This window comes from Hemicordylus capensis, chromosome 3 (genome assembly GCF_027244095.1).
Source record: "Hemicordylus capensis ecotype Gifberg chromosome 3, rHemCap1.1.pri, whole genome shotgun sequence".
Lineage (NCBI taxonomy): Eukaryota > Metazoa > Chordata > Lepidosauria > Squamata > Cordylidae > Hemicordylus > Hemicordylus capensis.
Genome location: NC_069659.1, coordinates 30211216 through 30355394, shown reverse-complemented (window position 1 = coordinate 30355394; position 144179 = coordinate 30211216). Strand labels below are relative to the sequence as shown.

General features: G+C 46.5%; 2 protein-coding genes across 2 annotated transcripts; both read left to right on the top strand.

Annotated features, from left to right (window-relative positions):
- The first annotated feature begins 26640 nt into the window (after positions 1-26640).
- On the top strand, positions 26641-43054 carry LOC128348783 (vitelline membrane outer layer protein 1-like). The gene is made up of 4 exons (XM_053304429.1): positions 26641-26967; positions 27508-27686; positions 41566-41669; positions 42676-43054. The coding sequence occupies exons 2-4, from the start codon at positions 27528-27530 to the stop codon at positions 42968-42970; spliced, it is 558 nt and encodes a 185-aa protein (XP_053160404.1). The 5' UTR covers positions 26641-26967; positions 27508-27527; the 3' UTR covers positions 42971-43054.
- A 41187-nt stretch (positions 43055-84241) lies between these two features.
- LOC128349672 (vitelline membrane outer layer protein 1-like) lies at positions 84242-143876 on the top strand. Its single transcript, XM_053306346.1, has 3 exons — positions 84242-84268; positions 142387-142490; positions 143498-143876. Exons 1-3 carry the CDS (start codon positions 84242-84244, stop codon positions 143790-143792), a joined length of 426 nt encoding a protein of 141 aa, XP_053162321.1. The 3' UTR covers positions 143793-143876.
- The last annotated feature ends 303 nt before the right edge of the window (positions 143877-144179 follow it).

The following is a 144179-nucleotide window of genomic DNA, read 5'->3' as shown; positions in this document are numbered from 1 at the left end:
ATCAAAACTGATCCCACCACCATCATCATTTTCTTGCCTTCTCCCATTCCTTTAGATGATTCCTTTATATACTACTGTTTCTTCATCTTTGCCTTTTGGGGTTCTAAAGCAGTTGTCTGAGGAACATTCAAAAGAAAGGATGGAAGCAGTGACATAACCTCCATTGGACAATGGGGCAGGAGGACAAATGTCCCTGGGCTGCTGGGGTGGGATGGGGGTTGCCATGGTGCCCCCTGCACTGGGGCACCACCTTGCTAATTGCTAAACAAAACACTCACCGGCTGGGAGCAAGAGGAACAGTCCTTTCCCCACTCCTTTCCAGCTGGCAAGTGAAGGGCCATTCAGCCCCTCTCCCAGGTGCTGGCCACTCCCCATGCATCAGCATCCCATGCATCAACTCATTTTTTCCTTCCTTTCTCTTCCTCACTCAGAGGAAAGGAGAGGAAGAAAGGCGGCACTCAGCTGTCATTGACACACCAGCTGGGACGGAGTGGAGAGGAGCTGAAGGATCACTTCTGGATGCTGGCCACGCCCCCTGGGTCTTATGACAGATGCAAGGGATGTGGCCAGTGTGCACGCACAGTGGTGGTGGAGGGGAGAGCTGTAGTCTGTCCCCCGACTGCCATTGGGCTCCCTCCATCCCTGGATGGGGGAAATTGTTGATTGAGGCAGCTCCCCGGCATCAAGATATCTCAGTGGAGGGAGGTCCTAAATTAGGGAAACTCTTACCTTGAGTGCAAATCCACGAGGATAACCTTTAGGGCACAATTCAATTGCACCCCAGACTCCGTATGGTCCTCCATTTTTCACATTTATCATGGTCTTATAATTTTGGGCTGCTGTAGTGCACAGGCAGCAGGAGAGCATCAAGGAGAAGAAAATGCTGACAGCGAGAGCCATGGAAGATGTTCTGCTTTGGGTCTACCTGCAAAAAACCTAGAAGAAGAATAACAGGCCTGAGAAGGGACAGTTTGGTGGGTGTCCTCCAGACACACTTCCATCAGTTCTGCATTTTAGAAACGTGCTTACATTGGGTTAATGCTATCTATTGTCTATCTGGCTTTTTGGACCATAGTTTGAGTCCTACAAGCAGCTAAAAGTTGCTGGCAGTCTGGGTTGGATCCATTTCGGTGTCTACAGCAAAGCACAGTGGGGTGGGTGGTAGGCACCTAGGGGTTCCTACCACCAACCAAACCCCAAGACAATCGGACATTCCTCTGATTATTGGTGAATATTTAGGGGGGGAGGGTTGGTCTAGAGGGAGTGTTGTGGGTGGTAGTGCCCAAGGGGGGCAAGGAAGCTGCCAGAATTATTTCAAAGGAATTGGGCAAAGGGCCAGCCCAGCGGCCCACCACATGCAGTTATGGGGCTGCTGAAACCTCCATTCTTCCCAATGGGAACAAAAACTTAAAGATGCGTAACATTCAAAAACCACTTTAAAATCAGCCCTTTGTGCCCGTAGGTGCTGCACAAAAGGGGAAAATGTGCTGGTTTTAGTCCTGTTATACCCTATGAGAAAAATAAATAAAATAATTTTAAAATTTATTTAAAATTTTTTAGGAGTGTCTAATTACTTCAGGGTTTGGGTGGTAGTTGGCACCCATGGGTGCTCCACAATAGGGAATAATGGGCTGGTTCGAGTGCCATTATACCCTATGAGAAAATAATATAAAATTTCAAAAATTCATTCAAATATCGTACAAGTGTCTGATCGTGTTGGGGGTTGGGTAGTAAGTATCCATGGGTGCCAACTACCACCCCACCCACTTTGGGAGTTTGAAACTGGTCCAAAATAGTTCAGAATGGTTTAAAACTGTTCAAATTTGAACCAAACCAGGGGGTGCGAGGAAAAACAAAACAGAATCTCCCCCTCTCGTTTGAAACCCGGTTCGAATTCGAACCAAACCAAGCAAACCAGTTTTGTGCACATCCCTAACCATGAGCCCCACAGCCTTTAAGATCATCTGGAGAGATTCATCTGTGGTTGCCGCCAACTCGTTAGGCAGCTACTCAAGAATGGGCCTTCTCCATTGTTGCCCCTAGGCTTTGGAATGCGCTCCCTGTTTAAATAAGAGCCTCCCCATCTCTGGCAACTTTTAAAAAGGCACTGAAGACACATCTATTCACCCAGGCTTTTATTTAGATTCATGGTTTTAAATGTGTAATGTTGGTTAAAAATGGTTTTAATGTTAATTATTTTAATGTTTAGATGATTTTAATTGTTTGATTCATTTAGTTTTGATTTTCATTGATAATTGATTTTAATTGTGTTTGTTTTGATGCAGAACACCCTGAGCCATTTTTGGAAGGGCAGTATATACATTAAATAAATAAATCAAATAAATAAGCAGGGCACCACATCAAAGCACTGGGAGGAGAACATTTGGCCCGGGGGGGTGTCTAGTGTTGGGTATAAAAAGCTGCCACAAGCAGGGATTCTTGAGCAGCCAAGTTCTATTCCCACCCCAGCACAGAAATGTTGGGAAAGGGGGCCCCAGCCCTTTCCCCTTTGGGAGTTTCTAGTCCCTAGGCTGGTCACCAGGGTCAGCAGTACTCCAATCAAAGGAGCTTTTCTCAGTCTGTGTGATAGCAATGGATGCTGACCCAGAGCTGACCATGCTCGCTCAAGAGAGTGCCAGGCCATGGGGACCCCTCCTCACAACTCATGAGAAGAACCATCAGAGCAGAGGAGAGAGAACTGATGAGAAACATCTCTAATAATTTGAGGAAATGAAACATCCCCTTTCCTTACGGACAGCTCCCTCATGTGAGTGACAAGCCATTGGGGCTCTATATCAAGCCAGGTTGCTCTGTGGAGGAAAGCCACAGGTACGGGTATCCTGGCAACTTTTCTCCCTGTCTTTCCCACTGTCACCAATCAGCTGCCAGAGGGTGACTCCTGCCAGTAAGCCCGCCCATGTGGACATGTGCATCCTTGCTTGTGCCCTGAAACAACGAACCCGCTCTCCTGGAGTCACTGGCAATCAGAGATCCCCTCTCCACCAATCCCCCGCAGTGGCAAATCTGCATAGGGCGCAACAGAACCCGGGAATTTTAAATGGGGTTAAAGATCCATTCACGTGCCCGGTGTTCTCCCAACATGGAGTGTCAAAATCTCCTTTGGGTGTCGGCAAGGCTTCACAGGGAAGGGTGGGGTTGCAGCAATTCTGTGCTATCTTTTACCATAGATGGGGGACACAAAGGTGGGGGGCCCCCCTGATGGGTTATTTTAACTGAGGAGCCTGCAGTCCGAAGGGAGACCAAGGGCTCACACCCCATTGTCCTCCTGAGTAGACTGGCATTCTCATGAGAAGGTGAGCCCACTGGCAGCAATCTGCCAGTGGAGCAGGAGTTTGGTTTGATCTGCATAGACTCCTTTGCTAGTGTGATCCCTTGCAACAGCATCCTAGGTCACAGTGGGACAGATGCCCCAGCATCCGTTGCCCTCCATCATAAACATATCCCCTCATAGGAAGTTCTCATGCTCCATTCCCTTTCCTAAGTAACAGGGAAATATGATCTCCCTCAATCCAGACCACTCCCCTGCCAAAATCATGCTTTTGCAAGACTGTTTGGGTGCAGGGTACGAGGGATGTGCAAATAGGTTCGCTGTCATACGTGTTCCCCCCGCCACCTCAAACAATTGCCCCAAAGTGGGTAAGTAGTTAAAAAAAATGTTCACGAACCCCCACCGGACTGGACTGGATGGGTTTGAGGGGATGTGGGACCGAAGTGGCCCTGTTCAGTTGAGGTCTGGTCTGTACTCAAACCAAACTGATCCAGCAAGTTCCATGCACACTCCTACTGGGCACATGGTGGGAGGAGCAGTACCATCACTGTCAAAATAAGCACTGGCATGGCATGGCATGGCATTTAAAGGGATTTAAAGGGCCTTTCCATGACAAGGGTGGGCAGAGTGCTCCGAAAATGCATGATCGTGCTCAGCATGCCCCCTTTGAAAACATGACCAATCATGGACACTCTGCTGACAAGCTGATGCTTTGCCCACAGTCGGGCCATGGAGCTTGCTTGGATAGGCCTGGGGGAATGAGAAGAAGGGAGGGGCTCCCTTCTCCTGAATCTGGAGCTTGGCAGGTCACCATTTGATCAATATTTGCGGCACAATTCACAGTATACAATCAAAACCGCGGGTTCACGGGTACATGTTACATCTGAATCTGGCCTATATCTCTATGAGGTACCTGAACTGAAGGTCTGTGACAGAAGGGGTACACTGGTTTAAAAAGGCACTGTACCCCCATTCTAGAGGGGTCTGTAGGATCAATCCCTATTTGGGGAGGAAAAGAGAAGCTGAGTCTTTGCCAGGCATGGTTTCTCCCAGCAAGTGAGTCTGGCTGGAACATCTCACCACCACATTTCAAAAGAAAATTTGAGGCTGGATAGGCAATCTGAGGCCAATTTAACAAAGTCAGGGGAAACTTCCAGGAAGTGTGGCCCTTCCTACACTTGGGCCTCTCCCCTAACACTTTTAGGAAGAACAGTTTGGCTGGACTTTTTTGTTTTCTTTGCCTCATTTTTGTTTGGCAAGAACTGGTCAGCCCTGTTGGGGCTCAGTAAGGACAAAGGCTGTAGCTCAGTGGTAGAGCATCTGCTTTGTATGGAGACAAACCCCAGTTCAGTCAAGGGAATCTCCATTGCGAGCTGGGTAATATGTAGCCCTGGAGAACTGCTGCCCATCAATGTAGACAATACTGAGCTGCATGGACCGATGATCTGACTCAGTATATAAAGCAGTTTCCCATTTCCCTAAAGACCTGACTGGGACGGAGACTCCTCCACCCTTCCCCCCTTGCTAAACTCCTAGGAACAGAGCAGTGCAATTCTACTTACAGTCTCAGCACTGCCAGCTCTCCTACAGGAAGAATGAGAGAGACCCTGGGCAGAGCACGGAAATATGAATGTGGGCAGGGCAGGGAGCAGAGGGCAGGGCAGTGAAAGGCAGGGAAGGGCAGGGCTTGGCTATCCTGAGCAGCACCTGCCATGCCCTGCTGCTCCATCATTCAGTAAGCAAACAAAATGCTATGGAGTCACCTTACCTCGCCTCTTCACAGGTGTGTCCAAAGCAGGAAGCCCATAAGCCTGTGCATGTGAAAAGGGGGTCCATAAGAAAGGCTGGGGCATCATTTCAGGTTTTGCATGAGGAACATAGCAAGCTGCCATATACCAAGCCAAATCATTGGTCCACCTAGTTTAGTATTTTCTACACTTCTGATCTTCACTGTTGTTCAAACTGGGGTCATTTTGGCAATCAACTTCCAATGAGAGAGCGGTTTCCCATGGTGGTTGCCTACACACAATACTGCTTTTTTCAATGCTAGGAGGGGCCCTTTTTTCAGTGCTTGGGCAATCTATTGGGCCTCCTGTAGTGGTGGGGAGCAGCAGAAAAGAGCCAGCAGCAACCACGCTCAGCGTAGCCGCTCCCGACAATGATTGGCCCAGATGATAACCTGCCAAAGTTAAAAGTCAGGTTACATAAGAACAGCCTGGCTGGATCAGGCCCAAGGCCCATCTAGTCCAGCATCCTGTTTCATACAGTGGCCCTCCAGATGGCACTGGGAACCTACAGGCAGGAGTTGAGGGCATGCCCTCTCTCCTGCTGTTACTCCCCTGCAACTGGTATTCAGAGGCATCCTGCCTCGGAGGCTGGAGGTGACCTATAGCCCTCTGACTAGTAGCTGTTGATAGACATTTCCTCCATGAAGTTATCCAAACCCCTCTTAAAGCCATCCAAGTTGTTGGCTGTCACCACATCTTGTGGCAGAGAATTCCACAAGTGGATTATGTGTTGTGTGAAAAAGTACTTCCTTTTGTCAGTCCTAAATTTCTAGGCAATCAATTTCATGGGATGACCCCTGGCTCTAATGTTATGAAAGAGGGAGGAAAATTTCTCTCTGTCCATTTCCTCCACACCATGCCTGATTTTATAGACCTCTATCATGTCTCCCCACAATCATCTTTTTTTCTAAACTAAAAAGCCCCAGGTGTTGTAGTCTTGCCTCATAAGAAAAGTGCTCTAGGCCCCTGAACATTTTGGTTGCCCTCTCTGCACCTTTTCCAGTTCTACAATGTCCTTCTTTAGATGTGGTGACCAGAATTGTACGCAGCACTCCAAGTGTGGCCGCACCATCATTTTGTATAAGGTCATTATAATATTTGCAGTTTCATGTTCGATCCCCTTCCTAATGATCCCTAGAATGGAATTGGCCTTTTTCACAGCTGCCGCACATTGAGTTGACATTTTCAATGAGCTGTCCACCATGACCCCAAGATCCCTCTCCTGGTCAGTCACTGACAACTCAGATCCCATCAACGTATACTTGAAATTGGGGTTTTTCATCCCAACGTGCATCATTTTACACTTGCCAGCATTGAAACGCATTTGCCATTTTGTTGTCCACTCACACAATTTGGAGAGATCCTTTTGAAGCTCCTCACAATCTATTTTGGATTTCACTACCCAAAAGAGTTTGGTGTCATCTGCAAATCTGGCCACCTCACTGCTTACCCAACCTTAAGGGTTAGGGTGGTTGAGCAGTGCCTGGGCTAAGCTGCTCATGAGGGCAGCCTCAAAATCTTGCTAAACCCTCAGTTAAGAACATGATCTATTATACCCCATTTAAGAAGTTTAAAAATAATAAAACTTTCTGTTCAGTGTTCTGCAACTCTGTCTTCCAGGTCAGGATCAGCCACAATGAGTCTAAGTGCCCTGTGGCATTTCATCCACCATCCCCATGTAATATTGCCTAATGTACTATTATATTTGACAATATTGTTATTATATAATAATTCTATAATAATAGTGGCTGTTGATACCTGTAGCATCCATGTCCACCACAGAGGTAGCTTTATATCAAAAGTGCTTGGGATCAACAGACTTGCAATGAGATGGTAACAGATGCTTCCAATAACTTTTAATGGCATGTCACCAACAGGCTATAGTAGACACCGTCCTTGGGCACCAGCCCCCTGAGCCTACTTGGGTTTATGACCATCCCAGTGGTTATACGTCACCCTCAATCCCTTAAGCTCATCATTCTACATAATTCTTGTTACCTCACAGGGATCTATAGCCCTATTCTCCCTTCGCAGCTCTCCAGGATGCTCAACAGCTTTGCCCCATCTGCCTTTGGAGGGCAAAGAGTCTCTCCTCCTCGTGGATCTGGGCAGGGCTGTGAGCAGGAGGAGCGGGGCGGTGAAATGTGATTTCCCATCCCAATAGCCTGCTACAGATTTCAGAACATGTGTTCAAAGATTGAAGATAAGTGGATCTGAGAAGAACAAATCAGATGTTAAGGTTTACTTATTTTTATTGAGAACAAAACCAGGAAAACATATCAAGTGTCCTCAAATGTGCCTGTTCTAACTATTCAAGTAAATGCTTATCTTTTATCTTATAACATCACGTCAAACCCTACTAAACCTAAAGATCTAATCTGTCCTCCAACCTCGCCAAAACTGAATCACACAATAACTGCCCCCCAACCCCAACAGTCATTTTCTCAAACAGTCCACCCTCCAAGCTTCTCTCTCACTTCAACCTTCCATGCTCCAAAGGATCCCCCCACCTTCCATCCAGATAAGCTGCAGACCACTACAGTGGGACTAGGCTGTCCTGGACAACACCTGTCATGCTCCACTCCTTCATAACTGAACACAGCAGCAGGTGGAAGGCAATGGAATCTCCCTTCTTCTGCGCCTGCCACATTCTCATCCCTAGTTGCTTTTAACTGCTGCCTCCCAAACCAGGAAGCTGGTTAACTTCCTGGGAAGGACGAGTGCATGAGAAAGGCAAGGGGGGTCATTTCATTATTTTGTATCACAGTGGAGGAGGAGTGCTGATCTTGAGGTAGCAAGCATGAATTGTCCTCTTTGCTAAGCAAGGTCCACCCTGGTTTGAATTTGAATGGGAGACAATATGTGTGAGTACTGCAAGATAGTTCCCTTAGGGTATGGGACCACTCCCAGCAGAGCAGCTACATTTATTGATTGATTTGTTTGTTTATTTGTTTATTACTTACTTAATTACATACATACATACATACATACATATGTATTTAATTACTTACATACTTCCTTACTTACTCTGAGCAGAGCATCTATATTTATATTTATTACTTACTTTCTTATGTACTTACTTACATACTTATTTACTTACATTTCTATACCTCCCCTTTCAAAAAGACACTCACAATCTAAAAACCATTACAACATTGAGACATTGACATTGCATGCAGAAGGTTCCAAGTTCCCTCCCTGGCATCTCCTTGATAGAGCTGAGGGAGACTCCTGCCTGCAACCTTGGAAAAGCTGCTTCCAGTCTGTGTAGACAATACTGAGCTAAATGGACCAATGTTTTGACTCAGTAAAAGGCAGCTTCCTATGTTCCTTTGATCTGTGCTGTGAAAGATCTCTACACCATAGCCTAAATAGTCCTTCTCTCTTCTCACTGAATCCAGCCCCAGTTCTACATCTGTGGGAGGAGAAGGAACTAGGGATCTATTAGAATTTTCACCAAACTAACTGCTTTGAATCCCCACAGGTATGTTTCCCAGACTATGGGAAAAACCTATATCAGGCAGCAGCGATATAAGAAGATGCTGAAAGGAATCACCTTATACTGCATGGGAGATGGAAATTGTAAACCCTTCCTGTAAAGAAAAACACATGGCTCTGTAGTCTCCAGGAGTCAACACCAACTCAATGGCACCACAACAACAGGAAGTTCCCAGAATCCTTTGTGGGGAAACAGGGAGAGTTAAACTGATACCAAACTGATATTAATCTGTGGTGCAGAGTTGCCCTCAGAGCAGCAGAATTGCTTAACGAAATCCCCAGGGACATTCAGATTTCTGTGGTGTCAGAATGAAGTGTTTGAACACTTTGTTTGAACACTCCAAATCTGAAGTGTTTCAGAAAGGGATTTCTCTTAGAAATCTCTCTCTATGCTCCTGATAGAGAGATCAATACAATACATAGTATGCAAATCGTAATTCTTTATGAATTTGTCTCAGTCTTCCAGCTAAGAAAGCTGAGTGCATAGTTTGAAAATGAAGTTCAGTGAATGCAATTCTTCATGGCGCAAAAGAGAGAACTTGTAAAGAATGAGCACATTCATGATTAACCTTTAATAAGAAATACAATTTCTTATACACTGTACAAGTATATTTTGTCTTTGTGGTACTTATGAAGTTGCGGACATAGAGCACTATGTGTTGTATTGATTTCTCTATCAGGACCATAGAGAGAGATTTCTAAGACAAATCCTATATTTAATTTTGGGGAAAGGTGCTAAGGAGAAAATCTGTTGTTTCCTGGCTGATGTTCTTCCAGACATTACATACCAAACTGCTTTGTTTGCAAAAGTGGCTAAGTCTATCCATAATGTGTCTGAAGTATGATAGTTTGAGCCTGGTCATTTGTGTCTCGAGTGAAAATTCTGGATTGAGAAGGCCAGGGCAGTTTACACAGAGAAATAACAAATAAATAAGATGGACCCCTGTCTCCAAAGGGCTCACAATCTAAAAGAAACATAAGACAGACACCAGCAACAGTCACTGGAGGTACTGTGCTGGGGGTGGATAGAGCCAATAAATATATTGACTTACTGACACCTGTCATTCTGGGTTCATAGTTAACTCTTTAAGTTAGCAACTAAGTTTTCAGAACCACTAGGACAAGAGAGTGGTCGGCAGAGGGTCAAAGTCCCATTATCCACTGCATAATCCCGAAATGCCCTGCTTTCAGCTCCTATTGCCACCATTCCCATCTTTTGCATATGGGGCTGGCACCTGGTGGATCTGAAGGGAGGCCATGCTTGGTAACTCCAAGGCTACCAGTCGCTGACCACAAGATTACTCCATATGATTCTGATGCCTCATTCTTTCAGGAACCGAGAAGCAGGAACTTGCTTACCCATTGGGTTGGAAACAGCTTGTTTGTTCCACAAGGAGAGTTTTGTGTACAAATCATTCATTACCTGAAGATCTTAATAGAGATCATGCCTTAATTTCCAAACAGGCAAATACACATTGTGCTTCCTGGAAGCAATTCCAAGTTGCTTTTCCAGTGGAGAAAAGAAAAGAAAAAAGAAAGTTGCCTCCTTGGCTCAAGTGCCCCCACTGCTTGACTCTGGTACCCAGGAAATGCACACATCCTTCCTTTGCTGCACATGCACTTTCTTAATCAGGATGTTTGCCAGTATCTTATATACATTTTAAAAAGAGTTGGAAATGTTATGAATAGTGAACCAGAGAACTTGTAGGCAAGTGGGAGGTATCAGTATACTTGGTGACCTGCAGATACTTCAGTTTCATGAAAACCTGAAGGAAAGACCCAAGGGGGCCATATCCCCCCCCACAAGATATCCCATGTTAGTCAATGGGATAGAATGTTTGTGAGCTCAGACAGTTAACATGTGGACACAGCAAACAGAATTGGTGGGAGGAGGGGGAAGAAGGCTTCAGCAAAAAAAGGGCAGGAAATTTTTCAGCTTGAAGGATACTCCTTCAAGGATAAGACAATCACCCATTCTGCTTCTGAGGGGGAAAGCTGTCTAATAGTCTCCACAGAAGATAAAGCTGAAACTCTGTGGCTCCCCACCAGTCTGCTGACTCTGCTTTGTTTCTGAAGAGGAAGAGGTTTGACACATACTGCCCTCCCAGATCCCTTCATTGTAAGCAGGGGCGTATCTAGGGTGGGGCAGGCAGGGCACATGTCCCGGGTGCCACTTGAAGGGGGGTGCCATTTTCCAAAATTAATTTTTTTTTAATGGCCACCAAAAACAAAATGGCCACTGCACATGCTCAAATGGCCTCTGTAAGTCCCTAGGGCAGGGCAGGCCTCACAGAGGGCATTTGAGCATGTGCGGCAGCCATTTTGTTTTTAGCGGCGATTTTCAAAAAATTAATTATTTTTTAAAATGCCGAGGACGCATGCTGAAATGGCTCCTTTGAGGCCCTAGAGGCCAGCGCAGAGAGGCGGGACCTTTGCAGACCCCCCACAGACTTTAGGAAGACCCCTGAAGGGGTTACAAGTAGAAATAAATAAAACAAATTAATATAATATAAATCACTGTACACTTATTTAGTTTGGAACTATGTACAGAGAATCAGGGCTTGTGAATACTGAGTTGAAGCTTATGAGCTAGGATTGTATTCATTTGCTTCTTGTGATAAGTGAGTTAAATGTGATGCCTTAATAATATGGCCATTTAATGCAGAGTTTGTCTTTGTATCTGTGTAAAATCCTTAGTATTAAGGCCATTGGGAGTTTCTTGCTCCCTTTCTCTCATTTTAACTGTCTTTCTGAAATACTAGAATATATTCCAAGCAGTGACACAGTTCACTCTACATATCCTTTAATTATTTTCAGAGTATCTGGGAAAAGCCAAATTCTCCTTTTATTTTTAAAACTTACATAATAGTGATACTACAATGCATAGTAGAGAATTAGACAGGCACTTCTGTTTAGTTTTCCAAGAACATCTCCACATAGTATTTAGGTATTTCATGACCCTCAGCATACTGAAATTGGTAGTTTTCCAGCATTTTTTGGTCTGGCTACATCCACCGCTAAATAGTTTTTGAAATATTAAAACATTAACGAGCTTGACTTGTATTTTTCAGCTGATATTATGGTAACGTTATCTGAAAGATGGGTGTCAGATGTTTGGACAGGGGGCGCAATTTCAGTGCTTTTCCTAGGCGCTATTTTTCCTAGATATGCCTCTGATTGTAAGGATATTTTGAGGGAATTTCCTCAGAGCTCTTCAGCTTTGTGGGAACACTCCGGAGGCTCAGATAACCACAATGAGACTTAACAGAAGAAACGTGCATTAGCCCCCTCTGTAGCAGATCTACAAAATTGAAGAGCCCTGTTTCTTAACATTAACTCTTGGAATTTTAGAACTGGATGAAAAGGAGATTGGATTGAGCACCAGTGCCACCCCTTTCCTCCGCAAATCCAAAAAACATTAAAAAATAAAATAAAATTTGCACATGAAGCAAGTAGGGGTGTGCACGGAACCTACTGGTCCGGTTTTGTTCGAGTCTGGTCCGGACTCGAACTGGACTGGGCCAGTTCGGTCCGGCACCTCCTCCTCCCCCCCGGTTCGGTTGGGTGTGTGTGTTCACAAACAGTAAAAAAAAATTGTGTGTGTTACTTACCCCCTTTGGGGGAGTTGTTGGAAGCGGCCCAGGCCTCACAGAGGCCAATTGCGCAGGTGCGGCAGGTGGGTTCGGACCAAACAGGGGATAGTTTGGTTTGACAGCAAACTGTCGAACTGAACAGGTTCGACATCGAAACTATTTGCACATCCCTAGAAGCAAGATCCAAGTTAGAGAAGGGGCTCCTGTCGCTGTTGTTAACTTTTGTTTTGTCACCATGGTCAGCCATAGGCTCAGACTACACATGCACACCAGGGATAATGTTCAACATTTTGTTGTGGGTCCATATTGTTTTATTTCATTTTCTTTTCAGAACACACACACAGAGCTATATCCATCTTCATCTTCATAGCATTGTCATCACCACACAATGTACCGTTCGGTGAATAAAGGGATAGGAGATCTATCTATGACTAGTGGGCACTGGAGCCAAAAGTACACTCTGTATTTGCATGCTCTGGACTCTCAGAAGCTGTGACTGGAGACAACAATGGGATATTTCTTCGTCAGTCATGCTCTGCTTGTGAACCTCCCTGAGGCTGACCAGTGCCAGCTCAGCTCCATTGCTATTTATGCAGCATGACATTATGTGTCTACTTAGTTGCCATCCATTAATTCCTTCTGAAGTGAAATGGTCTATGACTGCTATTTGTATCTGCACAGTATGTGTGTCTTTCATAGGCCATTAGTATCATTACTTTCTTTGGCAGCTGAGGAACTTGGTTGGAGAGTTTGGCTGCCTTCAGACGTAATGTGGAACCAAGGGCCCAATGGACCCGTGGTTCTGTGCCTCTCCTCCCATGCTCTCCCGTCCATATTTGGATGCTCAGGAGAGCTGTCTCTCTGCAGTCAGTGAGACTGCAGAGAGGCAGGGTTGCTGGGTTGGCTCTGTTGGCTTCCTTCTTGACAGAAGGACAATCCGCACAGCCAATTGGGCCGGAGTCAGGGAGGAACCTCCTCCCTCAACTCTGGTTCTGTGGGACCAAAACGGCAGTGCCAGCCTTCGGATGTAATGCTGGCACCACAGAAATGGAGTTTGTGGTGCCCAGACTCCACTCTGAACCAAAGGTTCAGGCTGGAGTTCAGGGAGGGAAACCTTGGCTCCCTTTCTGCCTCTCAAACTCCATCTACCTGAATTCAGATGTCCTGGTGAGGAAACTGGAGGTGAAGAGACATCCGGTTTTCTGTTATATCTGAATTTGGCCTTAGAGTTGCCCCAATGGCAACTGCATTGCAGAAGAGGACTGTTCACATGACTGTTAATGGGGTAGGGACAGCATCCTACCCAGTTTGGGGAGCTGTGTGTGCTCCTGACTTCTGTTGATGTGCTAGCGAAGACTTAGGTAGGAGGAGGGGTGTGTGATTGTCTGTGAGATGGGAGCTGGGTAGGGCAGCTTTTTCTGCTACCTTGTCAAAGTGCGGGGTACAAATGCTGGATGGGGCAGTGTTGTCCTACTCAGCTCCCACCTCACAGATGATTTAATTATATATTTATTTAAAATATTTATACCCTGTCCCTCCAGTACATTACTGCTTGGGGTGGCTCACAATGTTTATTGTGATCACATCCCACTCCTTCTACCTAAGTTTTAGCTAGCACATGATCAAAAATCAGGAATTTGCACAGTTCCCAAAGCTAGATAGGATGTTTGGCCTACCTCTTTAATGGTTGTGTGAACAGCCCTACTTCCTGAGAAGGGAACCCCACTCCCTGAGGGTGCTGGTGCTGCAGCAGCCAACAACATCTAGTTCAGCTGTCAAGATGGGTCTGCACTCAAACAGCTCACATACTTGGGGTTGATTGTGGCCATGGAGCCTCTGCCACTGCTTCTATGGCTACATAGGTGGGATTTCACAAAGGCATGGGAGATGGTATAGCATTTAATGGGATGGGATTCTTCTACTGTAACTGAAGCATAAGTCTTTCCCTCTTCTGTAACATAGCTACCTGCTAGTATTCTCATGGCATTGCTAGACGTGAATATACTGGCTAACATATTGTGCCACACTGCATGCATGTTGCAATATTCATGCAGTTCTGTAAGTGTGCCCTTGCGCTAGCACAAATATTTTGCAAATGCAGCTGTGTGAACATGTAGCCATTATTTCCAATGGCTGTACTGATTCACACATTTTTTGTTGCATAACTGTGCAAACGTTATGTTGCGATGCACATGTAACATTTCACAGCAAGCTAGCCACTTTTTTTCCTTATATACAGCCACTGTGGGAAGTGGATCTAATCTAGATTGGGTCTGTGTCACAGAGGAGAAGACTTTAACCTTTTGCCCCAGCACAATTCTAATCTGGACCACCTATTCTTTGCAAAGGCTATTAGGGGTGTGCACAAAACCAGTTTGCCTGGTTGGTTTGAGTGTGAACCAGACTCGAACCCAACAGGGCATGTTCGGTTTCTTCAGCCTGAACGAGGAGCCTGGCTCAGCTTGAATTCAAGCCCGTTCAGGTTCTATAGTTTTTTAAAAAATTGTTTACCTTATAGCTGGGTTTTGCTGCTTCGGCGGGGGTGGGGGTGGGTGGGTGTGCTGCCACAGCCACGGGGAGGTCTTCAGCAGTTCCTCCTCCCCCTGCTGGCCTCTCCTTGGCCTTCTAAGGGTTATTTTGGCCTGTTTTCAGGCTCTTTCAGCCCTTTCAGAGATGGCAGTGGCCATTTTGCAGGCTGTCACACATGCATGGCGGCGCATGCTTGGCAGCCTCCAAAATGGCTGCTGCCACCTCAGAAAGGGCCGAAACAGCCTGAAAACTTCCAGGCTGCCGAACCTGACAATAAGGTTTATTTTTTTTTAAACCAAAAACCTGTAGAACCCCCAAATCATCCCCAGGATGGCCCAGGGCGGGGTTGGCTCAACCTTGAGACCAGCTCAGGGGTGGGCCCTCAAGCAGAACTTGTTTTGATGTTGAACCAACTCGAGGTAAAGCTGGTTTGCAAATCCTTAAATTCTATTTGGACCAGGAAGGAAGTTGTCGTGAGTAGTAGCGAGAGCTTATCTAGGACTAGGACTAGGACTGGTGACACAAGAGTTCAAATCCCCATTCAGCCATTATACTTGCTGGGTGGGTGACTCTGGGCCAGTCACTTCTCTCTCAGCCTAACCTACTTCACAGGGGTTGTTGTGAGGAGAAACTTAAGCATGTAGTACACCGCTCTGGGCTCCCTGGAGAGAGAGCGGGATATAAAATGTAAAAATAAAATAAAATAAATAAAAATATCTCCCAAGACAAATAGCGGCAACCAAAGGTGCAATCCAGACTGAGACAACGCTGAGGGCAGAGAGCTCTCCCCTCACTGAAGTCCTTGTCTGGATCCCCCATAGCTGCAATTTAGAAAACAAAAGTTAAGCACCTCAGTTCAATGATGCATTTGATGCCATGTTGTTTGGCTCTTAATGACATGGCCATTTATGCTTTTGGTTTTCCTAAAAAAAGAAGATAAAGAAGAAAAGCCTCTTTTTTTAACATGCTGTGGCCAAGTGGGTTTAATATAATAGTTAAGGCGCGGAGAGCCATCTTTGTGTGACTGATCTTACCTAAAGGGTAGAGCTGCTCTCTGTTGAATAACACCTCAAGAGAGCAGATGCCACCACAGTTGAGCGAATGTAACATGCACCTGAGGGTTACATTCTGTAATGCTGTTATTCTGAGGGCATCTCTGCACCAATCAGTTATGTCATTGTTGTATCATGGGGGCTGACTTTCTACAGAGCAAAGATAGGGAGACTTCCATCCTTGCTGCTGTGTGGCTTTAAAGCACCACCATCCCGCCACCCCATGCTGCTTGCATAGGCAGGTTGTTCTGCAAATCACCCCTGCTTTGTTTTGTATCCAAATCTACCCCCTTGAATTCAGCCCCGATTCAATTTGTATTTGTGGAGCACTCTAGCTTTTGCACCTGTAACCGTGAGTTGCACCATGATTGAGTAACGTCTGAATGAAGCTCCTGAATTGGGAGTAATGGAAGAAATGTCACAGCAGACAATCCCACAGCACTCCACAGGATTAGAACACCTATCTATGCAACAGTGCACAGGGTGTGTGTGTTTTAAAGCCACGCAGCAGTAAGAACATAAGAACAACTCTGCTGGATCACGCCCAAGGCTGATTATACAGTGGCCCATCAGATGACTCTGGGAAGCCCAAAGGCAAGAGGTATGTGCATGCCTGATTTCCTGCTGTTGCTCCCCTGCAACTGGTATTTAGATGCATCCTGCATCGGGACAGGCGCCTTCCCTGTCAGCATTCTGCTGTGAGAAATGTCAGTCCTTAAATCTAAGGCTTTCCCCACAAAGGGTTCTGGGAACACTAATTTGGTAAGAGTACTTAAAAATTCTCTTTTCAAGATCCCTGATTCCTCTCCTCCTCCTTCTCCTCCTCCTCCCCCTCCTCCCCACCCACACACACACAATCAAGATTTAGTGGGGAGAGGGAAAGACTTTTTTTGATGATGACTACTGAACCCATTTAAATTTGTGGTGTAGATATGTGTGGTGCTGGTCAAATACCTTTTGACACCTACGACAAAAAGCTGAAATAATGGTTGCTGTGCCTTTAAAGCAACCATTAGGGATGTGCATAACTTGATTTTTTTGATTTGATTTGTGCCCCAAACAAATCACCCCTGATTTGTTTTGTATCCAAATCTACCCCCTTGAAATCAGCCCAGATTCAATTTGTTTTTGCTTTGATTCAATTCAGATTTGGACTGATAGAGACCACTTAACAAGGTCTTAGGGGAACCAAATTTGGGTGGTGGGTAGGGTCCCATGAGTGCCACCTACCACCCAAATGTCTAGGCAGTGGGACACTTGCTTGATATTTAATATTTCTTTTTAATTTTTACTGATTTTGAACATTTCTGCCATAGGAAACAATGGGGATTCAAAGTTGCCATATCCTAATCCTAACCCTAACACAGATCCCCAAATTTCATTTAAAAAAAACACCCAAAACCCCGATTTTTGGCCTACCATTATACACCAAAGAATCCAAACACTTGAAAAATAGTGACCACACATTTTGCTCCATAACTCCACTTCTACAAGGGCTAGAGCTTAGCTTTTTTTTTTTTTTTTTTTTTTTTTAATGAAAGCTGGGAATATGGAGGAATTAATAGGAGGGATCTGAATCTTGCATTGATTCAAATCAAATCAGGCATGATTCTATTTGTACCCAAATCTAGCCAATGGACCACAGCGGTGATTTGTTTTGTCGACAAATCACCCGAAGCTAATGTGCTTCTGGGTTTGGAGGCAAGGATGAAAGGCAGTTAGTGATGGGGATGCAACAGGCACAGAGGAACGGCTCCATGGCTTTCTATCTGCCCTGCTCAGTCATAGAGCAGCAGAGTGTGACGGAGCTCCTCACAAGAGCTCGGTTTCCCACCTTTTGCTGTCCTGCCCCTGCTCACTGACCTGCCCACATTCATATTTCACTGCCTTGCTCAATGTCTCTCATATTCTTCCTTGGAGGCGCTTGACTTCGGTGAAACTGTAAGTAGATTTTCCTTGCTTGGTCTCAGGAGTTTGGTAGGGGAAGAAGGGAGGGCAAATGTTTATTTGTAAATGTATTATATTTCTACACTGCTGCAAACTTAGGTCTCAAGGCAGTTTAAAATATTTTATTTATTTATTTAATTTATTGACTGCCTGACTTCCTTAGACTCAAGGCTGTTTACGTAAATTAAAACAATGAAGACAAGAGAAGTAGTTTGTGTGTGTGGGGGGGGGGAAGTGGGGAGAAAGAAAAGATAAGAAACCCCCCCCCCCACACACACATTAAAAACTAAAAGCCTGGCAAAATAGATAGGACTCAAGAGCTTCTTAAAGGACATAAGAGAGGGAACATTACAAATCTTGGGAGGCAGAGTGTCAATGGGAATTAGGGGGTTCTTCTTGACTCAAGACTAGGTTAGTCTTGAGTCAATGGGAATTAGGGGGTTTGGTTCCTTGAGGTTAAAAAGGGGCTAAAAAGGCAGGGAGGAGGCAGAAATAAGGGGGGGGGAGTAGTGTACCACACTCTCCAATTCTCCAGCTGTCCAGCAATGCCCCCACCCCATATTTGTCTGATTTTATGTGAAAAATAGCAGGAATTTTTCCCCTAAAGAGCCACAAAAAGGCTCAGTCCTGAAAAATGGTCACCAGAACAAAATAACATAAGAAAAGTCTTAATGTATCAGGACCAAGGCCTATCTAGTCCAGCATTATGCTTCACACAGTGACCCACCAGATACCTCCGGGAAGCCCACATACAAGAGGTGAGGGCATGCCCCCTCTCTAGGGGTGTGCACAGAACCGGGTGGCCCAGTTCGGTTCGAGTCCGAAGTAGACTCGAACCAGAACAGCCAAGTTCAGTCTGCCCCCCATCGATCTCCCCAATGGTCTGGTCCAGTGTGGGGGGGGGGCGGGGGTTCGCAAATTTGTTTTTAACTTTTTTAAAATAATACAATAAAAATACATGTGGTCCCTTCAGGAGGCTTCCTGTAGGCTGCGGTGTGCATGTGTGTGTGTGTTCCCGCGAAGGTTCCATCTCCCCACACTGGCCTCCGAAATCGCTGCCATGGCCAGGTAAAGCAACTCTTTTCAGCCCGTTTGGGCCTCCGTAACTGAGCGCCGTGGCCATTTTGGCCAGCGCCGCGCATACATAAATGGTCTCTGTGAGGCCTGGCATGGCCCATGGCCTCGCAGAGGTCATTTGCATATGTGCAGTGGCCATATTGGAAAAAACACAAAATGATGCTGTGCGTGCACAAATGACCTCTGTGAGGCCATAGGCCATGCCAGGCCTTGCAGAGGCCATTTACACATGCACAGCTGAAGCCAAAATGGCCACCTTGCGCAGTTATTGAGGCCTGAATGGGCTGAAAAGAGTTGCTTTACTCAGCTGTGGTGGTGATTTCAGAGGCCAGTGGGGGGAGGAGGAACTTTCATGGATCCCGTTGTGGCCTACAGTAAGCCCCCTGAACGGCTTTTATTTTATTTTAATTTTTTTTAAAAATTGATCATTCCACGGACTTTTCTGGAGGTTCAGTTCCAGTCCTTAAGGAACCGGGGTGGGGGTGGGTTCGATCCCGGATCCCCTAACCTCCAGACCGAATCCCCAAACCCCTGAACCTCTGGACTCGTCCACACATCCTTACTAGGGGTGTACATGGAACCGTCTGGCCCGGTTCAGTTCAGTCAGCCACCCCCCATCGAACCCCCACCCCGGTCCAGTCTGGTCCCAAATTATTTGTTTTGTTTTATTTAAAGATTAAATTAGATGCTAAGTACATTTAGCCCCTTTGGGGATTTGCTCAGGCCGCTACTCTGTTTGTGTGTGTGTGCCCATATGGGTTCGCTCTCCCCCCGCCAGCCTTCCTCATCACCGCCGAGGGTGCAACCTTTTCGGCCCTTTCGGACCTCCGTACCAGTGCACGGCTGCCATTTTGGCGGCTGCTGCACATGAGCCAATGTCCTCTGTGAGGCCATGGCGGGCTGCGGCAGTGACGAGGAAGGCTGGCGGGGGCAGAGGGAAACAGCATGCACACACACACCCTCCGGTGGCTTAAGCAAGCCCCCCGAAAGGGCTAAAGGTACTTAGCATCTAATTTAATTTTTTAAAAAATATACGCGGACCAGCTGGACCCAAACCTCCGGACCGGACTGCTGGACCACCGGACCGCTGGACTGGTCCGCACATCCCTAATCCCTACCTCTCTCCTGTTCTCCTGCAATTGGTATTGGTATCTCTCCTGTTCCCTCTGAGGCTGGAGGAGGTCTAAAGCCCTCAGACTAGTAGCCATTGATAGACCTATTCATGAATTTATCTAACCCCTTCTTAAAGCCATCCAGGCTGTTGGCTGTCACCATATCTCATGGCAGAGAATTCCATAGGTTGATCATGCATTGTTTGAAAAAGTACTTCCTTTTGCCAGTCCTAAATTTCTTGGCAATCAGTTTCATGGGATGATCCCTGGTTCTCGTTTCATGAGAGAGGGAGGAAAAATTCTCTCTATCAATTTTCTCCATGCCATGCATCATTTTATAGACCTCTATCATCTCAGTCTTCTTTTTTCTAAACTGAATAGCCCCAGGCCTTGCTTCATAAGGAAGGTTCTCTAGGCCCTGATCATCTTGTTTGCCCTCTTCTGCACCTTTTCTAGTTCTACAATGTCCTTCTTAAGATACAGAGACTAGAACTACACTACAGAGACCAGAACTGCACACAGCACTCCAAATGTGGTTGCACCATAGTTTTGTATAAGGGCATTATAATATTAGCAGTTTTATTTTCAGTCCCCTTCCTAATGATTCCTAGCATGTAATTGGCCTTTTTCACAGCTATTACACATTGAGTCGACACTCAATGAGCTTTCCACCAAGACTTGAAGATCTCTCTCCTGGTCACTCACCGACAGCTCAGATCCCTTCAGCATATACTTGAAGTTGGGGTTTATCGTCCCAATATGCATCCCTCCCTTCCTTCCTTCCTTTATTTTATTTTATTTATTTGATGTTTATAGCACCCTTCCAAAATGGCTTAGGGCGGTTTACAATTTAAACAAACCATTAAAACAGTAAAGTGCAAAAACAAAAATGAAATACAATATAACAAGAATTAACAATTTAAAAACATTTTAAAACTACAATTAAACAATCGCAATAATTAAAAACCCTGAAACTGGGTTAAAATATTAAAACCGATTTTAAAATCTTGGAAAGCCAGGCCAAACAAATACGTTTTAAGGGCTCTCCTGAAGGCTAATAGAGAATTCAAATTATGCCTTTCTACAGGGAGCGCATTCCACAGTCCTGGAGCAGCCATAGAGAAGGCCTGTCTCTGAGTCGCCACCAGACGAGCTGGTGGTAACCGGAGACAAACCTCCTCAGATGACCTTAATGTGCAGTGCGGATCATGCAGAAGAATGCGCTCTCTGAGGGAACTCAGGCCTAAGACATAACCAGGAAATTGTATTTTGCCCAGAAACATATCGGCAGCCCGTGCAATTGTTTCAAAATTGGCTTAATATGGTCTCTCCGGGTTACCCAAGAGACCAATCTGGCTGCCACATTCTGAACTAATTGAAGATTCCCAACTACGTACAAAGGCAGCCCCACGTAGAGCACATTGCAATAGTCAAGCCGGGAGGTTACCAGCTGATGCACCACTGTTTTGAGGTCATCCTCTTCAAGGAATGGGCGCAGCTGTCAAATCAGCTGAAGCTGATAGAAAGCACTTCTGGCCATGGCCTCCACCTGAGATACTTTATACTTGTTAACTTTGAACTGCACTTGTCATCTGGTTGCCCACTCACCCAGTTTGGAGAGATCCTTTTGGTTCCTTGCAATCTCTTTTGGATTTCACTACCTTAAATCATTTTGTGTCATCTGCAAATCTAGCCACCTCATTGCTTACCCCAACTTTTAGATCATTTATGAAAAAGTTAAAGAGCACCAGTCCCAGTACTGATCCCCGGGGGACCCCACTTTTTACTTCCCTCCACTTAGAGAACTGTCCATTTATTGTGACCCTCTGTTTCCTGTCCTTCAAACAGTTACCAATCCACACATGAACCTGTCCCCTTATCCCAGGACTGCGAAGTTTTCTCAAGAGTCTTCAATGAGGAACTTTGTTGAAAGTTTTTTGAAAGTCCAGGTGGTTTCAATTGACATCAGAAGTCATTTCTGGCTACCCAGCAACCATGGATAGATGAATCTTGCCTCCTGTTTAAACTACAGATAACAAGGTTGGGTCTACATTGCCTGACCATGAATGTTCAAAACTGTGGGTGACAGGATTGTGGATAACGAGGGCCATCTCTAGTGCTATCCACATGTTAAGTTCAACACTCATACAATCTGTGGTCCAGTGTACACAGGTACAGATCTGTGTGGGTTAGTGTTATGTTGAACACAGATGCAGCTGTACACTTCCTGTCTGAGGGACCTGTACCTACCTTCTACTTTTTAAACAAATGTTTAAATGAATGCCATCCTCAATGCAGGTACAACATAATATGACTGTTTTCATGATCCTTTTCAGGTGATCAAATCCACGCTATCCAGGTGAATTGCCCAGCCAGGGAAAGAGAGCAGTGTACCCTCACAGTGGTTAGTTGTGTGTTTGTAAAGATCTAAGTAGGAGAATGGGAGACTGATGAGGTGTGAGCTGGGTAGGACAGGCACTGCCAACCAGTGTTCTCTCTAACAGGGATTCCTAGATGTTGTTGACTACAACTCTCATAATCCCCAAGCAAAGGCTATTATAGCTGGGAATGCTAGGAATTGTAGTCAACAACATCTGGGAGTCCCTGTTAGAGGGAACACTGCTGCCAACCCACATTCTGCCTGTTCCCAGCATTTTTATTATAGGTGAGTGAAATACATGACTGCCAGTCAGGAGCACATGGTTCGCCTTTCCTGGCCAGACATTCCTCCAGTCCTGATTTTGGTTGTGAGAAAAGCCCTACGGTATGAATAGGGCTCCTGTCTTGCCCTTAGTCAACCACTTCAGTCGGACTCCCTTCTGGGAAAGGCCAAGCCTAAGATCCAAGTGGTTTTTCTGTTCCCCTAGAACAGGCCTGCTCAACCTAGGCTCCCTCAGCTGTTTTTGAACGACAACTCCCATAATCCCCAGCCACAGTGGCCAATAGCCAGGAATTATGGGAGTTATAGGCCAACATCTGGAGGAGGGCCGAAGTTGAGCAGCCCTTCCCTAGAGGGCCTGAACTTATAGGGGGAAAGGGCCTCCTCTAGACCATGACACCCCATCCTCCAAAATGGGGTTGCTTCTAACACTATTCCAATTTATTTATTTTTTTAAAAAAATACAAACAACCTTAGTGTTATCATCTGTTTCACACATCTTATTTGCAATATGTAATGATCATTTCTCCCCCCTCTTCCTATACCTGAAATTATTATTAAGGCAATTGGGTCACTAGAAATGTAGAGGGTGTTCATCTAATGACCAAATTAGCTAGAGCCAGATCACTAAGACATACGGAACAGAACAGGGATTCCCAACCTGTAGTGCTCCAGATGTTGATGAATGACAACTCCCATCATCCTCACTACAATACTGTGGCTGGGGATGATGGAATTTGTAATTCAGCAACATCTGGAGAACCATAAGGTTGGGAACCACTGGAATAGAAGACCATTTGGGGAGGGGTTCTAGATCCTGAAAGAGAGCCAGCCAAATTCCCAGTCATTCTGAATTAATAACAATTTATTATGTTATCCAGAAATTCATACAACACAACGGGCTAGTTTTCATAATTGCAGCATTGTTTGTAGGATAGAAATCAGAGATTCTGGTGGGAAGCAGAGGCACTCTTATACCTGGATTTTACGGCCAAATCCAGGGCCTCCACACCCCCGGGGCCCCCCCAATCCTCTTTAGTCTGTCCTGGGTGGTGTGGTCTGTGCCGTCAAGAACCTATGGGTTAAAAAATGATGCTTAGCTTGCATTGGCATGCGGCGGGGGTGGGGTGGGGGGTTGCTCCAAAGGCCTTTAGTTCCAGGTTCCAAAATTACCTGGGCGCACCTCTGGTGGCAAGCATGCTCCCATGGAGTGTGATGTGTGAACCTAGGATTTTCTTTGCTGATCTCTGTTTGGCAGCACAAAAATCTGACATGAGTCCCGCATGGTCAAGCTGACTTCAGATCTAGATTACGCATCTCAGCTCTATGTCAGCTCCATGTCAGGTTAGTGCATTTCCAAACAGAGATTGGCAAAAAATCCTGGGTTTACATGACATGCTCTGTGGGAAATTGCGTGTTAGTTGGATGGGAATAGCCAATTCTCATCCAACTAACATTGCTGCCATTGTGAGAACCAACCTGATGTTTATTTATGGTAAGAGAGAATCTGTCCACTACTTTTGCCCTACCTTTCACTTTGAATTGTAAGGTATTTTCTAGTAGCCAAGTGTGCTTTTCTGAGGACCTTGGAATCGGACAAGCCCACATTTCCCAGCACTTCTGAGATGTTTGTAGGAAGCAAATAGTAGTAGGAACAACCAGTCAGTCCGTTTCTCATATTAACTCAAAGGAATTGCACCTTGAGCCGGTCATCTGGTAGTAAGGAAGAACCAACTGTCCCCTTTGGTTTGGATTTAGATGGATGACTGTGAAGCTATTCACACAACCATGAGAAATTGGGCTAAGGGAGCCTAGCCTGATTTCTCCTGGTCAACTGCTGTGACAGGAACTGCTTGGCTCTCGGCAGCAGACCACCTAAAGCACCCCTATCCTTAAACGAGGTTCGCTGAGCTAGCGCTCCACTAACCCTGTTTGGTTGTTCTTGTGCTGCTGCAGCCCAGCTCCACACCACACCAACACACAAGGAGACCCCCACCAGGAGGCTGCAAGCAGCCTCCTGGGCTCGGGGGCCTCTCCAGGATGCCCCGTGTGCTCACTCAGAACATTCTGGGACTCCTGAGGGCCATGTGGCCCAGATCCCTGAAGCCCCCACGAGCTCGGTGATGGAGCTGGCAGCCATGTATGGGTGGCTGATTCGGCCATCCAGCTACGAGAGGCTGCTCGTCTGCGTGGAGAGCGGGCTAAGCCTGACAGAAGCTCTTCTCACGGATCATGAGAAGAGCTTCTATATGTGAGCACTGACTGCTGTAGGATCTTCTCCTTAGTGGATTATGCTGTAGCTTAATGGTAGAGCATCAGCTTGTATGCATAAGGCCCAGCTTCACTCCCTGGCATCCCCAGGTAGGGTTAGGAAAGGCTCCTGCCTGAAATGTTGTGAGATGCCCTGAGCAGTAGTGTACTGGAGGGGCAATAAATAAACCTTGGAGAGCCGCTGACAGTCAGTAGAGAGAGTTCTTTTGGACATTTAATTTTTATTGATTTTTAACACTAATAACAACCATAACAAACACAACAACAAGAATGGACTTCCCGCTCATCTCCTTCGTGAAATAACAAATCTAAAGTTTATCTTAAAACTTTAAAAGCAAACCATGAACCTGCCTCCCCTGCTCTTCCAACTCCAAAATCATCTGTAAGATCTATATTAGAGGAACAATTCTTTAAATACAATGAATAAAGTTTCCAATCTTCTCTGAAATGTTCCAAACTTTGAACTGTTATCAGTATAGTGATATCTCTAAATAATAACAACTCACTATAATTTACCTTATCCTAATTAATTAAAAAAAAGGGAAAAAAACAAAAAAAACAAAGAAGAATAACAACATACCTCTGGAAACCTTAGGGAGAAAAGAAATTAAACATTAAGATAAAGAAGAGAATGACAAAAAGAAGAAAGAAAGAAAGAAAAAAGGAATAATAATTAAAAAAAAGACAAACCATTAATCTACTCTCAAATTAAAACTTTATAGACCCTGATCTTCTATCCATATTGTAAATTCTGCTGTCACCACTCAACCCAAAATCTCTATCAAGCCTTCTCCCCCAATTCAGTTGGTCTTTCACTTTAATACATATGTCACTCTAGCCACCATCAACACCTACTAATAAACACCACCCCATTATTTGCTTTAATTCATTGTATACCATGTCTCAATAGGCCCCAACCCTCCCACATATCTACCCAATGTCAAGACAAAAACACAAAAAAGGAGGGAAAAAATAAATAAATAATAGATAAAAAATAAAAATAAAATAAAGATACCCTCAACATCCCCTCATATCTCCAAAATCCAGCCTAGACATTTTTATACATCAGTACCAACTTTTTAAATATCAAGATCCATCTATAAATCATTTTATAATAATTTTCACTTCAAATATATCATGCTGCAAATTTTGACTCATTAGACCATAGCTTTTCCCAGTCCGTCACCTCTATATCATGCCCAACATATTAAACCCATTTTAAAATATCTACCCTAACCAACTCCTCTCTTATCTCGTCCAAAAACAACAATAAAAATTCGGTCAGCTATTGGTTTGATTAAAAGCTGTACTGGAAAGACTTTCATTCGTTCATTTCTTTTAACCACATCCAAGATCAAACAAGAATCTGTCTTAATTTGAGTCTCCTTCTTGTCCACTGTAAATCCCACAGATGCTGTAGAATTTTCTCCAATTATTTCCCCAACCTTCTGATTAAATAGTTCTAGGGTATCTTGTCTAATTTCCAACAAAGCCATTTGATCTGGAATTCTTTCTCTATTGTCCTTTGATGCCTCCAGATCCTTCTCCCCCGTTTCAATTGTTGGTTTGAATTCTCTCATCTGCGTGGTCTCTGTATCGGCTTGTTGAAAAATAATACGAATTGACCGAAGGACAGCTGCATTTGCCAGCATGATCTTTTTTAGTTCCAGCACCTTTTCCATAGCTAGAACTTAGTGGCATGCAGGGGTTAAAGAAGAAAGTTACTTGCACGGCCGATTTTGACCTTGATCTCAAAATAGAAAGCACAGGCCTGTGCTTATCTTGAAAGTAAACAGTCTGCAACGTCTGTGGCTAGTGTTATGGAGCTTCTGTTGTTTCCATTATTCCGATTGGTTAGACGCAGTGATAGACAGAATAAGTAACAAATAAGCGTCTCTCTTTTTCTTTTAACTTTAAAACCTCATAAATCTCTTCTTGAACTCTTCTTTAAAATTTGAAAGTAACTGTCCCCATTAGTCAACTTCTCTCCCTGTATTAAATTCAATAGTTGAGAACCCTTCTGTATTTAGCAAACCAAGAAAATAATATCCATTTCTTTAGTTATAATCCATAGAAGAACTTACGAGCTAGTCTGTGTCATCCCGGGTGCAGGAGGAGTTTAAATCTTCTGTAAAGCTTCTTCACTGAAAGAGGTGAGCTTCTTAACCTTGAATCATTAATTATATCCCAGTCTTAGAAATTGTCTGCTACGTAGCCTTGAATCGTAAAGATTTTCTGAGGAGGAGGTTAGCAAAGATGGAGCCCCTTCTCTGCCGATCCGCTTCCACTAAACAACTGAGCTCTGGCTCAGTCCCCGTAGTAGCGATTGGCATATGAGAAGACGTGGGTTATCTTGAGCCTAAAAATCCTTTAATCCAGGATGGCATGAAAGTTTTGAAGCCTCAAAACCTTCTTATTTCCCCCCAACTCAGTCTCCCCTCAGCAGGGGAGCAGTTGCTACGCTGGCAGTCCAACCGGAAGTCCAGTAGAGAGAGTTCTGAGCTAGGTGGACCAATGATCTAACTTGATATAAGGTCGCTTCCCATATTCCTATCTTTCCTCTACGGGCAGTGTCTGAAAAGCTCTGTGAAAAAGGATCCAGAGAGATATTGGCTGGAGAAGAATGGACTTGTTATCTTTACAGTGGTAAAAATTCTCAAGATTGTTCTTTCAACTATATTTCTACACTGCAGTTTAGAAAAGACTGTCTTCCATGGACTTCTCCATCGGCATCATGTTCTTCCTGACCTTTGGCTGCATCTCTTCCCGAAAATTTAAATCCAGCATCTCAGTGAAGAATGGATCTCCTTGGGGGAATTGGGATAAACCACACTACTGTCCTAAAGGTTATGCTCACGCGTTCCAATTGAAGGTAAAAATCTCCTTCGCTCCTTTTAGGAACCCCAGTGCTGAGCAGAAGTCACAGCTCACTCTCTCTGAACTGGCTTCCTTCTTTTCTTTCTGTACACTCCTCAGAAAATAGTTCTTGAACCCTGAAAGGAAAGCTGGGGAAACAGTAGAGCTTAGTAGGGATGTGCAAAGCGATTTGGGTGCAAAATGATTTGTACCTGAATCTGGCTGATTCAGGCAATTCGTAGACAAAACAAATCACCCCGTCTGCAATTGCCCTGATTTGGGTACAAAACAAATCACCCCAGATTCAGACCCCCCAAATTCAGAGATTTGGACCTCCATTTTGTGGCCTAAGTGGGTTGGGTGGTAGTGCCCAATGGGCTGAAGCTACAGTACCACCCAAATTTCAAAGAAATTGGGCAAAGGGGTGATTTTTGTAATTTAATAATACTATTATTACATTAAGATATATGCATAGATAGTTAACATACATATATATACATAATAAACACACACATGCTCGCTCCCCAAAAAGAGAGAAAGAAATTTAGCTCGCTTTCGACAAGCAAACACCACCATGTTTCTTTATTTTAATTTTATTTATTTTTACATTTCTATACTGCCTTTCATTAAAAGAAAACCCTAAGGCGGTTTACAAAAATTAAAACATACAATAAAAAGCAACAAAAACATCAAGCAATAAAAACATCAAGCTAAAAACATATAAAACAAGCATAAAAGCAAGACAACAGATAAAAACACACAGAAGCAGCACTAAAAACGATTATGTAAAAGCCTGGGTAAAAAGCCAATTCTTTAAAAGCTTTCTAAAAGCCGTGATGGAGTCCGAGGAACGAATGGTCACTGGGAGAGCATTCCAGAGTCTAGGAGCAGCAACAGAGAAGGCCCTGTCCCGAGTGCACGACAGCCGGGCCTCCCTCATTGTCGGCACCCGGAGCAGAGCCCACTCAGATGTCCTTGCCAAGCGGGCAGCAACCCTTGGGAGCAGGCGGTCCCTCAGATACCCTGGGCCCAAACCATTTAGGGCTTTAAAGGTCAAAACCAGCACCTTGAATTGGACCCGGAAACAAACCGGCAGCCAGTGGAGCTCTTTCAACATGGGGGTGATATGTTCCAAACGGGCAGCTCCGGATAAAACCCTCGCTGCCGCGTTTTGCACTATCTGCAGTTTCCGGATATTCTTCAAGGGCAGCCCCATGTAGAGCGCGTTACAGTAATCCAGTCGCGATGTGACTAAGGCATGGGTAACCGTGGCCAGATCTGCCTTCTTGAGAAAGGGACGCAGCTGGCGCACCAGCTGAAACCATGCAAAGGCACCCCTGGCCACCCCCTCTACCTGAGCCTCCAAAAGCAGAGCCGGGTCCAGTAGTAACCCCAAGCTGCGTACAAGGGGAGTGCAACACCATCCAGAACCGGTAAAATCTCCACATCCCAATTGGCTCTCCTACTGACCAACACTACCTCCGTCTTATCCGGATTCAATTTCAGTTTGTTAGCCCACATCCAACCCATCACGACCTCCAGCCCCCGATTCAGGACATCCACCACTTCCCTAGGGTCAGATGACAAGGAGAGATAGAGCTGAGTGTCATCCGCATATTGCTGACAACTCAGTCCAAATCCCCGGATGACCTCTCCCAGCGGCTTCATGCAGATGTTAAGCAGCATGGGGGACAAGACCGATCCCTGCGGGACCCCACAGGCCAACGGCCACAGGGCCCAGCAGTAGTCCCCCAGCACAATGAAAATGTTCATTTTCAAAACTTCTCTTTGGTTTTTTTTTTAGCTTACTGACACACAGACACAGACACACACAGAGTGATTAAGCAGGTAATTAAGTAATGAGTGAATAATTAAGTAATTACTCATCTTAAGGAAGGAGGAAATTTGAAGATATTACTACCGACTGCCATTTCCTATTATAAAGGTAAAATGTGCTGTCAAGTCAATTTTGACTCCTGGTGCCCATAGAGCCCTGTGGTTTTCTTTGGTAGCATACAAGCAGGGTTTACCATTGCCTTCTCCCGCGCAGTATGAGATGATGCCTTACAGCATCTTCCTATAGCACTGCTACCCGATATAGTATCAGTAGGGATTCCAACCAGCAACCTTCTGCTTGTTAGTCAAGCATTTCTCAACTGTGCCACTTAAGGTGGCATTTCCTATGATAATTGCTCAATAAATTCTAATTCATGCCAGTTATATTATCCTTTCCTCTTGATCTGTCCAACACTAAATGTCATGACAAAGATGTCATGGGTTAATACTGATCAATATAAAGCATAATTTGATCTGTGGGAAGCTCTGAAAACTTTATACCCTTCTCATTACAAGGAATTTCACAAATAAAAATAACTGCAGATACACTGTATGCAGACTTTTAAAAATCTCTCTCTCTCTCTCTCTCTCTCTCTCTCTCTCTCTCTCTCTCTCTCTCTCTCTCACACACACACACACACACACACACACACACACACACACACCCATTTATGTTAAGCAATTAATGCGTAGCATCTAGAATATCAGTATATCAAAAGGACCTCTTAAAGGCTTCCATGTTTAAAATAATTACTAATTTCTTTTCTTTTACAATATGGCAGTGACTAACGCAATTATTTAAATTACTTTTCTTTAAGATGTTAATTTTTCACCTTAACGTTGGTCAAAATGTTATTATATCTACCTTTGGAACATTAGCTCTGTTGCATTTCTGCAAACCACATGCTCCTCCCCTGATTTGAAAACGGATGGCTAATGTGAATGAAGGAAACTTTTGTACCTTCATTTGACGTGGAAGCATTTTTTCAGTCTCTGCTCTCAGTCAGTTACCTCACCTGTTGGCCCTCCTGGACTGGTCTGGTTCTGTTTTTTTTGTTTTGCAATGGCAAGAGAATCTCCTCTCTCCCCAACAACAAGGATACTGAGAGAAAGTCTGTCACACCACCATGTCCGTGTGGCTCCATGTTGACATGGAGAAAAAGATTTGGGTGTCATCAGCATACTGATAACACTCTGCACCGAATCTTCTGATGAAACAGCAGCAGAAACAGGAAGGGGATACTTACCAAACAGTCTGCAGAATAATAAAAACAACAAGACTGGATAGCACTCATGTTGTTTTTTAAATAGTCCCTAAACTAGCTGAAGTAATAAAGAAGACAGTGATTGTAAGCGTGTGCAGAGGATTGTGAAGCTTTGCAGCATGGAGTTGGGGGGCAACTTTGAGGAATAGACTGACTAAACTAGGGGAAGCCACAGGGCATTTTTACTGAGTGGTGTATGTGTGTGTACTCAAAAGAGCACTTTTATGTCATGCAGAGAGACATCTAGACCCATTTCAGACTGGCTTTTGGGCGGGCTATGGGGTGGAGACTGCCTTGTCGGCCTGATGGATGATCTCCAATTGGGAATTGGGAGAGGAAGTATGACTCTGTTTGTCCTTTTGGACCTCTTGGTGGCTTTCGATACTGTCGACCATAGTATCCTTCTGGAGCGTCTTAGAGGCACTGCTTTGCAGTGGTTCTGCTCCTACCTCTCAGGCAGGTTCTAGAGGGTGTCCCTTGGAGACTGCTGTTCTTCACAATCTGAACTTTTGTATGGTGTGCCTCAGGGCTCCGTATTGTCTCCGATGTTGTTTAACATCTACATGAAGCCGCTGGGAGAGATCATCAGGAGATTTGGCGCAGGGTGTTATCAGTATGCTGATGACACCCAAAACTCTTTTACCCTGTCAACATCATCAGGAGAAGGCACAACCTCCCTAAATGCCTGCCTGGAGGTGCTGATAGGCTGGATGAGACTGAATCCAGATAAAATGGAGGTACTTATTTGTGGGGTCAGGACACGAGAGATTCTATCTATCTATCTATCTATCTATCTATCTATCTATCTATCTATCTATCTATTTAAAATATTTCTATACCATCCAAAACCTGTGTCTCTGGGTGGTTTACAATTAATATCATTTAAAACATTGAATCAATTAAAAATTAATATCATTTTAAACATTGACATTTTGATCTGACTGTTCTGGATGGGGTCTGTCTGTTCTGGTTGGGGCCACACTTCCCCAGAAGGAACAGGTATGCAATTTGGAGGTGCTTCTGGACACAAACCTTTCCCTGGTATCCCAGGTGGCCAGAAATACCTTCTATCAGCTTTGGTTGATACGCCAGCTGTGTCCGTTTCTTGAGAGAATTGACTTCAGAAGAGTAGTACATCTGCTGGTCACCTCCAGACTTGACTACTGCAATGTGTTCTATGTGGGACTGCCTTTGTACCTAGTCTGGAAACTGAAGTTGGTCCAGAATGTGGTAGCCAGGTTGGTCTCTGGGTCATCTCAAAGAGATCACATGTATCTTAAAAGTTCCACACTGGTTGCCAATACGTTTCCAGGCAAAATACAAGGTCTTGTTTATAGCCTAAAAAGCCCTAAACAGCTTGGGCCCTGGGTATTTAAGAGAACGTCTTCTTCGCTATGAAACACATCGCCCATTGAGATCATCAGGAGAGGTTCGTCTGCAATTGCCACCGGCTCGCCTGGTGCCTACTCAGCGACGGGCATTCTCTGTTGCTGCCCTGAGATTTTGGAATGCATTCCTTGCTGAAATAAGAGCCTCAGCATCTCTTACAACTTTAAAAAAGGCAGTCAAGACACATTTGTTCACCAAGGCTTAATTAGATACAGTTTGAATAGTTTTATGGTTTTTAATAGTTTTAGCAGTGTTTTAAATCTTAAATTATTGTTATGTTTTAACCATTTTATTTGTTGTATTGTTTTGTTGTAAACTACCCAGAGACTTGCATTTTGGGCAGTATACAAATATGTTAAATAAATAAATAAATAAATAAATAAATAAATAAATAAATAAATAAATAAAATAATATTTTAAATATACATTTTAAAACAAACATTTATTTCAGTGAATTTAAGGACACTTAACACATAACTTTTGAGACATCATGTTGCATAGGAATGGACACTGATCTCCATCTCTCAAACAGCAAGCCCTAGAGTTACTTTATTTTCTTTTTTCTTTTAAAATGTGATTCATGTAGAGTTCTATGTTGGGCATAATCAGAATGAGTTTCTGCAGTGACAGGAAGGAGCTCCAACAGTCAGAACGCAGACAAAATTCTCTCCTCTCACTGTAGAACTCTGTAGAGTTCTACAGTTGGAGCTCCAACATGCCTAATAGACCTCCTCCCCTTCATTGCTGGGATTTTGCCATGAACATTGTCTCAGTTCTTCGTGTGGGGCATGCTTGTCTGTGTTTGAATATGTCTATGCACTGGCCTGGGGGTGAAGTTAGAGTTTTGTTTTTTGTTTTTTCCAATTCAATTTTTATTGATTTTAACAATAATAATATTCATTCATAACAAACAAAATAAACATAAATGAACTTCTCGCGCACCTCTCTTCGTGAAACATCAGTTATAAAGTTTACCTTTGCTATAATAATAATTCAAAACATAAATTGAAACCCTTATAAACACAGTTAATCAATCCAAGCTGCATTTTTAAAAAAATTTCAAATCCAGCTGTAAGATCCATAGTAGGAAAATAGTTTTTTAAATACAACAAAAATGGTTTCCAATCTTCTTTGAAAGATTCTAAGTTTCGGTCTCTTATCAGTGTTGTCAGTTTTGCCATCTCTGCATATTCAAAAATTTTTATCAGCCAATCTTCTTTTGAAGGCAGTTCATTACTCTTCCATTTCTGTGCGCGCCGTATATTATTCAGGCTGCCGTAGAAGCATACATGAAGAATGTTAAGTTATTTGTAGAAATTACTCCTTGCGTTATTCCCAGCAGGAAAGATTCTGGCTTCTTAGGAAATGTCATTTTAAATATTTTCTTTAACTCATTATAGATCATATCCCAATAGGCCTTAGCCTTCCCACAGGTCCACCACATATGAAATAAAGTACCTTCAGAATGCCCACACTTCCAACATTTGTTTGAAACATTTTTATACATTAATGCCAATTTTTTTGGTGTCAAGTACCATCTATACATCATTTTATAATAGTTTTCTTTTAAACCATAACATGCAGTGAATTTTAAATCATTTTTCCATAACTTTTCCCAGGCTGCCATTTCTATATTACGCCCCACATCTTGAGCCCACTTTATCATGGTTTTTTTAACCACTTCCTCTCTTATCTCCTCCAGAAGCAACAGTTTATACATTTTAGAAACTAATTTTTCATCATTTTGACATAATTCCTTCTCAAAATTTGACATCTGATCCTCAAATCCAACATTAGTGTCTTTTTTATATATCTCATTTAACTGATGATACTGAAACCAATCTCTAACCAAATTTTGTATTTCAGTTAAACTTTTTAACTTACAATCCTTTTCCTGGAAATGTAACAAGTCCCTATATGTACCCCAACACATTTGCATATTTACTTCTTTACGTGATAAAGCTTCAATTGGAGATATCCATAACGGAGTTTTAGGTTCCAAACAATTTTTATATTTTAACCACACCCTCATTAAACTCCTTCTCACATAGTGGTTCAAAAAGTCTTTATGTATTTTAGTTTTTTCGTACCACAGATACGCATGCCTTCCAAACCTTCTGTCAAATCCTTCCAAATCAAGAATTCTAGGGTTTCTTAATGTTATCCATTTTTTTAGCCATGTCGAACAAACAGCATCAAAGTATAACCTTAAGTCTGGCAAGGTAAGACCACCTCTTTCCTTTGCATCTGTTAAATTCTTAAAATTAATTCTTGGTCTTTTCCCCTGTCAAACAAACTTAGTTATGTCCTTCTGCCATTGCGTAAAACAAGTTACAGTGTTGATTATGGGAATAGTCTGAAAGAGAAATAACATTTTAGGTAAGACATTCATTTTCACCACTGAAATTCTTCCCATGAAAGACAAATTCATTTTAGACCATCTTTGTAGATCAATTTTCACTGAATTCCATATTTTAACATAGTTGTTTGTGAATAGCAAGGAATTGTTATTTGATAACCAGACCCCCAGATATTTAACTTTCTTCTCCACTTTCAACTCACTTATTTCAGAGAATCTATCCTTAGTTTTCTGATCCATATTTTTAGTCAAGACCTTGGTTTTGGTCTTATTTATATAAAATCCAGCCAGCTGGCCAAATTGTTGTATTTTATCCAAGAGTCTTTCAATCTTGTCCATTGGATTCTCTAAAAAACAGCACAACATCATCTGCAAAGACTCTCAACTTGTAATCTTGTTTCCCAATTTTGGGACCATGTAATTTATCATCTTCTCTGATAGTTCTACAGAGCACTTCTAGAACCAGTATGAAAAGCAATGGGGAGAGTGGACATCCTTGTCTAGTTCCTTTTTGTATTACACAGTTGTCTGATAATTCCCCATTTACAATAATCTTAGCATATTGCTCTGAATAAATTGTCTTATTTGCCCTAATAAAATTGTTGCCAGCAGTCATTACCTCAAGTAATCTCCACATAAATTGCCACGAAATATTGTCAAAAGCTTTCTCTGCATCCACAAAAATCATCACCATCTGTTTATCATTATGTTTCTCACAGTACTCCAATACATTCAAGACTGTTCTGACATTATCTCTCAGTTGTCTCTTTGGCAAAAATCCAGCTTGATCTTCATGAATAAAATCCCTTAATATAACCTTCATTCTTCTTGCCAAAATGGCAGCAAAGAGTTTGTAATCATTATTTAAAAGTGAAATTGGTCTATAGTTTTTAACTAACATTGGGTCTTGATCTGGTTTTGGGATTACTGCAACATTTGCATACTTCCACGAATCTGGCATAATGCCTTTTTGTAAAATTTCATTCATAGTCCATTGAAGAGGCTGTAAGATTTGATCTTTAAATGACTTATAATACAAAGCTGACAGTCCATCAGGCCCTGGGGCCTTGTTGGGCTTAGCTTGATTTATTGCTTCTGTTACTTCCATGATTGTTATCAGAGCATTCATAATTTCTATTTGTTCCTTAGAAAGTTTTGGAATATTATTGGTCCTAAGAAACTGCTCAATTTTTTTTTCCTTCAACTATTTTGCCTTTATATAATTCTGAATAATATTTTAAAAATTCCGCTCTAATTTCCTTTCCATCATAAGAGAGCCCATTTTTGGTAAGTATTTTGGATATATAATTTTTCTTCTTCTCAAATCTAATTTTCCAAGCTAACAACTTGCCTGGTTTATTTGCGAACTCGAATGTCCTTTGTCTAACATATTTCAAATTCTGTTCAAGTTCATTTGCTATTAACATAGAAAGTTGTTGTTGTAGCATTTTAATAGCTTGAGTGACCATCTTCTGATTTTTAGCCCATAATAAAAGTTACAGTTTTGTTTGTCTGCTTCTTACTATTTTCTGTCTTGAATTCAAACTGAGAGATTCTCCCTCTCTCTGCATAAGAGACTGTTAGTCTGTTTATTGTTCTCTATCTATCTATCTATCTATCTATCTATCTATCTATCTATCTATCATATTTGTATACTACCCACAACTGAAGTCTCTAGGCAGCTTTCTTAACCTGTGCTTTTAGTTAGTAGTAAATATCAAACTCTTGTTTCTCAGTTAAAGTTGCTTCCTGTATTATTTATTAATTATCGAGATTAAGTAATTTCTCTGCAGCATTGGGTTATGAGCCCAGTTGTGAAGCAGTAGGTTGTGGGATAACAAAAGAGTTTGTAGGCAAAGAAGCTGGACAAGATGATTACTTTTGCATCTATGGAGAGGCTTCCCACTGTTGAACTGCTCAATGAAATAAACTAGAGAAAATGGTCCTTCAGAGTAAAGATGTTGCTGAATACTTTTGGATTATTTTATATTCTGGAGGAACAAAGACCAACAGAGAATGAAGAGAAATGGTAATGGGATTCTGCATATGGGACACAGATCTCTGGCTGTAAGCAATCTGACAAGATTTAAGACCTCTTATAATGTGTAGGTAAAAACAAATTAAACACAAAGATCTTACAACCTCAGGCAAGGTACTAAGAGCACTTGGAAGCCATGCACCATAATAAAAACCAATTGAAACCCTGGGCAAAACATATGTAAGAAAAAACATGAAGGGAGAGTTATCCAAACAAAGATGTTTGTTTTGACTGTTGAAGAAAATACAGTAAAGTGCAAGATAAAAGAGAGCGTGTATATTGAACAGCTGCAACCACCTATTAATGTTAGGGGGAAATGAAAGAGACAATGAGGTGGTTCCCACGATTGGTGGGAGCTGCCTGGGGAGGGTTTGCGGGAAAAGCGGGCTGAGCCCACTCTTCCCGCAGATGAGCAGACAGTATACTCTGGGCGACCGCAGCGGCCACCCACACGACTGCTGGCTCCGTCATGGAGCCGGCTGGGGCTGGGGAGTTTGGGGGCCGTGCGGCCCCCGAAAGCTCCAGCATGCCCTGCGTGAGCGTGCAGGGCATGCTGGAGAGACCCCCAAGCCAGGAGGCAACTTTTCATCCTCCTGGTCAGAGGTCTCCTCATGAGTAGCCACGACATGGAGCCGCGCCACAACAACTCACGAGCAGAAAAATGGGGTTTGCGGAGCACTTGCAGAGAATCAGAGCTCTGCAGTACAGAGAATCAGAGTTCTGTAAAAGGTGAATCTACAAAAGATGGCAAGTCCAGGCAACACTGATAGTGTGGAAGCAATTCAGGTCTGGTGTTGTGCTGCATACGTGACCTGAGAAAAACCTTGCAGAACACAGAGGGACGGGGACAGGTGGGCAGATGCAGGAGTGTCTAGGCCAGGCAACAGCAATGTTGCATTTCTCTTATTAAGTTTGCTTCTCTGCATGGCAAAAGTAGATGCAAACATTCATGCTAGGGATGTGCAAGTCAGCTTGATTCAAATCATGGGTCAAATCGAACTGGCCTGGTTTGGGCACTCTGAGTTTAAACCAGACCGGCTCCAATTCTAAGAACCAGTTCGTGGGCTGGTTCAAGGATATATTTGTAAAAATGAATCCGGCGAGGATTCTCCTTTCCAAGTAAAGGATTCCGTAACATAAGGGGGCGGGGGAGAGAGAAAGCATTCTTAATACCTTTTATCTTCAGCTGGCGGTGGCAGAGAGTCTCCAGAGGCATCAGGGGGAGGCAGCGGGGACTCCTCCAAGCCCTCCCGCCAGCTCCTGAATGACAGCCCGGTCTGGTCCCACCCCTTCATTTGGGAGGCTGGGGGTGGGGGTGGGGGCTTGGAGGAGCCCCCGTCACCACCCCTGACAATCTACGGAGACATTTTGCCACTGTGGCTACTGCCGTGGCCTGAAAATAAAAGGTATTAAGGACCCTTTCACTTGGTCTCCCCACCTCAAATTAAGGAATCCTCCTTTACTTGTAAAGGGAAATCCTCCCTGGATTCCCCTTTACAAGTATACCCCTGAACAAACCAGTTTGGCCTGGTTCATTGGCCAAACCGGAACAGACCTAGTTTGTCCAGACCAGAATTGGACTGAACCAGACAAACAGGTTCCATGCATATCCCTAATGCATGCAAATGTGTTTTGATACAGATGTGAATACACATCCGCATCTATGGCCAACTGTTGCTGTGTGTAAGCAGTTGCACATGACTAGAGCTAAGATTGCTTTATTGTTTAATTAGCCCATGGAATATCCAATCCATTTTGACTTGTAAGCCAGAGTGCAGTGCTAATCACATTAAAAATGCAAGGGCTGTTCTCATGACCACGATCCTTCCTTCCTTCCTTCCTTCCTTCCTTCACACATTTCTATACTGCCCCACATGCAAATCCCTGGGCGGTTACAATCTAAAACACAAAGCACAATTAAAACAGTTTAAAATACAGATATAAACATTAAAAAACTATAAACTAAAAGCCTAACTAAACAGATAAGTTTTCAGGCCCTTCTTAAAAACCTCCAGAGAAGGAGGGGCTCTAATTTTGTTAGGAAGTGCACTCCAAAGACCCGGGGCAATCCTGGAAAAGGTCCAATTTCAAGTGTCCACCAACTGAACCAGTGGCAACTGCAACCAGAGCTCCCCAGATAATCTTAATAGGTGGTGGGGTTGATGAAGAAGAAGGTCTTCTCTTAAATACCTTTGAACCAAGCCATTCAGGTATTTATAGGTAATAACATAAGAACATAAGAACATAAGAACAGCCCTGCTGAATCAGGCCCAAGGCCCATCTAGTCCAGCATCCTGTTTCATACAGTGGCCCACCAGATGCTGCTCCACAGGCAGGAGTTAAGGGCATACCCTCCCTCCTGCTGTTGCTCCCCTGCAACTGGTACTCAGGCATCCAGCCTCTGTGGCTGGAGGTGGCCCACAGCCCTCCGACTATTAGCCGTTGATGTACCTCTCCTCCATGAAGTTATCCAAACGCTTCTTAAAGCCATGCAGGTTGTTGGCTGTCACCACATCTTGTGACAGAGAATTCGACAAGTTGATTATGCATTGTGTGAAAAAGTACTTCTGTTTGTTGGTCCTAGAGTTCCCAGTACTCAATTTCATGGGATTACCCCTGGTTCTAGTGTTATGGGAGAGGGAGAAGGATTTCTCTCTATCCACTTTCTCCACACCATGCACGATTTTATAGACCTCTATCATGTCTCCCCACAGTCGTCTTTTTTTCTAAACTAAAAAGCCACAGGTGGTGTAGTCTTGCCTCGTAAGAAAGGTCTCTGATCATCTTGGTTGCCCTCTTCTCCACCTTTTCCAGTTCAACATGTCCTTTTTGAGATGTGGTGACCAGAATTGGACGCAGTACTCCAAATGTGGTTGCACCATAGTTTTTTATAAGGGCATTATAATATGAGCTGTTTTATTTTCAATCCCCTTCCTAATGATCCCTAGCATGGAAATGTCATTTTTCATAGCTGCTGCACATTGAGTCGACCCTTTCAACGAGCTGTCAACCACAAACCCAAGATCACTCTCCTGGTCAGTCACTGACAACTCAGATCTCATCAGCGTATACTTGAAGCTGGGGTTTTTCGTCCCAATGTGCATCACTTTACACTTGCCAACATTGAACCGCATTTGCCACTTTGTTGCCCACTCTCCCAGCTTGGAGAGATCCTTTTGGAGTTCCTCACAATGCGTTTTGGATTTCACTACCTGAAAGAGTTTGGTATCATCTGCAAATTTGGCCACCTCTCTGCTTACCCCTGCTTCTAGATCATTTATGAATAAATTAAAAAGCACCGGTCCCAGTACAGATCCCTGGGTGACCCCACTTCTTACATCCCTACATTTTGAAAATAACCAGCACTTTGTATCTTGCCTGGAAACTTATTGGCAGCCAATGTCGTTCTTTTAAAATGGGTGTAATATGATTTCTTCGGGTAACCCCAGAGACCAACCTGGTTGTTGCATTCTGTACCAGCTGCAATGTTTGGACGATGTACAAAAGGCAGCCCAACCTAGAGTGCATTGCTGTAGTCACGTCTGGAGGATACCAGCATATGCACCACTGTTTTAAGGTTTTTATCTCCAGAAATGGAGGTAACTGGCATCTCAACCAAAACTGATAGAAAGCCCCACTAGCCACTGCCTCAGCCTGAGAAACCAGGGAGAGGTTTGGGTCCAGAAGTACTCCCAGACTACGCATAGGGCAAGAGAAGCCTCCCATTCTAGCTCAGGAGCGATTCCCATTTTTGGCTCATGTTTGAGTTAAAATCAAGGTTGGAGCTGCTGGCAGTGATCACGGGCTAAGCAGCAGCTGGGCCAGAGGGCCTTCCCTCCTATTCCATTAAAGACTTAGGATCATAGGAAGCTGCCTTATTCAGAGTCAGACCATTGGTCTATCTAGTTCAGTGTTCTCTACACAGACTGGCGAAAAAGGGGGAGGGGGAGGGGGAGGAAATCCGACCGTGACAATGAAAAACAAATATACAAATAATATAAAGCAGCCAAACACTGAAAATGTATATTAGCAAACAATGAACCTATAATTAAATATTCAAGAACACTAAAGAGCAAAAATCATTCCAAATAACAAAAAAGGTGCATCAAACGTGGTCTCAACGAGGTGTGGACGCCATCAGTCAGCAAATTAACCCCCTTATGCCCTTTAGGAGAATGCAAAGCATGTGACTGAACAAGGCAAAAGAAAGGGGGGTGCTGGCTTATATGAGAGACGCTCAATACCATCCAGACAGGAGTGAAGGTTTCAAATAACAAAAATGCAGATTGCAGAGAACCCGTTGAGCATGGCTTCCATAAAATAGATGTCATGAATCAAAGATAAAGCCCACTGCATGCCCTAATGGAGAAAAACAAACTTCATGGAGCAAAGTCGAACGGCTCTTCCGGATGTTCACCGTTTCGCCCACAAAGCTTCATCAGCCTCCTTAACATCATTAATACCGGTACCCCATTCCTCAAGCTTAACACAATCTTGCAGTATTATTCGGCAAGACTGGCAGCAGCTTCTTCAAGGTTGCAGGCAGGAGACTCTCTCAGCCCTGTCTTGGAGAAGCCAGGGAGGGAACTTGAAACCTTCTGCACTTCCCAGAGCGGCTCCAATCCATCCCCTAAGGGGAATATCTTACAGTGCTCACATGTGTTCACCCATTCAAATGAAAACCAGGGTGGACCCTGCTTTGCAAAGGGGTCAATTCATGCTTGCTCTCATCAGATCAGCTCTCCTCCCCTGGTAGTGGGTCCTGTTGCTGGATAGGAGGGAACACTCCGACCCTGCCTCCGCATAGCACACAATCACTGCTGGCGCTTCTGACCTTGTTTTTAATGGACAGGAAATCAAATATTGGGAGCTCACACAGCTCCCAAACTTAGGTAGGATATTCATAATCATGAGAACTAGCCTACAGAGGCATGCATAAATGTAGAAAATATTGTCACCTTGTATTGTCCACAGCTTTATCACCTTCTCTTCCTTCCTTCTCCACTAGGTACAAGATTACCAAGGTGCACTTTCGTGGGAGGATGATACAGGCCTGAATGGCATCCGTCTGCACTGTACTGATGGCACAACCATTGAATCTACAGTTGGAAAGTGAGTTACTTTTTTGCTTGCTTTTCCTCTTTGACTTTGTTGCATGGAATGTGGCAGTGGGAGGGGTGAGGCTGAATTCTTTACTGTTATTCCTCCTCTGACGTGCAAGGAATGACTGGAATAGATACACTTGCTTTTGATTTATTTACAAAATAACATAAGAGCCTTGCTGGATCAGGCCCAAGCCTATCTAGCCCCACATCTTGTTACTCACAGAGGCGGGTCTCACGATCAGTGAGACCCGCTTTGCAAGGGTTTGCGGGAGAGCAGGCTAAGCTCGCTCTCCCCACAGACAATCAGGAAGCCCTGCCTGGGTGGCCAGATCGGCCGCCCACACGACTGCCGGCTCCGTTATGGAGCCGGCAGGGGCTTGGGAGTTCAGGGGCCACACAGCCCCTGGGAGTTCCAGCATGCTCTGTGCAAGCACACAGAGCATGCTGGAGAGACCCCCGAGCAGGGAGGCTGCTGCTTTTTAGCCTCCCGGTCGGGAGTCTCCTCATGAGTTGCTGTAGCATGGAGCCGCGCCGCAGCAGCACACAATCCGTTAACCCCATTTAGTGGAGCACTCCCTCTGCTAACCTGGGCTAAGGGGAGGGCTTCTCAAGGGGTTTACACGAGCAGCTAAAATTGGGCTAGGCTCTCCTGGCCTGATTTTTGCTGGTCGTGAGAATAGCCTCACAATGGCCCATCAGGTTCCTCTGGAAAGTCCACATGCAGGAGCTAAAGGCATACCCCCACTCCTGCTGTTGCTCCCCTGCAATGGGTATCCAGAGGCATCCCACTTCTGAATCTGAAGGTAGCCTATAGTCATCAAGATTAGTAGCCATTGGTGGACCTGTCCTCCAAGAATTTGTCTAAGCGCCTTTTAAAGCCACCCAAACTGGTGGCCATCACAACATCCTGTGGCAGAAAATTCCACAGATTAATTATGTGCTGCGTGAAGAAGTACTTCCTTTTGTTGGTCCTAAATTTCTCAGGACATCTTCATCATTGTCTTTTTTGGCAGGTGGGGAACTTGGCAAGAGATTGAGAGTTGCCCCAAAGGCAACCTGCAGCAATTCTCTCTGCAGGTGGAAGAACACCAAGGGATCCGTGACGATACAGCAGCCAACAATATCCGCTTCAGATGTGAATTTGGAGTTGTTCTGGAAGGTCTTGGACACAATTGGGGGAAGTTTGGGGACTGGAGTGAGAGCTGTGCCCCTGGCTTCATATGTGGGATAATAACTAAGATGGATATTGACCAAGGTATTGGTGACGACACAGCTCTTAATGATGTGAAGTTCTACTGCTGTTACTGAACCACAAGAGACTCAGTCTCTTACAACACAGCTGCCTGTGTTCTAAAATATGAATCTCAATGACAATTAAATCTTGAACTAAGAGTTGTCTTTGTCTTTTAAAAATCTCAGTTGCTTATGGGGCTATTTTTATAACCAGGTGGGTGGCCAACTCGTCTTCTCCCAGATGACCAAGTGAATGTTGCTGCACTGCGCCAAGCAGTGTGGATCTCCAGAGGCCAGGACATGTCATCTCGGCCTCCGGGAATCCGGCCTCTGAAAACCATTGCGCTGAACGCGGTTCATTGGGGGATTCCCCCACCAGACAGTCACTCTAGGCACCTGTCTCTGTGTCTCCTTGGGCTGTGTGCAGCACTAGGAGACACACACGATCCCAGCAGCTGAGTTCTTACATCCTTAACCTTGGTCAAGAGCCAGACTCTGAAGTGGGGTTAGGCTGAGTGGGAGCACTGGGATCTACATGGATATAGATCTACATGCATTCCATATTGAGCAACCTAACCCAGGCTATGAGCTCGTGAAAAGTAAACAGCCTCCATGTATCACTTCTGGATGGGTAGTCAACAAAAGGTTAAAGAGTTAACAATGGGAAAAACTATGCAGGGCTTGGTGAATGGACATGGAGATATACTGGTGAGTCATGCTTGTTAAAATCCTTATGCTGCCTCTAACATCTGGCCAGGTACTGTTCCATCACTGGTATCTATTTAGAGTTGACATACAATTTTGAAATGTGTTGTATTCTATCCAGTATCTTCTAAGCTTTTTTGTTTAGAAGTTTGTTCCAGTGGGGATCTTGCGGAGAGTATAGGGGGTGGAGTCAGAAAGGGAAAGGGAGGTAAAGGAGAAGAAGATGGAGTTGTTTGAGCCTGCAAAGCGTGTGAGCCTGCAAAGCTTGTGAATGTTCCTGCAACTTCATTTCATTGCATTACTGGGCCTACATTTACATTCTTGAACTGCTGCATTCTACGATTGCTGCTGCTGATTGTTTCTCCATCTTCCTGACCTGCACAACCCCTGAATGTCATTTTCCCTTCTTAATCCTGTAATCTGTTGTTCACTGGATGCCCACTGCAGCATGGCTCAGTAGGGATGTGCGAACCAGTTTGAATTGGAACCGGTTCGAAATTGAACCAGGGTGGTTTGAAGGTTCAAATTCAAACTGAACCAGCCATCAGGTTCAAGCTTCAGGTTCGAATTTGAACCTAACAAGGGGGTGGTTCAAATCGAACTGGTTCAAACTGGTTTGGACACCCAAAAATTGGTCGGATGGTAGCTGACACCCACGGGCACCTGTCACCCAAACCCCAAAGCAATCGGACACTTGTACGATTTTTAATGAGATTTTCAATGAGACACCATGAATCCACTCAAATTTGCTATCATAGAATCCAAACTCAGAATTCTTCAGAAACAACAGAACCCTGTACCCCATTGGTTAGAAACCCATGGGGTGGTTGGCACCCTATGTGCACTACACCACCACTCACTCTGGGCCACCCCAGCACCCCCCAAGTGCACTTATGGGGCTGCTGAAAGCTCCATTATAACTTATTATGAGGAAAAACCTTAAATTTTAAAGCGATGAGCCCCTGGTGGCGCAGTGGTAAAACTGCCGCCCTGTAACCAGAAGGTTGCAAGTTCGATCCTGACCAGGGGCTCAAGGTTGACTCAGCCTTCTATCCTTCTGAGGTCGGTAAAATGAGTACTCAGAATGTTGGGGGGCAATATGCTAAATCATTTTAAACCGCTTAGAGAGCTTCCAGCTATAGAGCGGTATATAAATGTAAGTGCTATTGCTATTGCTAAAGTCACGTAAAGTTCAACAATTCACCAAAAATCAGCCCTCTCTCCAAATCCTTTGAAATAATTCAGGTAGCTTCCTTGCTCCTACCTGGCACTACCACCAACTCTACACTGCTCTAGGCCACCCCTTTGCCCCCGACGTGAAGCTATACATTTGCTGACACCTCCATGCTTCCTTATGGAGAAAAACCTTAAAGACGCGTAAACTTCAAAAATCACTTTAAAATCATCCCTTTGCCCAATTCCTTTCAAATAATTCTGATAGCTTCCTTGCCCACCCTAGGAACTACCACCCACCACACTCCACTCTACGACACCCCTTCCCCTTCCCCCCCGCCAACGTGAAACTATACATTTGCTGCAATCCTAATTATTCTCTAGGAGGAATTCAAAAATAATTTAACAATACACCAATAATCAGAGGAGTGTCCAATTGCCTTGGGGTTTTGTGGGTGGTAGGCACCGCTGTCTGTATACCACCCACCCCGCTTTTGTGCCCCTAGGTGCTCTAAAATAGAGTATATGGACTGGTTCGTGTCCCATTATACTCTATGAGAAAAATAATTAAAAATATTTCAAATATTCATAAAAAAATCATAGGGGCGTCTGATTGCTTCGGGGTTTGCATGGTTGTTGGCACACATGGGTTCTCCACAATAAGTTATAATGGCCTGGTTCGAGTCTCATTATAACCTATGAGAAAATAATAATAATTTTCAAAAATTCATAAAAAATCGTACGAGTGTCCGATTGCTTTGGGGTTTGGGTGGCAGGTAACCCTGGGTGCCAGCTACCATTCTACCAATTTTTGGGTGTCTGAACTGGTTTAATCTGGTTCAAATTGGTTCAAACCGGTTTGAATGAGAACTAAACCAGGGGGTGGTTCGAACAAAACCAAAATCGAACCACCACCCCCTCCTGGTTCGAAAACGGTTTGAATACGAAACGAACCAGGTGAAACGGTTTTGTGCACATCCCTATGGCTCAGATCCCACCACCACATTTTTTTGTCTTGTCCACCCCAGGAGAACCTACCCTTTTCTGGAAACAATGGAGGTCCTATTTCTGCAATTACCTTGTCACCATACAGTAACAGGACACTGATTTTACTCAAGTAAAATAAAAGGCTGCATTGCTTCACTACCTGGACCCTGAAGGCCAAAGAATGTATAATAATTTGCATTACTGTATAATAAATTGCATTACTGGGCCTACATTTACATTCCTGAACTGCTGCATTCTAAGATTGATGCTGCTGATTGTTTCTCCAGCTACCTGACCTGCACAACCCCTGACTGTCATTTTTCCTTCTTAATCCTGGACTCTGTTAATCACTGGATGCCCACTGCAGCATGGCTCAGATCCCACCACCGCATTTTTTTCCTTGTCCACCCCAGGAGAACCTACTCTTTTCTGGAAATAATGGAGGTCCTATTTCTGCAATTACCTTGTCACCATACAGGCCCCTGATTTTTCTCTAGTAAAATAGAAAGCTACATTGCTTCACTACCTGGACCCTGAAGGCCAAAGAATATATAATAATTTGCCTAATCCCCCAACTTGGAAGGGGATGCCGATTCTTATGAAGCTCCTCTTCAAGCCTTAGATGATCATTTCAACCCTACTTTGAATGTGATTGCTGAACGTTCTATTCTAGATTCCAACTGCCTGGTGGAACTATTGATCAGGATGTCACAGCACTGTGTGCCTTAAGTGTAACCTGTGAATTTGCCAGTTTTACTGATGATATGAACAATGATCATATTGTTCTGAAAACAAACTGCTCCAAACTGCATGAAAAACTGTTATTGGAATGGAAACCTACCTTGGATAAAGTTATAGAGATGGCTAGGAGGGTGGAAAATGCTCTTCTCTGTGACTAATCCTATTGGATGATGGAAAGAAATTGAACAGTTCAAGACTTTCCAGCATACATGCTATGGCCACATTCGCATGTAACAAGAAACCGGAGGTTGCTGAACCTATGGTTAATTTTTCAATCTGTGAATTGCATCACAGACATTCATCTAACTGCAGCCTGGCAACCTCCATTTTCAGGGCAATTGCACCACCACCCTTGTAAGAGCCCCACAAGAAAATTATCTCACACTAGCTCTATTTCTTGTTCGGGGGTGGATGGGGGGGCACTATTTTTCTGTTATTCAGGAAAGGGAAGAGAACAACATGATGACTTCCTAGAAGGGGATATGTATATGAAGGAGGACAAAGGATCCTGGGGTCTGGCCTGCTGTGACCAAGAATTCTCTTGTGATGGCTCACTCTGGGAAAGCAATCCATGGGGACCAAACCATGCTGCTGCCCCCATTGCAGCTTGCTGCCAGGGGACTAGCACTCTCATGAGAAGGCCAGTCTACTGGGGAGGACCTTAGGTTTGCAAAAACCTTCGGTCTTCCATTGGACTGAATGCTCATGGGTTAACAAAGGGGGGGGGCTAGTGTGGGGCCACGATTCTCTCTGGTTAATGATAGAACTTTTGCACACTGACCCCCCTCCTCTTCATTTCATGCACCCAAAGGAGATTTTGATGCATCGTAGCCAGATGGGCAAACAGGGGAAACATTGGTGCCTGGGACGGATCCTTACTCTCATGTAAATTTCCTGGTTTGGACCAGAATGGCACCATATGCAGATCTGTCACCATGGGTCGATGTGGGAGAGGGGAGCCTCAATTTCCAGTGACCCCAGAAGAGTGGAGTTGCCGTTCCAGGCAAAAAGAAAGATGGACATATTCAAATGCAATGGGCTGGCAGAGGATATGTTTTAATGGCTTCTTCATGGCAGTCACCAAGACAGGGAGAGCTGTTGTAGGGGTACCCATCCCTGTGACTTGCTGATATACAGCAACCTGGCTAGGTGACATCAGCTGTCCAGCCCTCATTTATGCCTCCATGGCCTGACACTCTCTTGAGAGACCTGTCTGTGGGAAAAGGTATTAGGAATGTGCACAAAACCAGTTCGGAGGCCCTTTATGAGCCATCTGCCGGTCTGAAGGTGGGAGATGATGTTAAGAGTGGGCAAGTCTGCATTTACCCCTCCCCTTGCTTTCCCTCCACCAATGCTCCATTTGCAAATGGTCCCTCAGGGAAACAGTGTACTTCCCTTCCACCCTGTTGCCTCATCAGACCCAACGCCAGAGGAAGTACCTGATGCGTCTTCATGGATTGGGCACGTGCATGTGCACGTTGTGCTTGTGAGTGCACACCTCGGGCACGCAAACATAACATGAGTGATGTGTACGTGCACACACCCAATATTCGCAGACGCATTGGGTACTTCTGCTGGCATTGGGACCAATGAGGCAACGGGGCAGCAGGGAGGTATGCTGCCATCCCGAGGGACCCTTTGCAAATGGAGTGCCGGCAGGGGGAAAGCAGCAGGAGGGGTAAGTGCACCCACCCCACCCTTAAAGTCATCTCCCCACACCGGTTCCGTGTACATCCTTCGAAGGGATGTCATTGCACATTATTAGCGATTCAGCTCAACACCCACCCCCGTCCCCACAGACAGTTCTTTACATGAGTTGTGAAGGGTAATCCTCATGCCCTTACACTCTCTTGAGTGAGTAGTAGGGATGTGCCAAAAATTTCGGGCAGAGATAGATCTGTGCCCGAAATGAGCAATTTCGGGTGATTCGGGGCTGAACCGAATCACCTCTGATATCCCCCAATATTTTTCGGGGCTGAGCACAATCACCCAAATTTCGGGGCCGAAAAATTCGGGTGATTCGGCTCATGGCCGATTTTGGGGTTTTTTTGAACTTTTCGTGACTTTGGGGCAGTTTGGGGGTATAGAATGGGATCTGGGCAAAAAGAGTGGGGTGGGGTGGTAGTGCCTAATGGGTGCAGGCTACCACCCTAATTTCAGGGGGATTGGGCAAAGGGGTGATTTTTGGGGAATTTCTGAATTTTTCGTGTCTTTGGGGCAGTTTGGGGCAGAAACTGGGGCCTGGGGCAGAAGAGTGGGGTGGGGTGGTAGTGCCTAATGTGTGGAGGCTTCCACCCCAGTTTAAGGAGGATTGGACAAAGGGGTGATATTTTTGGAATTTTTGAAGTTTTTGTGTCTTTGGGGCAGTTTGGGGGCAGAAAGTGGATCTGCCCCAAAAGAGTGGGGTGGGCTGGTAGATAGTGCCTAATGGGTGGAGGCTACCACCCATCCCGAATTTCAGAGTGATTGGCCAGAGGGCTGGATTTTGTTGATTTTCTGAGGTTTTTCTTCATAAAGTGCTTTGTGGTAGATTGATTCATTCATCATATTCATAGTAAATGCGAGTGTGAGAAAGTGAAAGTGGGGTCATGAGAGTTCTTTAATTGAAAAAAATCTCATTTGCTATCACTGAATGAGAATTCACACCTCAGAAAATAAGGGAATAACATCCCTTCAGAATAACTTCTGAGGTGTGAATTCTCATTCAATGATAGCAAATTAGGCACTACCACTCCACCCCACCCTTTTGGGACAGATACACTTTCTGCCCCCAAACTGCCCCAAAGACACAAAAACTTCAAAAATTCCCAAAAAACCACCCCTTTGTCCAATCCACCTTAAATTGGGGTGGTAGCCTCCACCCATTAGGCACTACCACCCTACCCCACTCTTCTGCACCAGGCCCCACTTTCTGCCCCAATCTGCCCCAAATTGCCCCAAAGACATGAAAATTCAGAAATTTCCCAAAAATCACCCCATTGCCCAATCCCCCTGAAATTGGGGTGGTTGTCTGCACCTATTAGGCACTACCACCCCACCCCACTCTTTTTGCCCACATCCCATGCTATGCCCCCGAACTGCCCCAAAGTCACTAAAACTTCAAATATTTCCCCATAATAAGCCCTTTATCCAATCCCCCTGAAATTGGGGTGTTAGCTTCCACCCTTTGGGAACTACCAATCCACCCCAAAATTTTGCCCCTGGGCCCTTCCCCCCCGAAACAATTCGGATTCGGGTTAAATCCGAATCCGAACCGAATCAAGGGTGATTCGGGTGGCCAATATTCGGGCACAAAACAGAACAGGGGTGATTCGGTTTGGGTCTCGAACCGAATCACCGAAAATCTGAATTGCACACCCCTAGTGAGTAGTCGAATCAGGAACAGCATCCATCATTATCATAGATGAGGAATCACTCCTTTCACTGGGGCAATGCTGATCCCACTGCCCAGCCATTCTCATGTGTAAACCTAGGGACTGCACACTTTTCTCCAAGTGGAAGGGGCTGGAGCCCTTTCCTCAGCATCATTGTGCAAAAAATAGAGCAGTGCCATTCAAGAATTCCTTTTTGCAGCTGACCTTTAAACCCTACCCGGTGTATTACTGCCCTGTGTTAATAGAACTGCTCCTGGGGAATTGGCAAATGCCCCCGGCAATGTTTTGTGCTAGTGTGGGGATCTAACAAGCTTGAATGAAGCAGTTCACCTCAGAATAAATCTGCTCAAAGCTTTGATCTTGGAAAGAACTGAACAGAGAGGTTGAAGTACAAAAATAGAATCATGTTTATTTTAGGATTTAGGGGTACATGAAAAGAAATAATGATTAATGAGCAACACAATATTAACTGACAAACTAACAAGACAAACAAGTTAAAAGGACTAGGTTAAAGCTCACAAAGATGAGGCAATTTGGCTTGAGTTTTGAATTAGTCCACTCAATGCTGACCCGAGAAATAGTCTTTAGAGAGAAGAGCTTTGGATTTTAGAAGGAGCAAGAAAGGAGGGGAGTGAGAGGTTTAAGAGCAGAGGTTAGATACGACCTAAGTGTGTCCGTTGGGGTGTTTGGACCCTTGAAGCTCGGCCAGTGCCAGGGTTGCTTTCTCCTCCATGACAGGCAGAAACGGAAAGCCAGGGAACAGACAGGGGTTCAGGAACCAGGCAAAACCCAAAGGGGATCTGATTTTGGGAGACCAGGATTTCACAGCCAAGAGTGCTGTGTAGACCAGGCTCGGAAAAAGAGATGGTCTGGAGGTGACAAGCAGGACAGTAGCAAAAGTCCATTTTAACAAGCGAGCCTCCCAGAGGCGTAACTAGGGAAAATGGCGCCCGGGGCAAGCACTGAAATTGCGCCCCCTCCACCGCCCCCCCCAACATACATCTGACTGACACACATGTTTCAGAACATAAGAACAGCCCTGCTGCAACTGGGATTTAGGGGCATCTGGCCTCTGAAGCTGGAGGTGGCCCACAGCCACCAGACTAGTAGCCATTGATAGACCTGCTCTCCATGAATTTGCCAGTTTAAGAGGCTCTCGAGTTGCAATACTGGGAAAGATCCTTTAGCAGGTAGCAGCACTGGGAAAGCAGCTGCCAGTCAGAGCAGATAATAGTGGGTTTGACAGAGCAATGGCTTGACTCAGGAGAAGGCAGCAGCTTCCATCTTTACAGCCATAGGAATCTGTTCCAACAAAGATGGTTCTCCTAGATTTCAGCAGCATCACAGTAGATAAAGTTTAATGTTGTGTATAGCTTTCATTTAGCGAGAGTAATCGTCTTTGGACAATAGTCCAGAGACTATAAGCTGTGTCAAGCTTAAAGGCTCCATAGCAATGAGACTATGCAATTCTTGCTAAATGAAAGCTATGCACAACATTAAATCACAGCTACTAGGCTGGGCAAATCACCTAGCACTAGTGTTTTATTTATTTGCATGTTGTGAACAAGGATAAATCTATTTGAAGCTCTTAAAACCAGTAAAGAGCCATCATTCCAAGGCAAATTTAAAATATTTAAGATCTTTTTTACTGAACCCTTGGAGGGCACAAATTATGATCAAATACAGCTCTCCTTAAAGATGTTTTAAAAAACTTATCTCCTTTCTTCCAGAGAAAGGGCAGGGAGGGGAGACTGTCCCAATGAGTAGATGTTTATAGCGGGAGGGGAAAGCCAGCATGGTGTGGGTTGGTGCTTCCACTGTAAAACCAACAACCTTTCACTCCAAAAAAAGCAGCAGAAAATCGCCTCTTGGCTGCTTGAGAGCCAGCACCATTTCCACCAACCCGCAAAGATTAGAAGGGTGAGGGGGGTGGGTTTAAAGAACAGAAAGAGTCTAAGAGTAGAAATACAAATCACACAGAAAGAAGACTTTTCCAGTTCAAGGATTGCTGCTGGGTGTGCACTGAAAGGACACTGGAGAGAAGCTCTCCGGAAAGCCTCACCATCTCTTTCTCTCCCCACCACCCCTCTCCTTAGTGTACATACAACCTCCTCCTCTTCCACCCACCCTTCCTCTGCCCCAGCCACTGCCTCTGCTCACTGCTCCTCTCCCTGCCAAGGCTGCAAACACTCTCTCTTGCGCACACACAGGCTTCGCACGAGAGAGAATGGAGACGGGGGAAAGAGGGAAAGGATGGGGCAGGAGGCTTGGGGAGAGAGAGAAGGCTGCAGGCTTTTTGAGAGGAGCCACCCCATCCTGCCAAACCTTCGTGTGTCTACTTTGAATTTCTGCCAGTGCGTGGCTGAGGGATGGCTGGCAGGGGCGGGGGGCGGGTGACACAGGAGTAGTCCTTCTCCCCCTCCCAGTCTGCTTCAAGTGAATTTCTTCTGAGGACTTACTCTGCTTTAGAGCCGGGAAACGCTTTTCCTGCCAGGGTTTTTTCCAGTAGCGGAAGACTTCTCCTCTCCCAGGTCTATCCTGGTGGAGACTGGAGCGGAGGCTAGTTTAGTCCACCTCCTCCCTGAATTGCTGGAAAGGAACAGGCTACAATACTGGGTACAAATAGGGAAAAGCAGGCAGCGGAGTGGCTGCTTTTTCGCCAGGAATAGGTGGTAGGAAGCTGATCCTGAGCTTCCTGTGCTGCTGCTGGGGGTGGGGCTGTGTGTAGGGACAGAGCCGTGCCGGGAGGCGCAGCCCTGCAAGAGAGAGAAATGGAGCATTTGTAGGAACATGAGGATTGAGCAAGAAATGCGGGGCCAAACGGCAAGGAGTGAGATCGCGGGGAGGCTGGCAGGGGAGAAGGACTACTCCTGGTTCACACATTCATTGGATCCATTCAAGAGATTTTGGGATTGGAAGGAAATAGTTCACACGCAGTGTGCCTGCGACGGCGAAGAGGCTGCTGCTTCCCCCGTCACCTGACCTGAGCGACATCCTTCCTTCCCACCAGCCAGCCGGTCAGGAGCTAGACACAGCTAGCCCAAGTTAACACAGTTAATTACAAAAATAAATTTTAAGAGAGATCACACACACACCTTGTCCTTGTCCACTACGCTGGCTTTATTATTGCTTTCATTGTGATGATGAGGCAGGCAGGCAGCCGAATCCGTCCTCCACTCCTTTCTCTGCGCACACACAGACACAGCCCCAGGCAGCAGCAACACAAAGGCTCGCTCTGGTCCGACTCCCCCTGCCTCGCTGCGCCGAAGCACACGCAAGAGACGAAGTCCACGTGCAGGTGGCGAGAGCTCTCCTCCCAGTCCAGACACGCATGCGCGTGTCCTCCCTCCTCCCGACACGCATGTGCGACTGATGGCGGGGGGGCGGGATGGGGAGTGAGCACAGCGGAGTGATGTCACATCGATGACGAAGACTAGAGACTTTAGGCGCTCGCGCCATGGCGGCGCCCAGCGCCGGAGGCAGCTGAGCTGAGCTGAGCTGAGCAATGTGGGGGGGGGGGGTGCCAGGACCGGGGGAGGGGTAGGGGGAATACTGCACACACACACAAAAATTTTTCACACACACATAAAATTTTTTTCACACACACAAAAAAATTTCCGGAAAAGGCAGGGGATGGGTGGGGGCACTTTTTGGCGCCCCCTACCAAGTGGCGCCGGGGGCACGTGCCCCCCCTGCCCCCCTATCATTACGCCCCTGGAGCCTCCAGTCATTAACATCCTGTACCTGATGTGTCTTCATGCATTGGGCACATGAATGTGCACATTGTGCTTGTGAGTGCACACCTCGGGCACGCAAACGTGACATGAGTGATGTGTACGTGCACACACCCAATATGCGCAGACGCATTGGGTACTTCTGCTGGCATAACATCCTTGTTAGGAGAACAATCAAAGGGGTGGGCGCAGGGATAGTCACCCTTAGTCTCGGGTTAAACTTGACCCGAGATCCATCGTTTAACAGTCTACATGCCAAGTAACATGCCCTATGAGCCAGCTCATTATTTATTTTATTTATTTATTTGTTCAGTTTTTATACTGCCCTTCCGAGCTGGCTCAGGGTGATTTACAATTTAAAAACAGAAATCATAAAAACAATTAAAACAGAAATACAAATATAAACACCAATTTAAAAACATCTTAAAAAACAATTAAACTATCAAAACAATTAAAACCCTGAAAGCCAGGTTAACATTAAAACAATTAAAACTAATTAAAAACCCTGAAAGGCCAGGCCCAACAGATGAGTTTTAAGAGCTCTCTTGAAAGACAGTAAAGAATTAAGATTACAAATTTTTGATGGGAGTGCATTCCACAGCCCAAGAGCAGCTACAGAGAAGGCCCGCCTCTGAGTCGCCACCAAATGAACCGGTGGTAACTGGAGATGCACCTCCCCAGATGACCTTAACGTGCAGTGGGGGTCATGTAAAAGAAGGCACTCTCTAAGATATCTTAGACCCAAGCCATTCAGGGCTTTAAAGGTAATAACTAGCACTTTGTATTTTGCCCGGAAACATCAAGGCAGCCAGTGCAACTGTTTCAAAACAGACATCATATGGTCTCTCCGGGTTGCCCCAGAGACCAATCTGACCGCCACATTCTGAACTAACTGAAGTTTCCGGACTACGTACAAAGGCAGCCCCACGTAGAGTGCATTGCAAAAGTCAAGCCGGGAGGTTACCAGCTGATGCACCACTGTTTTGAGGTCATCCTCTTCGAGGAATGGGTGCAGCTGTTGAATCAGCCGAAGTGGATAGAAAGCAATCCTGGCCATGGCCTCCACCTGAGATACCAGGGTGAGGCCTGGGTCCAGGAGTACTCCCAAGCTGCGCACCTGCTCCTTCTGGGGAAGTGTAACCCCATCCAGCACAGGAAGATCTAACTCTCCCCTCAGATTCTGAGCCCCCACAATGAGAACCTCTGTCTTGCTTAGATTCAGCTTCAATTTGTTATCCCTCCTCCAGCCCAAGAGAAAGGAACGGACCCACTGCAAAGCAGTGCCCCATATCCCCAACTCCCCCAGGCGTTCCAGAAGGATACCAGGGTCGATGGTATCGAACTCTGCCAAGAGATCCAGAAGAACCAGCAGAGTGACACTCCCTCTGTCGATTTCCCGGTAAAAGTCATCCATCAGGCCGACCAAGGCTGTCTCAACCCCATAGCCAGCTCTAAAGCCAGTTTGAAATGGGTCTAGATAATCAGTTTCCTCCAAGACGGCCTGGAGCTGGTCTGCCAGCACCCTCTCAATCACCTTGCACAGCCAAGGGAGATTGGAGATTGACCTGTAGCTGTCCATAGCTAAGCGGTCCAGGGAAGGCTTCTTTAAGAGTGGTCTAACTATTGCCTCCTTCAGGCAGGGGGGCACTCTACCCTCCCTCAGCGATGCATTTACAATATTAAGTAGGCCACCTCCAACTATCTCCCTGCTAGGTAGAAGCAGCCAAGTCGGGCAAGGATCCAGAGAACAGGTGGTAGGCCGCACCGCCCCAAGCAGCTTGTCCACATCCTCAGGACTCACAGATTGAAACTGATCCAATCTAATACTGCAAGAGGGATTGCTGGACACCTCCTCCATAGATCTTGCAGAAATAGTGGAGTCCAAGTCAGCCCGAATACAGGAGATCTTATTCGCAAAGAACCTATTAAAGGCATCACAGCAGAGCAACTCTGGGGACTGATTGCAAGTAGAAGGAGCAGAAACCAAACTCCTCACAACCCGGGATAGCTCCGCCGAGCATGAACCTGCAGCCGCAATGCGCGCAGACCAGAATCTCTTTTTTGCTGCATCCACTGCCAACGCATAAGCCTTCAAATGGGTCACATGCTGAATCCTGTCGATTCAGCCGATTCGAACCGAATTCGGATTCGAACCGAATTGTCCTCCACTTGCACTCTAGTCGCCTACCCAACCGCTTCAGCCCCCGCAGCCCCTCAGTATACCAAGGGGCCATTTTTGCAGCAGGTCGGAAGGGACGCTTGGGAGCAATCTTGTCTACTGTCCTGTTGAGTTCCCTGTTCCAGTTTCCCACCAGGGTATCGACAGAATCACCGGCCGCATCAACGTCAAAATCCTCCAAGGCCTTTTGAAATCCCACTGGGTCCAGCAGCCTTTTTGGATGGACCATCCTAATAGGTCCACCACCCCTGCAGGGGTGGATTGAGGCTGTGAGACCAACCTTAACCAGGTAGTGGTCCATCTACATGGTAGCTCATGCAAACCAAATGGAGATATCACAGTCCCCTTGCGATTTGAGCAGCAAAATTGGAGACTACAAGTCCACAGCTCCAAAGCAGGAATAGGGGTGCTCCTGGGAGCCCCCAAACAGGCTCTCTTAGTATTGCCTGCCATGTGTTGCCATGCCAGCACTCTAATGTGGTTGCCCTGCTTCTGTTTCCACCTCGAGTGCATGTGCCTGTAAATATACATCTTGATTGCTTCACTTTCACAAAACAAAGCACATAGTGCCCATCTTGCCATCCCATCCCCTTTCTCTCCTTTTTGCCAGGAAGGGGAGTGGGGACAACGGTCAGACCGCTAATATGACTGGTGTATACCCTTTGTGACTTTGCCATTTGACAGGCTGAGAAGGGACAAGACATCTTAGCACAACTGTTGCTGAGCAACTACTTTGCTGGATTAGACACAGGAGGGTGGGGTATTTGGAAGGCTGGCCATTGAGAAGCACCACAGGCATGGAGCGGGCCAACTCCTGAGTGGGTCTGCCCCATCCTTTCTATGATTACAGTTCCAGAATCCCCCTCCCCTTTGCCCCGTGCGGAGGGGAGGGAGTTTGTCCCAGCCCAGCTCTGCACGAGGCCCACGAAGCGGCCTGATTGGCTCTTTCGAATTTGGCGGCATGGTTTCGGCCGCAATCGGCTGATCCACGCCCTAGTCATTCAGTTTGGCTTCGGCAATCAGCTGGGAAGGAGCTCACTGTTCGAACTACTTCCTACTCACGGTGGGGGGACGCCTGAGAGCGGGCGAGGAGTGCAGTCGACGGGGGCCTTCGGGACCGTCGAGGTGGGGCCATAGCGATCGGCGGGGCCTGCCGGACTGTCTTGGGATCCATAGAGGAGGTTTCCCTGGAGACGGAGACGGCCGCAGCAGCGCTCGTCCAGGAGCGGCCTGTGGATTCTCCCGCGTGGCATGGGTTCTGCAAATTAGGGCTTTAGCCCTCTGGTTTGTTGACGGTCCTCCCCTCTCAGTGGCTATAAGGGGCGGCTGGGTTTTGGCCTGTTATGGCTTTTGTTCCTTGGGTCGGTGTCCGACTCTGTCATATCCACCCCCCCGTTCCTTTCCCTGGCCTGTGGTTGTCTCCCTAACGGTTAGGTCTGCACGTGGTGGCCTTAGCTGGGCTGGCTTGGGGGCCGGCTTCGGGGGGCTGGCTTCGGGGGGCTTTAGCCCTTGGGTCTGTTGAGGGAGACTAGTGCCTTGTCCCTCAGCTGTTGGATTGGATGGGTCAGAGCAACTTATTATTTATTTAGGTATTTAAAACATTTCTATCCCACCATTCCAGCGCATTATTGCTCGCCTTAGGTGGCGCAGCGGGAAATGCTTGACTAACAAGCAGAAGGTTGCGGGTTTGAATCCCTGCTGGTACTATATGATGATATGCTAAAAGGCATCATCTCAGACTGCACGGGAGGAGGCAATGGTAAACCCCTCCTGTATTTGGCCAAAGAAAACAACAGGTCTCTGTGGGCACCAGGAGTCAAACAAAAGAAACCCAGCAACACAAAATTAAAGGCAATAGAAACCACTTAAAAGCAACGACACAGAGCCAAAAATTGCTTCAACTGGGAAACCAATTAAAGTCATATTTAAATTAAAACACCTCTTGGCAGAGTAGGGTTTTCAAGCTCTTTTGAAATGCAGGAGGAAGGGAGATTGGCTAAGCTCCTCTTGGAGGACATTCCAAAGATGAAATACTGAAACCCCCCTAAACTGGGTAGGCCTGGAATTGATAGGGTTTGGAAACCGGGTGGCATCTTCTTGGAGTTTTATTGTTTAGGCTCTGATGGAGGCTTTACCACCTCCCTCCCCTTGGTACGAGGCCATTGGGGAGGGGATTATTGAAAATTGCTTGGGTTAACCCTGTATCAGTTCAGAATGTGGTTTTATGTTGAGGATAGCAGATGCTCTCTGATGCTTTTTCCTTTTTCTGCTCTGGTTGCTTTCTAGATTTCCTGAGGTTCTCCTAAAAGTACCTTTAGACTTAGGCTATATCATTTTAATATTTCAGTTCCTTTTAATCTGTATGGAAGACATTTTAACACAATCATATCAGGATTCCTTTTGGAATGGGAATAAAATCCAAATCCAAATCAGTAATAATACAGATCAAAATCAATAACAATGATACAGAATTAAGCTGTATGTGTATGATAATGTCCTTTTACTCACGTGTGTCAATAAACACTGAGGCAACTGCTCAGATAGACGGAAGTGCTATTATGAAGATGTTTACTACTCTGATGCTATCCCTTTGAAAGGTAGCCTGCTACTCTTAGGGATTCAACTTCCGTTCCTCTCTCTCTTCTCTTCCCGCCTTCTACCTTGCAACATGGCAAGTCATTCCCTGCACCATGTGTGCAGAGAAGATGTAGAATCCATCTGCATCCAACTAGATAGGTAGATTAGAGATCCTGAGCCACCTAATGGCTCAGTGGTGAAGCAACATGTCTAGAGAAGAGGAGGCTGTGTGTTCGTGTCCCCGCTGGTGTGTTCTGCAGGTTGTGGGGAACTCCTGTGTTGGGCAGCAGCGGTGTAGGAGGGGCTGAGAGGCGTCATCCCGTGTGGCATGGGAGAGGGCGGTGGCGAAACCCTCCTGTATCTACCGGGAGAGCCGGATGGCTCTGCGGTCGCTAGAAGTTGACACTGACTCGATGGCATAACCTTTCCTTTCTTAACTCCTCACTTGCCTATCTAGAATGGGGTTCCGTAATAAATGCCTTCTATTGATCTGAAACTATGACTTGGCTCCAAGTTGCTTTACACTCAGCATAGACGCATGTCTAACTAAACTACCGCTGTGTGGTGCCTCTGTGCACTCTGCTATAATGAGAAAGGGATTCTCTCAAGAGCCATCTTAAGTGGCACAGTGTGGAAATGCTTGACTAACAAGCAGAAGGTTGCTGGTTCGAATCCCCATTGGACTATATTGGGCAGTAGCGATATAGGAAGATTCGGAGGGGTGTCATCTTGTGCTGTGCGGGGGGAGGCTGTATTGTACCAGGAAAAACCACAGGGTTCTGTGGACTCAAGGAGTCCAAATCGACTCCACGACACACTTTACTTTAGACACAGAGAATTTCCAACAGTTTTTGCAGCAGTTTAGAAGTGTTTGGCTTCACTGGGTTACTTGGCCCAGGTGTTTCTCTGCTCACCCAAGGGGGGCTTGGACAGTTATATTTACCCTTCGGTGACCATTCTACGTTTACTTTTGCCAGGTTCAAGGATATCTCTATGCCTAGGAAGGCTAAAGAAAAGAAAGGGGGGGCGGCCCAGCCGGCAGCTCAAGCGGCCTGCCCCTCCGCCGTCCTCTGCAGATGGGGAGGAAGAGGAAGTAGTGCTCATCAGGGGTTTTTATTAGTCTGATGGAAGCACTGGAAAAGGCCAAAGCTGTCCCTTCTGTTAAGGGTGCTAGCCCATCTGGTGGGGGTGTGTGCCTCCCACATTCCTCGTCAGACGTGGGGTACTGCCAGGACCCAGTAACTAACATCTCTATCTCATAGGTGGAAGTGCCGGAGAAAGGTGAGGGGCCCGTTGGCCAATTGTCTCCCTCAGAGCCGGGGATCCAGGAGCGCCTCCTCCCAGTGGGTGATCCAGGAGCGCCTCCTCCCAGTGGTCCGGTTTCAGCTCATCCTTTGCCTTCAGTTCCACCGCCTGCTGCGCCGGCAGATCATGTTCCAATGCTTCCTTCACCGGTGGTGCCTCAGCCTGCTTTGCCTGTGGATCAGTTTCTGGTGGATCCAGCCACTCCGTGTGCCGGGTGAGCCTGCAGCAACTACACTTCCCGGCGGCACCGGCCAGTGGCCTCAGGCGCCCTGGCCGATGCCTGCCATGGGGGGCTGGGACCAGCCCCATGCTGGTCCCCTTACTCCGGGGGGGACTGAGTCTCCCCTCGACTTTTCCAGGGGTCACTGCAGGCCTTCAGGGCATGGCAGAACAAGTATGGATGGGCTCTAGGCCCGCTTCCAGTCAGCTAACTGCATCTGCAGGGGGTGTACCCCAGGCTGGCACTGGCAATGGGGGACAGGCGGGTTCTATCCCATGGGCATGATGCCTTCTGCACAGCATGCCCCTTATGGTGGCTTGGGCCTGCCACTGGGCGATCAATTGCTACCTGCTATGGGATAAGAAATACTTAAGGGTGAATACATAGACATCTCTAGCTTATTATTTCAGGAGCCAGAGGCCAAGCACAAGGGGGGAGAATCCCGTATAGGCTGTAGTCACAGGAGCCATACTGCAGTTTCTAGCTAACTCAGCTGCACTTTCAAAATGGAAATTGGAGAATGAAATAAACTCTGATTGTGCCTAGAAGCCTGTTGCTCATGCTGGGCCCATAACCCTGTTAGAGGTTGTTGATTTTGCCCACAATCACGCTGCCAGCCGCTTGAATAGCGGCGCAGCGCTTTTGCCTGGCCCCCTTTGAAGAGGCACGAGGCTTCCCGGCTTCTAATTGGCCGGAGGGCCCGTGCAGGGGGCGAAGCTTCGTCTTGGCGTCCTTCTCTGGGGTCTGAGAGCTCAGTTCGCTCTCAGCAAGCATCAGGGCAGGACGCCTTTTCAGGCTCCTGTGTTTCGGCCTTGTCGTTGGCCCGGAACAAGATCTGGGGTGGACACGGACGCGAGCGGTGGTCGGGGGGTGGCTTTTTAAGGCCCCCCCCCAAAGGTTTGAAGGGCTTCTCAGCCCATTGTGGGTGGTAGTTCCGCGCGGCCTTTAGGCCTTGGTGGTGGTTCGGCGGAGGGGGCAGCATTCTCCTGGGGCCCGTTGGGCGAGTTTTTGTCCTTCACTCCCTCCCGCCCACATACTCCCGGCGCGTTTTAACAGGCTGTTTCTCGGCACGGAGGTTGGCTTTTAGGCCTCGTCGCTGGCACCCTTTCCTTCTTCCTTGCGGGGCCGAGCGTGAGCGCCCCCCCCTATATTTTTTCTACATTTGGGTGACCAGTGGTGTGTGCATTCCACACCCCCTTTGAGTCACTTCGTGGTGCTAGCTTGATATTTCTGGGGGCATAGAGGCCTTGCACTATCCAGTGGGCTTGGGCCATACTTGGTTGCTCTTCAGCTAAGGTGGACATGGGACCTAAAAAAGCCAAGGCAAAGTCTGGTGGGAAAAGGGTGCCCCCCCCGCCCGGCACCTGTCTCCGATTCCTCCTCGGATGACGATGGTGACTTGGGCACAGTGAGGGCTCTCATTGCTCGCCTCGAGGCACTAGAGAAGGAAAAGCGGGGAGGAGTGCCTGCTGTGGTTGGGAGCGGTCCATCTGGTGTTCCTTCTGCTCCCAAGAGGGTGACCAGGGGGGGCTAAAAGGGCAAAACTAATTCAATCTCTTTCATCCAGAATTGATGCTTTAGAAGCGCGTGATCCCCCCTCTGTTTTTCCAACGGTGGACCTGACCTCGGATGCGGCGGGCTCCCAGAACATTCAGGAATCCGGAGGAGGAGACACACGCCCATTGGACAAGCATGGGTCTGGTGAGTTTCTGCAACACACCTGGCCTTGGGGTATCTCCCCATGGGCCCAGTCTTTCAACACCTACGGTTGGCACCCGGCCTCCCTGGGCTCTGTTCCTCCATATGGGGCCTGTTCCCAGGTTTGGCAGGGCGTGGCCACGTTGCCCTCAGTCACTGGTTCTATGTCAGATGCTGCAGGGTCACAAGTCCCCTACCCGCCGTGTGACACTTCCCTGCCACTGGGTGACCACTTGTTGCCCTCGGTTAAGGAACGCATTTGGCGTGTTGAATTTGTCGATATATTCCAACTGCTATTCAGGGAACCTGAACCGGTTCTGAAGGAAGGGGAACAAAAGAGAGATGAGGTAAAATCAAAGAGAAAGCCAGTTGAACGTAACTGGGCCAACTGGCTGTCCGGCTACACTGTTTATATGGGTGTGGTGCTCCAGGTACACATCGCAAAAGGCCCTGCCTTGGTGAAATACCTGGATATCATACACAGGGGTTACATGGATTTTATGGGCAACGCGTGGGAACGCTATGACAGCTCTTTTAGACTCCGAGCATCCCTGAACCCAGCTATTCCTTGGGATAGACAGCACCAAGAGCTATGGCTCCTCATTATGACTCCTTCCAGGCCCATTCAGAGAGAACGCACGGATAGCGGTCATCTAATCTCTAGGACTCCTGCAGCACAGTCTTCTGGGGCTGTTGCTGCGCAGGGGGTTCAAAGTACCCTGCCATGCTGGGCCTTCAATACTAGCGGAAGCTGTAACAGGTCTCCTTGTAGATTTCGGCATGAGTGCGGATTCTGTGGCGGAAAGCACGCCAGCATTCTTTGCCAGCGGGTTAAGGGCCCCCGGGTGGGTACACTGGAGCCTCCCGCAGGAGGCAGGAGGGGAAGCGGTCCCATGCTGAGCCCCACTCCTGGAAAAGGGCCCCAGTCCAATTAAACTTGTGGTCCTAGAACGTTTGCTCCGGGAATACCCGTTTCAGGCGCGAGCAGTTTATCTGATGGAAGGTTTAAGACATGGTTTTCATATTCCTTATGTAGGCCTGAGAGTTCACAGCATGGCCCCTAATCTTAGGTCCGTGGATGGGATGGAAGAGGTGGTCCTTTGTAAGCTTAACAAGGAAATAGCTTTAGGATGCGTTCTCGGCCCATTCCGGGAGCTGCCCTTGCCGGACTTGCGCATTTCCCCCTTGGGGGTGGTGCCCAAGAAGGCGCCAGGCAAATATCATCTCATTCACCACCTTTCCTACCCCCACGGTGCATCTGTCAATGACGGAATCCCGGATGGGCTTTGCTCAGTGAAGTATACTTCATTTGACCAAGCAGTCCGGGTGGTCCGATCTTGTGGACGGGGTGCCCTGCTAGCGAAATGCGACATTGAGTCTGCATTTCGACTCCTTCCGGTGCATCCATCGGACTTTAACCTCCTAGGGTTTGCATTCCAGGGCTATTTTTACATCGACCGGGCTCTGCCCATGTGCTGCTCAATATCTTGCGCGGCCTTTGAGGAGTTCAGCTCAATGCTTGAATGGGCCCTTCGGCGGGGGGCTGGCCTGGAGACCACGGCCCATTAGCTAGATTATTTTCTCCTGGCTGGCCGTCCAGGAACTGTGGACGGTGTAGTCATCTTTTAACAACTTTTCAGAAGCTGTGCGCTGATCTGGGCGTACCACTTGCTCAGGAGAAGACAGAGGACCCATCTTCCATCCTTACTTTTTTGGGTATTCAATTAGACACCATTGCCTGTTGTTCCAGGCTTCCACGGTCAAAAATTGATGTTTTGAGGGCTTTCTTAGCCGCCTGCATTCAGGCATGCAAGGTCACCCTTAAGCAGCTTCAGCAGCTTATCGGGCACTTGAATTCCGCATGCAGGGTGGTGGTACGTGGCCGCCCCTTTTTGCGGCGACTTTGCGATGCCATTAAGGGGGTTAGGTGCAGTCACCATAGGCTTAGGCTCAGGGCACCCATGCGGGCTGACATGCAGCTGTGGGCTTCCTTTCTAGAATCTTATATTGGGGCGTCCTTTTGGAGAGATACCCTCCTTTTAGAGGCGGAGCTCCAAGTCCAGTCAGACACCGCGGGTGGCCTAGGTTTCGGCATTTACTTTCGTGGCCGCTGGTGCGCTGAACGATGGCCTCAGGCTTGGGTGGCTAGCGGGGTCACTAAGGACCTTACCTTTTTGGAATTCTTCCCTATAGTAGTCGCCATACATCTCTGGGCAGACGATTTTAGGGACAAGTCGGTGCGCTTCTGGTGCAATAACCAGGCCACCGTCCAGGTTATCAATAGGCAGACCTCTTGGTCCCCTAGGGTGATGGTTCTGGTACGGGCGTTTGTCTTAGCCTGCCTGTACAATAATATTGAGTTTATAGCATGCCACGTGCCTGGCGTTCAGAATAGCCTGGCGGATGCACTGTCTCGTTTCCAGGTGCTGCGCTTTTGCCAGCTGGCGCCGGAGGCGGAGCTTCAGCCCGAGCAGATGCCATCATGGCTGTGGAGCCTTGGCGCCTAGAAGCGCAGAGGGCCGTTTGGGCCTCCTTAGCCCACAGCTCGCGGGCTGCTTACACTAGGCAGTGCAGGGTCTTCCAGGAGTTTAGGACCCAGGTAGGATTGGGACAGGTCTGGCCCCCCACCGCGGAAGAGCTGATGCAATTCTTAGTCCATCTCAAGGGTAAGGGGTTGTCTCCAAGTGCTATGGCAGGTTATCTGGCGGCCTTGGCATTTTACTCAAAGTCTCAGGGCCTGGCTGACAGCACAGGGGACTTCAGGGTGCGGAGGATGCTTGAGGGCTGGTCCCGGGAACGCCCCATTGTGGCGGACACCCGTAGACCCCTTTTACCCTCTGCCATCCAAAAGGGGGTGGAGCAATTTGCAGTGGTATGCCGCTCCCCATATGAGGCCGCGTTGTTTCATGCGGCCACACTAGTTTTGATTTTTGGGGCCTTCCGGGCTGGGGAGTTGCTTCCTAGAGGACGGAACGGCCCGGCCGACAGGGTAGTGCAATTCGGTGACGTGATCCTGGGTCAGGACTTGGAGCAATTACGTCTTCGCTTTTCCAAGACCGACCAGAGGGGCAGGGGGCATGTGGTCTCCCTGCGTCGAGCTGACGATGCACTCCTCTGCCCTGTGCGGGCCTTGGGTCAATATTCAACCCTTCGGGGATCCGCGCCCGGGTGCCTGTTCATTCACCAGGATGGGCGCCCCCTCTCTCAGTACCAGTTCTGGAACGTTGCCTGCTGGGCATTTAGGGCAGCTGGGGTTGACACTACGCAGCTTTCTCTCCACTCATTCCACATTGGTGCAGCCTCGGCTGCCTCTCAACTCGGTTTTTCGGGGGAGGCCATTCAACACATTGGGCGTTGGCGGTCTGCCACTTACAAGAGATATGTGCGCTAGCGCTCTGGTGACGGCCGCTGACTGTTTTCTCTCTTTACAGGCCCTGCGCGACAGGCAGCGAGGGCTCATGTACTCATTATGGGCCACTCCATAGTTTTCTGGGCTCATCAGGCAGCACACTAGGCACAGCCGGGGATGCAGCTAGGTCTTGGGCGGTGGGGGTCGATCTCATGGATCGGTCGTCGGGGAATGGTCATTGCCCAGTTTTTACCCATGCTGCAGGAATATTTAGGTGCAAATTTACCTCCTAACATCTTGGTCCTCCATCTAGGAGAAAATGACCTGACGTCGCGGTCGGGGTTGTCTATTCTTCATGATTTGCAAAAAGACATTTTGCAAGCCATCGATTGGTGCCCGGGAATTGTTATCTTTTGGTCTGCTATGCTGCAGCGTAGGGTATGGAGAGGAGCTGGAAACCCTTACGGGGTGGAGAGGGCCCGTAGAAAAGTTAACGCCTAGATGGCGCGTTTCGTGGCAGCCATAGGGTGGGGAACCATTGACCATCCCGACATTATCTTTTCGGTTCCCAGTTTGTTTAGAGGGGATGGGGTGCACTTGTCGCCCAGTGGGACCAGTTTGTTTCTGAGGGATTTAGAGCAGGGATTGGCCATTTATCTCCGCTCTTGGTGGGGTGGCGAGGGTTAAGCTAGTCTAACCCACGCAGTGGCAGGTGCAGTGCGGTTGGAAAATACTTTCAGGTTGGTGAGCACCTTCGGGTAAGCATTTGGCTATGGGTCGAGAAGGGCAACTCCCTAGAGACTGCACAGCTCAGGGATGTCTGCCCCTGGTCGACTTACTCTTGCAGGCTAAACTCCAAGGAATTGCTGAAAGGCTACCTTGGGGTGAGGTTGGCCAGGGGCCCGGCATTAGGTCGGCTAGGAAAGGCAGCCCCGGATTGAGAGCATCTGGGGTTGCCTGGAGCCAAGGTGTTTTCGCCCTATACCATAGGTCAGGCATGCCCAGGTGGCACATGCCTATAGTACCGGACTGCTTTGAGAGGCCATCCCTGCTCTTTAAGTTATGTTTCGATTTTAAATAAAATTGTGGCCCAAGTTTCACCAATACCTTGTGTCTCGTGTCTTCTTGGGTGTCGGGCAGTCACGCTGCCAGCCGCTTGAATAGCGGTGCAGCGCTTTTGCCTGGCCCCCATTGAAGAGGCACGAGGCTTCCCGGCTTCTAATTGGCCGGAGGGCCCGTGCAGGGGGCGGAGCTTCATCTCGGCGTCCTGCTCTGGGCTCTGAGAGCTCAGTTCGCTCTCAGCAAGCACCCGCCCTCCCTTCCCTATGTACAGTCTGGGTTTAGACTGGTCGCCTTTTGGGGGCCGAGCAGGAATTTTTTGGACGCTCACTTGATTGGCCTGTAGTGTGCGCCTTTTTTCGCCTGCTCTTGACTATACTAGCCCGTAGATAGGCATTTTTATTGGTCACAATTTGGCAGGTGCAGTGCGGTTGGAAAATACTTTCAGGTTGGTGAGCACCTTCAGGTAAGCGTTTGGCTATGGGTCGAGAAGGGCAACTCCCTAGAGACTGCACGGCTCAGGGATGTCTGCCCCTGGTCGACTTACTCTGGCAGGCTAAACTCCAAGGAATTGCTGAAAGGCTACCTTGGGGTGAGGTTGGCCAGGGGCCCGGCATTAGGTCGGCTAGGAAAGGCAGCCCCGGATTGAGAGCATCTGGGGTTGCCTGGAGCCAAGGTGTTTTCGTCCTATACCATAGGTCAGGCATGCCCAGGTGGTGCATGCCTATAGTACCGGACTGCTTTGAGAGGCCATCCCTGCTCTTTAAGTTATGTTTTGATTTTAAATAAAATTGTGGCCCAAGTTTCACCAATACCTTGTGTCTCGTGTCTTCTTGGGTGTCGGGCAATAGGTATAATAGCAGAGCACTGGGGACTGAGCACACAGTCCAGTTACAGAGTAGGTAGCAGAGGTTGGTTTGGATATGGCAGCTATTTACTGACAACACATGGAGACCCTTGTATGACTAAACACTAAATATTTCTTGGTTAAATGCACTCAGATAAGAAAGACCCATCTCTACTCTTAAGTACTGCATACTGGATAGGTAAGGAGAGAGAGGGATGTTTCCTTCTGCTCTCTAGGAGGAAAGGAAGGATTGTGACTCAGCACAGGAAAAGCTGCAGAAGGCTCTGGAGGCCGCACGGGTCCCGCTGGAGGGGGTTTCATTACACTCTTACGGAGGGGCTTCCTTACACTCCTTTTGGATTGGAGCAGCTACCGAGGCCGCCCGCATGGGTTGGGCGGCTACCAGGGCTACCCGCATGGGTCTACCTGAAGAGGTTGTCCGGAGGATAGGTCGTGGGAAGTCCGTGGCGGTCAGGCGCTGGGTGCGCTGACAGCGGGCGTCGTCCACTGCCGTTGACATGTTGTATTTCTCAGCAGGTGCTGGTGGAGCAGCGGCTCCGGTCCGGGTCCTGGTGTGTGGCCATTCGTGGTCTTGGGCCTTCATGCGGACCAGCACCTCCCAGTGGGGCACTCGGTGGGATTGGAAGGAGGGCATCAGTGTACTGGTCGGGCGTGAGGGGCATGCTGGGAGTCAGCTGCTCCCTGCTATTCATAACCCTTTAGTTAGCTTCCCCACGCCCTATGTTCTTATCCTTCATTTGGCCGAAAGCGACTTAGGCAGGCGGTCTGGCCTTTCTCTGGTTCAGCAAGCCTCCTCTGTCTTGGCGGTTTTGCGCGAATGGATGCCTGGGGTCCGCATACTCTGGGTCAACTGGCGGTGCCTGGAATTGCATAACATCCAGTGGGGGCTTGCTGAATTTTTGCATGGTTTATGGGTCAGGGAGGTCAAGCAAGGGCTAACCTCCCTGTGTGGCAGTAACAGTGTGGGCTGAGGGGTAAGTTGAGGAATAGAATATCGGAGAGCACCCTTGGATATTTAAAGGTTGATTGGTTAATCGCTCCTTTGTGGCCTGTGTGGCACGGGGAGAATGGATTGCCATGAAACCTGCTTCAGGATTTCGTCAACCTTTGGGCTGTGCTGTCCGGGGTGGGTGAAGTCCTTGAAGTATCCAGATCCCCTCTGCTAAAGGGGGTGGTTGGCTTTGAAGGAATTAGGTGAGATGTACCTGCCTGCATCCTGAGCCAGGGTGTGTCGCCCGTGTGAGGCGATGGGTAGGACGCTAGAGTCCAAGCTCACGCCTAGGGGCCCGCACTGTTCTTTGTGGGTGATTAATCACCTTGGTTCAGTCCGCCATGCCTGTTAATTTTTAATAAAGTTGTGGCCCTTTCACCCATAAAATGTCTCCATGTCTTCTTGGGCTGGGGTCTGGGGACAAAGTGACTGATACCACAGTTATGGCTGCATCCACATTCAAACGGAACACTGTCGCCGAAAAACCTCAGGTTATGGCAGTGAAACACACGAAAAACTGGTTCAAAGTGGAGTTTGGTGAGGCAAACCTCAGTTCGCTTTCAGGAATTCAAACCTCTGCCCCATTTAACTGCAGTTTCATGTGATCAAGGAAAATTTCACTGTTGCCTTTAATCGAGTTGTGTAACCTACATAAGCCCTAAAGGTCACAAGTTTACACACTCTGCTGTTACAGGGGGCCCTTTTCTTGGAAACAATACTCTGCCCTGCCTGAGTAGAGTTAGATACCTGTTGACCACAGCTTGCTCTGCCTTTCCAGGCATAAGCATAGCTAGATCTAATTGGTGCATTATTGCTGGTTTCTGCCTTGTAATTGGTTCATCTTGTCTATTTTATTTATTTATTTATTTATTTAACACATTATTATACCGCCCAAAACTTACGTCTCTGGCAGTTTACAACAAAATAAAAAGAGAAAGTAAAACTTTAGTTAAAACAAAAAGAAAAAGTTTAAAATATCAGAACAATTTAAAGTTTTTTTAAACAACATTTTAAAACAGCATTAAAACCATTAAAACAATATTAATTAAAAGCCTGGTGAACAGATGCGTCTTTAAAGACTTTAAAAAAGCTGTCAGAGATGGGGTGGCTCTTATTTCACTAGGGAGAGCATTCCAAAGCCTCGGGGCAGCAGCAGAGAAGGCCCGTCCCTGAGTGGCCACCAGATGAGCTGGTAGCAAAAGCAGACGGACCTCTCCAGATGATCTCAGTGGGAGGTGGGGTCCATGACGAAGAAGACGTTCTCTTAAATACCCAGGGCCCAAGCTCTTTAGGGCTTTATAGGTTATAACCCAAACCTTGTATTTTGCCCGGAAACGTATCGGCAGCCAGTGTAGCTCCTTCAGTACAGCAGTTATATGGTCTCTCTGAGATGACTCAGAGACCAATCTGGCTGCCGCATTCTGGACCAACTGTAGTTTCTGGACTACATACAAGGGCAGCCCCACATAGAGTGCATTGCCGTAATCTAGTCTGGAGGATACCAGCAGATGTACCACTGTTTTGAGGTCATTTTTCTCAAGAAATGAACGCAGCTGGTGTATCAGCTGAAGCTGATCGAAGGCACCTCTGGCCACCACTTCATCCTGGGACACCAGGGAGAGGCTTGGATCCAGAAGCACCCCTAGACTGCATACCTCTTCCTTCTGGGGATGTATGACCCCATCCAAAAGAGGCAGATCAAGATAGTCTCTTGAGTTTCGATCCCACACAATGAGTACCTCCGTCTTATCTGGATCCAGTCTCTGTTTGTTATCCCTCATCCAGCCCATTACTACCTCTAGGCAGGTATTTAGGGAGGTCATGCCCTCTCCCAATGATGCTGACATGGTGAAATAGATTTGGGTGTCATCAGCATACTGACAACACGCTGCACCAAATCTCCTGATGATCTCTCCCAGCAGTTTCATGTAGATATTAAACAACTTTGGAGATAATACGGAGCCCTGAGTCACACCATTCAAAAGTTCAGATTTTGAAGAACAGCAGTCTCCAAGGGATACCATCTGGAACCTGCCCAAGAAGTAGGAGTAGAACCAATGCAAAGCAGTGCCTCTAGCTCCCAGCCCCCTCAGATGCTCCAGAAGGATACTATGGTCGATAATGCCCCCCCCCATACAAATATCTGGGCCAGGAGACCTGGCCCTTGCCCTCACTGTCCCCTGAAGTGGCTGCCCCAAAGGGTCAACCCCCTTTGGTGTCACCCCTTTGGTGGCGACCCCGCAAGTGGTGGGCCCGCCGCCACTTGCTGCACCTTATACAGCACTGAGCAGGCAGCTCTAGGCAGATGGAATCCAGGAAACTGCCATCACCCTCCTTCCCAGGCCTGAATCCTCACCTCAGCACAGCAGCCAGCCAGCCAGGCTTGCCTAGAACATGTTAGAAATGTGACTTCTCGGGCATTGGCTCTCTGCCCTTGGTTTTTGCTACTGACCAGTAGGGGCTTGAGGACTAGAGGTAATGAGTAAAGGAATCCCTCTTGATCCATTCTTTTGCTTTGCTCTGGGTCCACCTGACAGGTAGTGTGTGGAAATGTTGTTGTAATATATCCTGCCAGTAGGTGGCACTAGTATTTGCTAGTAGTGATCTTAGTTTCTGGGCAAAATACAAGGTGCTGGTTAGCGGTTATAACCTATAAAGCCCTAAACAGCTTGGGCCCTGGGTATTTAAGAGAACGACTTCTTCATTATGAAACCCACCACTCATTGAGATCATCAGGAGAGGTCTGTCTGCAGTTGCCACCAGTTTCTCTGGTTGCTAGTTGGGGATGGGCCTCCTCTGCTGCCGCCCCGAAGCCGTGGAACATGCTCCCTGCTTGAATAAGAGCCTCCCCATCTCTGACAGGTAAAAAGAAATTCTTTAAAGACTCTAATGTTCACTCAGGCTTTTAATTAAATGCAATTTTAATAGTTTTAACACTGTTTTAAAATATTGTTTTAAGGTTTTAAATTGTAATGTGGTTTTTTGTTTGTTTGTTTTTTGCTGTCATTTATTTTAACCAATGTTTTAAATTATCTATGGTCATTATTTAACTAATGTTTTAACTTTAGTGGTTTTTGTTTTTTGTTTTGTAAACCGCCCAGAGATGTAAGTTTTCGGCGGTATAAAAACATGTTAGTTTAAGTACTACTACTACTACTACTACTACTACTACTACTACTAATGACTCGATGTCTGGATAAAACAAACCAGTCAGTAACACCTGTCTGGCTGTTTAAACAAGAAATAACAACAACAACAACAACAAAAACAACAAAAACCACTTTACTGGGAACAGCCTATATTCTGCAACGATATCTATAACAACTGACAATAAAATTCAGCCATCCCAGGTCCTTGGGAAGGACTCGATGTCTGGATAAAACAAACCAGTCAATAACACCTGTCTGACTGTGTACACAAGAAATAATAATTTATTTGATTTCTATACCACCCTTCCAAAAATGGCTCAGGGCAGTTTACACAGAGAAATAATAAATAAACTGGAGGCAGAGTCCCTTCATTCTTCCTGCCTGTACTTTTTGTTGAACCCATCTCTTCCTGTTACACAATAAAGTAGTCTTAGCCTATAATGGCTGCCTTTCTCTGAGCTCTCATGACAGGTAGACTAATATTCTCAGGCTACCTCCTTCCTTCTTCTTCCTCTCTCCCTCCAGCACCATGAGGTAGCTAGATGCAGGACACAGGCTTTCTGTCTTAGCACATAATTTCCCTAAGAAACATTTTGGACCTTAAGTATCAGTCTCCAGCAGGGGCGTAACGATAGGGGGGCAGGCAGGGCACGTGCCCTAGGCGCCACTGATGTGGGGGCGCCACACCAGTCCCTGCCACCCCAACCCCATTGCCCACCTACCCGGCTCCAGGGCCCCTCAGCCACTTGCCTCCAGCTCCGGCTGATCAGCGAAGCCTAGGATCGGCAAGGCCTGCAAACAGCAGAGCTCTTCTCTCCCCGCCTCTCAGCTGATCGGCGGGTGGACGGGGCTTCCGGAGAGGCCTCCGAGTAGACCTCTCTGAAGCCTGAACACAGCAGGCCCCAAGCAAGTCAGGAAGGAGGAAGCAGGCAGAGTTCTCTGCAGCAGCAGCATTGCAGCAGCAGCAGACCCTCTGCCCAGACCATCCAGAACAGCTATTGCTAGGTAGTCTGTGAATTCCTTTTTGTGGTTCCCCCACCCCATAGGAATCTGCTTGCCATAGGGCTTTGATATGGGTGGTGGGGCGAGACTGAGAAGTCTCTGAATATCTAATTTAAAACAGACTGAAAAATGTGCTGGCTTTAAAAACAAAAACTATCTAAAAAGGCCTATAAGTGGCTTGTTTCAGGGCAGAAAATTACAAAAACTTCTGGAACAAGTATATTTTATTTATTTTCATTCTTTCATTCATAAATGCACTTATGTTCAAGTTGTTTTGCAACCCAGAAGGTCTGAGTGAGAACTGTGAAGCATGTGTTGTGCTTTTATTTTATTTTATTTTATTACTGCTGCCCAATAATTTGCAGGGACTTCAGGGTAAATCTGGCCAACATATGAATGCAGCACCTCAATTCCAGAGGAGATGTGTGTTAAAGGGCTTTAAAAGCCTGGTGTGAAAAACCTCCTGGAATCAAACTTTACTGAATTTGTTCATTATTCTGAGAAAACAAACATAGGCTCACCCTGCATGCTTGAAAGTCTCCTTTGCTAATCCTCAGCGAGGGGGCCATTTTTATAATTAGCGTTGCTAGTGTGTTCTAGGCATTAAAAGTAGCACAAATATATATTACTCAATGTATATCACTATATACTGTGAAGTGTGTATGTGTGTACAGTGAAATGTATTTCTAGGCAGCATACTTATTTTGAAATATCAGACTTAAATCCTTGGGGGCCTGGGGTGGGTGGAGGCCCTGGACTTTGAGTGGCTGGGGGCCCATTTTGAAATCCTGTCTCTGGACCCATTCCAACATTGCTATGCCCCTGGCAGAATAGTTATATATGTATTGATCACATGGGTTTCTGCACAGCACCTGCACAGAAGAAACTTCCATGTAGAAAATGTGTCTCTTGTAAATTGACCCTGAATTTTCCATCCATGACTGGGATATCTGAGAGTTAGAGTCAATAATAAAAGAACAGCACACTGCTTGTGACAGGAAGGGGCAAATTACAATGATTTCTTAGTCTGGCAGGGGCTGGTTTTGGCCCTGGCAGAACTTGGCTGTCTGCTCCTGTTGCAAATTCCTCTGTCTAGTGTGGCAAACTAATGTATCCTCCTCCCTCTTGGTGTCAAAGTAAGCACTGGTGTGGTGAATGCACATATACCCCATCATGAGCCAACAGTCATCATAAGACAAAGGCTGGCAGGAATCATTCACTGGTTTATAGACAGACAGACAGACAGACACACACACACACACACACCCCACCACCTTCTACTTCCCCTATTTTTCTAGTGGCTATTTGGGCAGGTGATCCTCTAGGACAAAGTCATGTTTTTTAAAGAATGAGACAGAAAAAATGACTCTTGGAATCCTCGAATAACTTGTGACTGTTGTTCTAAGTCTTTTACACAGATGGCTCATTTTTTCAGGTTTTGATCAACAACCATGTTTATATGGTACAGTGTTCCTTTTAACAGGGATTTCCAGATATTGTTGACTACAAGTCCCATCATTCCTGTTTGGACAGGGGCACAATTTCAGTGCTTGCCCTAGGCGCCATTTTCCCTAGTTACACCTCTGGTCTCCAGGTACTCTTAATGAGCCCCCTCTCCTCACATACACATCCTCTGCTGCAAAAAGGCCTCCCCTCCAAAAAAACAAACTAGGAGTTCATGAACAGTGTGGATTCAGATGTAGCATGATCTTAAGGTGGAGCTTTTCTAGGGCTGAGGAGCCAACTTGAATTCTTGGTTACACATCTAGGTTACCCACCTGGAGGGAACATGTGGTTTCTGCCTTGGTGTGGGTTCAGATGTTTATTTTATTTATTTATTTGTTTGTTTATTTTCTTTAACATATTTTCATACTGCCCCAAACTCACGCCTCTGGGCAGTTTACAACAAAACCCAGAAAAGTTAGAAGATTAGTTAAAACAAATAAATAACAACAAAAATTAAAACGTTGGTTAAAATAAATGACAGCAAAAAGTTAAAGCATTACAACAATTTAAGATTTCAAAACAGTATTTTAAAACAATGTTAAAACTATTAAAACAGTATTTAATTAAAAGCCTGGGTGAACAGATATGTCTTTAAAGTTTTTTAAACAATTGTCCGAGATGGGGAGGTTCTTATTTCAGCAGGGAGCGCGTTCCAATAATATGACTGTGGACAGCTGGGTAACCTGGATTGCACATACATTCCACACACTATGAGGCTATCATCACAACCCCTGGAAAGCAGGTTAAGGGAGCCCAGCCCACTTTCCAGTGGTCGTGTTCTGCAACGGGAACCGTGTGGCTCCCAGCAACAAACCTTTCTAAATTTCCACCATTAAATGAAGTTAGGGGAGTGAGCGCTCCGCTAACCCCATTTCCCTGATTGTGAATTGCCATGGCATGGCTCCACGCGACTCACGAGAAGACTCATGGTGACTCATGAGAAGACCCCCGACAAGGAGGCTCCAACAAGCCTCCTGCCACAGGGGTCTCCCCAGAATGCCCCGTACTTGCACGGGGCATTCTGGGACTTCCTGGCGGCCCCCGATCCCATCTGCCTCAACTGGCTCCATGACGGAGGCAGTAGTGTGGGCGGCTGATCCGGCTGTCCAGGGCTAGCAGCATGATCTTCTGCAGGGAGAGTGGTCCAAGCCCGGTCGTCCTGCCAAACCCTCCTCGGCTCTCCACACTGCTCATGTGGAGAGCCTCTATGTGTGAACCTGCCCGCAGTCTTAAATCTGACCTCAGTTTGTCTGTCCAACAGGAAATGTTATTTTACCCCTAGATCAGATGCTTTTGCCAGACTACCTTAGTGAAAGCAGCATGGCTTGTCCAAGATCCAATTATCCCCCAAGAGAGCCTGACTCTTCAGGGCAGACCCTCCCAGTTCATGACAACCCATACTCCAATACCAGATTTGCCCTATTATTAATTTCTTATCCTTGCTGTCAGTATCTAATGTTCACAGTATCTAATGTTCATTCTCAATATGCAATAGCAGTTTTGCATTCTGTCCTTCCCTGTTTCCTGAGATACTTATTGTAGCAATACCAAAGGAGGCAACAGAAATGGGTTTGCTCTTATGCTGGTCTAGACATTTGGAATTACATGTCCAAGACACAGAAAGAACCAAATTGCTGCCAATGTGGGTGGCACTGGATGCCAAAATAATCTTATGAGAAGGTAGCCAGCAAAAATTCCTGTCAACTCTTCGTGAGAAGAGCCTCAAGATCTGCCAAATACAGTGGATATTCAGGATGAGCTGGGCCAGACTATGAGGATCTTCACTGGATTTGTGTGAGGAGCTGTAAGGGGGTTTGCAGGGAGAGTGGGCTTAGCCCTCTCTCCTCGCAGACGATCAAGAGGCAGCCCTGGGCGGCTGGATTGGCTGCCCACATGACTGCTGGCTCCATCATAGAGCTCGCGGGGGGTGCAGGGATTGGAGGCTGTGTGCAATCGTGTGGGGCATCCTGGAGAGACCTCCTGAACCTGGGAGGCCATGTGCCAGGGCAACACCTTATGAAAAAGATGAGGTTAATGGAGCGCTCACTCCCTTAACCTTGTCTAAGGGGAGGGGTATTTATGGAGGCTAGCTGCTGGGAGCTGCATGGCTCCTGTTGGAGAACACGATCACCCTCAAAGCAGGCTAGGCTCCCTTAGCCCACTTTTGGGAGATCATGAGAATAGACTCTATGAACCTCTTCACTTGATCAGAGTGGGGTGGTTGGGGCTTGGGTGATTCCTAGCCCCAACCTGTTTGCATGCCCATAGCCTCCGTTTGGTCCTGCAAACCCTGCTCACGCATGATCATGGCAGCAGCAAGCACAGCACATGGAAGTCCGCCTGAGAATTGAGGGAACCTTCTCACACTGCCAGAAGAAGGGGGAAAGCTCATTGCACCATAGCTGGGGTTTGATTGGCCATGAGGGGAAAGGGGGCAGGGCAAGCCCCATTCAAGCCATCCTTGAATGGGATGCTCACTTGCATCCGAGCAAGTGAGCATAAAGAGGCGTGTGCAGAGCAGCACGTTCACTGCTCATAGCCCTGCCAACTGCAGCCCTCTCTGGAAAACATGGCATGTGGCTGCCCAAACCTGAAAATGGATGGGGAAGTGGACACACAATCAGAAAATCCAGGAACTGTGTGCACAGAGTGGAGAGACACTGGGACGGACCTTTAAACCCATTCAGAATTCCAGTGCCAGGTCCAGTGTTGCAGCACATGAAGACCTTGTGGTGTGGGGAATTGCATGAGAGGGGAGCCCTCATTTTCAAGCTACCCTGGGAGAGTGGGGTCGCCAGTTTGGGGCACTGGCAAGGATGCACATGACCATATGGGTGGAGGGCCTCACAGATGATATGCCTTGTCAGTGGCAGTTAGCAGTCACCAAGGAAAGCATTCCCCAGGGCACGCCTCCCCACGGCTTTCCTCCATACAGCAACCTGGCTCGATACAGAGCCCCAGGTAGCCTGTTGGTCCCATGAGGCAGTGATTTGTGGGAGAAGATGATGTTTTGCCATAAGGCTTCAAGACTGAATTTCCTCGACATCTCTCCCCCCTCCCACTGATGGTTTTCCTTATGAGTTGTAAGGGGGTGTCCCCAGGGCCTTTCACTCTCATGACTGAGCAGTGCGCCTCCCCTGTCAGGTGGCCCTGTTTTCAAAACAGTAGTGCACTTCGCTAAGACTTGAGCACTACTGACCCTGGCGACTGGCATTGCTCATGAGTAAGTCTAGGGAGCACAAACCCCCAAAGGGGAAGAGGCTGGTCCCTGGACGGGGAGACCAGGTTCTGTGATGGACCTTTAAACAGGTCCAGTCTGCTATTGCATCATATGCAGATCTGCCAGTGTGGGAATTTACGGGAGAGGAGAGTTTCCTGCTGCTGCAGGAGAGTGAGGTTGCCCTTCAGGGGTACGGGCAAGGGTGCACACGTCCACAGCAGCCACAGGTGGGCTGCTGACAGCTACTTGGCAGCAGTCTACAGGACCGGTACAGCACTTGTGGAGAAATCCGTCCTTGCAGCTTTCCTCAATAGATTATTCTCACTCAGTCTTGAGCATCTGGTGGTTTGGTAATCTTGTGAGAGAGCGGTCCATGGGATAATGGGTGGCAAGTGCTCAAATACCATCAAGAAAATTTTACATTAGTACTCACAGATGGGAAGGGATGCAGACTTCATCAAGAGTGTCTCAGAGTACACCCCTCTCCTCACATATGGTTCTTCTCATGAGTAAGACTAGGACTGATAATCCCCAAGGGGAAGGGGCTAGGCTTCCCACCCTCAACCTTTCTGTTAAAAAACTTGAACTTAGCTGCTCCAGGATCCCTAATTGCAGCTGCAGCCATGGGACACCTCCCCCCATCGGCACATGCCCCTTTTAACTTTGTGAGGCATCTTTTAATGTGGTGATTCTCTTTATTGAGCAGGGGGAGAGTAACTGGCCCTATTCAACCCCAGCACAGTACTTCCAGTGACTGTTGCTGGTGTTTATCTTGTATTTCATTTTAGACTGTGAGCTCTTTGGGGACAGGGATCCAACTTATTTATTTGTTATTTCTCTGTGTAAACCACCCTGAGCCATTTTTGGAAGGGTGGTATAGAAATCAAACAGACAGACAGACAGACAGATAATAAATTCAGACAAGCCTGTTAGTGGATGGCAAGGCTGCAATGGGGAGTCGCTACGTTCCTGTTGCTGGGCAACTCCATAGCTGTATACGTGACAGGAGGGGCGGGGCTGCTACTCCGAGAAGCTGCCAGTGAGAAGCGCTGCCGGCATAGATCAGCCACCTCCCTGGCATAGAGCAGCATAGAGCTTAGAGCTTCTTTATGATTGCGATTTGCAAACTGGTGCAAAACTGGTTATGGCGGTGTTCAGAGTTAGAAGGGGAGCTTCGGTGGCCAAAGCAGCGGTCTCAGCAGCAAACCTTTGTGCAAACCAAAGGTTCAGTTGTGAATTTGGTGAGGCAAACCAGAGGTCTCTTTTGCCACAAAACTGTCGTTTCATGCATTCAGATGTACTGGAGTTCCAACTTAATTAGATTAATTAGATACTGTTTAAATTGTGTTATAATTGTGTTTTAACTGTGTTTTAATAGTATTATCATTTTCAATTTTATTTGTTGAAATGTGTTAATCTTTTTATTGGTTCTTTTTATTGTCTTGTAAATCACCCAGAGAACTTACATTTTGGTATACAAATGTGTTAAACAAACAAACAAACAAACAAACAAACAAACAAACAAACCTCTGCCACATTTAACTCTGGGTTGGCGTTACATATGAAGCAGGCCAGTGACTACTGTGGGGAAAGCGTTTACCCTTGCCAGTCTCGATTGGACCCCCTGTGACTGCTATTTGCCTCAAATAGAGATGTGAACAAAACCAGATTTTGCAGATCAGTTTGAGTTAGAACTGTGCTCAAACTGGGTCCCCCATTTCAAGTACTGGTTCTGTCAAATCAGCTCGTGGTCCTGTTCAAGCTTGAATGAGCTCAAACCAGTTCTAAAAGGTTCGTCCATAGGGAATAATGGGGATTTTTAGCAGCCCATAATTTCCCATGGGTAGCACCTAGGGATACCAAAATGGTTTGGTTGGTAGGGCCCCTTGGATGCCAACTACCACACAACCCCCAAAAGCATCAGGCAAAGGGTGAATTTTTAGGAATTTTTATGTGTTGTGGATTTTTGGTTTGTAATGACTTCTTCATAGGGAACCGCACTGAGCAGATGGTGCCCAGCCTGGTTGCTCCACCCAAGCAAGCCACTGGAACGGGTATCCCAGTAACACCTGTCCCTGTCTTGGCAACTGCCGTGAAGAAGCAGCCCAAGCAGGCCTTCTGCCAGTCTGGCCAGCCATGGGAACATATCCTTGTATATTTTTGCCAAGCACAGTGACCCTACTCTTCTGGGATTGCTGATAATAGGGGTCCGCTCTCCTGCGATTTCCTGCAGCAGCCAATGTGCATGTGCTGCAATGTGGGTCTGAACCTGGGAAATGCAAAAGAGAGTGAAGATCTATCCCCAGTCCTGGTGTTTCCCTAGTCTGCCTGCCTGGCACCACCCAGACACATGGAGAGGCAAATGCTCCTTTGGTTGCATGAACGGGTTGCCTGGAGAGGAGGGGGCTACTGTGTAAATTCTATTATTAACCAGAGAGTATGGGTCCCCACACAAGCAGGGCCCCCTTTATTTGGTTGGCCTACCTTATGAAGGTCTAGGAGACTCTGGTCATCTCCAGAGGATTGGCCATCTCATGAGAGGGCTAATCCCTGGGCAGCAAGCCAACACAGGTCAGGAATGTGATTTGGTGTCCCTGGACAGCTTTGCCAGGGTTGGCCATCATGAGAGCATCCTTGGTCACAGGGGACCAGATCCCAGGATCCTTTGCTCTCTGTCATATACGTATGCCCTCTTAGGAAGTCATCATGATGCCTTCTTGGAGTAACAGAAAAATTGTGCCCCTCAGCATCCCCCTGTTGCCAGCAATTGTGCTTGTGCCAGACTGTCTTGGTGCACATCTCTTACATGGGCTGTGGTGCAACTGCTGAAAGATGAAGGGCTTGCATGCCATTTAAAGAGATTTAAATGCCCTTTCCCTAATGAGGTCAGCCGGTCAATCCATTCCAAAAAGCCATGATCGTGCTTGGCATGACCTTTTGAAGATCATGGCCAATACCTGAGCCCTGCAGACATTCTGATGCCTTGCCCACAGTCTGGCAATTTGAGCTCTATGGAGCTTGCTGGGATGTGGTCTTGGTGGACAAGGAAGAGGGAGGGGCTCCTCTACCCTGAAACTAGAGGTTGCTGGGCTGCAGTTTGATGAACGTCTGTGATGCAAATAACGGTTAAAAAAATTAAATGTGGGTTTGGCAAACTCTGGTTTCATGTTACGTGCAAATGCAGTCTAAGTAACTTGGGAGTTGGCCAGATTCCAAGAATTAGTTTTGCTTACTCAGGAATGAGAAGCATGGTGCATGCAAGTCCTGGTTCCAGGTGGAGGGTTCTCCCCTTTAGTTCTCCCAAAGTGTCTCCTTTATAGTCCAAAGGAGGCATTTTTCTGGCATAATTTTCTCCTGATAACTGTTAATGGAACTGCCCTGGAGTGTTTGGTCAGACTCCAGTGTTCAGGCTTTGTGGGGGAATTAGCTCTTAAAGGGGGTCAGCTCTACCAGTTTTAATTTGTGCAAACATTTGGACTTGGGAAGTGACTGGGCTGAGATAAGGTTATAATTTACAAAAATAAAAGAAGAATTTATTTGAGGAAGGTGGAATACAGGAAGAGAATTGTGTTGTTAAAACAATGAAGATATGTTACTAAGCAGATTAACTATGGTATGGTGTTTCTAACTTTAAAGAGCAATAGTGTATGTTTCTAAGTAAATCAACTTCCATGAGGCATTTTAGCTTAGATTCCTAATTGTCCAGCTGAGTTATCTAGAGTTGTGAGGGGGTTAGTATGTACCTCACCCCCCTTGAATTTATATTTGGAACCATCAGTCACTCGCTGTGACACGTTTAATGACATTGCCGATACAATCTCTCAGATTTGGGCTGAGCTGGATTCCATAGTTACTGCAGAGTCTAGCAACTCCTCTCATGGGGTTAGATTGGATCATTTTCAGTTTGTGACTCCTGAGGAAGTGGACAAACTGCTTTGGACTGTGCGTCCTACAACCTGTTCTCTTGACCCTTACCCAGCATGGCTTATCACATCTGATAATCATATTATCAGAGAGGGTCTGGTTAATATTACAAAAGCTTCTCTGAGGGAGGGCAGGATGCCTCCTTGTCTTAAGGAGGCTATTATTAGACCACTTTTGGGAAAAAACCGACTCAGAGTTAGCTAATTAGAGACCTGTTTCTAATCTTCCATGGTTGGGCAAGATGGTTGAGCCGGTGGTGGCCTCTCAGCTCCAGGCAGTTTTGGATAATGCAGAATATCTAGACCCATTTCAAACTGGCGTTCATGTGGGCTATGGGGTTGAGACTGCCTTGGTCGGCCTGATGGATGATCTCTAAGTGGCTATCGACAGAGGGAGTGTGACTCTGCTGATCCTTTTGAATCTCTTTGTGGCTTTCGATAACATTTACCATAGTATCCTTCTGGACTGCCTGAGGGAGTTGGGATTGGGTGGCACTGTTTTACATTGGTTCTGCTCCTGCCTCTCTGGCAGATTCCAGATGGTGTCGCTTGGAGACTGTTGTTCCGCTAAGTGAGAACTGAAGTATGGAGTTCCACAAGGCTCCATACTGTCGCCAATGCTCTTTAACATCTACATGAAACCACTGGGAGAGATCATCAGGAGTTTTGGTGCTGGCTGTTATCAATATGCTGATGACACCCAGAACTACTTTTCCATGCCGACCTCATCAGGAAATGGCATATTTTCCCTAAATGACTGCCTGGAGGCAGTAATGGGCTGGATGAGGGATAACAAACTGAAGTTGAATCCAAATAAGATGGAGGTAATGACTGTTGCCCGACACCCAAGAAGACACGAGACACAAGGTTTTGGTATAAAATTTGGCCACAATTTATTTAACTTTAACAAGAACATGAAGAGCAAGGATGGCTTCCATCTTGGCAGTGCGTAACTATAGGCATGCACACCCAGGGCATGCCTAACCTATGGTATAGGGTGATACACCTTGGCTCCAGGCAACCCCAAATGTTCCCAAATCCGAGGCTGCCTATCCTAGCCAGCCTAGTGCCAGGCCCCTGGATAGCATCACCCCAAGGTAGCCGTACAGCGATTCCTAAGGGCTTAGCCTGCCAGGGTAGGTTAACAAGGGCAGATCTCCCTGAGCCGTGCAGTCTCTAGGGAGATGCCCTTCTCAACCCATAGCCAAATGCTTACCCGAAGGTGTTCAGCAGCCTAAAATCATTTGCCAACCGCACTGCACCTGCCACAGCGCGGGTTAGCCTAGCTTAACCCAAGCCACCCCACCAAGAGCGCAGATAAACAGCCAATCCCTGCTCTAGATCACGTAAAAACAAACTGGTCCCACTGGGCGAAAGGTGGACACCGTCCCCTCTAAACAAACTGGGCTCAGAAAAAAGAATACTAGGATGGTCTATAGGTCCCCCACCGATGGCCGCTAAGAAACGTGCCATCTGCGCATTAACCTTCCTCCTAGCCCTTTCCACCCTATAAGGGTCCCTCGCGCCTCTCCAAACTCTGCGTTGGAGCATGGCAGACCAAAGAATGAGAATTCCCAGGCACCATTCCAGGACTAGTAAAATGTCCTTGCGCAAGCTATGGAAAATGGACAACCCTGACTTGGACCCCAAATTGTTCTTCCCCAGGTGAAGAACCAAAATGTCGGGCGGCGTATTCACCACCAGAAATTCCTGCAGCATGGGTAAAAACTGGGCGATGACCATGCCCCTGTGCCTGATCCAGGAGATGTCTGCCCACTGACCCAGTCCCAGCTGCGTTCCAGGCTGCGCCACTCGAGCTGTCTTATGCGCCCAAAAAACAATGGAGTGGCCCAAAATGAGTACACAAGCCCTCGCCGCCCATCGTGCAGGGCCTGTAAAGAGAAAAACCGTCAGTGCCGTCACCAATGCTCTTATCGCACGTATCTTTTGTAGGTGGCAGACCGCCAACGCCCAATGCGCTGAATGGTCTCACCCGAAAGAACCAACCGGGAGGCAGCCGAAGCAGCTCTGATGAGAAATGAGTGTAGAGACAGCTGCACAGTATCGACTCTGGCCGCACTCAGTGCACGCCGTGCCACCGTCCAGAACTGGTACTGGGAAAGGGGGCGCCCGTCTTCGTGTACGAATAGGCATCCGGGAGCGGACCCCCGCCGGGACATGTAACTGCCCAAAGCACGTACCGGGCAGAGGAGCACATTGTCGGCTCTGTGTAATGACACCAACTGTCCCCTGCCCCGTTGGTCGGTCTTGGAAAACCTAAGGCGCAGCCGCGCCATGTCCAGCCCCAAGCTAACGTCCCCAAACTTCACCACCTTGAATACGGGGCTGCGATGACCCCTGGGGAGCAATTCACTGGCTCGAAAGGCCCCAAAGAACAAAACAAGAGTGACTGCGTGGAAAACAGAGGCCTCATATGAGGACCGGCAGATCACTGAGAACTGCCTGACCGCGCCCTGTATGGCAGCGGGAAGAAGGGGCCGCCGACTGTCAAGTGGGACCGGGTGTTCCCGTGTCCAACCTTCCAGCATCCTCCTTACCCTGAAATCCCCGGTTGTATCGGACATTCCCTGCACCTTAGCGTGGAAAGCCAGAGCTGCTAAATAACCCACCATGGCCCCAGGAGACAAACCCTTACCCTTAAGGTGGACCAAAAACTGCATCAGCTGCTCCGCAGGGGGGGGGCAGTCTTGGCCCAATCCTACCTGAGTCCTAAAATCCTGAAAGGCCCTGCACTGCCTATAGTAAGCTGCCTGTGTGCTGGGGGCCAAGGAGGCCCAGACCGCCCTCTGGGCTTCTAGGTGCCAAGGCTCCAAAGCCACGCCGGCATCTGGTCGGGCAAGCTCTCCGCCTCTGGCACCAGCTGGCAAAAGCGCTGAACCTGAAAACAAGACAGCGCGTCAGCCAGGCCGTTCTGCACGCCAGGCACATGGCAAGCCAGAAAAAGGATGTTATTAAACAGACAGGTCAATACAAATGCTCTGACTAGGGACATCACCCTAGGGGACCTGGAAGTCTGCCTATTGATCACTTGTACAGTGGCTTGGTTGTCACACCAAAAGCGCACCGTCTTGTTCCTAAAGAGATCCGCCCATAGATGTATAGCCACGACTATGGGGAAGAATTCCAGGAACGTCAAGTCCCTGGTGGCCCCACTAAATACCCAAGCGGCCAGGCACCGCTCAGCGCACCAGCGGCCACGTAAATAAACGCTGAAACCTGAACCTCCAGCAGCGTCGGACTGAACTTGTAGATCCGCTTCCAAGAGGAGTGAATCACACCAGAAAGAAACCCCATTGTATGCTTCCAAAAAGGATGCCCACAGACGGAGGTCAGCCCGCATGGGGGCAGTGACCCGTATCCTATGATGACCGCACCTGACCCCTTTAACGGCGTTGCATAGGCGGCGCAGGAAAGGCCGTCCGGGCGCCACCACCCGGCATGCAAAATTCAAATGCCCGATAATCTGTTGAAGCTGCTTAAGGGTAACCTTGCGTGCCTGGATGCAAGATGCCAACAAGGCTCGCAATGTGTCCAAATTAGTCTGGGGGAGTCTGGAACACCCGCAATGGTATCCAGTTCAATGCCCAAGAAGGTGAGAATAGCTGAAGGACCCTCGGTCTTCTCCTGAGCCAATGGGACACCTAGGTCCGCACAAAGGTGCTGAATAACCTCTAACAGATGCTTGCATTGGTTGGTTCTAGGCCAGCCCACCATGAGAAAATCATCTAAAAAATGAGACGTGGTAACAAGACCCACCTCGCACCGAAGGGCCCATTCAAGAAAGGAGCTAAAAGCCTCAAAGGCTGCACAAGAAATTGAGCAGCCCATGGGCAGAGCCCGATCAATGTAAAACTGCCCCTGAAAGGCGAAACCTAAGAGATTAAAATCTGTAGGATGAACCGGGAGGAGGCGGAACGCAGACTCAATGTCGCATTTTTCAAGGAGGGTGCCCTTCCCACAAGAACGAACTACTCTGACAGCCTGGTCAAAGGACGTGTACTTCACAGAGCACAGGCTGTCTGGGATCCCATCATTAACAGAGGAACCATGTGGGAAGGAGAGGTGGTGAATAAGGCGGTATTCGCCTGGTGCCTTCTTGGGCACGACCCCCAATGGCGAAATGCGCAAATCTGGTAGGGGCAAGTCCCGGAATGGGCCTAGAACCCGCCCCAAAGCTACCTCTTTGTTAATCTTGCGGAGCACCACTGCTTCCATCCCCTCCATGGACTTAAGGTTAGGGGACATACTGTGAACTCTCGAACCAGCGTAGGGAATGCGAAAACCAAAAGTAAACCCCTGTCTCAAATATTGTGCTTGCTTTCTAAGCGGGTAGTCCCGCAGGAGCCATTCTAAGACCGGAAGCTTCACTGGGCTAGGGCCCTTTTCCAGGGGTGGCACCTTGTACAGCGCCTCCACCCCTTCTGCCACTGCTTTGCTGCTCCCTCAGACCCGCTCGGGGGCCCCTGACTCACTGACAATGAATGCTGGCATGTTTTCCGCCGCAGAAACCACACTCATGCTTAAACCTACAAGGGGACCTGTTGCAGCTGCCGCTAGTATTGAAAGCCCAGCATGGCAGGGTACTTTGAACACCCTGCGCAGCTGCAGGCCCTGAAGACTGTGCTGCGGGAGTTCTAGAAATCAGATGACCACTGTCAGCCCGTTCGCCCAGAATGGGTCTCGAGGGGGTCATAATTAGGAGCCAGAGTTCCCGATGCTGCCTGTCCCACGGAATAGCCAGGTTAAGGGAGGCCCTCAGATGAAAAGAACGATCATAGCACTCCCAGGCGTTGCCCATAAAGTCCATGTACCCCCTATGGATGATGTCCATGTACTTAACCATGGCAGGTCCTCTGGATGTGTGCACCTGAAGCACGACACCCATATAGACCGTGTAACCCGACAACCAGTTAGCCCAGTTATGTTCCACTGGCTTGCGTTATGAGTTTAGCACGTTTAGCCCCCCTAGTAATGCTTCAGGAACTAGCTGGAATACCAGAGGGACCACCCTTTTCTGCCGCTGCTGCCCCACCCTGTTTTTCCCTTTCAAGTGCTTCCAAGCGTGCTATAAATGCCCGCACGGCACCCATGTCACAGTCCTCATCGGAAGAATAAGAAACCAGCGCAGGGCGTTGGGGAGGACGAACCCGCTTCCCACCAGACTTAGCCTTGGCCTTCTTTGGACCCATGGCACAGGCAATTGAAGTGAGTGATCAACGAAGCTCCAAACAAGGTCTGTAACCAGAGATGCTCCCAAACCAACACACTAAACCCAGAAAGGGATAAACCGGCCAATGAAACCCAGGCTGCTGCCAAACTGACTGGGAACTGGCCTAAGAAACCTAGCAGGCCGTACAAAACCCACCACGTTGCCCAGGACTAGCCCAGCCCCTGTGAAAGCGGCCCTCCACACGCCGGAAAGCGCCGCGGGGCGGGGAGCACCGCCGAACGCTCGCTCCGGTAGTGTGTGTGGGGGGAGAAGCCAAAAGCAGCCCTCCCAAAGCCGAAAGCGTTGCGGGGGCACCGCCGCCGAAGGCTCGCTCCGGTAGTGGCGGGGAGAGAAACCTACGCCCGCCGCTACCGCCCAGGGCCCGCTGCCCAGAAGGAGCACCGCCGGGGCCCAGTGCACAAAGAGGACCACCTGCCCCCAGAAATGCTCCAAACCTTGGGGGAGGCCTTAAAAAGCCACCCCCTGTTGCCGCCGCCACCGCTTAGGGTAGAGAAAACCCGCTCCCGATCTCACGCCGGGCCGACTAAGCAGGAGCCTTAAAAGGCGTCATGCTCTGATGCCTGTTGAGAGCGAACTGAGCTCGCCCGGGCCCGGAGCAGGACGCGGAGCTGAAGCCCCGCCCCCCTGCGCGGGCCCCCTGACCAATCACGTCAGGAGAAGCCTCGTGCTTCTCAAAGGGGGCCAGGCAAGAGCGCTGCGCCGCTCATTCGAGCAGCGAGCAGCGTAATTGGGGGACAGGATCTGAGAAATGGTTTAGATCTGTTCTGGAGGGGTTACACTCCCCCTTAAAGATCAGGTACATAGCTTGGGAGTGCTCCTAGACCCAAAGTTCTTCCTGGTTTCTCAGGCTGAGGTGGTGGCTAGGAGCGCTTTTTATCAGCTTCAGCTGATACGTCAGCTGCACCCATTTCTAGAGGCGGTGGTACAGTGGTACATAGGCTGGTAAACAGTGGTACGTAGGCTGGTAGCCTCCAGGCTTGGCTACTGTAATGTGCTCTATGTGGGGCTGCCTTTGTACATAGTCCAGAAATTACAAATGGTACAGACTGCGGCAGAGAGATTGGTCTCTGGGACAACGTGGAGGGACCACATAACACCAGTTTAGAAAGAACTGCACTGGCTGCCAATAGGTTTCTGGGTGAAATACAAAGTGCTTGTTCTTACCTATAAAGTCCTTAATGTCTTGGGTCCAGGCTATCTAAGAGAGCACCTCCTTTGTCATAAACGCTGCTGCCAGTTACGATCCTCTAGAGAGCTTGTTTGGTGGCAACCCATGACCAGGTTTTCTCTGTGGCTGCCCCAGGGCTTTGGAATATGCTCCCTACTGAAATAAGAGCATCTCCTTCACTGTCTGTTTTCAGGAAGAACTTCAAGACTCTCCTGTTTTCACAGGCTTTTAATTAGAATGAATTTCAACAACTTTAAAACTTGTTTTAATATCTGTTTTATTTTATTGTTTTTATTATTTATTTTATTATGTAACTTTAAAATATTTTAAATTTTGTACACTGCTTAGAGTATCAGGCAGTATAGAAATATGATAGATAGATAGATAGATAGATAGATAGATAGATAGATAGATAGATAGATGATTGTGTAAATTCCCAGGCAGGCAAGAGAAAGAGGCTTGAGAAAGAGAGTGAGTGTGAGAGTGAGAGCGAGAGCAAGAGAGAGAGAGAGAGAGTAGTTTCAATCTAGAAGTTTGATCTTGAAAGAGATAGTTGGGGGCCTAAGAGCAGGGCAAGCATTCGCTTTCACCTGATCTGGGAGGTGGGACTTCGGGGCTGCAGTGTCTTCTTCCTCAGAGATGCCGGGATTGGAAGCAGGAGGGTTGAGGAGATGAGTGGAGGGAGAGATGGCCATGAGAAGGGATTTCTCCGAGGGTCTGGCTTCCTACAGCAGATAGGCAAGTTGTCTGGATCAGCAAAAAGACCAATTTGGAAGATGGCACGAAACATTGAATGCAGCCTGGCATGGCCTATGCACAGTGGATCGTGCAAGGACTCAGTGATTTCAAGCTCTTTGGGGAGTGCAGGAGAGCACGAAGCTTGCGGGTTGCAATGGAGTGCCAAGTCAAAGGCATGAGGGAACACAGTGGGTTGCGGAACTGGGGATACTTATATCCCAAAATATGCCCCGGGGGCACATTCCTGCAATTGTACTTTGCTGAGTAGAAGTGCTAGGATGTACCTGCATGGAATGCATTGTGTCTGATCGCTCTTCCTGGGTATGACAATGTGGGGATTGCCTTTTGTGTGCAAGGCTGATTGTGATGAAAACCAGAGTATGCAGGGGCACCAAAGAATATCTGTGCTGGGATGGGCTCCCTGGTAGTTCTATCAATAGTTTCAGTACTTACACCTTCTAGGTCTACATCACTGACTCATCTCCCTGGTGATGGGGAGGCTGTTGCTCCACTGCCTTCTCTACTTTTCTTCCTGCCTGGCATATTCGCCTGTGTTGTCATCTCTTGCGAGAGGATGAGGGGAATTAAGAAAGTTCTCTCTGCTTTCAGAGTGGCCTTGGATGCCAGTTAACTTGCTATAGTTAATTTTGGAATCTACTTAGTTGAGGCTACCACATAGGGACAGGGGATGCATCTTAGGCCCTGTTCCAATTTGCTTTGTTTGTAGCCAGATCTAGGGGTGATTAGCCCACTACCAACTAAGTGACCTGTCCCCATGTGTACCATAAACTGAGAGAGCTCAAGTTGCTGTGAAGCTCCTGAGCATATTCAAAGTGCAATCTTCAAGCCCGAAGATGCAACTGCAAACAGGGGGCTCCTGGGAGCCAGGCAGAATAATCACAGCTAACAACATCACCACTCTTCTGGATGTTGGGGCAAAAAGACCTACTTACTCAGCATGTTGGAAAATCTTCCAAGCAGTGTTGCCTGTAATTTTTTTCATCTGTGTGCAAAATTAGTTTTGTTCTGGGCAGCAGTATCAAGGTAGTGCATTCAGAGTGGGGCCTTCCTGATTCAACCTGAGCAGGATCTAAAATTAACAGAGCAGATATCAAAAAACATCTGAGCATATCTGCATGCCTTAGAAGGAACAGTGCCCCCAAGGTTTCATGTGGGCTTATGGGCTTAGCACAAAAACCCTATGGGCTTCGCACCTGTATATCTCTGAGATTGCCTCTAGGGATGTGCGAACTGGTTCGAAGGTTCGAATTCGAACCGAACCAGCCATCAGTTTCGAGCTGCAGGTTCGAATTTGAACTGAACCAGAGGGTGGTTTGATTTGAACCAGTTGGAACAGGTTCAAATTGGTTAGGCCACCCAATAATTGGTAGTATTGGTAGCTAGCACACAGGGGTACCTGTTACCCTAACCCCAAAGCAATCGGACACTCGTACGATTTTTTATGAATTTTTGAAAAATATTTTTATTCTTTCTCATAGGGTATAATGGTACACAAACCAGGACATTATATCTTTTTGTGGAGCACCCATGGGTGCCAACAACCATGCAAACCCCGAAGCAATCAGACACCCCTATGATTTTTTTATGAATATTTGAATTATTTTAAATTATTTTTCTCATAGAGTATAATGGGACACGAACCAGCTCATATCCCCTATTGTGGAGCACCTAGGGGCACAAAAGCGGGGTGGGTGGTATACAGACAGGGGTGCCGACCACTCACAAAACCCCAAGGCAATTGGACACTCCTCTGATTATTGGTGAATTGTTAAATTATTTTTGAATTCCTCATAGAGAATAATTAGGATTGCAGTAAATGTATAGCTTCACATCGGGGGGAAAGGGGTGTCGTAGAGTGGAGTGTGGTGGGTGGTAGCTCCTAACATGGGCAAGGAAGCTATCAGAATTATTTGAAAGGAATTGGGCAAAGGGATGATTTTTAAGTCATTTTTGAAGTTTACGCGTCTTTAAGGTTTTTCTCCATAAAGAAGCATGGAGGTGTCAGCAAATGTATAGCTTCACGTCGGGGGCAAAGGGGTGGCCTAGAGCAGTGTAGGGTTGGTGGTAGTGCCAGGTAGGGGCAAGGAAGCTACCTGAATTTTTTCAAAGGATTTGGGCAGAGGGCTGATTTTGGGTGAATTGTTGATGTTTACGAGTCTTTAAGGTTTTTCCTCATAAGGTATAATGGAGCTTTCAGCAGCCCCATAAGTGCACTTGGGGGGTGCTGGGGTGGCCCAGAGTGAGTGGTTGTGCAGTGCACATAGGGTTCTAACCACCCTCATGGGTTTCTAACCCATGGGGTACAGGGTTCTGTTGTTTCTGAGGTTTTCTGAGTGTGGATTCTATGATAGCAAATGAGATTTTCAATGAGACACCATGAATCCACTCTAATTTGCTATCATAGAATCCACACTCAGAATACTTCAGAAACAACAGAACCCTGTACCCCATGGGTTCGAACCGAACCAGCGGGTGGTTCGAACAAAACCAAAACCGAACCACCACCTCCTAGTTCGAACCTGGTTCGAATTCGAACCGAACCGGGCAAACCGGTTTTATGCACATCCTTAATTGCCTCTCTCAGCCTGTTGTATCCTGTCCTGTGAGGTCTTCTCAGTTGGACCACCTTGGTGTCCTGGGCCCTGGTGTATTGCGTGGTGCCTGGGCCCTTAGGAGGGCCTTATTTGTGGCTGCCCCTCTTCTTTGGAACACCCTTCCCCCCCAGATTCGTTCAGCCCCCTACTTGGTGGCTTTCAAGGCCCTTCTCAAGACCTACCTTTTCCACTAGGCTTTTGCCCTTTATATTATTATTATTTCTTGTTTACACAGTCAGACAGGTGTTATTGACTGGTTTGTTTTATCCAGACATCGAGTCCATCCCAAGGACCTGGGATGCCAGAATTTTATTGTCAATTGTTATAGATATCGTCGCAGAATATAGGCTGTTCCCAGTAAAGCTGCTTTTTGTAATTGGCTGATGGTGATTTCTGTGGCCCCTATGGTGTTGAGGTGCTCTTCAAGGTCTTTTGGAACTGCACCCAGGGCGCCAATTACCACTGGGATTATTTTGGTCTTTTTCTGCCACAGCCTTTCAATTTCAATTTGTAGATCTTTGTATTTGGTGATTTTTTCTATTTCTTTTTCTTCTATTCTGCTATCCCCTGGTATTGCTATGTTGATTATTTTGACTTGTTTTTCTTTCTTCTCGACTACAGTTATATCTGGTGTATTGTGTGGCAGATGTTTGTCTGTTTGTAGTCAGACTTCCCATAATATTTTTACATCTTCATTTTCTTCAACTTTTTCAGTTTTATTGTCCCAGCAATGTTTGGCTACAGGTAGCTTGTATTTTTTGCAGATGTTCCAGTGTATCATCCCTGCTACTTTGTCATGCCTTTGTTTGTAGTCAGCCTGTGCGATCTTTTTACAAATGCTGATTAGGTGGTCCACGGTTTCATCTTCTTCTTTACAAAGGCGGCACTTGCTGTTTGTGGTTGATGTTTCGACTTTTGCTCTTATTGCATTTGTTCTTAGTGCCTGTTCTTGTGCAGCCAGTATTAAACACTCTGTTTCTTTCTTCAAGTTGCCATTCTTAAGCCATTGCCAGGTCTTGGTGATGTCTGATTGTCCACTCATATAGTGCAAATATTGACCATGCAGTGGCTTATTTTTCCATTTTTCTGCTCAGTTCTTGACTTGTTCTTTCTTGTAGGCCTGCTTTGTTTCATTGGTGTTGAATAGTTTTGCATTATTGACCATTTGAAGTGCATCTTCTTCACTGTCCTTGATATATTCTTCAAGGCCTCTTTTCTCCTCCTCTACTGTTTGATGGACTTGCAGCATTCCTCTTCCACCTGATCTGCGAGGGAGGTATAGCCTATCGACATCACTGTGGGGGTGCAGAGCATGATTGATGGTCATGATTTTCCTGGTCTTACGATCTAGTGTCTCTAGCTCTGCCTGGGTCCAGTCTATTATTCCTGCAGTGTATCTAATAACAGGTATAGCCCAGGTGTTTATGGCTTGTATGATGTTCCCGCCATTGAGTTTGGACTTGAGGATTTTTCTGACTCTCCTGATGTATTCACTTCCAATTTTTCTTTTAACTTCAGTGTGTGCAATGTTATCAGCCTGGAGAATGCCCAAGTATTTGTAAGGTTCTTTCTCTTCCAGGTTCTTGATGTTGCTTCCATTGGGCAGTTCTATTCCTTCTGTTTTTGTTATTTTCCCTCTGTTCATTATTAATGCAGCACACTTGTCTAGTCCAAACTCCATTGCTATATCGCTACTGAATATATGGACATTGTTTATCAGTGATTCGATTTCTGACTGGGACCTTCCATACAACTTCAGATCGTCCATGTACAGCAGATGGTTGATTTTACTTGATGTTTTAGATGTTTGGTATCCGAGGCCTGTTTTGTTGAGTATTTGTGAAAGTGGGGTCATGGCGATTACAAACAACAGAGGGGATAGTGAGTCCCCTTGGAAAATGCCTCTTCTAATGCTAACCTGTCCAAGTGTCTCGCCATTGATTGTTAACTGTGTACTCCACATGCTCATTGCTTTTTAAATAAATATATGAATGTTTTTGCTGACACCAGTTGTTTCTAAACATTTTAGTATCCATGTGTGAGACAATGAATCGAAGGCTTTCTTGTAGTCAATCCATGCAACACTTAGATTGGTTTTTCTTCTCTTGCAGTTTTCTAAAATCATTTTGTCAATCAGCAGCTGGTCTTTTGTGCCTCTGGTGTTCGGGCAATTTCCTTTCTGTTCAACTGGAAGCTGTTTGTTAGTTAATAAGTGTTGCATGACTTCATCTGCTATTATTCCAGTTAATAATTTGAACATGGTTGGCAGACAGGTTATCAGTCTATAATTACTTGGAACTGCACCTTTTGCTGGGTCTTTCATAATGAGATGGGTTTTCCCAGTTTTTATCCATTGTTCAATATCACCGCCTTTCATAATGTGATTGAACTGTTTTGATAGTTGTTTACAAAGGCTTGTTAGGTGTTTAAGCCAGAAGCCATGCAGTTCATCATTGCCTGGCGCAGTTCAATTTTTAATTTTCTTTGCTCTTTCACTTATTAATTCTGGTGTTATTATTAGATCTTGCATTTGTTGGTTACATTTTTCGACCTCTTTCATCCAGCCTGCTTTTTTATTATAATCTATTGGATTGTCCCATAATTTCCACCAGAATTGCACTGTTTCTTCTTTATTTGGTGTTTCTACGTTTCTTGCAGTTTCTCCTTCTATGCTTTGGTAGAAACGTCTCTGATTCAACTGGAATTGGAGATTCTGCCTGTGTTGTGTAATTCTGGCTTCGTATCTGCTAATCTTCTTTGACACTGCTGTTATTTGCTGCTTTATTATTTCCAGGATATCTCTAATTCTCCTTGAATCTAGGTGGTATTTTTGGATCAGATACTGTTTGGTGTTTTCATTCTTCAGCTTCTTGTCTTTCATATCTTTCAATTTACTAGCATCTGATCTAAGCATGGAGATTTTATTTTCTAATTGAATCTTCCATTTAGGTGATGTACTGCTTTCTTTTTTGACAGGTCCACTGATCTTCTATCCGAGCTCTTGTGTTGTTATTGTTGCTGCACTGTACATTAGTTGGTTTGTTTCTTGCAAATTATTGGTTGTTATTTCTGCAAGTGCAGCATTGACATCTTTTAATGCCTGAGCAAGTTGTTTTTTGGCAACTGTTTTTAGAGCGGGAAGTCGAGCCCTGGTGGTTGTTTGGTTCATGTGCTCAGTTCTTTCTTTCTTTCTTTCTTTCTTTCTTTCTTTCTTTCTTTCTTTCTTTCTTTCTATTTGCTTTAGTTCTTGTTTCTTTTCTGTTAAACGGCATTTGGGTTTTTGAGGTGAAGGCAAAGGGGAGGTTGCCTGGTTTTGATTTTGAAACAGTTCAGCAATGGTGGTATCCTCTATTTCCAACACCTCCTCCATCTGCGCCTGAACAACTGCTTCAGTTGGTGGTAATTCTTCTTCCATATCTTGAGCCTGTGTTGCTCTTTGCAGTTCTTTCAGCTCAACTCCTGTGAATACTTTATTTCTTATTATAAATCTTCTCTAGTCTGTTAGCCTTTGTTCTGTTATTTCTGTATCCGGATGCTTCTCTTTCCAAATTTGGTACATTCTTTTTAAATAACCTCTTCTGGTTGGACTAGACTTGTAATAGCAGATCATTATTTCCTTGTTGGCATTTTTTGTATATTTTTTTTGGTTAAGCGACGTTTCTTCCAGTAGCTTTGCTGTCTCCAGCCCTGGTTGCTCAACTGAAGATCCTGAGTCCTGTAGCCCACTTGCCACCAGATGTCCAGGGACTATAGCACCTGGCGCGGTCCTTGTTGATCCAGGCGATGACCGATCCAGTATAGATTTATTAATGTTAAATCTCACCATATTGTTGATGGGAGAGGCACTCTTTGTCTGGCTCCTCTGGTGAGACCTGTCCAGTATGGTTGGACCTCTGGCATAGCTCTCACCATCATCAGAGCACACAAGCCCCACAACCACATTAAGGTAGTGCCTCACTTATTATTATTATTATTATTATTATTATTATTATTATTATTACACAGTCAGACAGGTGTTATTGACTGGTTTGTTTTATCCAGACATCGAGTCCATCCCAAGGACCTGGGATGCCAGAATTTTATTGTCAATTGTTATAGATATCGTCGCAGAATATAGGCTGTTCCCAGTAAAGCTGCTTTTTGTAATTGGCTGATGGTGATTTCTGTGGCCCCTATGGTGTTGAGGTGCTCTTCAAGGTCTTTTGGAAGTGCATCCAAGCGCAAATTACCACTGGGATTATTTTGGTCTTTTTCTGCCACAGCCTTTCAATTTCAATTTGTAGATCTTTGTATTTGGTGATTTTTTCTATTTTTTTCTATTTCTTTTTGTTCTATTCTGCTATCCTCTGGTATTGCTATGTTGATTATTTTAACTTGTTTTTCTTTCTTCTCGACTACAGTTATATCTGGTGTATTGTGTGGCAGATGTTTGTCTGTTTGTAGTCGGAAGTCCCATAATATTTTTACATCTTCATTTTCTTCAACTTTTTCAATTTCATGGTCCCACGAATTCTTGGCTACAGGTAGCCTGGATTTTTTTGCAGATGTTCCAGTGTATCATCCCTGCAACCTTGTCATGCCTTTGTTTGTAGTCAGTCTGTGCGATCTTCTTACAACAGCTGATTAGGTGGTCCACGATTTCATCTGCTTCTTTACAAAGGCAGCACTTGCTGTTTGTTGTGGATTATTCAACTTTTCCTTTTATTGCATTTGTTCTTAGTGCCTGTTCTTGTGCAGCCAGTATTAAACCCTCTGTTTCTTTCTTCAAGTTGCCATTCTTAAGCCATTGCCAGGTCTTGGTGATGTCTGATTTTCCACTTATATTGTGCAAATATTGACCATGCAGTGGCTTATTTTTCCATTTTTCTGCTCAGTTCTTGACTTGTTCTTTCTTGTAGGCCTGCTTTGTTTCATTGGTGTTGAATAGTTTCGCATTATTGACCATTTGAAGTGCATCTTCTTCACTGTCCTTGATATATTCTTCAAGGGCTCTTTTCTCCTCCTCTACTGTTTGATGGACTTGCAGCATTCCTCTTCCACCTGATCTGCAAGGGAGGTATAGCCTATCGACATCACTGCGGGGGTGCAGAGCATGATTGATGGTCATGATTTTCCTGTTCTTACGATCTAGCGTCTCTAGCTCCTCCTCCTCCTCCTTATTATTATTATTGTTGTTATTATTACTATTGTTCACTGCCTAGAGTCTTTGGAGAAGGCGGTATATAAGAAATTTTTAATAAGTGAATGAATTAATGAGGGTCAGGTTGGTCCCATGAGGTCAGGCTTTGGCTGCTTGCCATCTCAGGAGTCTCTTAAGACATGTATCTTTTCAGGAGATGAGTTTTTCTTGCTCCTTTGGGGTGCAGTTCTGCCTTCACCCAGTAACCTGCTATTTCCCTAACAATGTCATCCTTACTCCTCCCTCACCAAACACACACTATTGATAAATAGTCCAAGTAAACATTAGGCTACTATGACATGCTCTAAGTTGAACTGTGTCGTGTTTGAGCAAACAGTTGAAGTGGCATCTGGATTTCAGGAAAACTCATGCCATGATTTCTGAGCCCTAAAGCAAATCCTTTCCATGACTGTTATTGGGCTATAGATTTTCTAACCCCCTCTAAGCACAACACTCGTTGAGCATAATGTCTGCATAGGGCTACGGTTTCTGATAGCTGGCTGTACAATTAGCAGCCCCCCCCAAACCTGGTTTCTCCCATTCACCACAAATCACGGGGGGAACTGATTGCACAGCTGCCAGTCAGAAAGAGTGGCGCCAGCTGGAGGGCTGCAGTTGGAAGACATGGAGAAGGTTGGCTATCTGCTCGGGTAGCTGAGCACAACCCTCCCCTCAAATTGCCAGTGTTAGCAGTGAAAGAGTCCTGGTCAGAGCCCTGCTGCTTCTGGATACATTCCTTCTCTGTGGAAAGCCAAAGGCCTCTTGGGACCAAAAGAGGTTCATGGGCTCTTTGTCTTGTTCCTTCTTGTTTAACTGGCATTGTTCTTTCCTATCAACACAAACCTATCTTCCCATTAACAGGTATTATCGCGGTCATAAACCACATTCTGATACTCCTGACCTTAACTTACCTGTACTTTCTTTGCTCTCTGGCCCTAGAAGGCTTCCTCCGGTTTCTTATTTCTGCCAGTCCCACATGCCCCTCTTCACCTGTCTCTTATGCCTGAACTGCCTTTGTGAAATTGAAATAATCTGCATTAAATAAATAAAATTTGCTTGTAACATGAAACTAGAGGTTGCTGGACCTGCGGTTAATTTTTTGAACCATGAATCGCATCACAGACATTCGTCCAGCCGTGGTCGGGCAACCTCCATTTTCAGGGCAGGGGAGCCCTTCCCTTTTCCTGGTGTGCCAACGCAACATCTCCATAGCACTCGCATTGCCAGACTGTGGGCAAGGAGTCAGCACATCTGCAGGGCGGCAGTTATTGGCCACGATCTTCAAAGGGGTATGCCAAACACCATCGTTTGTTTTGGGAATAGTCCGCCCACCCTCGGCAGGGAAAGGGAATTTAAGTCCCGTTAAATGCTAAGCCATGTATGCCCTTCTTCTGGCAGTGATTCCCCTGCTGCCCTTGTAAGAGCCCCCCAAGAAAATTGTTTTGCACAAGCACTATTTTTGGTGTGTGTGTGGGATCTGGGGTGGGGCACAATTTTATTGTTACTCAGGAAAGAGAAGAAAACATGACTTCCTAGGAGGGGAGATGTATATGCAGGAGAGCAAAGAATCCTGGAGTCTGGCCCGCTGTGACCAAGGATGCTCTTGTGATGACTCACCCCAGCAAAGAGTCCATGGAGACCAAACCACACTCTTGCCCTGGGGGGGAGGCATTGCCACCAGTGGACTGGCACTCTCATGAGAGTGCCAGTCTACTGGAGAGGATCTCAGGCTCAAAACCCCTTAGTCTTCTGTCAGACCCTGCACTCATGAGTTGAGCTAACCTCAAAAAGGGGCCCCTGCTTCCGTAGGCCTCTGTTCTCTCTGATTAATGATAGAACTTTTGCAAAGTGACCCTTCACACACACTTCCAGGGATGCCTTTCATGCACCCAAAGGAGATTTTGACTCTCCATGTGTCCAGGTGTAGCCAGGTGGGCAGAATGGAGAAACACTTTAATCTGGCCAGGGTCAGATCTTTACTCTCATTCAAATTTCCTGGGTTCAGACCAGCATTTCGCCGTATGCAGAACTGCTACTGTGGGTCCATGTGAGAGAAGGGAACCCCGATTTCCAGCAACCCCAGAAGAGTGAGTCACTGTTCCAAGTTAAACCAAGGATGGATGTGTTCAAATGATGGATGGGCTGCCAGAGGGAGTGTTTTGACAGTTTCTTCATGGCAGTCATCAAGACAGGGAGAGCTGTTTCTGGGGTATCCATTCCTGCATTTTGCTTATATAGGCATTCTTGCTGGGTGGCTTGTGCCATCCAGCTCCCATGCCCTGGGACACTCATGTAAGAGACCAGTCTGTGGGAGAAGGGATGTTCTGGAAGAGAGCTGTGTCTAAAAGCCATGCATTAAGTAAATATGTTAAATTAATAGTATGTCTTAATTTATATTACATAAACTGTCTTCACTGATGGAAAGGCAGGGCAGGTCAGAAAGAGAAAGAAAGAAAGAATGGAGGTAAGTAAGTTCCCAAAGATTGTCAATCTGGTTTGCATTTGAATGGAAGACATGGGTGAGCACTGTAAGATATTCCCCTTAGGGGATGGGGCTGCTCTGGGAAGTGTATTTGCATGCTTGCATGAAGAAGGTTCCGAGTTCTCTCCCTGATATCTCCAAGATAGGAAAACAAAATTTTTTTCGGGACAACAAAATTTTTATTGAACCAACCAATTACCAAAGCATACAGTGCATTACCAAAGGACAACTATATACAAAGTGGTTGTTTGTACATCATATATACAAAGATTTACACTGTGTGTGTGTGTGTGTGTGTGTGTGTGTGTATTACATCCAATGTCCATTCCCACAATTTGTTCCATTGTTGTTTAGAAGAGATACACTTGCCTTTCTGCACACAACCATACACGTGAACCTCTTGATCACATCTTCCCTCCCTGTTCCTATGCAGGTCCATTGCATAAATAGCATACAGGTTTACTAACCTGATTACAAGAAGGGGAACGTTCCAATTCCCTAGTATGAGGGCACCCTGTCCTGCTGAACTGGGTCTGGTCCAGTTTGAACACCGAACAAGGCTAAATTGTTTTGTGGGCCAGTTTGGGTATGTACTTGTAAAGGGCAATCCCTAGCCTAAGGATGGGCGGAGGGAAGGCGGGCAGAAGAAAAAGTAGATGCCGACCTGTGAGCTATTGACAGCCACTGTCTGTCTATTATGCAACTCTGCCTGTGTAATGCTTGCATTTTGCACAAGTGCACTCTTACACAAGTGCACACACTTTCTGTTAAAAGGCAGGCAGAAGATTGAACAGTGTTTCCAAAGACAGTGTCCAACCTTGGGGGATGGGGGTGGGCAGTTAGCAAAGAGGGTAAAATGGAGGGAGAACTCTCCAATTCTTAATCCTCCATTTCTAAAAACAGAAGTGCTTACATTAGCCTCTAGAGGTGTATTAAGGAGGGCAGCTCCCCTCTACATTGAGCCAATCCCATTGGATTCAATGGGGCTTACTTCCAGGTGTGGGTATAAGATTGCAGATTTGCCCCCACCCCCAGGAAAGGTCTTGCTGCCACCCATGCACAAACTCTGAAAAGTGAAGGTTATACCTTGAACGGTTATGCCCATTAGCCAATAATCGCTCTATCATCCCTTTACCCATTCATTTCATAGCACACGGTAAGATGGTTCTCAGAAGCAGAGATTCCTGGGTAAGAGAAGTTTAATCCAGGAATCTCTGGTCATCTAGGACAGGGGATCCTTAAATGTGAAACTCCAGATATTGCTGGACCACAACTCTCATCATTCCCAGCCACTATAAATTGTACCTGGGGATGATGGGAATTGTAGTCCAGAACCATCTGGAGTACCACAGATTAGGATCCCCTGGCATGGGACATCGGGAGTCCTCCACCTTGTTAGTGCAGGGCGCTACTGCTCTTATGAGATCTCTCAGGAGCATGATAGGTCAGTTCCTAACACATTCATACATACCCATGACATATCTATTGGTCTTAGTGGTGCTTCAAAAAACCTAGTTGCTCACCTAAGGAGTCAGCAATAAACTCAGAGCTATAGATGTCAGGTTCCTCTTCCAGGTTCTTAATCTCATGCCAAAGATGGGTTACGATCACACCAGTCCTTCCCTCCTGGAATATGCCCTCATCTCAATAAAAGCCTGGCTCCCTTGAGTTCTCTACATTACACTTGGAGTTTTTCAGTCTCTCTTGGTCCCTTTCCCCCTCAAAATTGGGATCCTATAAGCTATTGACAATGTTGCCACATTAGGAACGGGAAGGAAAGGATGAGAAACGTTGCTGCCATCCAGGATCTTAGACAGATCAGGGACGGTCCAGGAGTGCACATTATGAGAACAGCGCACAAATACCTCCATGCCTTTTATAGATCAGTGGATCCAAATTCCTATAGATAATAGCTATGCATTCTATAGGTATTTTGGAAGCCACTCGACCACAACCCCAGATAGCCTAGAAGCCCGCAATAAAAACAACCCCTATAAAAAGCCTTTCAACTCCTGTCCAGCCGAATGGCAGTAGAACAATGACACTCTGCCTGTGTAAGTATTGAAATTTGGACAAGTGCACACATCTCCGTTAAAAGGCAGGCAGAACATTATGCAGTATGTCAGCCAGAGAAAGCTCAGAAGGATTCAGACAGATTCTGTCTAGGTCAATCCAGCAACAGTGAAAGCAACCTAGCCTCTTCCACAGTTCAAGAAGGAAAGCCAAAGGTGAAAAGGAAACAAAAGGTCCCTCACGGTCCAGTTTTTGACTCAACGACTATGCTATCAGTGCAGTAGAGCCGAATGCCATTCAGAGCTGTATCATCATACCATATACCCTGGTGTGCCTGTACCTGGTGGTGAAGAGAAGGAGTGATGATAACACTGATGCTGCACTCTACGACTGCCCACATTTTGTAAAATTACAGCACAGTGTTTTCAGTGGGAATTAGCCATTCACACTGGCTCCCTCCCTGCTGGAATTGGACAGCATCATACTGGTCCAGTCAGATTAATGATGAGCAGCTTCAGCACTAGTCATTGACTACTAGTTGTGCAGAACAACTGCTAGCCAAGCTTGGGGATTTGCATTCACATCCACCTCAGCCAACAGCAAGCCATAGGAGAAATTCAGTCTTGTTATTGGCAGACCTAGATAACCCCAACCTTGCAGACCTCAACTAGCTTTGTATTTTGCAGGAGATGTTCTTCATCTTCCAGCAATGAAGTTCCCAACCTGATTCAAGTTATTCCTACACTAACAGGTTCGTCTGAAATTATTATTTGTCTGTCTGTTTGTTTGATTGATTGATTTCTATACCACCCTTGCAAAAATGGCTCAGGGTGGTTTACACAGACAAATAACAAATAAATAAGATAGATCCCTGTCCCCAAAGGGCTCACAATCTAAAAAGAAACATAAGATAGACACCAGCAACAGTGACTGGAGGTACTGTGCTGGGGGTAGATAGGGCCAGTTTCTCTCCCTCTACTAAATAATGAGAATCACTACGTAAAAAGTTGCCTCTTTGCCAAGTTTATTTTATTTATTGATTTATTTATATTTATTTTTGCATTTATATACCGCCTTTCATTAAAAGATAACCCCAAGGTGGTTTACAAATGTTAAAAACATACAATAAAAACACAATAAAAACATCATGCTAAAAGTATAAAAACATATAAAAACAGGCATAAAACAATACAAACATATAAAAATACACAGAAGCAGCAGTAAAAACGATTATGTAAAAGCCTGGGTAAAAAGCCAAGTCTTTACAAGCTTTCTAAAAGCTGTGATGGAGTCCGAGGAATGAATGGCCACTGGGAGAGCATTCCAGAGTCTGGGGGCAGCAACAGAGAAGGCCCTGACCCAAGTGCATGACAGCCGGGCCTCCCTCATTGTCAGCACCCGCAGTAGTGCCCCCTCAGATGTCCTCGTCAAGCGGGCAGCAACCCTTGGGAGCAGGCAGTCCCTCAAATACCCCGGGCCCAAATTGTTTAGGGCTTTAAAGGTCAAAAACAGCACCTTGAATTGGATCCAGAAACGAACCGGCAGCCAGTGCAGCTCTTTCAAAATGGGGGTGATATGTTCCCAATGGGCAGCTCTGGATAAAACCCTCGCTGCTGCATTTTGCACTAGCTGCAGTTTCCAGATATTCTTCAAGGGCAACCCCACATAGAGTGCGTTACAGTAATCCAGCCGCGACGTGACTAAGGTGTGGGTAACCGTGGCCAGATCTGCCTTCTCGAGAAAGGGACACAGCTGGTGCACCAGCCGAAGCCGTGCAAGGGCACCCCTGGCCACCACCTCCACCTGAGCTTCCAAAAGCAGAGCCCGGTCCAGTAGTACCCCCAAGCTGCATACTTGCTCTTCAAGGGGAGTGCAACCCCATCCAGAACCGGTGAAATCTCCTCATCCTGATTGGCTCTCCTACTGACCAACAGTACCTCCGTCTTATCCAGATTCAATTTCAGTTTGTTAGCCCACATCCAACCCATCACGGCCTCCAGCCCCCGATTCAGGACATCCACCACCTCCCTAGGATCAGATGACAAGGAGAGATAGAGCTGAGTGTCATCCGCATATTGCTGACAACTCAGTCCAAATCCCCGGATGACCTCTCCCAGCGGCTTCATGTAGATGTTAAACAGCATGGGGCACAAGACCGAACCCTGCGGGACCCCACAGACCAACGGCCACGGGGCCGAGCAGTAGTCCCCCAGCACCACCTTCTGGACCCTCCCCTCAAGAAAGGACCGGAACCACTGCAATGCTGTGCCTCTGATTCCCATACTCGAGAGGCGGCCCAGAAGGATACCATGTTCGATGGCATTGAACGCTGCCAAGAGGTCCAGCAGAACCCACAGGGATGCACTCCACCTCTCTAGTTCCTGGCATAGGTCATCCACTAGAGCAACCAAGGCAGTCTCAGTCCCATACCCGGGGCGGAAGCCAGACTGAAAAGGGTCCAGATAATCCGTATCATCCAAGACCCTCTGCAGCTTGGACACCACCACACGCTCCATCACCTTGCCCAAAAAGGGCAGGTTAGACACAGGTCTATAGTTGTCCAGGTTGGAGGGATCAAGGGAGGGCTTTTTAAATAGAGGTCTTACCACCGCCTCCTTGAGGCACGATGTCATCCTGCCCTCCCTTAATGAAGCATTAACGATCACCTCCAGCCATCTGCCTGTCCCATCCTTGGCAGCTTTTATTAGGCATGAAGGGCAAGGGTCAAGAGCGCACGAAGTTGCCCGCACACTGCCCAGTTGCCCGCACACTGTCCGCACACTGCCCACTGTTCACATCCTCAGGCCGCACCAAATGAAAAGAATCCAACACAACGGGACCAGATGGTACCAAAGGCACGTCTGCTGGAACTGCCAAAACTCTGGAGTCCAGGTCAGCACGGATGCAAGCGACTTTATCTGCAAAGCGACAGGCAAACTGATCACAAAGAGCTGTATATGAATCCTCCCCCATTGTCTGGGGGGATGTGTGGAGCAAGGTTTTCACCACACGAAACAGCTCTATTTGTCTGCACTGAGCAGACGCAATGGGGGCGGAGAAAAAGCATTTTTTCACCGCCCCCACCGCCACGGCGTAGTCCCTAAAATGGGCTCTAGCTCGTGTTCGATCGGATTCGTGACAACTCTTCCTCCAGCGTCGTTCTAGCCGTCGTCCGAGTTGCTTCATCGCCCTAAGCTCCGAGGAAAACCAAGGAGCAGAATGGGCTCCACCAAGCCGGAGAGGGCGCTTGGGGGCAACCGTGTCAACAGCCCGGGCCATCTCTCCATTCCAGAGATCAACCAAGGCCTCGTCAGGGTCACCAGCTCTGGACACTGGAAACTCCCCAAGGGCCATCTGAAATCCAAGCTGATCCATAAGCCTCCGGGGGCGGACAATCTTAATCGGCCCACCACCCCTGCAGAGGGCAGACGGAGCAGTCAAACTAAACCCCACCAGGTGATGATCTGTCCATGACAAGGGAGTGGTCTCAAATTCCCCCAACTCCAGATCATTTATTTCCCGGTCGGCAAAAACCAGATCCAGAGTGTGTCCCGCCACGTGGGTAGGGCCCGATACCAATTGAGACAGGCCCATGGTTGCCATGGAGTCCATGAAATCCTGAGCTGCACCCACTAGGGGGGCCTCAGCGTGAACATTGAAATCCCCCAAAACAATCAGCCTGGGGGAACCCAAGGCCACCTCCGAGACAACCCCCGCTAGCTCAGGTAGGGAGACTGAAGTGCAGCGGGGTGGTCGGTACACCAACAGAATCCCCAGCCTATCTCGGAGGCCCACACTCAAGGACAAACACTCGAAATTCTGAGATTGCCTGACCGGGCACCTGGAAACAGGGAGGGTCTCTTGAAAGATGACTGCAACGCCTCCTCCCCGACCGTCGAGGCGGGGGTGCTGCACGATCTGGAAACCTGGAGGACAAAGCTGAGAGAGAAAAACCCCGCCCAGCGCATCCAACCAGGTCTCCGTCACACATACCAGGTCAGCACGCTCATCCACAATCAGATCGTGGATGAGAGATGTTTTTGCGTTAACTGACCTGGCATTCAGCAGCAGCACCCTAATCCTCGAAGGAGTGTTCTCAGAGCTCCCTAGGGTCAGAGGGTTGGGAGAAGGGCTGGAAAAAAGAACAGGCCTCAATTGCCTGGACCGATTTCCCCTGTAACGGCCTGCCCAACTCCCACCACCATACCTCCCTCTGTCCACTACCCGTGATATTGCTGCCCCCACTCCAGACCCACTTTTTCGCTCTCCCAGACACATCTCCCCAGACTAACCCACCACGGCCTCTTGGCTTATTAAAAACCAGAACCAGACTCGCGTAAACTCCTGCTGGCTTCTTAATTGAGGGAAGACGGATCTTCAAGGCAGAAGGAGAGAAATCTTCTGGGCCCCCAGGCAGTTCACCCCACGGCAGAGAGCCACAAGGACGAGAGCCCTTGTGCTCTCGCCCTTCAGCTCACGCCAAGAGGCTCGCGCCCTTGGGCTAGCCTGCCCTATATAGCAGCAGCAGCAGCAGCAGCAGCAGCAGCCCAAGGAGATGTTACAGCTGAGGAAAGGTGGGGCAGAGGCAAAGACAAAGACAGCAGTCAGTCAGTGCCCCACCCAAGCTGTTCCCCTTCTGTCTTCTTCCCCCAGGCCCTTGGGCTAGCCTGCCCTATATAGCAGTAGCAGCAGCATCCCAAGGAGATGTTACACACACCTGAGGAAAGGTGGGGCAGAGGCAAAGACAAAGACAGCAGTCAGTCAGTGCCCCACCCAAGCTGTTCCCCGGGGCTAGGGTTAGGGTCCTTTTCTCGTCCTTTGCTCATGGAGGCAGAGTTTAGTCTCCCTGATTTAATGTGCTGCTGACTTAGATGGATGTTCTACAATATTTCTAACAACACCCAATGTTCAGCCTGTAATTTTCATGTAAAAAGCCAAATCCTACAAACACACAATGAATCTTCAGTGACTCTCCCTGAAAAGGAAACCAGAATCAAAGGAACATAGGAAACCCCTAAGACTTCTCAATGCTCCAGGAAGTGATTCAACTATGGTAATACAACACTATCACCTTTCTCAGTACTTGGGCTGACATCTGCTTTCCTGTCCTCATCAAAACTGATCCCACCACCATCATCATTTTCTTGCCTTCTCCCATTCCTTTAGATGATTCCTTTATATACTACTGTTTCTTCATCTTTGCCTTTTGGGGTTCTAAAGCAGTTGTCTGAGGAACATTCAAAAGAAAGGATGGAAGCAGTGACATAACCTCCATTGGACAATGGGGCAGGAGGACAAATGTCCCTGGGCTGCTGGGGTGGGGTGGGGGTTGCCATGGTGCCCCCTGCACTGGGGCACCACCTTGCTAATTGCTAAACAAAACACTCACCGGCTGGGAGCAAGAGGAACAGTCCTTTCCCCACTCCTTTCCAGCTGGCAAGTGAACGGCCATTCAGCCCCTCTCCCAGGTGCTGGCCACTCCCCATGCATCAGCATCCCATGCATCAACTCATTTTTTCCTTCCTTTCTCTTCCTCACTCAGAGGAAAGGAGAGGAAGAAAGGCGGCACTCAGCTGTCATTGACACACCAGCTGGGACGGAGTGGAGAGGAGCTGAAGGATCACTTCTGGATGCTGGCCACGCCCCCTGGGTCTTATGACAGATGCAAGGGATGTGGCCAGTGTGCACGCACAGTGGTGGTGGAGGGGAGAGCTGTAGTCTGTCCCCCGACTGCCATTGGGCTCCCTCCATCCCTGGATGGGGGAAATTGTTGATTGAGGCAGCTCCCCGGCATCAAGATATCTCAGTGGAGGGAGGTCCTAAATTAGGGAAACTCTTACCTTGAGTGCAAATCCACGAGGATAACCTTTAGGGCACAATTCAATTGCACCCCAGACTCCGTATGGTCCTCCATTTTTCACATTTATCATGGTCTTATAATTCTGGGCTGCTGTAGTGCACAGGCAGCAGGAGAGCATCAAGGAGAAGAAAATGCTGACAGCGAGAGCCATGGAAGATGTTCTGCTTTGGGTCTACCTGCAAAAAACCTAGAAGAAGAATAACAGGCCTGAGAAGGGACAGTTTGGTGGGTGTCCTCCAGACACACTTCCATCAGTTCTGCATTTTAGAAACGTGCTTACATTGGGTTAATGCTATCTATTGTCTATCTGGCTTTTTGGACCATAGTTTGAGTCCTACAAGCAGCTAAAAGTTGCTGGCAGTCTGGGTTGGATCCATTTCGGTGTCTACAGCAAAGCACAGTGGGGTGGGTGGTAGGCACCTAGGGGTTCCTACCACCAACCAAACCCCAAGACAATCGGACATTCCTCTGATTATTGGTGAATATTTAGGGGGGGAGGGTTGGTCTAGAGGGAGTGTTGTGGGTGGTAGTGCCCAAGGGGGGCAAGGAAGCTGCCAGAATTATTTCAAAGGAATTGGGCAAAGGGCCAGCCCAGCGGCCCACCACATGCAGTTATGGGGCTGCTGAAACCTCCATTCTTCCCAATGGGAACAAAAACTTAAAGATGCGTAACATTCAAAAACCACTTTAAAATCAGCCCTTTGTGCCCGTAGGTGCTGCACAAAAGGGGAAAATGTGCTGGTTTTAGTCCTGTTATACCCTATGAGAAAAATAAATAAAATAATTTTAAAATTTATTTAAAATTTTTTAGGAGTGTCTAATTACTTCAGGGTTTGGGTGGTAGTTGGCACCCATGGGTGCTCCACAATAGGGAATAATGGGCTGGTTCGAGTGCCATTATACCCTATGAGAAAATAATATAAAATTTCAAAAATTCATTCAAATATCGTACAAGTGTCTGATCGTGTTGGGGGTTGGGTAGTAAGTATCCATGGGTGCCAACTACCACCCCACCCACTTTGGGAGTTTGAAACTGGTCCAAAATAGTTCAGAATGGTTTAAAACTGTTCAAATTTGAACCAAACCAGGGGGTGCGAGGAAAAACAAAACAGAATCTCCCCCTCTCGTTTGAAACCCGGTTCGAATTCGAACCAAACCAAGCAAACCAGTTTTGTGCACATCCCTAACCATGAGCCCCACAGCCTTTAAGATCATCTGGAGAGATTCATCTGTGGTTGCCGCCAACTCGTTAGGCAGCTACTCAAGAATGGGCCTTCTCCATTGTTGCCCCTAGGCTTTGGAATGCGCTCCCTGTTTAAATAAGAGCCTCCCCATCTCTGGCAACTTTTAAAAAGGCACTGAAGACACATCTATTCACCCAGGCTTTTATTTAGATTCATGGTTTTAAATGTGTAATGTTGGTTAAAAATGGTTTTAATGTTAATTATTTTAATGTTTAGATGATTTTAATTGTTTGATTCATTTAGTTTTGATTTTCATTGATAATTGATTTTAATTGTGTTTGTTTTGATGCAGAACACCCTGAGCCATTTTTGGAAGGGCAGTATATACATTAAATAAATAAATCAAATAAATAAGCAGGGCACCACATCAAAGCACTGGGAGGAGAACATTTGGCCCGGGGGGGTGTCTAGTGTTGGGTATAAAAAGCTGCCACAAGCAGGGATTCTTGAGCAGCCAAGTTCTATTCCCACCCCAGCACAGAAATGTTGGGAAAGGGGGCCCCAGCCCTTTCCCCTTTGGGAGTTTCTAGTCCCTAGGCTGGTCACCAGGGTCAGCAGTACTCCAATCAAAGGAGCTTTTCTCAGTCTGTGTGATAGCAATGGATGCTGACCCAGAGCTGACCATGCTCGCTCAAGAGAGTGCCAGGCCATGGGGACCCCTCCTCACAACTCATGAGAAGAACCATCAGAGCAGAGGAGAGAGAACTGATGAGAAACATCTCTAATAATTTGAGGAAATGAAACATCCCCTTTCCTTACGGACAGCTCCCTCATGTGAGTGACAAGCCATTGGGGCTCTATATCAAGCCAGGTTGCTCTGTGGAGGAAAGCCACAGGTACGGGTATCCTGGCAACTTTTCTCCCTGTCTTTCCCACTGTAACCAATCAGCTGCCAGAGGGTGACTCCTGCCAGTAAGCCCGCCCATGTGGACATGTGCATCCTTGCTTGTGCCCTGAAACAACGAACCCGCTCTCCTGGAGTCACTGGCAATCAGAGATCCCCTCTCCACCAATCCCCCGCAGTGGCAAATCTGCATAGGGCGCAACAGAACCCGGGAATTTTAAATGGAGTTAAAGATCCATTCACGTGCCCGGTGTTCTCCCAACATGGAGTGTCAAAATCTCCTTTGGGTGTCGGCAAGGCTTCACAGGGAAGGGTGGGGTTGCAGCAATTCTGTGCTATCTTTTACCATAGATGGGGGACACAAAGGTGGGGGGCCCCCCTGATGGGTTATTTTAACTGAGGAGCCTGCAGTCCGAAGGGAGACCAAGGGCTCACACCCCATTGTCCTCCTGAGTAGACTGGCATTCTCATGAGAAGGTGAGCCCACTGGCAGCAATCTGCCAGTGGAGCAGGAGTTTGGTTTGATCTGCATAGACTCCTTTGCTAGTGTGATCCCTTGCAACAGCATCCTAGGTCACAGTGGGACAGATGCCCCAGCATCCGTTGCCCTCCATCATAAACATATCCCCTCATAGGAAGTTCTCATGCTCCATTCCCTTTCCTAAGTAGCAGGGAAATATGATCTCCCTCAATCCAGACCACTCCCCTGCCAAAATCATGCTTTTGCAAGACTGTTTGGGTGCAGGGTACGAGGGATGTGCAAATAGGTTCGCTGTCATACGTGTTCCCCCCGCCACCTCAAACAATTGCCCCAAAGTGGGTAAGTAGTTAAAAAAAATGTTCACGAACCCCCACCGGACTGGACTGGATGGGTTTGAGGGGATGTGGGACCGAAGTGGCCCTGTTCAGTTGAGGTCTGGTCTGTACTCAAACCAAACTGATCCAGCAAGTTCCATGCACACTCCTACTGGGCACATGGTGGGAGGAGCAGTACCATCACTGTCAAAATAAGCACTGGCATGGCATGGCATGGCATTTAAAGGGATTTAAAGGGCCTTTCCATGACAAGGGTGGGCAGAGTGCTCCGAAAATGCATGATCGTGCTCAGCATGCCCCCTTTGAAAACATGACCAATCATGGACACTCTGCTGACAAGCTGATGCTTTGCCCACAGTCGGGCCATGGAGCTTGCTTGGATAGGCCTGGGGGAATGAGAAGAAGGGAGGGGCTCCCTTCTCCTGAATCTGGAGCTTGGCGGGTCACCATTTGATCAATATTTGCGGCACAATTCACAGTATACAATCAAAACCGCGGGTTCACGGGTACATGTTACATCTGAATCTGGCCTATATCTCTATGAGGTACCTGAACTGAAGGTCTGTGACAGAAGGGGTACACTGGTTTAAAAAGGCACTGTACCCCCATTCTAGAGGGGTCTGTAGGATCAATCCCTATTTGGGGAGGAAAAGAGAAGCTGAGTCTTTGCCAGGCATGGTTTCTCCCAGCAAGTGAGTCTGGCTGGAACATCTCACCACCACATTTCAAAAGAAAATTTGAGGCTGGATAGGCAATCTGAGGCCAATTTAACAAAGTCAGGGGAAACTTCCAGGAAGTGTGGCCCTTCCTACACTTGGGCCTCTCCCCTAACACTTTTAGGAAGAACAGTTTGGCTGGACTTTTTTGTTCTCTTTGCCTCATTTTTGTTTGGCAAGAACTGGTCAGCCCTGTTGGGGCTCAGTAAGGACAAAGGCTGTAGCTCAGTGGTAGAGCATCTGCTTTGTATGGAGACAAACCCCAGTTCAGTCAAGGGAATCTCCATTGCGAGCTGGGTAATATGTAGCCCTGGAGAACTGCTGCCCATCAATGTAGACAATACTGAGCTGCATGGACCGATGATCTGACTCAGTATATAAAGCAGTTTCCCATTTCCCTAAAGACCTGACTGGGACGGAGACTCCTCCACCCTTCCCCCCTTGCTAAACTCCTAGGAACAGAGCAGTGCAATTCTACTTACAGTCTCAGCACTGCCAGCTCTCCTACAGGAAGAATGAGAGAGACCCTGGGCAGAGCACGGAAATATGAATGTGGGCAGGGCAGGGAGCAGAGGGCAGGGCAGTGAAAGGCAGGGAAGGGCAGGGCTTGGCTATCCTGAGCAGCACCTGCCATGCCCTGCTGCTCCATCATTCAGTAAGCAAACAAAATGCTATGGAGTCACCTTACCTCGCCTCTTCACAGGTGTGTCCAAAGCAGGAAGCCCATAAGCCTGTGCATGTGAAAAGGGGGTCCATAAGAAAGGCTGGGGCATCATTTCAGGTTTTGCATGAGGAACATAGCAAGCTGCCATATACCAAGCCAAATCATTGGTCCACCTAGTTTAGTATTTTCTACACTTCTGATCTTCACTGTTGTTCAAACTGGGGTCATTTTGGCAATCAACTTCCAATGAGAGAGCGGTTTCCCATGGTGGTTGCCTACACACAATACTGCTTTTTTCAATGCTAGGAGGGGCCCTTTTTTCAGTGCTTGGGCAATCTATTGGGCCTCCTGTAGTGGTGGGGAGCAGCAGAAAAGAGCCAGCAGCAACCACGCTCAGCGTAGCCGCTCCCGACAATGATTGGCCCAGATGATAACCTGCCAAAGTTAAAAGTCAGGTTACATAAGAACAGCCTGGCTGGATCAGGCCCAAGGCCCATCTAGTCCAGCATCCTGTTTCATACAGTGGCCCTCCAGATGGCACTGGGAACCTACAGGCAGGAGTTGAGGGCATGCCCTCTCTCCTGCTGTTACTCCCCTGCAACTGGTATTCAGAGGCATCCTGCCTCGGAGGCTGGAGGTGACCTATAGCCCTCTGACTAGTAGCTGTTGATAGACATTTCCTCCATGAAGTTATCCAAACCCCTCTTAAAGCCATCCAAGTTGTTGGCTGTCACCACATCTTGTGGCAGAGAATTCCACAAGTGGATTATGTGTTGTGTGAAAAAGTACTTCCTTTTGTCAGTCCTAAATTTCTAGGCAATCAATTTCATGGGATGACCCCTGGCTCTAATGTTATGAAAGAGGGAGGAAAATTTCTCTCTGTCCATTTCCTCCACACCATGCCTGATTTTATAGACCTCTATCATGTCTCCCCACAATCATCTTTTTTTCTAAACTAAAAAGCCCCAGGTGTTGTAGTCTTGCCTCATAAGAAAAGTGCTCTAGGCCCCTGAACATTTTGGTTGCCCTCTCTGCACCTTTTCCAGTTCTACAATGTCCTTCTTTAGATGTGGTGACCAGAATTGTACGCAGCACTCCAAGTGTGGCCGCACCATCATTTTGTATAAGGTCATTATAATATTTGCAGTTTCATGTTCGATCCCCTTCCTAATGATCCCTAGAATGGAATTGGCCTTTTTCACAGCTGCCGCACATTGAGTTGACATTTTCAATGAGCTGTCCACCATGACCCCAAGATCCCTCTCCTGGTCAGTCACTGACAACTCAGATCCCATCAACGTATACTTGAAATTGGGGTTTTTCATCCCAACGTGCATCATTTTACACTTGCCAGCATTGAAACGCATTTGCCATTTTGTTGTCCACTCACACAATTTGGAGAGATCCTTTTGAAGCTCCTCACAATCTATTTTGGATTTCACTACCCAAAAGAGTTTGGTGTCATCTGCAAATCTGGCCACCTCACTGCTTACCCAACCTTAAGGGTTAGGGTGGTTGAGCAGTGCCTGGGCTAAGCTGCTCATGAGGGCAGCCTCAAAATCTTGCTAAACCCTCAGTTAAGAACATGATCTATTATACCCCATTTAAGAAGTTTAAAAATAATAAAACTTTCTGTTCAGTGTTCTGCAACTCTGTCTTCCAGGTCAGGATCAGCCACAATGAGTCTAAGTGCCCTGTGGCATTTCATCCACCATCCCCATGTAATATTGCCTAATGTACTATTATATTTGACAATATTGTTATTATATAATAATTCTATAATAATAGTGGCTGTTGATACCTGTAGCATCCATGTCCACCACAGAGGTAGCTTTATATCAAAAGTGCTTGGGATCAACAGACTTGCAATGAGATGGTAACAGATGCTTCCAATAACTTTTAATGGCATGTCACCAACAGGCTATAGTAGACACCGTCCTTGGGCACCAGCCCCCTGAGCCTACTTGGGTTTATGAGCATCCCAGTGGTTATACGTCACCCTCAATCCCTTAAGCTCATCATTCTACATAATTCTTGTTACCTCACAGGGATCTATAGCCCTATTCTCCCTTCGCAGCTCTCCAGGATGCTCAACAGCTTTGCCCCATCTGCCTTTGGAGGGCAAAGAGTCTCTCCTCCTCGTGGATCTGGGCAGGGCTGTGAGCAGGAGGAGCGGGGCGGTGAAATGTGATTTCCCATCCCAGTTGCCTGCTCCAGGTTTCAGAACATGTGTTCAAAGATTGAAGATAAGTGGATGTGAGAGGAACAAATCAGATGTTAAGGTTTACTTATTTTTATTGAGAACAAAACCAGGAAAACATATCAAGTGTCCTCAAATGTGCCTGTTCTAACTATTCAAGTAAATGCTTATCTTTTATCTTATAACATCACGTCAAACCCTACTAAACCTAAAGATCTAATCTGTCCTCCAACCTCGCCAAAACTGAATCACACAATAACTGCCCCCCAACCCCAACAGTCATTTTCTCAAACAGTCCACCCTCCAAGCTTCTCTCTCACTTCAACCTTCCATGCTCCAAAGGATCCCCCCACCTTCCATCCAGATAAGCTGCAGACCACTACAGTGGGACTAGGCTGTCCTGGACAACACCTGTCATGCTCCACTCCTTCATAACTGAACACAGCAGCAGGTGGAAGGCAATGGAATCTCCCTTCTTCTGCGCCTGCCACATTCTCATCCCTAGTTGCTTTTAACTGCTGCCTCCCAAACCAGGAAGCTGGTTAACTTCCTGGGAAGGACGAGTGCATGAGAAAGGCAAGGGGGGTCATTTCATTATTTTGTATCACAGTGGAGGAGGAGTGCTGATCTTGAGGTAGCAAGCATGAATTGTCCTCTTTGCTAAGCAAGGTCCACCCTGGTTTGAATTTGAATGGGAGACAATATGTGTGAGTACTGCAAGATAGTTCCCTTAGGGTATGGGACCACTCCCAGCAGAGCAGCTACATTTATTGATTGATTTGTTTGTTTATTTGTTTATTACTTACTTAATTACATACATACATACATACATACATATGTATTTAATTACTTACATACTTCCTTACTTACTCTGAGCAGAGCATCTATATTTATATTTATTACTTACTTTCTTATGTACTTACTTACATACTTATTTACTTACATTTCTATACCTCCCCTTTCAAAAAGACACTCACAATCTAAAAACCATTACAACATTGAGACATTGACATTGCATGCAGAAGGTTCCAAGTTCCCTCCCTGGCATCTCCTTGATAGAGCTGAGGGAGACTCCTGCCTGCAACCTTGGAAAAGCTGCTTCCAGTCTGTGTAGACAATACTGAGCTAAATGGACCAATGTTTTGACTCAGTAAAAGGCAGCTTCCTATGTTCCTTTGATCTGTGCTGTGAAAGATCTCTACACCATAGCCTAAATAGTCCTTCTCTCTTCTCACTGAATCCAGCCCCAGTTCTACATCTGTGGGAGGAGAAGGAACTAGGGATCTATTAGAATTTTCACCAAACTAACTGCTTTGAATCCCCACAGGTATGTTTCCCAGACTATGGGAAAAACCTATATCAGGCAGCAGCGATATAAGAAGATGCTGAAAGGAATCACCTTATACTGCATGGGAGATGGAAATTGTAAACCCTTCCTGTAAAGAAAAACACATGGCTCTGTAGTCTCCAGGAGTCAACACCAACTCAATGGCACCACAACAACAGGAAGTTCCCAGAATCCTTTGTGGGGAAACAGGGAGAGTTAAACTGATACCAAACTGATATTAATCTGTGGTGCAGAGTTGCCCTCAGAGCAGCAGAATTGCTTAACGAAATCCCCAGGGACATTCAGATTTCTGTGGTGTCAGAATGAAGTGTTTGAACACTTTGTTTGAACACTCCAAATCTGAAGTGTTTCAGAAAGGGATTTCTCTTAGAAATCTCTCTCTATGCTCCTGATAGAGAGATCAATACAATACATAGTATGCAAATCGTAATTCTTTATGAATTTGTCTCAGTCTTCCAGCTAAGAAAGCTGAGTGCATAGTTTGAAAATGAAGTTCAGTGAATGCAATTCTTCATGGCGCAAAAGAGAGAACTTGTAAAGAATGAGCACATTCATGATTAACCTTTAATAAGAAATACAATTTCTTATACACTGTACAAGTATATTTTGTCTTTGTGGTACTTATGAAGTTGCGGACATAGAGCACTATGTGTTGTATTGATTTCTCTATCAGGACCATAGAGAGAGATTTCTAAGACAAATCCTATATTTAATTTTGGGGAAAGGTGCTAAGGAGAAAATCTGTTGTTTCCTGGCTGATGTTCTTCCAGACATTACATACCAAACTGCTTTGTTTGCAAAAGTGGCTAAGTCTATCCATAATGTGTCTGAAGTATGATAGTTTGAGCCTGGTCATTTGTGTCTCGAGTGAAAATTCTGGATTGAGAAGGCCAGGGCAGTTTACACAGAGAAATAACAAATAAATAAGATGGACCCCTGTCTCCAAAGGGCTCACAATCTAAAAGAAACATAAGACAGACACCAGCAACAGTCACTGGAGGTACTGTGCTGGGGGTGGATAGAGCCAATAAATATATTGACTTACTGACACCTGTCATTCTGGGTTCATAGTTAACTCTTTAAGTTAGCAACTAAGTTTTCAGAACCACTAGGACAAGAGAGTGGTCGGCAGAGGGTCAAAGTCCCATTATCCACTGCATAATCCCGAAATGCCCTGCTTTCAGCTCCTATTGCCACCATTCCCATCTTTTGCATATGGGGCTGGCACCTGGTGGATCTGAAGGGAGGCCATGCTTGGTAACTCCAAGGCTACCAGTCGCTGACCACAAGATTACTCCATATGATTCTGATGCCTCATTCTTTCAGGAACCGAGAAGCAGGAACTTGCTTACCCATTGGGTTGGAAACAGCTTGTTTGTTCCACAAGGAGAGTTTTGTGTACAAATCATTCATTACCTGAAGATCTTAATAGAGATCATGCCTTAATTTCCAAACAGGCAAATACACATTGTGCTTCCTGGAAGCAATTCCAAGTTGCTTTTCCAGTGGAGAAAAGAAAAGAAAAAAGAAAGTTGCCTCCTTGGCTCAAGTGCCCCCACTGCTTGACTCTGGTACCCAGGAAATGCACACATCCTTCCTTTGCTGCACATGCACTTTCTTAATCAGGATGTTTGCCAGTATCTTATATACATTTTAAAAAGAGTTGGAAATGTTATGAATAGTGAACCAGAGAACTTGTAGGCAAGTGGGAGGTATCAGTATACTTGGTGACCTGCAGATACTTCAGTTTCATGAAAACCTGAAGGAAAGACCCAAGGGGGCCATATCCCCCCCCACAAGATATCCCATGTTAGTCAATGGGATAGAATGTTTGTGAGCTCAGACAGTTAACATGTGGACACAGCAAACAGAATTGGTGGGAGGAGGGGGAAGAAGACTTCAGCAAAAAAAGGGCAGGAAATTTTTCAGCTTGAAGGATACTCCTTCAAGGATAAGACAATCACCCATTCTGCTTCTGAGGGGGAAAGCTGTCTAATAGTCTCCACAGAAGATAAAGCTGAAACTCTGTGGCTCCCCACCAGTCTGCTGACTCTGCTTTGTTTCTGAAGAGGAAGAGGTTTGACACATACTGCCCTCCCAGATCCCTTCATTGTAAGCAGGGGCGTATCTAGGGTGGGGCAGGCAGGGCACATGTCCCGGGTGCCACTTGAAGGGGGGTGCCATTTTCCAAAATTAATTTTTTTTAATGGCCACCAAAAACAAAATGGCCACTGCACATGCTCAAATGGCCTCTGTAAGTCCCTAGGCCAGGCCAGGCCTCACAGAGGGCATTTGAGCATGTGCGGCAGCCATTTTGTTTTTAGCGGCGATTTTCAAAAAATTAATTATTTTTTAAAATGCCGAGGACGCATGCTGAAATGGCTCCTTTGAGGCCCTAGAGGCCAGCGCAGAGAGGCGGGACCTTTGCAGACCCCCCACAGACTTTAGGAAGACCCCTGAAGGGGTTACAAGTAGAAATAAATAAAACAAATTAATATAATATAAATCACTGTACACTTATTTAGTTTGGAACTATGTACAGAGAATCAGGGCTTGTGAATACTGAGTTGAAGCTTATGAGCTAGGATTGTATTCATTTGCTTCTTGTGATAAGTGAGTTAAATGTGATGCCTTAATAATATGGCCATTTAATGCAGAGTTTGTCTTTGTATCTGTGTAAAATCCTTAGTATTAAGGCCATTGGGAGTTTCTTGCTCCCTTTCTCTCATTTTAACTGTCTTTCTGAAATACTAGAATATATTCCAAGCAGTGACACAGTTCACTCTACATATCCTTTAATTATTTTCAGAGTATCTGGGAAAAGCCAAATTCTCCTTTTATTTTTAAAACTTACATAATAGTGATACTACAATGCATAGTAGAGAATTAGACAGGCACTTCTGTTTAGTTTTCCAAGAACATCTCCACATAGTATTTAGGTATTTCATGACCCTCAGCATACTGAAATTGGTAGTTTTCCAGCATTTTTTGGTCTGGCTACATCCACCGCTAAATAGTTTTTGAAATATTAAAACATTAACGAGCTTGACTTGTATTTTTCAGCTGATATTATGGTAACGTTATCTGAAAGATGGGTGTCAGATGTTTGGACAGGGGGCGCAATTTCAGTGCTTTTCCTAGGCGCTATTTTTCCTAGATATGCCTCTGATTGTAAGGATATTTTGAGGGAATTTCCTCAGAGCTCTTCAGCTTTGTGGGAACACTCCGGAGGCTCAGATAACCACAATGAGACTTAACAGAAGAAACGTGCATTAGCCCCCTCTGTAGCAGATCTACAAAATTGAAGAGCCCTGTTTCTTAACATTAACTCTTGGAATTTTAGAACTGGATGAAAAGGAGATTGGATTGAGCACCAGTGCCACCCCTTTCCTCCGCAAATCCAAAAAACATTAAAAAATAAAATAAAATTTGCACATGAAGCAAGTAGGGGTGTGCACGGAACCTACTGGTCCGGTTTTGTTCGAGTCTGGTCCGGACTCGAACTGGACTGGGCCAGTTCGGTCCGGCACCTCCTCCTCCCCCCCGGTTCGGTTGGGTGTGTGTGTTCACAAACAGTAAAAAAAAATTGTGTGTGTTACTTACCCCCTTTGGGGGAGTTGTTGGAAGCGGCCCAGGCCTCACAGAGGCCAATTGCGCAGGTGCGGCAGGTGGGTTCGGACCAAACAGGGGATAGTTTGGTTTGACAGCAAACTGTCGAACTGAACAGGTTCGACATCGAAACTATTTGCACATCCCTAGAAGCAAGATCCAAGTTAGAGAAGGGGCTCCTGTCGCTGTTGTTAACTTTTGTTTTGTCACCATGGTCAGCCATAGGCTCAGACTACACATGCACACCAGGGATAATGTTCAACATTTTGTTGTGGGTCCATATTGTTTTATTTCATTTTCTTTTCAGAACACACACACAGAGCTATATCCATCTTCATCTTCATAGCATTGTCATCACCACACAATGTACCGTTCGGTGAATAAAGGGATAGGAGATCTATCTATGACTAGTGGGCACTGGAGCCAAAAGTACACTCTGTATTTGCATGCTCTGGACTCTCAGAAGCTGTGACTGGAGACAACAATGGGATATTTCTTCGTCAGTCATGCTCTGCTTGTGAACCTCCCTGAGGCTGACCAGTGCCAGCTCAGCTCCATTGATATTTATGCAGCATGACATTATGTGTCTACTTAGTTGCCATCCATTAATTCCTTCTGAAGTGAAATGGTCTATGACTGCTATTTGTATCTGCACAGTATGTGTGTCTTTCATAGGCCATTAGTATCATTACTTTCTTTGGCAGCTGAGGAACTTGGTTGGAGAGTTTGGCTGCCTTCAGACGTAATGTGGAACCAAGGGCCCAATGGACCCGTGGTTCTGTGCCTCTCCTCCCATGCTCTCCCGTCCATATTTGGATGCTCAGGAGAGCTGTCTCTCTGCAGTCAGTGAGACTGCAGAGAGGCAGGGTTGCTGGGTTGGCTCTGTTGGCTTCCTTCTTGACAGAAGGACAATCCGCACAGCCAATTGGGCCGGAGTCAGGGAGGAACCTCCTCCCTCAACTCTGGTTCTGTGGGACCAAAACGGCAGTGCCAGCCTTCGGATGTAATGCTGGCACCACAGAAATGGAGTTTGTGGTGCCCAGACTCCACTCTGAACCAAAGGTTCAGGCTGGAGTTCAGGGAGGGAAACCTTGGCTCCCTTTCTGCCTCTCAAACTCCATCTACCTGAATTCAGATGTCCTGGTGAGGAAACTGGAGGTGAAGAGACATCCGGTTTTCTGTTATATCTGAATTTGGCCTTAGAGTTGCCCCAATGGCAACTGCATTGCAGAAGAGGACTGTTCACATGACTGTTAATGGGGTAGGGACAGCATCCTACCCAGTTTGGGGAGCTGTGTGTGCTCCTGACTTCTGTTGATGTGCTAGCGAAGACTTAGGTAGGAGGAGGGGTGTGTGATTGTCTGTGAGATGGGAGCTGGGTAGGGCAGCTTTTTCTGCTACCTTGTCAAAGTGCGGGGTACAAATGCTGGATGGGGCAGTGTTGTCCTACTCAGCTCCCACCTCACAGATGATTTAATTATATATTTATTTAAAATATTTATACCCTGTCCCTCCAGTACATTACTGCTTGGGGTGGCTCACAATGTTTATTGTGATCACATCCCACTCCTTCTACCTAAGTTTTAGCTAGCACATGATCAAAAATCAGGAATTTGCACAGTTCCCAAAGCTAGATAGGATGTTTGGCCTACCTCTTTAATGGTTGTGTGAACAGCCCTACTTCCTGAGAAGGGAACCCCACTCCCTGAGGGTGCTGGTGCTGCAGCAGCCAACAACATCTAGTTCAGCTGTCAAGATGGGTCTGCACTCAAACAGCTCACATACTTGGGGTTGATTGTGGCCATGGAGCCTCTGCCACTGCTTCTATGGCTACATAGGTGGGATTTCACAAAGGCATGGGAGATGGTATAGCATTTAATGGGATGGGATTCTTCTACTGTAACTGAAGCATAAGTCTTTCCCTCTTCTGTAACATAGCTACCTGCTAGTATTCTCATGGCATTGCTAGACGTGAATATACTGGCTAACATATTGTGCCACACTGCATGCATGTTGCAATATTCATGCAGTTCTGTAAGTGTGCCCTTGCGTTAGCACAAATATTTTGCAAATGCAGCTGTGTGAACATGTAGCCATTATTTCCAATGGCTGTACTGATTCACACATTTTTTGTTGCATAACTGTGCAAACGTTATGTTGCGATGCACATGTAACATTTCACAGCAAGCTAGCCACTTTTTTTCCTTATATACAGCCACTGTGGGAAGTGGATCTAATCTAGATTGGGTCTGTGTCACAGAGGAGAAGACTTTAAACTTTTGCCCCAGCACAATTCTAATCTGGACCACCTATTCTTTGCAAAGGCTATTAGGGGTGTGCACAAAACCAGTTTGCCTGGTTGGTTTGAGTGTGAACCAGACTCGAACCCAACAGGGCATGTTCGGTTTCTTCAGCCTGAACGAGGAGCCTGGCTCAGCTTGAATTCAAGCCCGTTCAGGTTCTATAGTTTTTTTAAAAATTGTTTACCTTATAGCTGGGTTTTGCTGCTTCGGCGGGGGTGGGGGTGGGTGGGTGTGCTGCCACAGCCACGGGGAGGTCTTCAGCAGTTCCTCCTCCCCCTGCTGGCCTCTCCTTGGCCTTCTAAGGGTTATTTTGGCCTGTTTTCAGGCTGTTTCAGCCCTTTCAGAGATGGCAGTGGCCATTTTGCAGGCTGTCACACATGCATGGCGGCGCATGCTTGGCAGCCTCCAAAATGGCTGCTGCCACCTCAGAAAGGGCCGAAACAGCCTGAAAACTTCGAGGCTGCCGAACCTGACAATAAGGTTTATTTTTTTTTAAACCAAAAACCTGTAGAACCCCCAAATCATCCCCAGGATGGCCCAGGGCGGGGTTGGCTCAACCTTGAGACCAGCTCAGGGGTGGGCCCTCAAGCAGAACTTGTTTTGATGTTGAACCAACTCGAGGTAAAGCTGGTTTGCAAATCCTTAAATTCTATTTGGACCAGGAAGGAAGTTGTCGTGAGTAGTAGCGAGAGCTTATCTAGGACTAGGACTAGGACTGGTGACACAAGAGTTCAAATCCCCATTCAGCCATTATACTTGCTGGGTGGGTGACTCTGGGCCAGTCACTTCTCTCTCAGCCTAACCTACTTCACAGGGGTTGTTGTGAGGAGAAACTTAAGCATGTAGTACACCGCTCTGGGCTCCCTGGAGAGAGAGCGGGATATAAAATGTAAAAATAAAATAAAATAAATAAAAATATCTCCCAAGACAAATAGCGGCAACCAAAGGTGCAATCCAGACTGAGACAACACTGAGGGCAGAGAGCTCTCCCCTCACTGAAGTCCTTGTCTGGATCCCCCATAGCTGCAATTTAGAAAACAAAAGTTAAGCACCTCAGTTCAATGATGCATTTGATGCCATGTTGTTTGGCTCTTAATGACATGGCCATTTATGCTTTTGGTTTTCCTAAAAAAAGAAGATAAAGAAGAAAAGCCTCTTTTTTTAACATGCTGTGGCCAAGTGGGTTTAATATAATAGTTAAGGCGCGGAGAGCCATCTTTGTGTGACTGATCTTACCTAAAGGGTAGAGCTGCTGTCTGTTGAATAACACCTCAAGAGAGCAGATGCCACCACAGTTGAGCGAATGTAACATGCACCTGAGGGTTACATTCTGTAATGCTGTTATTCTGAGGGCATCTCTGCACCAATCAGTTATGTCATTGTTGTATCATGGGGGCTGACTTTCTACAGAGCAAAGATAGGGAGACTTCCATCCTTGCTGCTGTGTGGCTTTAAAGCACCACCATCCCGCCACCCCATGCTGCTTGCATAGGCAGGTTGTTCTGCAAATCACCCCTGCTTTGTTTTGTATCCAAATCTACCCCCTTGAATTCAGCCCCGATTCAATTTGTATTTGTGGAACACTCTAGCTTTTGCACCTGTAACCGTGAGTTGCACCATGATTGAGTAACGTCTGAATGAAGCTCCTGAATTGGGAGTAATGGAAGAAATGTCACAGCAGACAATCCCACAGCACTCCACAGGATTAGAACACCTATCTATGCAACAGTGCACAGGGTGTGTGTGTTTTAAAGCCACGCAGCAGTAAGAACATAAGAACAACTCTGCTGGATCACGCCCAAGGCTGATTATACAGTGGCCCATCAGATGACTCTGGGAAGCCCAAAGGCAAGAGGTATGTGCATGCCTGATTTCCTGCTGTTGCTCCCCTGCAACTGGTATTTAGATGCATCCTGCATCGGGACAGGCGCCTTCCCTGTCAGCATTCTGCTGTGAGAAATGTCAGTCCTTAAATCTAAGGCTTTCCCCACAAAGGGTTCTGGGAACACTAATTTGGTAAGAGTACTTAAAAATTCTCTTTTCAAGATCCCTGATTCCTCTCCTCCTCCTTCTCCTCCTCCTCCCCCTCCTCCCCACCCACACACACACAATCAAGATTTAGTGGGGAGAGGGAAAGACTTTTTTTGATGATGACTACTGAACCCATTTAAATTTGTGGTGTAGATATGTGTGGTGCTGGTCAAATACCTTTTGACACCTACGACAAAAAGCTGAAATAATGGTTGCTGTGCCTTTAAAGCAACCATTAGGGATGTGCATAACTTGATTTTTTTGATTTGATTTGTGCCCCAAACAAATCACCCCTGATTTGTTTTGTATCCAAATCTACCCCCTTGAAATCAGCCCAGATTCAATTTGTTTTTGCTTTGATTCAATTCAGATTTGGACTGATAGAGACCACTTAACAAGGTCTTAGGGGAACCAAATTTGGGTGGTGGGTAGGGTCCCATGAGTGCCACCTACCACCCAAATGTCTAGGCAGTGGGACACTTGCTTGATATTTAATATTTCTTTTTAGTTTTTACTGATTTTGAACATTTCTGCCATAGGAAACAATGGGGATTCAAAGTTGCCATATCCTAATCCTAACCCTAACACAGATCCCCAAATTTCATTTAAAAAAAACACCCAAAACCCCGATTTTTGGCCTACCATTATACACCAAAGAATCCAAACACTTGAAAAATAGTGACCACACATTTTGCTCCATAACTCCACTTCTACAAGGGCTAGAGCTTAGCTTTTTTTTTTTTTTTTTTTTAATGAAAGCTGGGAATATGGAGGAATTAATAGGAGGGATCTGAATCTTGCATTGATTCAAATCAAATCAGGCATGATTCTATTTGTACCCAAATCTAGCCAATGGACCACAGCGGTGATTTGTTTTGTCGACAAATCACCCGAAGCTAATGTGCTTCTGGGTTTGGAGGCAAGGATGAAAGGCAGTTAGTGATGGGGATGCAACAGGCACAGAGGAACGGCTCCATGGCTTTCTATCTGCCCTGCTCAGTCATAGAGCAGCAGAGTGTGACGGAGCTCCTCACAAGAGCTCGGTTTCCCACCTTTTGCTGTCCTGCCCCTGCTCACTGACCTGCCCACATTCATATTTCACTGCCTTGCTCAATGTCTCTCATATTCTTCCTTGGAGGCGCTTGACTTCGGTGAAACTGTAAGTAGATTTTCCTTGCTTGGTCTCAGGAGTTTGGTAGGGGAAGAAGGGAGGGCAAATGTTTATTTGTAAATGTATTATATTTCTACACTGCTGCAAACTTAGGTCTCAAGGCAGTTTAAAATATTTTATTTATTTATTTAATTTATTGACTGCCTGACTTCCTTAGACTCAAGGCTGTTTACGTAAATTAAAACAATGAAGACAAGAGAAGTAGTTTGTGTGTGTGTGGGGGGGGGGGAAGTGGGGAGAAAGAAAAGATAAGAAACCCCCCCACACACACACACATTAAAAACTAAAAGCCTGGCAAAATAGATAGGACTCAAGAGCTTCTTAAAGGACATAAGAGAGGGAACATTACAAATCTTGGGAGGCAGAGTGTCAATGGGAATTAGGGGGTTCTTCTTGACTCAAGACTAGGTTAGTCTTGAGTCAATGGGAATTAGGGGGTTTGGTTCCTTGAGGTTAAAAAGGGGCTAAAAAGGCAGGGAGGAGGCAGAAATAAGGGGGGGGAGTAGTGTACCACACTCTCCAATTCTCCAGCTGTCCAGCAATGCCCTCACCCCATATTTGTCTGATTTTATGTGAAAAATAGCAGGAATTTTTCCCCTAAAGAGCCACAAAAAGGCTCAGTCCTGAAAAATGGTCACCAGAACAAAATAACATAAGAAAAGTCTTAATGTATCAGGACCAAGGCCTATCTAGTCCAGCATTATGCTTCACACAGTGACCCACCAGATACCTCCGGGAAGCCCACATACAAGAGGTGAGGGCATGCCCCCTCTCTAGGGGTGTGCACAGAACCGGGTGGCCCAGTTCGGTTCGAGTCCGAAGTAGACTCGAACCAGAACAGCCAAGTTCAGTCTGCCCCCCATCGATCTCCCCAATGGTCTGGTCCAGTGTGGGGGGGGGGTTCGCAAATTTGTTTTTAACTTTTTTAAAATAATACAATAAAAATACATGTGGTCCCTTCAGGTGGCTTCCTGTAGGCTGCGGTGTGCATGTGTGTGTGTGTTCCCGCGAAGGTTCCATCTCCCCACACTGGCCTCCGAAATCGCTGCCATGGCCAGGTAAAGCAACTCTTTTCAGCCCGTTTGGGCCTCCGTAACTGAGCGCCGTGGCCATTTTGGCCAGCGCCGCGCATACATAAATGGTCTCTGTGAGGCCTGGCATGGCCCACGGCCTCGCAGAGGTCATTTGCATATGTGCAGTGGCCATATTGGAAAAAACACAAAATGATGCTGTGCGTGCACAAATGACCTCTGTGAGGCCATAGGCCATGCCAGGCCTTGCAGAGGCTATTTACACATGCACAGCTGAAGCCAAAATGGCCACCTTGCGCAGTTATTGAGGCCTGAATGGGCTGAAAAGAGTTGCTTTACTCAGCTGTGGTGGTGATTTCAGAGGCCAGTGGGGGGAGGAGGAACTTTCATGGATCCCGTTGTGGCCTACAGTAAGCCCCCTGAACGGCTTTTATTTTATTTTAATTTTTTTTAAAAATTGATCATTCCACGGACTTTTCTGGAGGTTCAGTTCCAGTCCTTAAGGAACCGGGGTGGGGGTGGGTTCGATCCCGGATCCCCTAACCTCCAGACCGAATCCCCAAACCCCTGAACCTCTGGACTCGTCCACACATCCTTACTAGGGGTGTACATGGAACCGTCTGGCCCGGTTCAGTTCAGTCAGCCACCCCCCATCGAACCCCCACCCCGGTCCAGTCTGGTCCCAAATTATTTGTTTTGTTTTATTTAAAGATTAAATTAGATGCTAAGTACATTTAGCCCCTTTGGGGATTTGCTCAGGCCGCTACTCTGTTTGTGTGTGTGTGCCCATATGGGTTCGCTCTCCCCCCGCCAGCCTTCCTCATCACCGCCGAGGGTGCAACCTTTTCGGCCCTTTCGGACCTCCGTACCAGTGCACGGCTGCCATTTTGGCGGCTGCTGCACATGAGCCAATGTCCTCTGTGAGGCCATGGCGGGCTGCGGCAGTGACGAGGAAGGCTGGCGGGGGCAGAGGGAAACAGCATGCACACACACACCCTCCGGTGGCTTCAGCAAGCCCCCCGAAAGGGCTAAAGGTACTTAGCATCTAATTTAATTTTTTTAAAAATATACGCGGACCAGCTGGACCCAAACCTCCGGACCGGACTGCTGGACCACCGGACCGCTGGACTGGTCCGCACATCCCTAATCCCTACCTCTCTCCTGTTCTCCTGCAATTGGTATTGGTATCTCTCCTGTTCCCTCTGAGGCTGGAGGAGGTCTAAAGCCCTCAGACTAGTAGCCATTGATAGACCTATTCATGAATTTATCTAACCCCTTCTTAAAGCCATCCAGGCTGTTGGCTGTCACCATATCTCATGGCAGAGAATTCCATAGGTTGATCATGCATTGTTTGAAAAAGTACTTCCTTTTGCCAGTCCTAAATTTCTTGGCAATCAGTTTCATGGGATGATCCCTGGTTCTCGTTTCATGAGAGAGGGAGGAAAAATTCTCTCTATCAATTTTCTCCATGCCATGCATCATTTTATAGACCTCTATCATCTCAGTCTTCTTTTTTCTAAACTGAATAGCCCCAGGCCTTGCTTCATAAGGAAGGTTCTCTAGGCCCTGATCATCTTGTTTGCCCTCTTCTGCACCTTTTCTAGTTCTACAATGTCCTTCTTAAGATACAGAGACTAGAACTACACTACAGAGACCAGAACTGCACACAGCACTCCAAATGTGGTTGCACCATAGTTTTGTATAAGGGCATTATAATATTAGCAGTTTTATTTTCAGTCCCCTTCCTAATGATTCCTAGCATGTAATTGGCCTTTTTCACAGCTATTACACATTGAGTCGACACTCAATGAGCTTTCCACCAAGACTTGAAGATCTCTCTCCTGGTCACTCACCGACAGCTCAGATCCCTTCAGCATATACTTGAAGTTGGGGTTTATCGTCCCAATATGCATCCCTCCCTTCCTTCCTTCCTTTATTTTATTTTATTTATTTGATGTTTATAGCACCCTTCCAAAATGGCTTAGGGCGGTTTACAATTTAAACAAACCATTAAAACAGTAAAGTGCAAAAACAAAAATGAAATACAATATAACAAGAATTAACAATTTAAAAACATTTTAAAACTACAATTAAACAATCGCAATAATTAAAAACCCTGAAACTGGGTTAAAATATTAAAACCGATTTTAAAATCTTGGAAAGCCAGGCCAAACAAATACGTTTTAAGGGCTCTCCTGAAGGCTAATAGAGAATTCAAATTATGCCTTTCTACAGGGAGCGCATTCCACAGTCCTGGAGCAGCCATAGAGAAGGCCTGTCTCTGAGTCGCCACCAGACGAGCTGGTGGTAACTGGAGACGAACCTCCTCAGATGACCTTAATGTGCAGTGCGGATCATGCAGAAGAATGCGCTCTCTGAGGGAACTCAGGCCTAAGACATAACCAGGAAATTGTATTTTGCCCAGAAACATATCGGCAGCCCGTGCAATTGTTTCAAAATTGGCGTAATATGGTCTCTCCGGGTTACCCAAGAGATCAATCTGGCTGCCGCATTCTGAACTAATTGAAGTTTCCAAACTACGTACAAAGGCAGCCCCACGTAGAGCACATTGCAATAGTCAAGCCGGGAGGTTACCAGCGGATGCACCACTGTTTTGAGGTCATCCTCTACAAGGAATGGGCGCAGCTGTCAAATAAGCCAAAGCTGATAGAAAGCATTCCTGCCCATGGCCTCCACCTGAGATACTTTATACTTGTTAACATTGAACTGCACTAGTCATTTTGTTGCCCACTCACCCAGTTTGGAGAGATCCTTTTGGTTCCTTGCAATCTCTTTTGGATTTCACTACCTTAAATCATTTTGTGTCATCTGCAAATTTAGCCACCTCATTGCTTACCCCAACTTTTAGATCATTTATGAAAAAGTTAAAGAGCACCAGTCCCAGTACTGATCCCCGGGGGACCCCACTTTTTACTTCCCTCCACTTAGAGAACTGTCCATTTATTGTGACCCTCTGTTTCCTGTCCTTCAAACACTTACCAATCCAGACATGAACCTGTCCCCTTATCCCATGACTGCGAAGTTTTCTCAAGAGTCTTCAATGAGGAACTTTGTTGAAAGTTTTTTGAAAGTCCAGGTGGTTTCAATTGACATCAGAAGTCATTTCCGGCCACCCAGGAACCATGGATAGATGAATCTTGCCTCCTTTTTAAACTACAGATAACAAGGTTGGGTCTACATTGCCTGACCATGAATGTTCGAAACTGTGGGTGACAGGATTGTGGATAACGAGGGCCATCTCTAGTGCTATCCACATGTTAAGTTCAACACTCATACAATCTGTGGTACAGTGTACACAGGTACAGATCTGTGTGGGTTAGTGTTATGTTGAACACAGATGCAGCTGTACACTTCCTGTCTGAGGGACTTGTACCTACCTTCTACTTTTTAAACAAATGTTTAAATGAATGCCATCCTCAATGCAGGTACAACATAATATGACTGTTTTCATGATCCTATTCAGGTGATCAAATCCACGCTATCCAGGTGAATTGCCCAGCCAGGGAAAGAGAGCAGTGCACCCTCACAGTGGTTAGTTGTGTGTTTGTAAAGATCTAAGTAGGAGAATGGGAGACTGATGAGGTGTGAGCTGGGTAGGACAGGCACTGCCAACCAGTGTTCTCTCTAACAGGGATTCCTAGATGTTGTTGACTACAACTCTCATAATCCCCAAGCAAAGGCTGTTGTAGCTGGGAATGCTAGGAATTGTAGTCAACAACATCTGGGAGTCCCTGTTAGAGGGAACACTGCTGCCAACCCACATTCTGCCTGTTCCCAGCATTTTTATTATAGGTGAGTGAAATACATGACTGCCAGTCAGGAGCACATGGTTCTCTTATCCTGGCCAGACATTCCTCCAGTCCTGATTTTGGTTGTGAGAAAAGCCCTACGGTATGAATAGGGCTCCTGTCTTGCCCTTAGTCAACCACTTCAGTCGGACTCCCTTCTGGGAAAGGCCAAGCCTAAGATCCAAGTGGTTTTTCCTTTCCCCTAGAACAGGCCTGCTCAACCTAGGCTCCCTCAGCTGTTTTTGAACTACAACTCCCATAATCCCCAGCCAGAGTGGCCAATAGCCAGGAATTATGGGAGTTATAGGCCAACATCTGGAGGAGGGCCGAAGTTGAGCAGCCCTTCCCTAGAGGGCCTGAACTTATAGCGGGAAAGTGCCCCCTCTAGACCATGAGACCCCATCCTCCAAAATGGGGTTGCTTCCAACACTATTCCAGATTTTTTAAACAAACAAACAAACAAACAAACAACCTTAGTGTTATCATCTGTTTCACACATCTTATTTGCAATATGTAATGATCATTTCTCCCCCCGCTTCCTAGACCTGAAATTATTATTAAGGCAATTGGGTCACTAGAAATGTAGAGGGTGTTCATCTAATGACCAAATTAGCTAGAGCCAGATCACTAAGACATACGGAACAGAACAGGGATTCCCAACCTGTAGTGCTCCAGATGTTGATGAATGACAACTCCCATCATCCTCACTACAATATTGTGGCTGGGGGTGATGGAAGTTGTAATTCAGCAACATCTGGAGTACCATAAGGTTGGGAACCGCTGGAATAGAAGATCATTTGGGGAGGGGTTCTAGATCATGAAAGAGAGCCAGCCAAATTCCCGGTCATTCTGAATTAATAACAATTTATTATGTTATCCAGAAATTCATACAACACAACGGGCTAGTTTTCATAATTGCAGCATTGTTTGTAGGATAGAAATCAGAGATTCTGGTGGGAAGCAGAGGCACTCTTATACCTGGATTTTAGGGCCAAATCTAGGGCCCCCACACCCCCTGGGGCCCCCCCAATCCTCTTTGTCTGTCCTGGGTGGTGTGGTCTGTGCCCTCAAGAAGCTATGGGTTAAAAAATGATGCTTAGCTTGCATTGGCATGTGGCGGGGGTGGGGTGGGGGGTTGCTCCAAAGGCCTTTAGTTCCAGGTTCCAAAATTACCTGGGCGCACCTCTGGTGGCAAGCATGCTCCCATGGAGTGTGATGTGTGAACCTAGGATTTTCTTTGCTGATCTCTGTTTGGCAGCACAAAAATCTGACATGAGTCCCGCATAGTCAAGCTGACTTCAGATCCAGATTACGCATCTCAGCTCTATGTCAGCTCCATGTAAGGTTAGTGCATTTCCAAACAGAGATTGGCAAAAAATCCTGGGTTTACATGACATGCTCTGTGGGAAATTGCGTGTTTGTTGGATGGGAATAGCCAATTCCCATCCAACTAACATTGCTGCAATTGTGAGAACCAACCTGATGTTTATTTATGGTGAGAGCGAATCTGTCCACTACTGTTGCCCTACCTTTCGCTTTGAATTGTAAGGTATTTTCTAATAGCCAAGTGTGCTTTTCTGTGGACCTTGGAATCGGACAAGCCCACATTTCCCAGCACTTCTGAGATGTTTGTAGGAAGCAAATTGTAGTGGGAAAAACCAGTCAGTCCGTTTCTCATATTAACTCAAAGGAATTGCACCTTGAGCCGGTCATCTGGTAGTAAGGAAGAACCAACTGTCCCATTTGGTTTGGATTTGGATGGATGACTGTGAAGCTATTCATACAACCATGAGAAATTGGGCTAAGGGAGCCTAGCCTGATTTCTCCTGGTCAACTGCTGTGACAGGAGCTGCTTGGCTCCCGGCAGAAAACCACCTAAAGCACCCCTGTCCTTAAACGAGGTTAGCTGAGCTAGCGCTCCACTAACCCTGTTTGGTTGTTCTTGTGCTGCCGCAGCCCAGCTCCACACCACACCAACACACAAGGAGACCCCCACCAGGAGGCTGCAAGCAGCCTCCTGGGCTCAGGGGCCTCTCCAGGATGCCCCGTGTGCTTACACAGAACATCCTGGGACTCCTGAGGGCCACGTGGCCCAGATCCCTGAAGCCCCCACCAGCTCGGTGATGGAGCTGGCAGCCATGTATGAGTGGCTGATTCAGTCATCCAGCTACGAGTGGCTGCTCGTCTGCGTGGAGAGCGGGCTAAGCCTGACAGAAGCTCTTCTCACGGATCATGAGAAGAGCTTCTATATGTGAGCACTGACTGCTGTAGGATCTTCCCCTTTGTGGATGATGCTGTAGCTTAATGGTAGAGCATCAGCTTGTATGCAGAAGGCCCAGCTTCACTCCCTGGCATCCCCAGGTAGGGTTAGGAAAGGCTCCAGCCTAAAATGTTGTGAGATGCCCTGAGCAGTAGTGTACTGGAGGGGCAGAGTATAAATATTTTAATTAAATAAAAATAAATAAACCTTGGCGAGCCGCTGTCAGTCAGTAGAGAGAGTTCTGAGCTAGGTGGACCAATGATCTAACTTGATATAAGGTCGCTTCCCATATTCCTATCTTTCCTCTACGGGGAGTGTCTGAAAAGCTCTGTGAAAAAGGATCCAGAGAGATATTGGCTGGAGGAGAAGGGACTTGTTATCTTTACAGTGGTAAAAATTCTCAAGATTGTTATCTTTCAACTATATTTCTACACTGCAGTTTAGAAAAGACTGTCTTCCATGGACTTCTCCATCGGCATCGTACTCTTCCTGACCTTCGGCTGCATCTCTTCCCGAAAATTTAAATCCGTCATCTCAGTGAAGAATGGATCTCCTTGGGGGAATTGGGATAAACCACACACCTGTCCTAAAGGTTATGCTCACGCGTTCCAATTGAAGGTAAAAATCTCCTTCGCTCCTTTTAGGAACCCCAGTGCTGAGTAGAAGTCACAGCTCACTCTCTCTGAACTGGCTTCCTTTTTTTCTTTCTGTACACTCCTCAGAAAATAGTTCTTGAACCCTGAAAGGAAAGCTGGGGAAACAGTAGAGCTTAGTAGGGATGTGCAAAATGATTTGGGTGCAAAATGATTTGTACCTGAATCTGGCTGATTCAGGTAATTCGTAGACAAAACAAATCACCCCTGTCTGCAACTGCCCTGATTTGGGTACAAAACAAATCACCCCAGATTCAGACCCCCCAAATTCAGAGATTTGGACCTCCATTTTGTGGCCTAAGTGGGTTGGGTGGTAGTGCCCAATGGGCTGAAGCTACAGTACCACCCAAATTTCAAAGAAATTGGGCAAAGGGGTGATTTTTCTAATTTAATAATACTATTATTACATTAAGATATATGCATAGATAGTTAACATACATATATATACATAATAAACTCACAAATGCTCGCTCCCCAAAAAGAGAGAAAGAAATTTAGCTCGCTTTCGACAAGCAAACACCACCATGTTTCTTTATTTTTATTTTATTTATGTTTACATTTCTATACCGCCTTTCGTTAAAAGAAAACCCTAAGGCGGTTTACAAAAATTAGAACATACAATAAAAAGCAATAAAAACATCAAGCAATAAAAACATCAAGCTAAAAACATAAAACAAGCACAAAAGCAAGACAATAGATAAAAACACACAGAAGCAGCAGTAAAAATGATTATGTAAAAGCCTGGGTAAAAAGCCAATTCTTTAAAAGCTTTCTAAAAGCCGTGATGGAGTCCGAGGAACGAATGGTCACTGGGAGAGCATTCCAGAGTCTAGGAGCAGCAACAGAGAAGGCCCTGTCCCGAGTGCACGACAGCCGGGCCTCCCTCATTGTCGGCACCCGGAGCAGAGCACACTCAGATGTCCTCGTCAAGCGGGCAGCAACCCTTGGGAGCAGGCGGTCCCTCAGATACCCTGGGCCCAAACCGTTTAGGGCTTTAAAGGTCAAAACCAGCACCTTGAATTGGACCCGGAAACAAACCGGCAGCAAGTTGAGCTCTTTCAACATGGGGGTGATATGTTCCCAATGGGCAGCTCCGGATAAAACCCTCGCTGCCGCATTTTGCACTAGCTGCAGTTTCCGGATATTCTTCAAGGGCAGCCCCACGTAGAGCGTGTTACAGTAATCCAGCCGCGACGTGACTAAGGCATGGGTATCCGTGGCCAGATCTGCCTTCTTGAGAAAGGGATGCAGCTGGCGCACCAGCCGAAGCCATGCAAAGGCACCCCTGGCCACCGCCTCTACCTGAGCCTCCAAAAGCAAAGCCGGGTCCAGTAGTAACCCCAAGCTGCGTACAAGGGGAGTGCAACACCATCCAGAACCGGTAAAATCTCCTCATCCCAATTGGCTCTCCTACTGACCAACAGTACCTCCGTCTTATCCAGATTCAATTTCATTTTGTTAGCCCACATCCAACCCATCACGGCCTACAGCCCCCGATTCAGGACATCCACCACCTCCCTAGGATCAGATGACAAGGAGAGATAGAGCTGAGTGTCATCTGCATATTGCTGACAACTCAGTCCAAGTCCCCGGATGACCTCTCCCAGCGGCTTCATGTAGATGTTAAACAGCATGGGGGACAAGACCAATCCCTGCGGGACCCCACAGGCCAACGGCCACGGGGCCCAGCAGTAGTCCCCCAGCACAATGAAAATATTCATTTTCAAAACTCCTCTTTGGGATTTTTTTAGCTTACTGACACACAGACACAGACACACACAGAGTGATTAAGTAGGTAATTAAGTAATGAGTGAATAATTAAGTAATTACTCATTTTAAGGAAGGAGGAAATTTGAAGATATTACTACCAACTGCCATTTCCTATTATAAAGGTAAAAAGTGCTGTCAAGTCAATTTTGACTCCTGGTGCCCATAGAGCCCTGTGGTTTTCTTTGGTAGCATACAGGCAGGGTTTACCATTGCCTTCTCCCACGCAGTATGAGATGATGCCTTACAGCATCTTCCTATAGCTCTGCTACCCGATATAGTATCAGTGGGGATTCCAAACAGCGACCTTCTGCTTGTTAGTCAAGCATTTCCCAACTGTGCCACTTAAGGTGGCATTTCCTATGATAAATGCTCAATAATTTCTAAGTCATGCCAGTTATATTATTCCTTCCTCTTGATTTGTCCAACACTAAATGTCATGAGAAAGATGTCATGGGTTAATACTGATCAATATAAAGCATAATTTGATCTGTGGGAAGCTCTGAAAACTTTATACCCTTCTCATTACAAGGAATTTTACAAATAAAAATAACTGTAGATACACTGTATGCAGACTTTTTAAAATCTCTCTCTCTCTCTCTCTCTCTCTCTCACCCACACACCCACACACCTTTATGTTAAGCAATTAATGCGTAGCATCTAGAATATCAATATATCCAAAGGACCTCTTAAAGGCTTCCATGTTTAAAATAATTACTAATTTCTTTTCTTTTACAATATGGCAGTGACTAACGCAATTATTTAAATTACTTTTCTTTAAGATGTTAATTTTTCACCTTAACGTTGGTCAAAATGTTATTATATCTACCTTTGGAATGTTAGCTCTGTTGCATTTCTGCCAACCACATGCTCCTCCCCTGATTTGAAAACGGATGGCTAATGTGAATGAAGGAAACTTTTGTACCTTCATTTGACGTGGAAGCATTTTTTCAGTCTCTGCTCTCAGTCAGTTACCTCACCTGTTGGCCCTCCTGGACTGGTCTGGTTCTGTTTTTTTGTTTTGCAATGGCAAGAGAATCTCCTCTCTCCCCAACAACAAGAGATACTTAGAGAAAGTCAGTCACACCACCATGTCCGTGTGGCTCCATGTTGACATGGAGAAAAAGATTTGGGTGTCATCAGCATACTGATAACACTCTGCACCGAATCTTCCGGTGAAACAGCAGCAGAAACAGGGAGGGGATACTTACCAAACAGTCTGCAGAATAATAAAAACAACAAGACTGGATAGCACTCATGTTGTTTTTTAAATAGTCCCTTAACTAGCTGAAGTAATACAGAAGACAGTGATTGTAAGCATGTGAAGAGGAGTGTGAAGCTTTGCAGCATGGAGTTGGGGGGCAACTGAGGAATAGACTGACTAAACTAGGGGCAGCCACAGGGCATTTTTACTGAGTGGTGTATGTGTGTGTACTCAAAAGAGCACTTTTATGTCATGCAGAGAGACATCTAGACCCATTTCAGACTGGGTTTTGGGCGGGCTATGGGGTGGAGACTGCCTTGTCAGCCTGATGGATGATCTCCAATTGGGAATTGGGAGAGGAAGTATGACTCTGTTTGTCCTTTTGGACCTCTTGGTGGCTTTCAATACTGTCGACCATAGTATCCTTCTGGAGCGTCTGAGGGGGCTGGGAGTTAGAGGCACTGCTTTGCAGTGGTTCTGCTCCTACCTCTCGGGCAGGTTCCAGATGGTGTCCCTTGGAGACTGCTGTTCTTCACAATCTGAACTTTTGTATGGTGTGCCACAGGGCTCCGTATTGTCTCCGATGTTGTTTAACATCTACATGAAACCGCTGGGAGAGATCATCAGGAGATTTGGCGCAGGGTGTTATCAGTATGCTGATGACACCCCAAACTCTTTTACCCTGTCAACATCATCAGGAGAAGGCACAACCTCCCTAAATGCCTGCCTGGAGGTGCTGATAGGCTGGATGAGACTGAATCCAGATAAAATGGAGGTACTTATTTGTGGGGTCTGGACGAGAGAGAATCTATCAATCTATCTATCTATCTATCTATCTATTTAAAATATTTCTATACCATCCAAAACCTGTGTCTCTGGGTGGTTTACAATTAATATCATTTAAAACATCAAATCAATTAAAAATTAATATCATTTTAAACATTGACATTTTGATCTGACTGTTCTGGATGGGGTCTGTCTGTTCTGATTGGGGTCACACTTCCCCAGGAGGAACAGGTATGCAATTTGGAGGTGCTTCTGGACACAAACCTTTCCCTGGTATCCCAGGTGGCCAGAAATACCTTCTATCCTCTTTGGTTGATACGCCAGCTGTGTCCGTTTCTTGAGATAAATGACTTCAGAAGAGTAGTACATCTGCTGGTCACCTCCAGACTTGACTACTGCAATGTGTTCTATGTGGGACTGCCTTTGTACCTAGTCTGGAAACTGAAGTTGGTCCAGAATGTGGTAGCCAGGTTGGTCTCTGGGTCATCTCAAAGAGACTGTATCACATGTATCTTAAAAGTTCCACACTGGTTGCCAATACGTTTCCAGGCAAAATACAAGGTATTGTTTATAGCCTATAAAGCCCTAAACAGCTTGGGCCCTGGGTATTTAAGAGAACGTCTTCTTCGCTATGAACCACACCGCCCATTGAGATCATCAGGAGAGGTTCGTCTGCAATTGCCACCGGCTCGCCTGGTGCCTACTCAGCGACGGGCATTCTCTGTTGCTGCCCTGAGATTTTGGAATGCATTCCTTGCTGAAATAAGAGCCTCAGCATCTCTTACAACTTTAAAAAAGGCAGTCAAGACACATTTGTTCACCAAGGCTTAATTAGATACAGTTTGAATAGTTTTATGGTTTTTAATAGTTTTAGCAGTGTTTTCAATCTTAAATTATTGTAATGTTTTAACCGTTTTATTTGTTGTATTGTTTTGTTGTAAACCACCCAGAGACTTGCATTTTGGGCAGTATACAAATATGTTAAATAAATAAATAAATAAATAAATAACAAAAAATAATATTTTAAATATACATTTTAAAACAAACATTTATTTCAGTGAATTTAAGGACACTTAACACATAACTTTAATAAAAGAATGTCCAGAATTCCAAAATAATATTTTTATAGAGCCCCACTGGGAATAAATCTCTAATAGGATAAAGCATCCAGTTTGTATGAGGTCTGAAATGGCTTCTAAAATCATGATAGTTTGTCCCAAAGTTCAGCCACTAGGAAAATGCTCATTTACCAATGGCTTGAAATTAATCTTTTAAAATGAAGATTCTGGGCAAAATTGTCAATCAAGGCTAACATTTACTTGCATACTTCTGTGGCCTGGAAATTTGAGAGCAACTCTTGCTTGCACTCTTCTTGGGATCTATACCCCCATGATAGCAGTAGGAGATAGGAACAGGCACTCTTGGCTACCACACCAGTGGACATCTCCTGCAAGTGTACAGGCCAACTAAGAAACTCTGGGACTTGATTTTGAGACATCATGTTGCATAGGAATGGACACTGATCTCCATCTCTCAAACAGCAAGCCCTAGAGTTTCTTTATTTTCTTTTTTCTTTTTAAATGTGATTCATATAGAGTTCTATGTTGGGCATAATCAGAATGAGTTTCTGCAGTGACAGGAGGGAGTTCCAACAGTCAGAACGCAGACAAAATTCTCTCCTCTCACTGTAGAACTCTGTAGAGTTCCACAGTTGGAGCTCCAACATGCCTGATAGACCTCATCCCCTTCATTGCTGGGATTTTGCCATGAACATTGTCTCAGTTCTTCGTGTGGGGCATGCTTGTCTGTGTTTCAATATGTCTATGTACTGGCCTGGGGGTGAAGTTATAGTTTATTTATATTATTTATTTTATATTCTGGAGGAACAAAGACCAACAGAGAATGAAGAGAAATGGTAATGGGATTCTGCATATGGGACACAGATCTCTGGCTGTAAGCAATCTGACAAGATTTAAGACCTCTTATAATGTATAGGTAAAAACAAATTAAACACAAAGCTCTTACAACCTCAGGCAAGGTATTAAGAGCACTTGGAAGCCATGCACCATAATAAAAACCAATTGAAACCCTGGGCAAAACATATGTAAGAAAAAACATGAAGGGAGAGTTGTCCAAACAAAGATATTTGTTTTGACTGTTTTGTGAAAATACAGTAAAGTGCAAGATAAAAGAGACCGTGTATATTGAACAGCTGAAACCACCTATTAATGTTAGGGAAAAATGAAAGAGACAATGAGGTGGTTCCCACGATTGGTGGGAGCCACCTGGGGAGGGTTTCTGGGAAGATTGGGCTTAGCCCACTCTTCCTGCAGACAAGCAGACAGTATACTCTGAGCGACCGCAGCGGCCACCCACGCGACTGCTGGCTCCGTCATGGAGCTGGCCGGGGCTGGGGAGTTTGGGGGCCACGCGGCCCCCGAAAGCTCCAGCATGCCGTGCCTGAGCATTCAGGGCATGCTGGAGAGACCCCCAAGCTGGGAGGCAGCTTTTCATCCTCCTGGTCGGAGGTCTCCTCATGAGTAGCCACGACATGGAGCTGCGCCACAACAACTCACGAGCAGAAAAATGGGGTTTGCGGAGCACTTGCAGAGAATCAGAGCTCTGCAGTACAGAGAATCAGAGTTCTGTAAAAGGTGAATCTACAAAAGATGGCAAGTCCAGGCAACACTGATAGTGTGGAAGCAATTCAGGTCTGGTGTTGTGCTGCATTCATGACCTGAGAAAAACCCTGCAGAATACAGAGGGACAGGGACAGGTCAGCAGATGCAGGAGTGTCTAGGCCAGGCAACAGCAATGTTGCATTACTCTCATTAAGTTTGCTTCTCTGCATGGCAAAAGTAGATGCAAACATTCATGCTAGGGATGTGCAAGTCAGCTTGATTCGAATCATGGGTCAAATCGAACTAGCCTGGTTTGGGCACTCTGAGTTTAAACCAGACCGGCTCCGGTTCTAAGAACCAGTTCGTGGGCTGGTTCAAGGATATATTTGTAAAAATGAATCCGGCGAGGATTCTCCTTTCCAAGTAAAGGATTCCCTAACATAAGGGGGCGGGGGAGAGAGAAAGCATCCTTAATACCTTTTATCTTCAGCTGGCAGTGGCGGTGGCAGAGAGTCTCCAGAGGCAGCAGGGGGAGGCAGCGGGGACTCCTCCAAGCCCTCCCGCCGGCTCCTGAATGATAGTCTGGTCTGGTCCCACCCCTTCATTTGGGAGGCCAGGCCAGTGGGGGGCTTGGAGGAGCCCCCGTCACCACCCCTGACAATCTACGGAGACATTTTGCCACTATGGCTACTGCCGTGGCCTGAAAATAAAAGGTATTAAGGACCCTTTCACTTGGTCTCCCCACCTCAAATTAAGAAATCCTCCTTTACTTGTAAAGGGAAATCCTCCCTGGATTCCCCTTTACAAGTATACCCCTGAACAAACCAGTTTGGCCCGGTTCATTGGCCAAACCGGACCAGACCTAGTTTGTCCGGACCAGAATTGGACTGAACCAGACAAACAGGTTCCATGCATATCCCTAATGCATGCAAATGTGTTTTGATACAGATGTGAATACACATCCGCATCTATGGCCAACTGTTGCTGTGTGTAACCAGTTGCACATGACTAGAGCTAAGATTGCTTTATTGTTTAATTAGCCCATGGAATATCCAATCCATTTTGAGTTGTAAGCCAGAGTGCAGTGCTAATCACATTAAAAATGCAAGGGCTGTTCTCATGACCACGATCCATCCTTCCTTCCTTCCTTCCTTCCTTCCTTCCTTCCTTCACACATTTCTATACTGCCCCACATGCAAATCCCTGGGCGGTTACAATCTAAAACACAAAGCACAATTAAAACAGTTTAAAATACAGATATAAACATTAAAAAACTATAAACTAAAAGCCTAACTAAACAGATAAGTTTTCAGGCCCTTCTTAAAAACCTCCAGAGAAGGAGGGGCTCTAATTTTGTTAGGAAGTGCACTCCAAAGTCCTAGGGCAATCCTGGAAAAGGTCCAATTTCAAATGCCCACCAACCGAACCAGTGGCAACTGCAACCAGAGCTCCCCAGATCATCTTAATAGGTGGTGGGGTTGATGAAGAAGAAGGTGTTCTCTTAAATACCTTTGAACCAAGCCATTCAGGTCTTTATAGGTAATAACACAAGAACATAAGAACAGCCCTGCTGGATCAGGCCCAAGGACCATCTAGTCCAGCATCCTATTTCACACAGTGGCCCATCAGATGCTGCTCCACAGGCAGGAGTTAAGGGCATACCCTCCCTCCTGCTGTTGCTCCCCTGCAACTGGTACTCAGGCATCCAGCCTCTGCGGCTGGAGGTGGCCCACAGCCCTCCGACTATTAGCCGTTGATATACCTCTCCTCCATGAAGTTATCCAAACGCTTCTTAAAGCCATGCAGGTTGTTGGCTGTCACCACATCTTGTGACAGAGAATTCGACAAGTTGATTATGCATTGTGTGAAAAAGTACTTCTGTTTGTTGGTCCTAGAGTTCCCAATACTCAATTTCATGGGATTACCCCTGGTTCTAGTGTTATGGGAGAGGGAGAAGGATTTCTCTCTATCCACTTTCTCCACACCATGCATGATTTTATAGACCTCTATCATGTCTCCCCACAGTCATCTTTTTTCAAAACTAAAAAGCCACAGGTGGTGTAGTCTTGCCTCATAAGAAAGGTCTCTGATCATCTTGGTTGCCCTCTTCTCCACCTTTTCCAGTTCAACATGTCCTTTTTGAGATGTGGTGACCAGAATTGGACGCAGTACTCCAAATGTGGTTGCACCATAGTTTTTTATAAGGGCATTATAATATGAGCTGTTTTATTTTCAATCCCCTTCCTAATGATCCCTAGCATGGAAATGTCATTTTTCATAGCTGCTGCACATTGAGTCGATCCTTTCAACGAGATGTCAACCACGAACCCAAGATCACTCTCCTGGTCAGTCACTGACAACTCAGATCTCATCAGCGTATACTTGAAGCTGGGGTTTTTCGTCCCAATGTGCATCACTTTACACTTGCCAACACTGAACCGCATTTGCCACTTTGTTGCCCACTCTCCCAGCTTGGAGAGATCCTTTTGGAGTTCCTCACAATGCGTTTTGGATTTCACTACCTGAAAGAGTTTGGTATCATCTGCAAATTTGGCCACCTCACTGCTTACCCCTGCTTCTAGATCATTTATGTATCAATTAAAAAGCACCGGTCCCAGCACAGATCCTTGGGGGACCCCACTTCTTACTTCCCTCCATTGTGAAAATAACCAGCACTTTGTATCTTGCCTGGAAACTTATTGGCAGCCAATGTCGTTCTTTTAAAATGGGTGTAATATGATTTCTTCTGGTAACCCCAGAGACTAAACTGGTTGTTGCATTCTGTACCAGCTGCAATTTCTGGACGATGTACAAAGGCAGCCCAAACTAGAGTGCATTGCTGTAGTCACGTCTGGAGGATAAGAGCATATGCACCACTGTTTTAAGGTTTTTATCTCCAGAAATGGACGTAACTGGCATCTCAACCAAAACTGATAGAAAGCCCCACTAGCCACTGCCTCATTCTGAGAAACCAGGGAGAGGTTTGGGTCCAGAAGTACTCCCAGACTACGCATAGGGCAAGAGAAGCCTTCCATTCTAGCTCAGGAGCGATTCCCATTTTTGGCTCATGTTTGAGTTAAAATCAAGGTTGGAGCTGCTGGCAGTGATCACGGGCTAAGCAGCAGCTGGGCCAGAGGGCCTTCCCTCCTATTCCATTAAAGACTTAGGATCATAGGAAGCTGCCTTATTCAGAGTCAGACCATTGGTCCATCTAGTTCATTATTGTCTACACCAGTGTTTCTCAAACTTTTTGGAGTCAAGGACCGCTAAATTCTTCGTGCAGAGTTTCAAGGACCGCTACATTCTTCATGTGCAGTTTCCCGGACCAGCAGTTAGTAAAGGGGTTTCAAGTCTGTCTATCTATCTATCTATCTATCTATCTATCTATCTATCTATCTATCTGTCTGTCTATCTATCTATCTGTCTGTCTGTCTGTCTGTCTGTCTGTCTGTCTATCAGACTTCTATACTGCCCAAAACTTGCATCTCTGGGCAGTTTAGAATGAAAATAATATAAGCATTAAAATAATTAAATTTGGAATCTTTTGCAAACATGGAATATTAGGGGTTCTTAACCTTGGGTCCCTCAGTTAAACTCCCATAACCCCCAGCAACAATGGCATTTGGCCATTATGGCTGGGGATTATGGGAGTAGAAGTCCACCAACGTCTGGGTACCCAAGGTTGAGAACCCCTGAATCTAAAAGCCTGGGTGAACAAATTTGTCTCCAGTATGTCTGGAGTGGAGGTGCTTGTGATTACTCAGTGGAGAGGGGATGTTGGGCCATTAGAAAAATTCAGAAGCTACATGGGGCCAATGAAAACAACATACAAGCAAGCCCCACTGATGCAAGAGGGAAACAGCGTTCCCGCTCAAGGCGCCTCGATCACAACAGGCAGCTGGGTTTCAATCAACCAACCTTTGGCTGCAAACAATGAGCATGCAAGAACCAGCAGCCCTTCAAGTGGCGCCCCCTGCCATACTTTTTCCTCCATGCCCCCGCATCGCATACAGTTTGAAGCTGTAAAGATAGGGAATAAGATAGCTGTAGGAAGATCTCAGCAGCACGTGGAGGCAAGGCACAAGAAGGGTCCCATGCCTCCGTGATACTCTTCCTCTTCCGTGTCATGTGCAAAATTGAGGAAGTGAGTGCCTTGATTTCAGTTGGGGGGGGGTTGACTCCCAGTCAGGGACCGGCACTCAAGCCTTCGGGGACCGGCAGCGGTCCAGGGACCGGTGGTTGAGAAACACTGGTCTACACAGACTGGCGAAAAAGGGGGAGGGGGAGGAAATCCAACCGTGACAATGAAAAACAAATATACAAATAATATAAAGCAGCCAAACACTGAAAATGTATATTAGCAAACAATGAACCTATAATTAAATATTCACTAACACTAAAGAGCAAAAATCATTCCAAATAACAAAAAAGGTGCATCAAACGTGGTCTCAACGAGGTGTGGACGCCATCAGTCAGCGAATTAACCCCCTTATGCCCTTTAGGAGAATGCAAAGCATGTGACTGAACAGGGCAAAAGAAAGGGGGGTGCTGGCTTATATAAGAGACGCTCAATACCATCCAGACAGGAGTGAAGGTTTCAAATAACAAAAATGCAGATTGCAGAGAACCCGTTGAGCATGGCTTCCATAAAATAGATGTCATGAATCAAAGATAAAGCCCACTGCATGCCCTAATAGAGAAAAACAAACTTCATGGAGCAAAGTCGAACGGCTCTTCCGGATGTTCACCCTTTCGCCCACAAAGCTTCATCAGCCTCCGTAACATCATTAATACCGGTACCCCATTCCTCAAGCTTAACACAATCTTGCAGTATTATCCGGCAAGACTGGCAGCAACTTCTTCAAGGTTGCAGGCAGGAGACTCTCTCAGCCCTGTCTTGGAGAAGCCAGGGAGGGAACTTGAAACCTTCTGCACTTCCCAGAGCGGCTCCAATCCATCCCCTAAGGGGAATATCTTACAGTGCTCACATGTGTTCACCCATTCAAATGCAAACCAGGGTGGACCCTGCTTAGCAAAGGGGTCAATTCATGCTTGCTCTCATCAGATCAGCTCTCCTCCCCTGGTAGTGGGTCTTGTTGCTGGATAGGAGGGAACACTCCGACCCTGCCTCCGCATAGCACACAATCACTGCTGGCGCTTCTGACCTTCTTTTTAATGGACAGGAAATCCAATATTGGGAGCTCACACAGCTCCCAAACTAAGGTAGGCACTTTCTCCTATTCATAATCATGAGAAGTAGCCTACAGAGGCATGCATAAATGTGGAAAATATTGTGGCCTTGTATTGTCCACAGCTGCATCACCTTCTCTTCCTTCCTTCTCCACTAGGTACAAGATTACCAAGGTACTCTTGCGTGGGAGGATGATACAGGCCTGAATGGCATCCGTCTGCACTGTACTGATGGCACAACCATTGAATCTACAGTTGGACAGTGAGTGACTTTTTTTGCTTGCTTTTCCTCTTTGACTTTGTTGCATGGAAAGTGGCAGTGGGAGGGGTGAGGCTGAATTCTTTACCGTTATTCCTCCTCTGACGTGCAAGGAATGACTGGAATAGATACACTTGCTTTTGATTTATTTACAAAATAACATAAGAGCCTTGCTGGATCAGGCCCAAGCCTATCTAGCCCCACATCTTGTTACTCACAGAGGCGGGTCTCACGATCAGTGAGACCCGCTTTGCAGGGGTTTGCGGGAGAGCAGGCTAAGCTCGCTCTCCCCACAGACAATCAGGAAGCCCTGCCTGGGTGGCCAGATCGGCCGCCCATACGACTGCCGGCTCCGTTATGGAGCCAGCAGGGGCTTGGAAGTTCAGGGGCCACACAGCCCCTGGGAGTTCCAGCATGCTCTGTGCAAGCACACAGAGCATGCTGGAGAGACCCCCGAGCAGGGAGGCTGCTGCTTTTTAGCCTCCCGGTCGGGAGTCTCCTCATGAGTTGCTGTAGCATGGAGCCGCGCCGCAGCAGCACACAATCCGTTAACCCCATTTAGTGGAGCACTCCCTCTGCTAACCTGGGCTAAGGGGAGGGCTTCTCAAGGGGTTTACACGAGCAGCTAAAATTGGGCTAGGCTCTCCTGGCCCGATTTTTGCTGGTCGTGAGAATAGCCTCACAGTGGCCCATCAGGTTCCTCTGGAAAGTCCACATGCAGGAGCTAAAGGCATACCCCCACTCCTGCTGTTGCTCCCCTGCAATGGGTATCCAGAGGCATCCCACTTCTGAATCTGAAGGTAGCCTATAGTCATCAAGATTAGTAGCCATTGGTGGACCTGTCCTCCAAGAATTTGTCTAAGCGCCTTTTAAAGCCACCCAAACTGGTGGCCATCACCACATCCTGTGGCAGAAAATTCCACAGATTAATTATGTGCTGCGTGAAGAAGTACTTCCTTTTGTTGGTCCTAAATTTCTCAGGACATCTTCATCATTGTCTTTTTTGGCAGGTGGGGAACTTGGCAAGAGATTGAGAGTTGCCCCAAAGGCAACCTGCAGCAATTCTCTCTGCAGGTGGAAGAACACCAAGGGATCCGTGACGATACAGCAGCCAACAATATCCGCTTCAGATGTGAATTTGGAGTTGTTCTGGAAGGTCTTGGACACAATTGGGGGAAGTTTGGGGACTGGAGTGAGAGCTGTGCCCCTGGCTTCATATGTGGGATAATAACTAAGATGGATATTGACCGAGGTATTGGTGACGACACAGCTCTTAATGATGTGAAGTTCTACTGCTGTGACTGAACCACAAGAGACTCAGTCTCTTACAACACAGCTGCCTGTGTTCTAAAATATGAATCTCAATGACAATTAAATCTTGAACTAAGAGTTGTCTGTTTCTTTTAAAAATCTCAGTTGCTTATGGGGCTTTTTTTATAACCAGGTGGGTGGCCAACTCATCTTCCCCCAGATGACCAAGTGAATGTTGCTGCACTGCGCCAAGCAGTGGACAGGACATGTCATCTCGGCCTCCGGGAATCCGGCCTCTGAAAACCACTGCACTGGACGCGGTTCATTGGGGGATTCCCCCACCAGACAGAAAATAAGGGAATACCTCAGAAAATAAGGGAATAACATCCCTTCAGAAAAACTTCTGAGCTGTGAATTCTCATTCAATGATAGCAAATGAGA

Coding starts and splice junctions, on each gene's coding strand:
- LOC128349672 (XM_053306346.1), top strand. CDS start 84,242: ATGGTATCCAGTTCAATGCCCAAGAAG. Junction 84,269..142,386: donor CCAGTTCAATGCCCAAGAAG/GTGAGAATAGCT, acceptor CTTCTCCACTAG/GTACAAGATTACCAAGGTAC. Junction 142,491..143,497: donor ATTGAATCTACAGTTGGACA/GTGAGTGACTTT, acceptor CTTTTTTGGCAG/GTGGGGAACTTGGCAAGAGA.
- LOC128348783 (XM_053304429.1), top strand. CDS start 27,528: ATGGACTTCTCCATCGGCATCATGTTCTTCCTGACCTTTGGCTGCATC. Junction 27,687..41,565: donor CTCACGCGTTCCAATTGAAG/GTAAAAATCTCC, acceptor CTTCTCCACTAG/GTACAAGATTACCAAGGTGC. Junction 41,670..42,675: donor ATTGAATCTACAGTTGGAAA/GTGAGTTACTTT, acceptor CTTTTTTGGCAG/GTGGGGAACTTGGCAAGAGA.